Genomic DNA, 144,179 nt, shown 5'->3' on the forward strand with positions numbered 1-144,179 from the left:
ATTTGTTAGTCCCCTGTTTTTCCCTAATTTTGCATAACTTGATTTATTCAAATACGTTTTTATCTTTTAGTTTTTTTTAAAAGAACAAATCTAATACATTAACAACTTTCTTGTTAAATCAAAGTAATTGTCGAAGCAGTTATGAAAATAAGGATAAATCAAACAGTTCATGGTAACAAACTGCGACCCGGCTCAATAGTGACCGAAACTCTAAAAAACGGAATTTTGATACCAATAGATACATCAAAAGAATCGTATTTTTATGTTGATTTTAAATATATAAGTTTCATCAACTTATTCAGTGCTATGCTACCAATCAAAAGTTACAAGATCGAGAACACCTGAGAAACACCCCCTAAAAGTCATAAAATTTTAATGAAAATCACACCATCAGATTCAGCGTATCAGATAACCCTGCTGTAGAGGTTTCAAGCTCCTGTATAGAAAAATGTTTAATTTTTTTTCTTTTTTGCCAGACGAAAGATTACGGATGCGTGTATATATTTTTTTTTTTTCCAGAGGTGATCGTATAGACCTAGTGGTCCTGGAATATCGCGACAGGGCTCATTCGAACGGAAATCAAAAGTTCTAGTGTCCTTTCTAAGTGACCCAAAAATTGGAGGGCAACTAGGCCCCCTCCCACGCTCATTTTTCCCAATGTCACCGGGAAAAAACTTTGAGATAGCCATTTTGTTCAGCATAGTCAAAAAATCTAATAACTATGTCTTTAGGTGTAAAAGGATCCCCCACAGTCCCCGGGGGAAGGGCTGCAAGTTGTGAATTTGCCCATTGTTTACATATAGTAATTGTTATTGGGAAGTATATAGCTATTTTTTTTGGGGGGGGTTGCTTAGGGTGGATTTCTAGGGGGAGAATCTTCATTGGGGAGGAAAATTTCTGGGGAGTGAACATTCTAAGGGAAATGTTACATTGGGGGATTTTGACAAAATTACTATACGATATTCTTTTTAATTGTCTTACATTCTCTTTGTCAATTTTTTTTATGCAGGAGATGTTCCGGGGGAATTATCTATGGGCTTTTTCTGCGCATTTTGTTTTCTGGGAAATGAATTTCCACGGAAATGGGGCATTTCTGGATTGATCGAGAAACCGATTAGAAATTAGTCTTATTCCAATGAAAAATGCTAAGGAGAATATTTCAGGGTGAATCGTCCACAAGCAATTTTACAAAGGGGGTGGGGATTCTCAGCGAGGAAGGAACTGTCTGGAGGGAATTTGAAGGGGAATGCACTTTACGTTGGATGAAATTGCCAAGGAGGAGTTTTCCGTGAGGGTGAGGGGTATATTTCATAGAGGGTGAGCCATATTTACCGGCAATATTTGAAAAACGAAAAGAAATTATGCCATATATGAAGGGTTTCCCCCTCCTCATACCTTACTCTTTATGCTAAAGTTTGACTGTTTACGAAAATTGAAACACAGGGGCCGTTTGATTAGAATTAATTTAAAAAAACTTTTTCCACAAAATAAGTTTTTCAAAGAAAAGTAAAGAACTCCATTAAACAAAAAATGAGCAAAAATAAAATCAAATAACCTATCAAGCGTGAAACTACCTCAAATCAGCATCGATAAATAAATGAAACCCAAAACACACAGAAATTACAATAAATAACCCAGTCAAACTTAAAACGAGCAGAAATTAACATAAGTTGGGCTCAAAACCCTTATGCCTTCCCAAGGCCAGAACATAATTTGCACTTTACTGAAAAAAATATAAATGTTTTTACTTTTATAACTTTAATAAATCAAATAATATTAACATTTTGATTACTAAATATTAGTATATGTATATTAATCTGACAATGCACATTCATTTGTATTTTTTTAAGTAAAGTGCAAATTATGTTCTGGCCTTGGGAAGGCATAGAGGTTTTTTGTTTCGACCAATTACTTTCGACTATTAAAAAGGGCACTAGTCATTTCAATTTACTAATCGAATGAGCCCTTTTTGAAGTTTCTACGACAACACGTTATATAAGAGCCTTATATGCCCCCAGGGCATAACTTACGACCCTTGCCCTGAGAGCTGTGAGGGGGAGGGGGTGTCATTCTCTAAGAACCAATTTCAAGACCTTACAACTACGTGGAAAAAAATGGCTATCTCAAAACGTTAATAGGATTTGCTTGGCGGAAATGTTGTCATAGAAAGAGGGTTCGGTTCTCTCTAATAACTTTTGAACATTAAAATGGGCACTAGCCCTTTGAATTTCCAATCAAATGAGCCTGTTTTAAAGTTTTTACGACAACACTTTATATAAAAACCTTATATGCCCCCAGGGCATAACTTACAACCCTTGCCCTGAAGGCCGTGGGGGAGTGTCCTCCTCAAAAACATAATTTCTATCTAGAAATCAACTACGCTGAACAAATTGGCTATCTCAAACTTTTGAGTGGATGTGTTTCGGGAAATGGTGGGGGTGGCAGGGATGTTAGTTGCCTTCCAATCACTTTCGACTATTAAAAAGGGCAAAACCCACTCCAATTTCCGATCGAATGAGCCCTTTTCGAAGTTTCTACGACAACTTCTTCGATATGAAAGGCCCTGCTCTAAAGGAAAAAAAAATAATACATTGTGCCAACATCGTTCTTATATGCCCTCAGGGCATAACTTAAAACCCTTGCCCCGAGGGTTGTAGGGGAGTGCCTCCTCAAAAATATATTTTCTTTCTGGAAATCAACTGCGCGGAACAAAATGGCTATCTCAAAATTTGATTGTATGTCTTTGGGGGAATGATGGGCGTGGGGGGGGATAGTTGCCCTCCAATCACTTTCGACTATTAAAAAGGGCACTAGCCCTTTTAATTTCCAATCGAATGAGCTTTTTTTGAAGTTTCTACGACAACGCCTTCTATAAAACCTTATATGCCCCCAGGGCATAACTTACATCCCTTGCCCTGAAGGCTGTAGGGGAGTGTCCTGCTCCAAAACATAATTTCTACCTGGAAATCAACTACGCTGAACAAATTGGCTATCTCAAAATTTTGAGTGGATATGTTTCGGGAAATGGCGGACGTGGAAGGGATGTTAGTTGCCTTCCTATCACTTTCGACTATTAAAAAGGGCACAAGCCACTCCAATTTCCAATTGAATGAGCCCTTTTCGAAGTTTCTACGACAACTTCTTCGATACGAAAGGCCCTGCTCTAAAGGGAAAAAAATAATACATTGTGCCAATATCGTTCTTATATGCCCTCAGGGCATAACTTAAAACCCTTGCTATGAGGATTGTAGGGGAGTGCCTCCCAAAACATATTTTCTATCTGGAAATCAACTACGCTGAACAAAATAGCTATCTCAAAATTTTGATTGGATGTGTTCGGGGAAAGGATTGGCGTGGGGAGGGGGCTAATTGCCCTCCAATCTCTTTCGACTGTGGAAAAGAGTACTAGTCCTTTCAATTTCCTATCGAATGAGCCTGTTTTGAAGTTTCTACGACATGGCCTTCCATAAAAACCTTATATGCCCCCAGGGCATAACTTACAACCCTTTCCCTGAAGGCTGTGGGGGAGTGTCCTCCTCAAAAACACTATCTCTATCTGGAAATCAACTACGCTGAACAAAATGGCTATCTCAAAATTTTGATTGGATGCGTTTGGGGGAATGATGGGCGTGGAAGGGGTGTTAGTTGCCTTCCAACCACTTTCGACTATTAAAAAGGGCACAAGCCACTCCAATTTTCAATTGAATGAGCCCTTTTCGAAGTTTCTACGACAACTTCTTCGATACTAAGTGCCCTGCTCTAAAGAAAAAAAATAATAAATAATACGTTGTACCAACATCGTTCTTATATGCCCTCAGGGCATAACTTAAAACCCTTGCCCCGAGGGTTGTGGGAGAGTGTCCCCCTTAAAAACATATTTTCTATCTGGATATCAACTACGCTGAACAAAATGGCTATCCCAAAAGTTTGATTGGATGCGTTTGGGGGAATGATGGGCGGGGGGGGGGGGGGTAGTTGCCCTCCAATCATTTTCGACTATTAAAAAGGGTACAAGCCCTTTAAATTTCCAATCGAATGATCCTTTTTTTGAAGTTTCTACGACAACGCCATATAGAAAAACCTTATATGCCCCCAGGGCATAACTTAAAACCCTTGCCCTGAAGGCTGTGGGGGAGTATCCTCCTCAAAAGCAGAATTTCTATCTAGAAATCAACTACGCTGAACAAAATGGCTATCTCAAAATTTTGATTGGATGTGTTTCGGGAAATGGTGGGCGTGGAAGGGGTGTTAGTTGCCTTCCAATCACTTCTGACTATTAAAAAGGGCACAAGCCACTCCAATTTCCAATTGAATAAGCCCTTTTCGAAGTTTCTACGAGAACCTTCTTCAATACGAAGTGCCCTGCTCTAAAGGAAAAAAAAAATAATACATTGTGCCAATATCGTTCTTTACTTAGGCAGCGGTGTTGCGCTGCCTATGATAGGAAGCTTTTTTAAAAGTGCTAACTGCTTTAGCGTAAAGCAAGGTAATGAGGAGGGGAGAAGGGAGAGAGAGAAAGAGACGGAGAGAGAGAGAGAGAGAGATATATATAGAGAGAGAGGGAGAGAGAGAGAGATAGAGAGAGAGAGAGAGAGAGAGAGAGAGAGAGAGAGAGAGAGAGAGAGAGAGAGAGAGAGAGAGAGAAAGAGAGAGAGAGAGAGAGAGAGAGAGAGAGAGAGAGAGAGAGAGAGAGAGAGAGAGAGAGAGAGAGAGAGAGAGAGAGAGAGAGAGAGAGAGAGAGAGAGAGAGAGAGAGAGAGAGAGAGAGAGAGAGAGAGAGAGAGAGAGAGAGAGAGAGAGAGAGAGAGAGAGAGAGAGAGAGAGAGAGAGAGAGAGAGAGAGAGAGAGAGAGAGAGAGAGAGAGAGAGAGAGAGAGAGAGAGAGAGAGAGAGAGAGAGAGAGAGAGAGAGAGAGAGAGAGAGAGAGAGAGAGAGAGAGAGAGAGAGAGAGAGAGAGAGAGAGAGAGAGAGAGAGAGAGAGAGAGAGAGAGAGAGAGAGAGAGAGAGAGAGAGAGAGAGAGAGAGAGAGAGAGAGAGAGAGAGAGAGAGAGAGAGAGAGAGAGAGAGAGAGAGAGAGAGAGAGAGAGAGAGAGAGAGAGAGAGAGAGAGAGAGAGAGAGAGAGAGAGAGAGAGAGAGAGAGAGAGAGAGAGAGAGAGAGAGAGAGAGAGAGAGAGAGAGAGAGAGAGAGAGAGAGAGAGAGAGAGAGAGAGAGAGAGAGAGAGAGAGAGAGAGAGAGAGAGAGAGAGAGAGAGAAAATGAGAAATATCAACAGACATTTAACCGAATCTAGCATGTCCATCTTCGAAGAGAGCTATTTTAATTTTACAGTAACGAGGGTAAAAAACCAACGCTCTTGTTTGGTGGCCGAGATACATAGCTTCTACTTGCCAGTGTTTTGTGGGAGCAAGACATGCGTATTTTCTTCCTTTTTTATGCTTGTGCTGTGTTGTGAAAACGCGAAGAATGAAGTAAAAACGAGCTTAGCTTCCTTGAATTTAAAAAGGGATGACTTTAACCTATCGTAAGGATTAACTGCACTGAACATGTCAGCGAAGAGGATTAAGTCTCCCAATACAACCCTGAAGCAATTATGCTTGATCGCGAATCTCAAAGAACGGACCCCCATTATTTTCTGAAAACGCCACTTGAATGACTAGTAGAGCGGGAAAACAACAGACAATAGGGTCTGTAAAGCCCAACCGGCGAAACATTTGTGTCCTGACCTGAATTGCGAATGGTAGATCATCATACCGAGCCTTCATTCTTCAGAAGCAGCGGCCCCTCGATATCCCAAGAGAGCGGGCGAGACTAGGGTAAGGAGAATAAACAACATAAAACCTCAAAGAGACCTGAAAATAGTGGAGAATCCACAAAAGTAAAATAAAATAATCAACTCACAATAAAGATATGAATTTATGATTGACAATCGATAAATTGTGAAGAAACAGACGGAGGCCTAATTGATTCTGAAAATGGTTACTAGTTACTAATTTTATAAAGAGTTAATAACATTAACAAATTCTTTTTTTAAGGATGTTAATTATTGGGAATTTTTCAAAAGGTCCATACAAAATTCTTTACTTTTGGAAAAATAAAAAACAAACAGAAAACAACCAATTCGAATGCTTGATAAAGTGCTAGGCGTATTCTTTCCCGGAATATTTCCCTCGTGAAAAATCCTCCCCGTGAAAAATTCCCAACATATTCAAAATTGAGCAGCCAAAGAAAAGTATGGCAATTAATAAAGAAAAGAAGGAATTTGGAAATATTCTACCTATATTCTAATTCCAAAATACAGACAGAATGCATGATGTGGAATATCCTATTGTATTTATTTTGATTCTTGTTTCGTGTTTTGGGGTTAAGTTATCATGGCAGGTTAAGATAAAGGTAAACAAAAATAATTTGGAAATGTGAAATTAGTTGCAACTTTAGAAGAGTTGCCGTATGATGGAAGTTCACAGGGATAGCATGGCGTCACTATCCAAATATTTTTTTTTGGAGGGAGGGGGCAATGGATTTTACCTACTGAGTGGTCATTTTTACCGACTTTCATTGATTTTACATCTTCTTTTAACTGATTTTACGAGATATATTGCCGTAAGTCCATTTGCCCTGTTATAAGAAATTGGAGCCAGTAAAGAAGTAGCGCTTCACACCACTATTTTACCAAACCGCATTTCATCCAACTGGCTGAAAACATTGGTGGAGGGGTTTCCCCCCTCGCCCATACGTGATGCCCAACCAAAAACTGTAGTATATGATACCAATTCACTCCTTGCGATCGAGACCGCGTCTAGTAGGCGTAAATCAAAGGGTTTTTTCCGTCGGAAGTGCCTTTACTTACGTGGAATACGTAACTTTTCAGGAAGGAATGTACAACCGTGCCGCATTACTTCCTCCACAAATGGGAAGTTTTTTTTTGAGATTTTGAAATCGATCGGCTGTAACAGAATTTTCAAACGACAGCAGCTTCGTCCTTCATGGGACAAAATCGTAGTTTGGTGGCACAAAATGGCAAAAAAGCCACTTTCCCTGGGCAAAATATTTTCAATAACTTTAAAATGGCTTTAGAACTTTTAATCCCTGTTCGAATGAGCCCTCTCCTGACTTTTTAGGACAATCAGTTCGTTACAATCACCCCTGAGAAAAAAAAGAAACAAACACGCATCAGTGATCTTTTTTCTGGAATAAAAATTAGAAATTCCATGTTTTTGTGGATTGGATCTTGAAACCTCGACATCAAGATTCTCTAATAAGCTAAACTTAATGGCGTGATTTTCATTATGATCACCTGCATTTTCGGGATCTTTTCCCCCTTCTTCCAAAATCGGGCAAATTTTCCCTGGGTTGTAGCGCTTGATGTTTAACATTAATCTTGAAGAACTTTAAATATTTGGATTCAGCATAAAAAGCCAATCCGTTTAATTCATTAGTTATTATCAAATTTTTCTTTTTTAGAGTTTTGGTTACTATTTGCATAAGAATCCCCACACTTACAGTTCAAAACGAACTATTTGATTTTACGCCATATATTCTACATATGTTTCGGAACACAGGCAGAATATTCCAAAATCCTTTCTTTTCTTCATATTTTACAGGGGGGGGGGGGGCAGAACCCGCTTGTCCTGCAGTTTTTCAACTGAAAGGTCTTAAGCCGAACTGGCCAGCTATGACAAAAAAAGAAAGAGAGGTAAAACTCAATGAAAAGACAATAAACGAGACTGTGGCCAGTAGAAAGAAAAGATGAAAGACTAAAACAAAGCAGATATTTCGCCTGTATGCAAACTAGGCGTCCTCAGCGCAAGAAAAACAAAGATAAAAAAACTGATCCCTACGTTGATCAGTTGCGACAATTGCATTAACATTGGTAGTGGTTTTATTTGTTTTTAATTTAGTTTTTTTTTATCTTTGTTTCTCTTGTGCTGAGGACGCCTAGTTTGCATATAGACGAAATATTCGCGTTGTTTTAGTCTTTCATCTTTTCTCTCTACTGGCCACGGTCTCGTTTGTTGTCTTTTCATTGAGTTTTACCTCTCTTTCTTTTTTTTTTGTTATTCAACTTAAAAAAAATTTATAATAAAAACAGCTGATTTGAAAATCTCAACACTAATTCATTAAAATGGGCTCTGAATCTTATATTTTTAAAAGAGCAACTGCATATTATTTTATGTATGCATTTATAAATTTTTCTTGAAAATGGCTGCACAATTTTTTTTTCTAATTGACACCTTAGAATTTTTTGGCCTAAAAAAACGATCTAGATAGGTCAAGAGTTTGAGAAATTCGTTTAGAGCCTTAATTTCGGCAAAAAAAAAAAAAATATTCATGTGATCGCCGACATATTTATATGCATTTCAAGAGCAAAAATTACGTCATTTTTTCCTCAGTAGTGGTCGTATCGCATCGTTTTTAGTATCTATGATGCATGCAAAGTTACACAAGATAACGAATGGCTCTGAATAGCTGAAGAAAAAGGCATGGAATAAGAAACAACTAAAATCACATAGAATTGCAAACTAAAATGTTGCGTAACAAAATTTGCGGTTAAAAGACAAAGCAAAATTACGTGGAAAGAAGGAACATGTTATTTTAGTATGTGTGAGTCTGTGAAGGATAAACAGGAAAGATGATTTAAGTTTTAGGATGTATGACACGTGCAAACTTACACAAGATGGCAAATGACTCCAAAACAGCTAAGGTAAAGAGTAAGGTAAGGAACAAGAAACAACAAAAATCACATTGAATTGCAAAAGAAAACGGGACTTGAAACTAAAGAACAACACGTTAATCATGCCATTGCGTATTTCAGATATTTCAGAAGTTACAATAGAGTAAGGAACTTGTTAATTTAGCGTTTGTAAAGGATTCTTGAATTCACGTCAGAATTTCTTAGTTTAACTGAAATCACTGATTTGTCACCCTATGACTTGAAACTAAAGGATAAAACGATTATGCCATGCGCAATTTAGATATTTCAGAGGACATAGTCATTGGAACATTCCTGATTGTCACCGAGTTATATAACAACGCAATTAAAGCAAAAATACAACGACTGGGAAAAAAAGTTTTTTGAGTATATGTGACGTCATCCAAAAATCATACATGATTTTGAATGAATACCAGCAGCTAAGGCAAAAGGCATGGAAAATGTACAAGGTAAAGATCCATGAAAATGAAGTGCAATGGGATCTGTGACAAGAAGACATGCTACAAACCCAGGAGAAAACAAGTGCTATAATATGGAAGATTCTTTGATGCATTAACAGGAAGGAGGAATTGAATTCAATTTGCCATAGCAGTAAAAGAAACTGATGAACTCTCCGTCTCCAAATTATTGGAAAATCTTAATTATTACAGAAAGGCTTAGGAGAGAGAATAAAACTATTATATTTTGTTTAAAGCGAAAGGGGATAGTTTTTACCTAGGCCACATCAATTTTTTTTCTTAAGTTCACCTAAGTAGTCTATTTGAATTCGTCAGAGCCCCATTTTATTTCCAAAATAATATATGTAACAAAACATTTTTAAACGTACATCGATAAAACAACAGGAACCAACAGCAATCTATCTACTGGTGATTTACATCTAATTGGCCTATTCGTATAGCAGAGGTGAATCCAATGCTCCAAAACCAGCAACAATTCCGCCTTCGTCAGTTCCTTGTAATTTACTTCTTAGTAGATGTCCTACAGTTCTGTTTAACATTATGCTCTCTTTGTTCCTAGAAAAATATGTTTTCTCAAGGTTTATTCGGACAAAAGATCTCTCCACATATTTGAATTTGTGGTGGAAATCAACAGTAATCTTCAAGGAAGTAATAATTCCTTTATGACCTATAAACAAAAAAGAAGGAAATATTTACAATTACTTGATTTCCTAAGTTAGAAAACTCCAAACTTATGCCGAGGAGGAATCTCATAAAAAAAAGAAAAAACGAAAGAGATCTAACATATTCAGGATGTTTCATGTTTTGAGGTTTCAATAATAAAAACCTCTCGTTATAAAAAATACAGTCTCTATATTAATTTCAACCATCTAGAGAAAATAAACTTACTTAGTTTTTTTTCTAGATTTATTAGAGTATTCTGTTTTACGTATCTTTTTAGTGTCAAAGTATCCATAAATGAAAGATTCAAGAGAATAAAATCTTGTGGCACGATCTATCAGAAGATTTGACTTTAAAACACAGAAAAAAAAAACCGTGGATGACCAAATGAAATCACGGCTAATTACTTTCACTTGACAAAATACTCGTCAATAATTTGAAGGAAGAAGAATAAAACAACATAAAGGTTTAAAAGTGACAAGATTAGAAGAGGAGTAGAAGTGTTGCTGCAACAAAATTTCCACGTTTCTATTTAGTAAAGATCTTTTACAATATCAGCGAATTCATGACTGTCAAAGATGCTAATACTGAAATGCAGCACCATCTAAGTAAATTCCTTTGAATGAGACCAAAAAACACTACATGCCTGAAACTCGAGCAGATGGGGATTCACTCACCGCAAGGAAGTTTAAAATTCCACAACCAAGTAGAAATTATAAAGTGGTTTCCAGTTTGCAACGAAGTTCATATATTAGGATTCCAATATTAGTTATTATAACAAATATCTTATGTCAAGGAGTTTTTATAACAAATAAGATTTTCATTATTTAAGAAGTAAAAGTTGTTTCACTCTAAATACTGAATGGTTATGATCACCTCTTCACTATCTTTTATACCTAATCTAAACGACTCAGTCTCTTTCAACATAATTTTCAAACCTATTCTTACACCATGAACTCTCCCATGTGTCGAATAGACTTTATCGTGTTCCTTAGGACAACATACATCAATATACCCAATATGAGCAGGAATACTACATACCCTTGCTTAAGTCCTGACTCCACACCTGACTGAACAACTAAACTTACTTCCTACCCTCCTACCTTAACCTTATTCTCATACATTTAATGTACTTATCTGGAATCATAGGCAGCGCGCTAGCGCTGCCTAAGTAAAGAACGATGTGGGCACAATGTGTTGTTTTTTTTTTGTTTTTTTTCTCCATACCCGGGCACTTCGTATCGAAGGAGTTATCGTAGAAAGTTCGAAAAGGGCTCATTCGACTGGAAATTGGAGTGAGTAGTGCCCTTTTTAATAATCGAAAGTGACTGGAGGGCAACTAGCCCCCCCCCCCACGCCCATCATTCCCCCGAACACATACCAATCAAAATTTTGACATAGCCATTTTGTTCAGCATACTTGATTTCCAGATAGAAAATATCTTTTTGAGGAGGACCCTCCTCCACAACCCAAAGGGTAAGGATTTTAATTAATGCCCTGAGGGCATATAAAGTTTATACAGAAGATGTTGTCGTAGAGACTTCAAAAAAAGCTCCTTCGATTGGAAATTCAAAACGCTAGTACCCTTTTTAATAGTCGAAAGTGATTGGAGGGCAACTAGCCCCCCCACGCCCATCATTCCCCCAAATGCATCCAATAAAAATTTCGAGATAGCCATTTTGTTCAGCGTAGTTGATTTCCAGATAGAACATATCTTTTTGTGGAGGACACTCCCCCTCAACCCTCGGGGCAAGGGTTTTGAGTTATGCCCTGGGGGCAAAAGGTTTTTATAGAAGGCGTTGTCGTAGAAACTTCAAAAAAGACTCATTGGATTGGAAATTCAAAGGGCTAGTACTATTTTCAATAGTCGAAAGTGATTGGAGGGCAACTAGCCCCCCCCCCATGCCCATCATTCCCCCAAACACATCCAATCAAAATTTTGAAATAGCCATTTTGTTCAGCGTAGTTGATTTCCAGATATAAAATATGTTTTTGAGGAGGACACTCCCCTACAACCCTTGGGGCAAGGGTTTTAAGTTATGCCCTGGGGGCACATAAAGTTTTTATAGAAGACGTTGTCGTAGAAACTTCAAAAAAGGCTGATTCGATTGGAAATTCAAAGGGCTATTGCATTTTTTAATAGTCGAAAGTGATTGGAGAGCAACTAGCCTCCCCCCCCCCGCCCATCCTTCCCCCAAACACATCCAATCAAAATTTCGATATAGCCATTTTGTTCAGCGTAGTTGATTTCCAGATAGAAAAAATCTTTTTGAGGAGGACGCTCCCCCAAAACCCACGGGGCAAGGATTTTAAGTTATGCCCTGAGGGAATATAAGGTTTTTTATAGAAGGCGTTGTCATAGGAACTTCAAAAAAGGCTCATTCGATTGGAAATTCAAAGGGCTAGTGCCCTTTTTAATAGTCGATAGTGATTGGAGGGCAACTAGCCCCCCCCCCACCACACCCATCCTTTCCCCAAACGAATCCAATCAACTTTTCTAGGCAGTCATTTTGTTCAGCATAAATGATGCCCAGATAGTCAGTATCCATTTGAGGAGGAAACTCTCCCAAAACCCTCAGGGCAACGGTTTTAGTTATGCCCTAAGGGTATATAAGGTTTTTTATAGAAGGCGTTGTCATAGAACGTTCAAGAAAGGTTAATTCGATTTGAAATTCAAAGGGTTAGTACCCTTTTCTAATAGTCTTAAAATTTAACCAAATCAAAATAGCTTAAGTGTATCCAAGCTATCAAAGAAAGTGAACAGAGTTTTTGACAAGTGCTGCTAACTTTTCCATATCAAATCCAGTAGATGAGTTGTGAAAAAAAACTAAACAGTACTGTATTTTACTAGATTTTTAAAAGTGTGTGTGCTGTTACGACTTATTGAATTTGTTTCTCCAGCAAAAAAAAAGCAGGTCGGACCATCAAGTCTTAAAAAACAAAAAGATTTAATGTATTATTTTCTTTTTCCCTGAAAAGACTATGTCAATATAAAACGAACAGAAATTAATTAAAAAACTTTTTCCACAAAATAAGTTTTTCAAAGAAAAGTAAAGAACTCCATTAAACAAAAAATGAGCAAAAGTAAAATCAAATAATCTACCAAGCGTGAAACCACCACAAATCAGCATTGATAAATAAATGAAACCCAAAAACGAACAGAAATTACAATAGTTTACCGAGTCAAACTCAAAACGAGCAGAAATTAAAATAAGTTGGGCGCAAAACCCCTATGCCTTCCCAAGGCCAGAACAAAATTTGCACTTTACTGAAAGAATACAAATGAAAGTGCATTGTCAGTTTAATATACATATAGGCCTACTGATATTTAGTAATCAGAATGTTAATATTATTTGATTTATTAAAGTTATAAAAGTAAAAACATTTATATTTTTTTATCTTAGGCCTTTTAGTACTGTGTCCTCCTTGCAAAATAAATATTCCTTCACTTCCAAACTTCCAAAGATTTGTTCATTCTTTTCTAGACCCTTTTCTACACCTTTGACACAGTTTAACACTTTCTCAATGTTCCACTCATCTCTCCTTAGCAATTTATTTATCACTAATGTAGGCCGCACTCCTATCTTTAACAAGTACAAGTCCAGACTGACTACTTCTCTCAGCTTCTTAACGTTCCAATATAATATTTTACTATTATGTAAGTAAGTAAGTTTATTATAATTTTATTGCCCGAAAATTCAGATTGAATTAAAACAGAGCATAACAAAGGAAAAAAGAAAAGTATAACAATAGGAAAAAAAGACATATTTACACATTATGTACATTAGCAAAACTACTGGCACAGGATGGCTATCCACGGGGTCGCTCTTCCCTTAGCATTTTTCAGAAAATCCTCGGCGACACGGTTAACAGAGACTGTTGGATCGGATACACCATAATTACGCATGATATAGGAGTTACTCGTCCATGGTGGAAGTCTCAGAAGGAATTTCGCGAATTGAAAAAACATAACTCTTACTTTTACACACTGACCAGACGACAGGTAATTCCAAAAAGGTGTTATATACAGTACATGTGGAAGGGCAATGGCATTATACAGCGACGTAAGATATTTACGGCAGAACTGATGTCTGTTACCAATAATTTACCCGTATGCAATCCAGATTTTCACTTATACGTGGCGTACAAGCTGCGTCCCGGTGGAGTGGAGGCTTCGACCGAATGATAAACCAAGGTAGATGGTTTCACAACTGAATCGCCCAAAGAGATTTCTTCTTCGCAGTGTTCCGCATTGAAAAACAAGACGGCAGATTTTGAAACGTTAAACGACAAACCTACGTTATTTTATTCCCTATTCAACACATCAAAATTCTTCGATAGTCAATCAGCGGACCTGTTCAAATTAAGCAAGTCTTCAGCATACGTCATCAACGAAACATCAATTCCTTTTTTAAAACACAAGATGTAGCTACTTGGGCTTGCGCCAGCAGAACACTATTGTATGTACAAACTCGGAGACACAACTAAACCTTGCCTGACTCCTTTACGGACCGGTACAACAGCGGATTCGACCGGATTTGAGGGTATTTTAATTTGCGCTCTAAGGTTATTGTACATATAGTATAATACCCTGACACAAATTTAGCCCTTGTTTATACGCTTCTGTTTATACGTGCACGGATCTGCACGTGCACAGACGAGTCAAAAGCCCGCCTCACATCAAAAGAGTCAATAACTAGTGGATCACCCGTTGCCTCAGAATAAGACAAAATAGCAACAAGGGCGAACAGAGCATCTGCGCAACCGAGCCCTAATGTAAAACCGAACTGGTGGTTTCACATTTGGCAAGTGTCTAACATTTGACAATATAAGCATTTCTAGAAGCTTGCATAAAACTGGCGACATAGTAACTGGGCGATACGAGGAGCATATGTTAGCTGGCTTCCCTTTTTTCAGGATGGGCGTAAGTTGCCCTGTACAGAAAACATCGGGTACAAAACCGACTACGAATATGATCTGGTACAATAATGTTAACATTTCATACAAAAAGACGTGTACCACTCCCAAGGTGAAGTGCACACAAACCGTCAATTCTGGGCGATTTTTTCTTTTTCAGCCTAAAGGCATTTGCAGTTACATCCGAAACAGATACGGTAAAATCCGAAAAACTCGTGTTTGATATACAGATTCAACTTGTTTGGTATATGGTCTAGCTGAACAGGGATTCGGGCCACTAAATTCGCACGTAAAGTAAGCTCGCCAGTCATTTGGATCACTAGGCTTGGACTTATTTGTGTTTGGGCGATCGTTCACGCGGTCTTTCCATAAACGACTTGGATCATTAATCATTCTCTCTGTGTAGTCATTTTTCACATTCGTCCGATGCTGCTTGAGGGCTTTCTCAAATCTACGTTTTGCGTAGACACGGAGACAATTTGACACACCGAATTTATGACGACCACTTTCCCTCCACACTGAGAACCAGAAATTAGCATCCTGACAAGCTTTCACTAGCCCTTGATTATTTGAGAACCCCGGGATTTCGGTACCTTTACGAATTTTCCTAACGGGAATAGCATCCTTTTCTGCGGTTAGTAGTGAGTGGGTGATTTCAGCACAGTAGGCATTAACCTGTGTTTTAGTTTTCTGGACATTCCTTTGCACGTTGGCTTGCAGTAGACTGAATGGCACACTGATCTTCTGAAGCGTCGTGTCAAGCAATGTCCGATAAAGCGGGAAGTCGACGTTTGACCAATCTTTTATTACATGCCAATGTGAAGTACTTTGGCCTTTGAGATACACACATTAACACATGCTTCAATTGGGATATGGTCGGCGGAGTGAATTCTCATTAACACGCTCAATGTGCCACTCACGTTTGGTTTGCATGCGACATGGTCTATATTTGAGACTGAACCACTAGTACAAGCAAACGTGAAATCTTTGTCTTTTGGGAGCAGACGATACCGACTTTCAAGTGCACTTAGGATGAGCTGGGACCGGGGAGACGAGTCGTCGACTAGATTACAGTTGTAGTCTCCGATATAACACATTCCAGTTAGGGCAACATAATAGTCTTGAGGCACTTTGCAAGAGCTCGCACTGATTTTGTGAATCAGTTATCCGATTCTCCGTTGCTGTAGTTTGTAAGAAGGTAGACATTGACAATCACAAGGTTCTCAACCCTTATAGCCATAACGTTTTCAGCTGCATGAAGACTCTCAGAATCAACAGCAGAATTACATACGATCGCTAGTCCGCCAGAGAGCCCCCCGCGTTGACGAGGTTCAGCTGGTACAAAATAAAATGTATGATTGTCTGAAAACTTGAGTACGCTGAGGATAGCGTTTGTCAGCAAATGTTCTTGGATGCACAGAATATCGCTACACCGACATAGTTCTTCAATTACAGGGATTCTGTGAGACACCTCCATTCATATTCCAAGACACAACCCTAGTATTCTGTTCATTCATCGGAGCATTTTTGTTTTGCGATTTGATTCTTCATCTCAGGGCAATGGAATGATTGACATGTATGTTTTGTCGACTTACATACTGCACATCCAATCGGTTTTGTGCATGGGGTACTAGCATTCGACGTATTGCCTTGGACACCGCAACGTGGACAAATCCGGGGAGCGGAGCACGCCGCTGAAACGTGACCAAATTTCTAACAATTACGGCATAGTTTTGGGAGGTACACAAATTCTCCAATCGGAAAACGTTCAAAATCTGGTTTTGGTGGGCTTTTCATAGCCAGATCTAGCAGATAACGGGAGGAAAAGTACAACGTATAGAATCGACTAGCCCCACACTGTTCTGCCCTTTCGCAAACTGAAACGCAGGCTTCCACCGTGTCGGCATCATACGTGGCTGGAATATTTTTGATCACGCCTATAAAAACTGAGGATTTCACCTTAGCTTCTACACTTTGTGATTTCTGGTTGATAGAATAAGCATTGCTGTCTGCCTTGTCCTTCATTTTAACAACAAGCCGCCATTCAGGTCGGTTTCTTTTTTATTCAACATCATCGACCGATAGATCTTCTCCGCACATGGTCGTAAGAAATTGTTTTCGTTCTTCTGGCGTGTTAGTGGAGGCGGGTTCTTCAGAACTACGGAATAGGGTAGTGGATAATGACTATCTGGAGCGGGATTAGGTTGGCTTCCGTCACTTATAGAATTGTCGGATTGCCATGGAGCGAAAGTCGGTTGTAACGCTCGAGAAAACCCGAGAACTGCCGTCGCATTTCATTCACTGACGATATAACACATGCGCCTACTTCTGCTCCACTGGCCGATACTTCTTGGGGATCAAATATAACGAACTTGGGGAGTTTTATCCTTTCTTTAGCGCATCGTACAAACAGCTTAGCAATATCCATTAAATTATCCGCGTCTTAGGCGCATTTCGTAAATCGATCACCAATTTCGGCCTCCTTAGTCAACAGTTCTTTTGCCTTTAAAATCGAGTCTCTATAAAAAAAAATCCACTGCTCGTTTTAAAACACTTCCTTCTCTACTCCGACAGCCATTGATCGCGATATATAGTTCAACACGTTATTTAGCATTATATTCTCTCCCATGCTTGAAACCGGTTTTACACTTTTACACAGCGGGATGAATTCGATCTTTACTCATTGAATGCCAGCGGCTAAGGGAGATAAGGGAAGCGTTGAAGGCTGTTTACTTTCTCTCCGCAGTTTAAAGGGCAAACCCGGCGGGTACCAGGGCTCTTGCTAACAATTCTCACCCCCCTTCTGCTTAATTTTCACCCGCCACCTCTATCGCAGCGTGAGTGCCTACAACTATCGATGTTCCTAATTATATTCACACTGCTTTATGGCTAAATAAAATGTCTAATTTCTTACTAAAATCTAGTCAGAAACTAGCTAAAAACTTGTTAAAAAACTAGGCATCTACCAGATCCTCTGCAATTTTATGCACGGCATTTACTCCAAATCTACTGTAATTCAAACTCAAGCGCCTTCTCCACTTCCCTGGCGTTCCTCTGATTCTCGTAAAATCTCATGCTCAAAACTTTTTGTACAAACCTCTTCTCTTTTGTACCAGCCTTAAAGCGTCTTCGCTAGTATTTCTAGCCGTGTTTCTAACTTTCCTTCCTAAGATATCTTCTGCTACTTCAAAAATTGTTTTCATAAGACTATTCCATCCATCTTGTACATGTCAAATACTAACTATCCACTCTCACATCCAATTGTTCCTGGGAAGTTTCTATCTAATTCTAAAAACTGGAGTCCATCAACGTCATGACTACTAGGAAGGCATCTTAATAAAAAAATACTGTATTTCTAGAAGGGATCCTGTCTATTTGTCTATATCCTTGTCTGGGATCCTAGGAATATACCACTACGACTGATACCTTACACTTTTTGGTCATAAAGCGAGGAACTACAATGCTATTGGTAATACCTTTTGTTTATAATACCTAACACGTTAATAAATTTTTGTTTATAATTGTTAATTATAAATAAAGTTTTAATTGAATGTTAAAGCCACCATTGAACAACAGGTTTTATTCATTTGTCCATTCGCCATTACTTGAAAAACTACTTCTTCTCTTTCATTTTGTATTTTTTCGGTGTGTCTTTTTATATTCTTCTATTGACTCCTATATAATTTTTATTCCTCTTTTTACACCCTGGATGGCTGAGCGGAGATCCCGGTGGAAACACTGCCATTTTTCCTTTTGTTTTTCACTGGTCCTGAGTTGCCTAGTTTTTCTTTGTTATCTTTCGTTTTCTCGTTTTGATGTTAATGATTAACATTTAATCATTTAGGACCGTTTCCTAATAATCCCCGAAAAATAATTAGTAGAATAATGGCACAATTTGCTTATACACAATTATGCCCACATACACAATTTTGGGAGGGGTGGAGGGAGGAAGACTCGAGGGCCTCATTTTTAAGATTTTATCATACAAACTGAAATCCTTGCACGACTCTGATTTCTAATTAGCGTGTTTTCATTTTTGGACATCAATACAGACATACTGGCCTCACATTTGTAATGTGCGAGCTCAGAAATCCTTGTTAACCAATTTTAGTGGAGATAAACCACTATTTGTGAGAGGTGCACTTGGCGCATTTCTAGTTAGGACGGTCACTAGCATATGGTCCATAAGGACCAGTCACTAAATAGTCCCTGAATAATAAGGAAATCCCTAAATTCAACCGGGTATAATACAAACCTCAGTTTGTAGTCAGATACCTAACAAATCCTGAATTCGTGTGTCTATGTGTGATTAGTTCACAATGGATGATCTATGTACCTAATGCGTTTCGATTTTGGACTTCTCAATTCAATTGAAGCCCTGCGTTTTCGGTGTACTAGCCTCGGACTTTTACTCAACTAGCCAAAGAGACTGTAAACACAAACACAAACTTCGGAGGGAATCATCCTCCATCGGTGAAAAATTTACTTGATACGCTTTATGTTACAACAGCAATGCAATGATCTTAATGATTTTAACAATTGATGTTAAATAATTTCGAAAGATTCCTTAAATATTTCCTGAATACAGCCGAAAGGTCTACGACAAATTTACGTGCTCAAAGTTTGAAGAGAGGAGGGGGTCAGAAGAGGGTCCAACTTTTTGCCAAAGATTCAAAATCATTCTATGACTCGGATTTCAACTAGAGGCAACATTATCCAAGATTTACGGTATATTTACTTAAAATTTCTTTGCAATATATATAAAACTACTTAGAATATATTTAATTAGGATATTCCTGCAGCGATACTGATAACCAATATTTAATAATTATTAATTCTTTGAATAGTAACTCTCTAAATTCCCTGAATAATTCCTGAATTATCACATGTGTGGCTCTGGTGGGAGGGGAAGACAGGCCCAAGAGCCCCACTTTTAGGCATCTCACCATACAAATTGAAAACCAACGCAGGACCCCTAGGTGTGACCTACAGAGCATTTGTAAAACAATTAATTAACTCGTTTCGATTCTGGACGTCAATATGGCTATCAACAAGCTCAGAAATTCTTGGAAGGTAATTTTAGTGGCAATCAAACAATATATCGTCCCCTGAGAGTGGTTTTGTCGTATCTTGCGACTTTTTCGGGAAGTGGAGTTAGGACTGCCGTCTAACGTGAAATTTTTTGCTCTATCCGATTCCGTCGACCATTTTGTTGTAGCTCAGCTAGAAGTGCCCCAATTTTAGATTTCTCGTTTATCGTATCTCACATTTTGCCGTTTTGTTAAGAGCGGTTTCGTCGTACCTCATATGGGAAAATTACATGGGCATTTTGTCGTAACTCCGTCAACGTATACTTTTGAAGAAGAAAAGATTTGGTTAAAGTTTCACAATGAGACCCAAACACACATTGTTTACATCCGCACAAGCTGCACAATATTTGGAGGAATCCAGGTACCTCATTTTTGTGGAATTGAATTATATTTTGTTCCAAGAGTATATCAAAATTTGATATACTCTTGGAACAAAATATTAAATAGGCTACAAATCAGGTAGCCTATTTAATAGGCTACCTGATTTGTTATGATTTTTGGTGCATATCAGTGGTCAGAATAAATCTTGGCTATGGTCATATTTTGGTAGTGTTTTCTTGTAATGCAGCAGCCTCTCTGTTAAGCAATTTACAGCTCTGGATCTTCCTATAGCTTCAGCTGCCAAGCTTGGACACACCCTTAAAGATCTAAGTGATCTGACCCAAACACAACATACAGGAGCTTGACAAACATCTAACTACAGAAATGATCTTTGAGTGCTTCTCCTTTACTGTGTGTTGCAATTACAATATTATGAAGATCCCCCCCTCCTCTAGACGGACTATAAAGTCCACTTTTAATACTGTTTTAGTGATTTTATGAGATAGAATCTGTAAGCTTTGAAAAAGATCGAAAGATGTTTTTAAAAAGTACCGAAAAATTTCTGTACACACCCTCCCTCTTTGTCGAGATTTCCCCCCCCCTCCTAGATTGGAAGGCTGGATCCGCCCAGGATCCACCCCTGGGTAGTATTATTTGAAAAAAACTACGTTTTCTAAAGAGTTAAAGAGGCTGAGTCACAAGTTCGAACCTTAAAACGTACAGGGATTATGAGGTACAACTGAAAGCTTGCAGTCGGTCTTGTCAGGTTAAGAGGACTATTTTGATCTAATTTAATAATGAAATACTATGCTTTTAGGATTTCCAAAAATTAACATGGGCTCTTAAAGGAAAACGAGGTTTTTCGTAAATGTAAATTCGGGGGATAATTTTTTCGGTCTGAAAATATCAAAAGGCTGTAACAGGTCGAATTTCGCTTCGAATGAGTCCTCATTCACCCAGAGCAGGTGCCAACTGTGACCTGTAGGCGTGTCTGATAAAAAAAAAATAACTTGATGAACATTAAGTGGCTATATTTGGTTTTTGGAAAACAGGGAAGGAGTGATCGGATAGAGCTGAAATTTTGAAAATGAGCTTCCAGGCCCTAGGAAAACTTATCCTCTATATTTCAGACCGATCGAACAACGTTAAAGGGGGGCTGTGTTGGGAGGGTCGAAACTTTCGGCCCACTTTCCCCCATGAAGATAAAGTCGGAGGGGGGGGGGGTGAAATTTTGCATGTTTCTTAGTTTGAGCTTAGGCTACAAAATGCGATCACCGCAGTCTCTCTGTGACCGCTAGGACCAGAATTCGCTTAACATTGTGGTGGGTCGCCTCTTTAAAGAGGCATAAGTGTGCCTCCTTGATCTTTTCTGACTGGTGTACTCAAGACTTAAGCTATAGTTTTTTGTTAGTTTTTTCTAGCGAGGAAGATCTGTCTTCTGATTCAGAAAAAGGCAGTGATCCTCTCTATCGACCTGAACTAGATGCAATCAGCCTTTCAGAACTTAATTTCCGAGAATCTGATCAGGAAGTAGCTGAGGCTCTTCAAGAAAATGTGGATTATGATCTCTTTTCAGAGGTTAATGTCAGTGTTGGCTCTGGTTCTAGTTCAAGTGCCATAATAGGTTCAGTGGCAGCAGAAAATCGGGAGCACCTCGAGATTCCCAATAATGCTGAACCGGTACAAGAAACAACCGAGCCAGATTTAAATAGTCAAAGCAATACAGTGGATCATCCTAATTCACGTAAAAAGACCAGAAAACGAATTTCAGATAGGAAGAACTGGGTTAAGACAAAGATCAAGGCAGAAGTAAACTCTGGTATTGTATATATGAATCCTAACAACCAGAAAACTCATGGGAAAGAGAAGAAAGTGAAGGATGTTGTTTGTAATAAGGATTGTCATTATAATTGCAGTCAGACTATTGCCTCTGAAGAGAGACAAAAGATGTTTGATGATTTCTGGAGACTAAGTAAGGATATGAAGAAAATGTTTTACTTGAAAACAACTAAGACCGTTCCAACCAAGACTAAAACCAAGAAGAAAGCGGAGACGCGCAGGAGTTGCACACTGCGATATTATTTTGTCGTTAACACGAAAACAGTCCGGATTTGCAAGACATTTTATTTGGCTACTCTTAATATTTCAGAGAGAAGAGTTTACTACGCACATTCAAATGTTGCTACAACAGGAGTGCCAAATCCAAAGGCAGTACAGGTACCTCGAAACAAAACTAGTAACGAGGACACTGAACTAGTGAAAAAGCATATTGAATCTTTCCCGTGCGTTGAATCGCATTATACTCGAGCCAAGTCTACCAGAAAATTCTTGGAGGCAAATCTAAACATTCGCAAAATGTATGAACTGTATCAGGAATACTGCAAAGAACTAGCAAGAAATGATGTTAGTGAGTTCAAGTATCGTAAGAACTTCAACACGCAGTTTAATTTGTCATTTCATATTCCGAAAACAGATCGATGTGATGTATGCGAGGAAAAACGTGTAAGTGAAGAAAACCGAATTGAAATGGATCAGGAAGTAAAAGACGAGTATGAGGCTCATGTGAAAAGTAAAATTGAGACCAAGATTGAACGTGACGTGGACAGGTCAAACCTATCTATTCCCATACTTTGTTTTGATCTGGAGAATGTTTTTCCGCTGCCCTGGGGTAATGTTTCTTCATTTTTCCATAAAATGAAGATAACTACATTCAACCTCACGGCAATTCTTTCATTCCAGAGAAGGACCGGAGAGAAAATCAATGAGGTATACTGTTGCATTTGGTCCGAGTTTGAGGCTGGACGTGGAGCAAACGAAATAGCTAGTGGACTAGTGGTCATACTGGAAAAAGTCCTTGATACTTACCCTGATATCTGCCAGTTAATTACTTGGTCGGACTCTTGCGTCTGTCCCAGAACCGAAACTCAATTATAAGCTTCGCCATCCAAGATATTCTAAGAAAATTTCCGCACTTAGAACAAGTGGTTATGAAGTATTGTGAACCAGGTCATTCGAGAATACAGGAGGTTGATGCTGTATATAGCACTATTGAGCGGGGACTAAAGCATCTTGATTTGTTTTCCCTCACTAGATCTGGTGAGGAAGTTACTGAAAGTAAGAAGGATACATCCTTTTAATGTCCTGCAAATGACCCAGTCAAAGTTTTTTGACTTTCAAAAGCCAGCAAAGCTGTACAAGTACTCGTTGGTACCGTATTCAAAGGTAAAACGACTTGAGTTCCGTCAGGATAACACTAAGAGAGTTTGGTTCAAAACTTCCTTCTCTGGAGACTTGCAAATGGCTACTATATCACAAGAATGTACTTCGGTTAAAAAGTGTCCCAACACTTCGGCTGTCCGTGTTGTTGAACGTCTTGTTTTGCCCAAACTTTGTGGCAAAAAGATTGATCTACCTGAGGCCAAAATCAAAGATGTCAAGTATCTCTTGAAGTTCATCCCCAACCAAGACAAGGAGTATTTTGAAACCAAGATTGAACAGTACTACAAGGCCAAGGGGGATGCTGAACGTTTGGAAGCCTCTCCGTCTACGCGAGATCCCTGTCCAGAGGAGGATTCCACTCAAGCAAAACGGCGGCCGGCTCACTCAACAAGAAATAAACGTTTCTGACGTTTTTTGTAATTTTTATACTTTTTCAAATAGTATTGCTGCATGAGAACTCGTTTGTCGTATCTTCATGGTGAAAAAAATAGGCAGCCCACACCATTTTATCGTATCTAAGTTTACTCCCATTTCGTTAAGGGCGGATTGTCGTATCTGTATTTCATTTCAAGTTTCGACAATGAAAACATTACCTTTTCCATCTCATATTGGGGAGACCTTCCTTGTTATTTTTTCTCTTTTTTTTATGTATTTGCGAAGAAAATCGGTTGTACCGTGTAAGTTCCAGGAAAAGGTGAAATTTTCAAAGTCGTTTTTATCAGAATTTTGAAAACCTTAGTTACGACAAAACCGCTCTCAGGGGACGATATGTAAAATATTAACTTAATCTATTCCTATTTCTTAGTCATTGACGAGAAAAAAAAAAGAATGCAGAAGAAAGAAAGGGGAGAGAGAGAGAGAAAAAAATAAGAGAGAGAAACAGAGGAAGAGAGAGAAAAACAAAGAATTACCCGATAATGACTCCATATACACCAAGTTCTGACACCATAGGACCAACAATTGGTTTATCACTTTCTGGTCTGAGCATGACATTTTTTCTTGCTGGGGCTTTTATTAATTCCATCAAAATATACGCTGCTCTTTCTTTCAAACAGCAAAGCTTACGCAGAGTTGATGCAACCTGCATGAAAAAATAAAATAAAAGGTCATTCGTCATAAAAAAAAAACAAAAAAAAAAAAATAAAGAAAAGATTAATCATTGAAAAAGAAGAACAAAAAGCGGCATCTTAATTGTTTAGCTACGAGAGTGCACCAAACACATTTTGAACAATTAAAAAGGCTAATTGAACAACGAAATTCTTCATGAGTACAATTTTGGTGTTATTGTATACTTGTTTCAAAAGATGTGAAGCCTGGTTGTACAACGACGGGTTTGATTAAAGAACTATATTTTTCTAAGAAAAACAAAGACCAAATTATATAATAAAGACAAGAAAACTAATGCTTAAGTTTAGTTTTGTCATCCAACTGATTTTTCTATACATTTGGTAGAAATGGAGTGAAAAGGAAGAAAATAGTTTGCAGTCACTCTGTATTTTTATTTCAAACCTCCAATGGGCTAGACTCTAGTAATGCTCGCCAAAGTTTTGAGCTACTGAGCAACCTTACAGCTTAAAAACCTTAGAGTGAGTTATCTAACAAAGTAGGAAAAGAAAAAATGTTTTTGTTTAAATCACACAGTTTTCTATTACCTGTACATATACATATCTAATTTATGTTTAAATATAAGGTACATATACATCTCTAAACTTAATGAAATTTATATATTTAAAATCAGAATAAAAAGCCAAGTCTTTTGATATATTCTTTACTTAGGCAGCGCGACAAAACGGCCGAACATTTTCATTGCTGTGTGTGTTATTGTGAGTGATTTTAATGAAACGTAACTTTGACAATCAACCAGCTTTCTACATTCTTTAGGTTTTATTTATTCATTCACAGTAATCTGCTTTTTATAGGTTCCAATAATTGCTCTTTACTTTTATTTTAAACATCTTTTTGTGGAAAGCTTTTTAAAATTATTTCCAATTCGTCGTTTTATTAACATTGTTTTATTACGCGTTTACTGAAGAAATAACTGTAGTTTTTTTAGGCTTTCTGCTTACGAGCTAAATTATTGGATACATATTTGAATTTTAGGAAAATATTTCAATTATGAAGAAATTTTTGATCAGCGGTAATTTTCGTGCAACAATTTTTAATATCGCTAGACTGAAAAATTTGAAAGGGATACGAAGTGGAATTTTCAATCAAACGGGCTGAAAATATTTGTATGATGTCTGGTCTCCTAAGGTGCAGAAGTGGCTCTAGCCTCCATCCTTTAGGAACATTCGTAAACAAAAATGTCTTATTATATATAGAAAAAATTCTTTTCATTTTTAGAGCTGTTGCAATAGTTAATGTGTCTAAACAAAAACCTGTATAGGTTATTTAAAAAAAAAAACGATTTCTGTATCGGTGTATTTAAATAAAATCGAGTTTAGACAATGTCTTCAAAAAAAAGAATTCTTTTTTATTAGAACTGCTTTCTTCGAATAAAATCTTAAAAGCATCAATGAAAATAATTTTTAAACACTTGCTAGGCAATTATTTTAGCACTAGATGCAAATTAAATCATTATTCTATTCTTACTTCAATTCTTGCTTAAGCTAAAACAAGTTTTTGCGTTAAGATAAAGACGCAACCTTTGCAAAATTATCAATTAATAAATGGAGTTGTTGGTGTCCAGGGGGGGGGTGTGAGGGGATAGGAAGTTTAGAGGATCGCAAGCCTCTTAATACCGATAATGATACAGCAGATGCATAAGAAATTGCAATAATAAGGACGTACGCAGACAGCTGATAGACATCCTTTGAGTGAAGTCAGGGGCAGCAAATCCACCAAACCAAGAGACGAAAGACTATAGTGTAGTAGAACTGGGTTAGAACTAGAAAAATATTCGATTTATCAGCCAAGCATTAATCGCCACGGATTGATGACTTCTACAATAGCTTGTCGGAAAGGAATGGAAATAATCTGCAGATTCATTTGAAATCAGGTAAGCAGGTACTTATAACCAAGGAAGCTTACCCTATGAGATGTTAGACCACTGAACTTTATATTTCAAGAATAACCAGGCTTCAAAATAGTTGGAAGAATTTTCGGCTTTTGGAACTTAGAAGCCTGCTTGCACCTGGTCCGAAGAGAACAAGCGGTGTAGATTTTTTTGGCATATTTCGCCGTGACTGTAGCAATGTGACAATCAAAATTTCAAATGGACCTGGGCATAGGATATAAATATTTGAATAGCTTTTATTTCCCATAGAGAAAAACAAAGTTATACTACTGGGTATAAAGAAAAAGAAACAATAACACTAAACACGTATTCAAACTAGCCTAAACTAGCTTTTTTTTCTATAGTTACCCCACAACTTCAATTTGCTCGGTTCTCAATGAGTTAGGACTTTTCAGGATGACGTAGCGCTTGTTCCGTACCACGTCACAAAAATTAAGCATTTTCGACTTAGGTTATTTTTCACCGAGGACAGACTTAGTCTGTCTTGCAGACTCAGAACTTAGCTTGGTTTGCAACAAGTTAAGACTTTGCTCGTTTTTGCACCTCGTCACCAAATTCATAGCTGAGCCTTCGTTTGTTTTTCACTGTGTTAAGCCTTAGCTCTTTTGACACCAAGTAAGGATCTAGTTGATTTTTGCACCGAGTAAGCTCGCAGATTGGGCTTGCCGGCTCAATTTTGCAAGAAGTCAGGTCTTGATTCATTTTTGCAACAGTTCTACACCACCTTGTTGCCCTACGATCCTACACATTAAAAATCCGTCCACGATCCTACTTTAGACAAGCCGCAATGTGGCCTTCCGTTTTTTAATGATACTGAAATACCAATCTCAAATTTTCTTATCAGATGTCAAAGGGTGAGGGGTTGCAGCAAGGGACTCGATGCTCTCTAATTACCCCTGTCCTTTATTTCAGTACTGGAACTCAACGAGGTATAGAATGTCCACATTTCTAATAAAATATACATATGAAGAATGTATTTTAAATGGGCTATTGGCATAATTTGGGACTCTTGCGACTGGAGCTGTACAGATTACGTCACTTCCTGAGGCACATTTTTAGTCCTTGTTGCTGTTTTGGCTAAAACGACGGTTTCAGAATTTTAACCTGATGTCATGCAGGGCTGTAGCGGCGCCAGGAGATACATGAGACGTCGAAGGGGCGTTAAGTTATTCCTCAATATATTTTAGCTCGCAAAGAGCCAAAAAAAAAACATATTTTGCATTCAAATGAGAGCTGCTACAACTTTCTAGGACTATGTATTCTATATGACCAGATTCGAAAAAAAAAAAAATGAAGTCTATTATGATCATAACAGGCAAGACCTTACGCTGAGTTTATTTTCGGTTTTGGAAGTTAAGACTCGCCTTGAAATGTGAATAAAAATAAATAAAAAAAGAAATAAAAATAGATTGTTTCAATAGTTAAACTTCCCTTCACTCCCAATGGTGTAGGCACTTCAAGAACTGGAATCCTGGCTATATCACAGAAGAAATATAATTTCTTGCGTTTGTGCAATTTTTAACACAGGGTCAACTATGAATCCCCAATCGAAGACGAAAAATAAAGAGAAAAGAATTAAAACTGAATAAGACAAAGGAAAAATAACTAGAAGAATTACGGCAGTGCTATTTAACATATTAATGAATCTTATTTAAATTTGAGCATTGAAAACAGTTAGGCGTATTGAAAGAGCAACTACGAAGCCTGTCAGCATAAATTAAATTTATACTTACATCTTTGCCATAAACATTATTTCCTCCACCTTCCCGTTGTGGTTTTAAAACATATCTTTCAGGATTCTTGATCGCCATTGCTGCTGCCAAATCACCCTCCTCAGTCTGTAATAAAATGCTATTTTTCAAATACAAATAAATGGCTGTGAAGGTCATTTATAAAAAAAATTGCCTAAAAAAAGGTCAGATGTCATGTTTCTTTCAAAACGCGTTGTTGTCATTAAAATCCGCTTGTTCCTGTCTACTTACCCCAAAAGTCTCAGGCCGATCAGAAAAAACATTCGGCCAATTTTTGGAGTGCCACGGGTCGATGCAGCCTAATTTTTTTTCAAAGCATTTTACCTCAAAGGTTCATTTTGCCCAATGTATGTGCCCAGTAAGTTGCAAGCTTACCAGATGCAAAAAAAAAAGAAAAAAAACATCCTGCTTATTTTGGGGTCACCAACAAAGTATTTTCAATAATAGAGTCTTCATTGAAGTTTGAAGCCCTTCAGTGAAGAAACACATTTTCAGGGGTCGGCCACAGTCACTAAAACACTTTTTGTCACTTTTATTTTGCCCTGTCGCTTTTTCTTTGAAATTGTCCCTAAAGTCACTTGTGCATTAAGCACCACTCACTCAAGTTTACGCTGTGTGTAAAATTCGAAAACAAACCGGTTTCTTCGTCAGTTTCTTTCAGCTTAGCGCGAGACAAGACAAAGACAAGCAACAGAACAGATGGGAAATATATAATTCGGGCTATATATTTGTACATAGGGGGGGGGAAGTATTTGGACAGTTTGAAGTCAGAAAAACAATTCTTAGTTCATAATATGCAGAATAATTGTACCTAACACATTTTGCATGCAGAACCACTATACATTACCCCCCCCCCGTAATGTACAAATCTGTAGCCCAATTTTGTTTCTAAAGTAAAGAAAAAACTTACGAAAAAACCGGTTTGTTCTCGAGTTTTACACATCATAAACTTGAGTGAGTGGCGTATAATACACAAGTACCGTAATTTTTCATAGAGAGAGAGAGAGAGAGCCAGATTTCCCGGTATTATTTAAAAACGATCAGGAATTAAATGAAAAAAAAAAAAATTTCAACTGAAAGTAAGGAGCAACATCGAAACTTAAAACGAACAGAAATTATTACGTATATGAAAGAAGTTGTCCCTACCACAAGACCTTGCTCTTTATGCTAATGTTTTTACTTTTCGTCCTAATTCTTTACAAACGATTCCTGAAAAACAAATGGCTGTTTAATTAGAACAATAAGTTTTGTTTTAAAATTCTATACAAAAAAAAACTTTAGCGCAAAGAGCGAGGTCTTGAGGAGGAGGCTGTTGCTTCTTACTTTGAGTTGAAAAACTTGTTTTTTTTTAATTTAATTTCTGATTGTTTTTAAATAATACCGAAAAATCCGACTCTCTCTCTCCATGAAAAATGCCGGTACTTGTGTATTACACGCCACTAAATCAAGTTTACGATGACTCGAGAACAAACCGGTTTCTTCGTTGCTTTAGAAACAAATTAGGCTATATATTTGCACATTAGGGGGGGGGCGCTATGGTATAGCGGGTCTGCATGCAAAATGTGTTAGGTACAATTATTCTGCATTTTATGAAGTAAGAATTGTTTATTGAATCCAAACTGTCCAAATACTCCCCCCCCTATGTGCAAATATATAGCCCAAATTATATATTTCCCGTCTATTCTGTCACTTGTCTTTGTCTTGTCTCGCGCTAAGCTGAAAGAAGCTAACTAAGAAATCGGTTTGTTTTCGAGTTTTACACATAGCGTAAACTTGAGTGAGTGGCGCATAACACACAAGTACCAAAATTTCTATTGACCCCGCCCTTTTATTGACCCCAAAATTCTTCAGTCGTAAAATGGACGAAAGATACACGAAAATTGTTAATTGTTTTCCAGTCCCCCCCCCCTCCCCGTAATTTTGCCCTCCAGATCCGTCAGTGTTCAATTGCCGAAAATTGTCAAACTGGCTTTTAAGAAATAGTTTTATGGACAAAGAAAATTTTTTATATTGTAGAATAAATTATATACGTATTTCTATGTTGACTTTTGAAATGCAGGGGGGGGGGGACTGCAAACTCAGATTTCCAGGTTTCTAGCCATGGATAATCAGTTGTACTATATTTGAATCAGACCCATTTTCGAGGGATTTCAGGCTCTTGTTTTTGAAAATCCTGAAAGCTCATTTTCGTAACTCCTAAACACTGTTTTGTTGGATGTGGCTAACAGTTACCACTCTTAAATCGGATTAAATAAAAAAAAACAAGTTTTTTTTAACTGAAAGCAAGGAGCGACATTAAAACTTAAAACGAACAGAAATTATTCCGTATATGAAAGGGGCTGCCCCCTCCTCAACCCCTCGCTCTTTACGATAGTTTTTTTATTGTTTTACAAAAACAAAGTTGTGAGGCAGAGTCAAACTTTCGCGTAAAGAGCGAGGGGTTGAGGAGGGGGCAGCCCCTTTTATATACGGAATAATTTTTGTTTGTTTTAAGTTTTAATGTCACTCCTTGCTTTCAGTTTAAAAAAAATTGTTTTTTTTATTTAATTTCTGAAAGTTTTTGAGTTAATGCAGCTTTGATTTTGGCTCACCGTACATGAATAGTTAAAACAAAATTTTTATATTAATTTTACTTTCTTTTTGCTAAATGGCTTTCTCGAAATTTTGCTCAGACGTATCTTACTAATTAACTTACGTAACGAAGTTCCATATTCGTATATTTTTATTACGTATATTAGGGGGTTCGCCTCCTAGTCAATACCTCGCTCTTTACGCTAACTTCAAGTTTTGTTCCAATTTTGTTAAGAATGACCCCTTAATCACAAAAGGCCGTTAATTAGAATAAATAGGTCTGATGAAAGTACAAAAAAAATTTTAGCGTACAGAGCGAGGTAATGACTAGGGAGCGAACCTAATCATATACATATTAATTTCTGTTCGTTTTAAATTTTGATGTTGCTCCTTAATTTCTGTTGAAAAAATTGTTTTTTTTTATTATTTAATTTTGATCTTTTTTTTAAATAATGCTGGGAAATCCGGCACCCCCTTCATAGCAATGTCCCTTCCCCCATGAAAACTTCCTCCATGGAAAGATTCTCCCATGTAACACCCGACCGACCCCCAGCCCCCAACTACCAAAAAAAATTCCCCCTGAAAACTTCTGTATACTTCCCAATAACCAATTCTATATTTAAACATTGGGTAAAGTTCATAACTTGCAGACCTTCCCCCATGGACTGTGGGGGATTAAGTCATCCACAAAGACATATTTATTGTATTTTTCGACCATGCTGAACAAAATGGCTATCTCAAAATTTTGATCGGAAGACTTTGAGAAAAATATGAGCGTGGGAGGGGGCCTAGTTGCCCTCCATTTTTTTGGTCACTTAAAAATGGCCCTAGAACTTTTAATTTCCGTTCGAATGAGCCGTCCCGCGATATTCTAGGACCCCTGGGTCGATACAATCCCCCTGGGAAAAAAAAACAAACAGATAAACACGCATCAGTGATCTTTCTTCTGACAAAAAATACAAAATTCCACATTTTTGGAAATAGGAGCTTGAAACTTCTATAGCAGGGTTCTCTGATACGCTGAATCTGATGGTATGGTTTTCAATTAAGTTCTATGACTTTTAGAGGGTGTTTCCCCCTTTTTTCCAAAATAAGGCAAATTTTCTCAGGCGCATAACTTATTATCGGTAAGATATATATTTGAAATCAGCATAAAAATATTATTCTTTTGATGTATCTATTGGTATCAAAATTCCGTTTTTTTAGAGTTTCGGTTACTATTGAGTCGGGTCGCTTCTTAGTTACAGTTCGTTACGACAAACTGTTTGATTATATTCTAAATAATATTGGATTTGGACCCTCCTCATCCACAGCCAAACTGGAGGACTCTCTTGGAGACAAAATATAAGAAAAAAACAGTGACTAGGACTTGTGTAGTCCCTGTGCATCTGTTCTGAATGCCTCTGAAAAGGCACTAAAGTCACTTTTCTTGCGCATCTCGTTGCGGCCGACCCCTGCATTTTAGGTCCATTTTTAGACGTCGTGAACCAATGTAGCCAAATTAGTGTCAATTTTTCGTCTTTATAAATTATATTTACTTTCTTTGAACAAATCTCTCTCGATTATTTAGCGTGTAGCCTTTTTTTCCAATAGCTGAAGACTGGATTGATGTCGAAGTCAAGAATAAATCCTGCTTTTATTATCACGGTCTGAACTTACGTTTTTTTTCATTAATGGAGAATTTAAAACTCTCATTTAAGCAGTTCTAATTAAAGCCAATTTCAAGGACAAATTATATTTGAACATACACACCATACACTATACCGAATAACCTAACCTCACGGATCAACATAGCTTAACTTTTACCAAATGTTTTCTCTTCAATAAGGTTCTCATATTCCTGTCTATAGTAACTTTAGCAGCCAGTCGTAACAAGTTTTTAGTGGTTTTCCAAACCTGCATTTGAGAAAACAAGGTTTCTTGGTCTTTTTGGACACCTATGTGGCCTGACATATTTTTCTTTACATTATGGTTCTTTCGCCAAGGAGCTTAACAGCGCAAGTTTCAACCCGGTAAAAAAAAAAAGATTTTTTGGCCCGATTTTCTGACGAGCCAATATACTTATTTCCAATTCTTTTTTCTTGTTAAGTGGGGTCCTCTAACCTCTTGGCTTAGAGGTTTTCAGATATAAGTTTCACGCCGATCAGAAAAGAAAACTTTCAACATATTTGATAGGACTCTGCCCCAACGCTTTTTTTACTGAAGACTCGGCTCTAGCCGTTACTTATTGAGACAATCTACAATAAATACACAATTTGACTTTAATAATTCTTTTTTAAAAGCAAAAAATTCTTCAAATGCAGTTCAGACTTAAAAAAGACATCATTGGTTGCTCATGTCGAACTCGAAAACCCGTGGTGTACTTTTTCGGAAATAAAACATTCTTTTAAAGAAAAAAAAAAGAAAAAGAACGAAAATCATGTCTCAAAATGGGTGGAACCCGAGTGTCTTTTTTTGTAAAGCGACAGAATGAAATTTTATCCAGTAAAAGAAATGCTTCCATAGCATCATATCCCTCTTTTAACGTATATATTTCTCCAAACTAAGGAGGGAGGGGGTAAAGGAGCAAATTATCTCCCTACCCCAAAGAATTTAGGCATTTCACCTTAAAATGCAATTTTTGACGCGAGAGAATGTAAAGCTTTCAAAATTATATTTTGAGGTGGGAGTCGGTCACACCTTAAAGGATAGTATGCACCTATGCAATGCTATGAGGAAGCGCATTAATTTTGAGAATATAACGTCACATAATAAAATCTAAAAATTCTTCCTGTATAAGACCTTGACCTCCCAAGCTAGCCTGGCGTTGCTTTCAATTCCCCTGAATGGCTTTTTATTCTAATTATCATAAAAAAAAGAAGAAAAAACTGCAAGATCGACTTTTTTTTATAGCTTTTTGCATTCTAGTCTTCTAACAAATTTGTCTCTGCTCTATTTATTCAAAGAAGACGAAGAAACAACTTACGAGGTCCAGGGAGTAAATTCCAACAAAAGTTTCTTGCATTTCTTTTATAATATTAGCGTCATGTAGATACCTTTCTAAAACGCCAGGTCGAGCCAATTCCTGCTGTACTTTCTTGGTCCCAGCCAAATGTAAACTGATACTATTAACAAGAAAATGACAATAAATAAATGACAATAAATATTTCATCAGCTAACAAAATAAATGACAACATACCACCGCCATCCAATCAACCTTGATCATACGAGCAGTCTATGTTAAATCACGGTTTTTAAACACAACATTTTGAAATCTTTATTTGCGTGGTCAAAAAGACACATACATACTTTTAAGGAACAATGAAAGGATTTTTAGGGGTGTGTATATGTGTTTGAAGCTCTAATAGGACATCTTCAGGCCCATTTTCTGGGAGCCACACAACAAAATCTGAAAGCCACTGCACTAGAGTAGGAAAAAAGCCAAACGAGTAATGCAAACCGTTTAGTTATTGTCTAAAATTTGAATGATCACTTGAAATTAATTTATCATGGGTTATACAATAGCTTAGGCTTAGTTAAGATGGGTCTCCCTTGATTTTATATCCTCCTGATCTGATCATTTACAACAGATGATGTAAAACAGATATTCGGTAAAGAGCTCATTTGATCAAAAATTATGGATCCTAGTGCCCTTTTTTAGAGAAAAAATCCGCCGAGGTACTCATCCACCCTATGTGTCCCCACAGAGCATCACATAAACTTTAATAAAACTTTTTTAATCAAAATGGACGAAAGAGGAAACAATTGTGCGTCCAAGGGAGACACGATGGTTGCAACTCTAAAGCCCATGGCATTGAATTATACAAATAACCCTTTTCAAAGCAGACGCTTCATAGTACGCGAAATAGACCTAAATAAAAGCCAACTTAAAACGAACAATAAATCATTGCCGCACAAACATTATTTGATTTTTTAAAGAAAATAGATAAGCTATTCCAGAATCGATATTTGAGCTAATCCCAGTAAATTTTCATCACCTGACTCTGCTATTTCCTTTATAATGTAGAAGAAAGTTAGTCCAGAAAACTATTATTTACATTTCTATAGAAAGAAGATAAGAAAGATCTTTAAAGAAAGAAATTTCTGAGAATCTACTGAGTCATCTTCTCAGTAGGGGCCCTCCCCAGGCCACTCAGCGCGTCCCCAGGTGACGGATAGGGGAACGTCCTACAGATATGTAGGGTATCTCCATAAATGGAGGCACAGACCAAGGGGGACCTAGCCCCTCGGGGTCCGTAATTGAAACTGGGGTACTTCGCCCGGGGGTCATAAATACAGGCGGAGGAGGAAGAAGGCCCCTCTGACGCAGAAGCAGGGCCCACCAGCATGTGGACACGTCCCGCTAGTTGCGAACCTTCTTCCAGCAATGGGTTAAATTGTATGGTACTGCAGGATACCATCGTGGGAGGTTCCTCTCCAGGAGGACAACTGCGAAAGGGCGGAAGATCCAGAATTGACAACGGCATCTGCAAGTTGACGGAGAGGAGTGGCTTGCCGCCGTCAATGAATCAGCCAAGAAACCATATCTTTTCAAAATATGAACACAGACTGAAAAGATCAAAGTAGAAGTGCTACCGCGTCCGGGGAAACCGGCGACCTTTGCGATTTGACGCTAATAAGGAATGTAAATAATGATGATGAATTTGATACCGCGTACTGGTAAACCGACGACAATCATAGGCCTAGGACGACTCCCACGACGGGATAAGAGTTTAATATCGGCAAAAAACACTCTCAATATTGGTACACTAAATACCCGGACTTAAGCTAAACCTGGCAAAATTGATCTCTGTGTCGAAAGAGATTGATAGATACAAGTGGGATATAGTCGGTATGTCTGAAACGTACCTTCCTCGAATCGGAGATGAAAACATCCTTGGAACCCACTTTCCTACTGTCGGGACGTACTGATGGTGTTCATCGGCAGGGTGTCGGCTTCATCCTCTCCGGCCGCCAAAAGGTCATTAATGAACTTCACTCCTGTATCGGAGAGAATAGCGACCATTCACCTGAAAGAGCCCATCAAAAATCTCTCAGTCGTCCAGATATATGCCCCATCGTCATGATCATAATAAAAGAAAAGCTGATAATTTAACTCATGAGTTTAGGAGCATCATTCGGGCATCTTTTGTGATTCGCCATTATGGTGCCCATGCTTGGAATATATTACCCGAGTGTGTAAAAATGCGCCTAGTCTTCCGGCTTTCAAGTCACGGGCAAAAAAGTTTGTTTTATCTCGTGAGTGAATTTGGTGTCAAGCCCGCTCCAGGTTGTCATTCTATTTAAGGTATTTCCCCGATTTTCTTTTCTGTTATTCTTTTTTTTTCTATCTTCTTCTTGTCTTTTCTCCTTTCTCTTTTTTTCCTTTATTCCTTCGTTGAGTTTCTTGTGTGTTGAGTAGGTCGGTATGAATGTGGTTTTAATTAGCTGAGAGTGATAACCTCGCCCTTTCACGCTTATTGCCTTTCCTGGCAAGCGAAAGGCGAATATTGTTTGTTTTCTTTTTTAATAAATGTATATCTCATCTAGATTCAGCCCGAAGTGAAGAGGAGTGTGACCAATTCTGCTTCCAGCTACAAAGAGTCACTGACCAGATCCCCAAAATTGATATATTTATCGTGTTGGGCGACTTTAATGCGATAGTTGGCAGTTGCCATGCTGGTCGAGAAGATATCATGGACCCACACGGACAGGGCCGTCTTAATGCAAGGGGACAACGGCTTATTGACTTCTGCAGGGATAATGAACTCTATATCATCAATACCGCCTTTAAGCACAGACACCGCCGAAAGGTAACATGGAGGTCCCCTGATGGAGTCACCGAAAATATGACCGACTACGTCCTGATATCTAAACGTTGGAAGTCATCTGTAACGGACACTGTCTCACTCCCCGGTGGAGATTTTGACTCAGACCACACACTCTTGATGTCCAAACTGAAGCTGAGGTTAAAATGTCTCCCAAAAACCACAAAAATCCCAAGATTCTGAATGGAACTCCTCCGAAACCCCACCAAAAAAGCCATATACAACTCTAGCCTGTCTACAAAATTCCGTGACATCCTGAGTACGTCCACTTCACTCGCAACTCCCGAAGAGATCGATGGCTTGGCTGAACATGCTAACTTTGCATTACTCAAAACTGCAAGTGAAATTCTTGGTAGAAAAGCCAAAGACGAAAAGCCTTGAATCTCTGATGAAATAATTTGATTATGTGACCAGAAATGCCTAGATAACAACAAATCTGACCGAAACAACCGAGATACCTACGAACATCTCAAACGGAAAGTTGAGCGTGAAATCTGGAGGGCATTCCGCAACCATATCGTCAAAAAGTGCAAGGAATGTGAAACCCAGTTCATGAAAGGCAACAGCCACAAGCTCATCAAAACAGTCAGCGAGCTATCCTCCAAAAGAGATCCCTCAACACCCGTAATTTTAGACAAGCAGGGGAACGACATCAATGATGCCAAGATGAAGCTCGAACGATGGAAGGAATACTTTGAGGAGAAACTGGACTCTGAAGTAATGACCAACCCATATGTCCTAAACTCCTTCCCTATCATAGATCGAGACCCCCCTCCATCTCCACTTAGAAGCGAGACCAAAGCGGTCATAGAATCCCTAAAGCGAGGCAAAGCTCCGGGGCCTGACGGTGTCACTGCTGAACTGATAAGTATTGGTTCAGAAGATGTTGTCGACCTATACCACAGTCTTGTATCAGCCACCTGATCTAATGGACACGCCCAGCAGCGGTGCAAGGCAACAATATTCCCAATACACAAAAAAGGCTTGAAGATAGAATGTGACAACTACCGGCCCATCAGCCTCACAAGCCACCAAACCAGAATCCTGACCAAGATCATGCTCCGCAGAATTCAAGCAATCACCGCCTCTGTTCTTGGCAAGTACCAAGCTAGCTTTCGATCGGGACGATCAACTATTTACCAAATCGTTACTGTGTGTCAACTGATGAAACGGTTTATCGAATTTAACAGAGACCTCTATCAGCTCTTTATTGACTTCCGCCTGGCCTTTGACCTAATATGGAGGAAAGGCTTGTGACATATTCTAAGACACTACAGTGTCCCAGATGAAATAATCAGAATCACTGAGGACATGTACAACCAATTTAAAAGTCAAATACTGACCACTGGTGGACTCTCTGGAGAATTTCCAACAACTTTCCAGAGTCCTTCAAGGAACCCCTCCCCCCCCCGATAGTAATAGACGGTGAACAATTGGAAACAGTCGATCAATTCCTTTACCTCGGCAGTCTTTTGATGGATGACAACTGCCAAACTGTCAACATTAAACGCCACCTCGGTCTTGCAAGCTCTAGCTTCAAAGGACTATCAAAGATCCGGAAATCTAGCCACCTTTCGAACCATCTGAAAGTGCATCTATTCAAAAGTCTGATCATATTCATTGCTCTGTATGGGTGTGAAACATGGACATTTAAAGCTGAAAAAGAGTGCAACCTCCTTGCGTTCGAAATGAGATGTCTGCGCCGGATAGCCAAGATCAGATATACTGATCATGTCACAAACAAAGAATTCCGAAGAAGACTGAAGTCGCAAGATACTACCCTGAACAAAATCCGAAAACAGCAGCTGAGCTGGTTCGGCCATGTAAAGCGAATGAATCCCGAACGCCTGCCCAAGATCGCACTTGAAGGGACAATTGAAGGACTTCGACCACGGGGAAGACCGTGCAAAAGGTGAATCGAAAACTTCGACCGACAACACATTGCCCAACTATCCCGAACTGCACTTGACAGAACAGCATATCGAGCTCTAGTTCATTAGATTCTGGAAGGAGTGGCCCCAAGACGTCCCACGAGGATGTATAGGACTTAAGTAAGTAAGTAAGTACAGATATTTCATGTTGGGTTAAGAAAACTGAATTGATTGTCATATGTATTTTGACATTGGAGAGTAATTCTCGGAAGTTTAGGCAACATTTAGTTTTGTAGTTTTATAATGAATCGAAACTGTTAAAAAGAAATACATCTTGTTCTCTGTAAGGATCAAATGAGACTCTAGGTTTTTGGGAAATAACTGTCGGCAACACTGCCCTTATTTGCGGCAATCTGCGTCCCTTTTGAGTTTGTCTTCATGTCCCATAGTAATTGTGCTTATGAGTTATAATTGTGCATAGTGAACTTAAAAATTAGCAGTGTGTTATAGTGTCATTACTGAAAAAGATACAAAAAAATAAAGCTTGCGGAACAACATTTTGAAATTGAGCAATTCATTTAGTTTCCAGTAAAGAACAAATGACACTCGCTTTTAGAGGGTAAAAGGGGCAGCAGCACCACCCTTACTTGTGATGTTTTACTTTCATTTTAAGTTTTCCCCCATGGTCCATGGCAATTTATGTTATTTTTAGGTTCTATTTCTGTCATTTATTGTAGTTTCTGCTTGTTCAAGATTCTGCATCTTGTATGAGGAAATTTCTGTCCATCTTAAATTCGTTCTTAAACCTTTTCGCAAAAACTCCGTTGTTTGTTAGTTTAATAAAAAATAATTAAAAAACACTGAATACCTCACCTTGGACACTTTATAGCGTTTGAACGTTCTATTAGCAATCTGCTTTCCCAATCAGAGTCACAAGAGTAGTGATCTGGTTCGTAGCCAGCTCTATAATAAACAACACTAACTTCAACTCCTTCACTGCAAAAAAATAAATCAATTATAGTACAAATTAAGTTTAACTTTAAAAAAAGAAGAAACATTACTAACTACTGAACGTCAGTGTTAACAAATCCATAGTGCCAAATTGTTTAGTTTGCCACATAGCTTAAGTCCAAAGGCCCTAGACCTGGATAGTGCTAGACACTTACTAAGAGCAGAACCATTTTTTGTACCAACCTAAAGAACGACCTAATAAATCTTGACTATGTATTGAGATGGTTAATCCTTCCTTTATTGATATATACTTGCTCAGTAAAAGCTCTATACATGCTTGGCAAATAAAAAATTAACTTGTGAAACAACTGCAAGTCAAGAAACCGTGATTAAATTTTCACCATGGAACAGAAAAAGCAAACACACTTTTTATTAGATTTGTACGAAAAATAAGACAATAAATAAAACAGAAGGTCTTTGGCGCGCGGATGGACTCCATGAAACGGAAACAGAAATAATAAGAAACGAAAAAGATAGAACAAGAATTTCTTGCAGCCAGGTTTTATTGGTAGCAACCATTGTATATTTTGTTCATTCCATTTTGGATTTATTTTAGTTTCTTGCTGTTTCAGACACTCTTCCTTGGAGTCATATACCCTAATTGATAAACATTCTTTTAGCGTGTTTAATAGGGCCTTTGGAGCTTTTTAAAATTAAAGTATCAATAATTTTGCAAGATAAATTCTTGCAGGACAGAATTATGTATACGCATTGGTATGATCCAAAACAAGATGATGCACGACATTCAACAACTTACTTACAGTCGACAAAACGAATAAAAAAGCATAAATGAAAGACATAGTCGAAAAAAAAGGAAAAAACCTTCAAACCAATGAATGTATAGTAGCTGCGGAAGCATAAGTGTCAACATAGATAAGTAAGTGACTACATAGATGTAGGCTTTTAGGTCCACATTCTTAGATTGATCTCAAGACACTTCACCTCCTCTTTCTCCTTAAGTTTAGGCATAGATATTAATCAAAGGTGGTTAGTACTTTAAATATTAGTTATTTAATTGTGCTGTACAATGGACTACAACAAAATGATATTTTTACAGAGCTACACACAAGAGAGTTCCTTCCGTCTAAGGAAATTTGGAATAATGCAAGTTTTGTGACATGAACTACCTGCCTTCAAAACAATTACACTAAACTTCAGACCCAATGGACAACGAGGCCTGAAATCATAGAAGCAAAACATCGTTTAAAGGAACAGTCTTAGACTTACGCGGAGGTCCAGTGTAGAGCACGATGAGACCACGCGCCTCCTGGTTGACCTATCACTTGCCAGGCTCGCAGCTTCTTCCACCGGGATGTGGGCTTGGGCACGGAATTCCTCGGCTTTGTCTTTCCACCTAGTGGGGGGAGGGCGTCCTCTGGGTTGCTTCCATCCGTGTAGGATGGGGTCGAAGTCGAATACGACCCGTGCCGGGGCGTCGTGTGACATGTAAGGGGGCGGCCGTACCACCGAACAGTACGCTGGTTTGCGTACTGTTTGTGCCGCGCGTGATCGAGGGTCTGGTCTGGAGGGTTTGGTTGCTAATGAAGTTAGTCCAGTGAAATCCCTTGATTCTTCGGAGATTTTTCGTCTGTGCGACATCGACGGCGCTAAGGATAGATTTTGCAGCTGGCCACGTCTCCGCTCCATACAGCAGCACGGTGCTGACTGACGCATTGTAAATGCGCATTTTGGTAAAGCGGCTTATGTTTGGCTTTCGACAGAAGCTGCTCAGCCTCCTAACAAGTGCCGAAGCTTTGGCTATTCGAGATGTAAGCTCTTTTTTGATCAAGCCATCCCTCGACAGAATAGATTCCAGGTATGTGAAGTCTTCAACCACATCTACTCGGTTGCTTCCGATGTTGACTTCCTTTATGGTAGAACAGGACGTGGGGGGGAGGGGTTCAAGGAGCATAACTTTGGATTTCTGCCAGTTCATCTTCCAACTTTCGAGGCTTCTTCTGAGAGCACCTAGAGAGCTTTGGTGACCTTTTCGACGGTGTCCACAACTAGCGCTATGTCGTTGGCGAACTCAGCATCAGAGAGTAGCTGGTCTCCAAACTGAAGACCGAACTGAAGGCGACTCGGCGTACTGTTCATAACATGGTCTATGACTTAGTTGAAGAGCTCGGGAGTGGCGGCGCAACCTTGCCGGACGCCAATCTTCACCGAGAATGTGGGACTGCGTCTTCCATTGACTTGCATGCATATTTCTGTATCGTCATACAGCTTTTCAAAAAGCGAGCAATACTTCTAGGGTAGGCCCGTAGTTCTCGGGTTCATCCAAAGTGAACGGCGATCAACAGAATCGAAGGCAACCTTAAAGTCCACGAATGCGATGTACGCTTTTCGGTGGAACTCTCGCGTCTTCTCGATCAACTGGCGCATAGTGAAAATTTGCTCCGTCATCGATCTGCCGGACATGAACCCGGCTTGCTGGACTCTTCTCTTTCTACACAAAAAGGTAGAACACCTGTCCAGGAGTGGCATGGCGAAGAGTTTACCAGGAACGGGGAAAAGCGTGATCCCACGATAGTTGGAGCAGATTTGACGGCTGCCCTTGCGTTTCCAGAGCGGAAATATGATACCAGCCCGTCAGTCGTTCGGTATGCTTTCCGTCGTCCATACAGCTGAAAAGATTAGCTGGAGCCACAGAATCATCGTTGGACCCCCTTACTTGAGGAGTTCTTCAGAAATACCACAGGCGTCAGGGGCTCGATTGATATCTAACCGTTTTATAGCATTTCGAATCTCAGAGGTGGTAAACGGTTGCAATACGAGGTCGGAACTAGCCTCGGGTGTGGCCATGTATCCTTGAATCAGATCTGGGTTGGGATGAGCAACTGCCTCAGCATTCAGAAGCGTTGAGCGACTGCTCCAGGCAGAGATTTGGCCTGCATCGTCATCCAGCCTGCTGCCGTCAGCAGACAAAACACGGCTCACAGTGGAAGTCTTCCCTTTCGTCAGCTCGTGGAGGTGTTTGTACAGGGAGCTGGTGTCTCCTTTCCATGCAACAACTTCAAGATCACTGGCTTTCTTGTCGATAAAGGTCTTCCTATCTCTGTGCACCAGGCTATTGCGCAGGCCATTGAGTCGTCTGTACTCTAGCATATTCTTTGCTAAGCAGGCCTTCCGGCGCAGCTCGATCACGGACAGAGTCTCCTGGGATATTTCAAGGTTTATTCTTGTGTCTGCTGCGGCCAATAGTATTTCCAGCAGGATCGAGTATGTTATCTTTGAAAGACCTCCATGCTACTTCAGGGTCGTTCAGAACTTGGAGGCAGCTAAACCAGTTAGAGATATCGAGAGCATACTTCTGTTGCATCTCAGATGTAGCCAGACTACTCAGAACGAACTTGGGAGGCTGTCTTTCTTGCCGTTGCTAAGAATAGTCTTAGCTCTTGACAAAATTAAACAGACGAAGAACTCCAACACGAAGACGATAGCACTAGCCAGTGGCCATCGGAAGAGGATTTTCAACTTCGAATATATCACCTGTATTAGATTGCTGAAGGAGGAGTCAGACAGGTATTGAGGTAGCCTCCTTGGCCAACCAAGTAAGACAACCTAAATAAATTATTCTTTAAGGTTTATGTCCAAGAAACTGATCAGATCGTCTCTATTCTCACGCCACTGCAAATCCCCCACGCTCAGGGCTGGAGTGGGAGAGAAAAACCTCCGGTATTACCGTATGGCGGCCTTATATTCAACAAACTGGTTCAAGACATTCGAGCCATATTCTCCAAAATGTATTTTTCCTCATAGAAGAAATATCAATAACAGAGAGGTTGATCCCTATACCGGGCTTCCCTAACAGCTCAGTGAAAGCCTATGCTCTAGGCGAGGATAATACATTATAGGCACTAAAAAGGGTAGGAAATCTTACTATTTCAATCAAAGCCAAAACAGAACTGACGCCAAAAAAACAAAACAAAGAATTTAAAAAAGCACGAGATACCACCCATTGGTTCTGAGCCGATTAGCGACGTCAGGGGTTGCGTGCGCTACTCTGCCAGCCGAATGAAAGGCCATCCATATGATCCCACCGTCTATGATGGTTGGAGATTTTCTGTCTGGCCGGCGCGATTACTCATAGCCAGCGCGTCTTTTTTTACCGCTCAGTTAAAAAAAAGTTAGGGCCAGGGGTGAGGCATTGAGTCTAAACGCATTTAGAGAGGGGTAAATATTAAACTTACGGATATGACACTTATCTGATAATTAGGGCCAGAGGCCGAACATCTTCCTCTTAAGGTGAGTGGCCACCAGGTTGCAATGATTAGAACCTCAATGCACATAAAAGGCACAATACGCCAACTTCAAAATATACAGTAGTCTTTCAGTCTTCCTTTTCTAGCCAATTTCCATTGCAAATACAGAACAGCTTGACCACAGCTTTTATTGCCATACAATTAGCTTGGTCCAGGATCCTCTGTCATCCAACGTGTCTGTAGAACGATTGGACATTGGAGCCACTAGCTGTTTACCCGTCTAAACCAGCTTTGGCATTTTGAAGAAAGGAATCCACAAGATTAGCGGGAAATAATCGTGCTGATACAGTGAGGAGGTTCTTAGGCGCAGCTTGTTCTGGGTCATCACTTATAATTGCCTTTTAGCACGATTAAATAAGTAATTTTCTCAATTTCTTCAATTTACATTTGAAAAAAGCGAAAAATAGGGCTCTGGCATATGGGATAATACCAGGTATCAAGAGGTTCTGGCTCAGCTAGTCTCTTAACCTTCAACGGCGGAAGAAACCCACTACTGAATTAGAACACGACTTGCCCCGTGGCATAGTTTAAAATCGCCCGTAACATAAAATACAAAGGTTCGCAATAACGATTAGGGTACAGAGAAATGGGGTATAAATCTAAGGGTAACATGAATGAGTTTCTTGTCGGTCCCACCCCTTGGGATAGTCTTGGAGGGAGTAAACGTCGATACCACCACATGGTAAGAATGCCGTATGGGAATAAAGGCTAAAGGTTTGGGGGAACAGGTAATGACTTGTAATGGGAAAAAGTATCAACCAGGGACAATAGTTTGGAAAGGCTACGCCTCGGTAATTGGATATAACATTTTTCAAATAGCCGAAAAACTACATGATTAAAGTGACATTTCTTTCAACAAAAATATCCCAGATATATTTTCTTTTAACAAATGCTTAAACTGCAAGTTTTGTTACGAGTAGGCCCAACAAGAATGCTTTTGGAGGTGAAGAGAATATAAATGTTTCTAGTGTAATTGAAAATTTTCCTAGAGATTCAATCAACCTGCTTTTTTTCGTTCCCTGCATCTTAGCTTTGTTTGCACCACTGCTTCACTCATGGTGTGTACTATTTGATCAAGAATTCCCATGGCAAATTTGTCACAAAGCCTGTTCTTTGTTCAGTTGATTTTCCGTTTGATTCGATTTTTCCTGAAAGCCTTTCAAATCTTCTCAAGCTCCTTGTCTAGCAAAAAGCGTGCTTTGCCAGCTTTTCGGTGGCCCTCACTTCGCTCAGGCAAGTTCGTAGGCAGCTAAGGCATTCGACTTTTATGAGTGAGTCACGTCACACACAACAAATCGGTTACGTCATTTTGATGGGTATTTTATGAACTTTTTCTTTCTACTTTATTTACAAAACAAAAAATATAAATATATCTTCCTTATGGTGCTAACTAGAGTACATGTACAAATATAATAATGTTTGGTTCATTAGTTTACATATTTTTTCTTTAATGAAAACCTGTCACAATAAAAAAAAAAGAAAAAAAAAGGACCGAGCTCTGACAAAAGAAAAACAGCAAATAAAAAGCAAACAGAAACGAAGCAAACCAAGCAAAAGTAAATACAAATAAACAAAAAAAACATTCAGGAGTACCTAACCCACGCACAAATCCACGCATTAAATACACGCTAATCACTTACTAATTACATATATTAATCAAAAAACTTTTTGCACAAAATAAGTTTAAAAAAAAAGAGTAAAGAACTCCATTAAACAAAAAATGAAAAAAAATAGAATAAAATAATCTACAAAGCATACAATTACCACAAATCAGTATCAATAAATAAATGAAACCCAAAACAAAAAGAAATTAAAATAAGTCAAACTCAAAACGACCAGAAATTAATCTGAGTAGGATTCTAAACCCTATGCTTTCTAAAAGCTAGAATATAATTTGTACTTTACTGAAAAAATTGCATTGTCAGTTTAATATACATATGCTGATATTTATTCCTTAAAATCTTAATTAATTTTTGATTTCTTAAAGTTATGAAAGTGAAAACATTTAAAAGAATTTTAATTGGATGTTTTTGGGGAAAGGGTGGGCGTGGGAGGGGTGTTAGTTTTCTTCCAATCATTTTTGACTATTCAATCGAAATTTTTGACTATTAAATTTCCAATCAAATGAGCCCTTTTTGAAGTTTTTACAACATCAATATCTATAAAAAACCTTATATGCCCCCAGGGCAAAACTTGCAACCCTTTACCTGAGGGCTCTGAGGGGGTTATCATTCTCAAAGACCTAATTTCCAAGACTTTTAACTATGTTGAACAAAATGGCTATCTAAAAATTTTGATTGGATATTTGATTTTAATTCTTGGTCCTAAGGCTAATGATCTCGTTAATTCAGAAATTTCTGTCCGTATTTATGATAGTATTTTAAAACCTTTGGAATCTTTTTTATATCTTGGTGTACCTTATGGACCAACTTTAGCTCTATGCTGTGTTTCTATTTCTAAAGCAGTTAAAAGTAAAATAGCGTCTAGTTTCGGGGTCGTAATTTGTCTTCGCTATCTTCTTTCTTGGAAATCACTGGCTCGGGGATATAATACAGTCGCTTTTCCTCAAAATTTATTTTTTTAATAGCTTATACAGTTTTTTATAAATAGTAATATTGATCATGTAAAAACCCAATTTTTTAATTTTTATAAGTTACTGTGCCACTTTTCTAAAACTGAATCAAATGCTTTTTTTAATGAATGTATATAAAATAAAAAACCCAGTTGATGTTTTGGAGAAAAAGCAAAAGAATTTTTTATCCAAATTAAATGTTTTTTCTCATAATTTATATAGAGCTGCGCACGAAGCTTAATGTATTTTATTTGATATAATTTTTGAATGAAGTGTTAATTTGTGAACTGTTAATTTATTATCTATTGAATGAAGTGTTAAGTTGTGTTGTAATTTTGATTGAAGGCCTTTGCGTATTTGTTGTTATATAGTTTAAGATAATTTTATGCCCTGTTGATTAGCGGTTATTATTTTTATTTATTTCTTTTTTTACTCTTCGTATTCGGAGGAAATAAAAAGTTTGAATTGAATTGAATTGAATATGTTTGTACCGTAAGTAATATGTGATATATCTAAAATATAAAAAATGAAATTGTTCCCTTCTAAAAATATTTTCGATATAAATTAAACTCCCCCTAATTGAGTTTAAATCCCGTTTCAAACTTGAGTATAAAGTTTAATTAACAAAAGAAAAACTGTGTTTTATCCTCAGCCAAATATCCCTTTAAAACTTCCAAGTAAAAGATGATTAATTTTCGCATACCAGCTTGATGAATTTCGAGCACACTTTGTAATAATCCGTCGAATTCCATACTCTTTTTATTACAGAACAATAGAGACTTGACAGATGTAAAAAGCAGAAAAAGCTGCAGGTTGAATGGCATTACAAAGCAAATGAGATGGTTTTGAATTTCGCGAAAATACTTGACAAAAAATCATACGACATTGTTTTATACACAGTTTGGAGTTTCTCTTAGGAATGTGGGCATTTAATGATCTAAATATTGCGAAAAAACTATTGGGTGGTCAGCCAGCATAATAATCTTATTTTGTCAGCATAAAAGTAAAGTGGGAAATCCTCCAACAGGAGTTGAACCAATCGTGAAATAGCTCTTAGGGCGAAGAATCAAGACTTATGTTATATAGTGATGAAAAGTGCATTTGAGGGATTATTATGACACTACTATTCTATGAGCCATTATGAAATTATCATTCTGACTGTTAGCACGATTGAATTGAAGTTTTGCTCATATTCGTACATTGCTGTATACCTGAAATGTAAGTCTCAATAAACCCATTACTTTTCTATTTGTGTTTGTTCTTATTATATGCCTGTATCTCACCGCTTAGTAGATAACTAGTTCAATTGTCTCCATTGGTACGCTCCTAGGGAATCTGATACCTATGCAACAATTAGAGGAATTTAGTTAGAGGACGACAGTAGAAAGCAAGGTCACGCATTTGCACAATCGACTCCCCAACCCAAAGTAATCACCCTACAAACAATTCTAACCTGATACGTTAATCTATTTTTATTTTCTCCCATAGGGAGTGGCGCGGTCATTTTCTACCCCCTTTATATACCCATTTAACTTATCCCCCGTTAACCAAAAATAACCCCCCCCCCATTACAGTTGGCGTTGTCGTAAAACTTGGAGGAAAACATGCGAACTAGTTATGCTACAAATGTCTTTTCTTTCAATTTTAAATGAATAGATACAGAATTATAAGAAAAAGTGTCCTGCTGTATGGAGCTGAGACGTGGCCAGCTGCCAAATCTATCCTCAGCGCTGTCGATGTCGCTCAGACGAAACATCTCCGAAGAATCGAAAGACTTCACTGGACTGGCTTCGTTAGCAACCAGACTGTCCTATCACGTACGGCTCAAACTCCTTTCTCGACGCAGCTCGCCCAGCGTACTGTTCGGTGGTACGGCCACCTCCTTCGCATGCCACGTGACGCCCCAGCACGGGTCGCATTAAACTTCGACCCCACCCTACACGGATGGAAACGACCCAGAGGACACCCACCTCCCGGTGGAAGAAGCTGCGATCCTGGCAAGCGATAGGTCAAGCTGGAGGCACCTAGTCTCATCGTTCTCTACGCCGAACCCTCGGCAGGAGCCTTAGGTAAGTAAGTAAGTAAGTATAATTTTGCGAAGTTGGTTTAAATATTTCAAACACAAAGACGTCAGAAGAATTAAGTGAACTATTAATGACGCAAAATTGGTCGCGAAAAATGTAGAAATAATAAAATCTCTTCCCCAATATGATATACAATCAGACGTAGAAGAATTTAATATACAATTGTCCCAATTTGTAGAGATGAATAAAACAGAACTAAAAACATTAATAAGTATGCTTCTCCTAAGATTGAGAGGCCAAGCCCTAACATTCCTAAAGCAAATTGAAAATACTGTAGGGAATGATGACAATTTGCCAATAAATACAATATACAAATTGTTAACGGCATTCAAAGATAGATTTATTGAGACTAGTTCAACACATAAATTAAAACACGGAACGTTATGCTTTGGTAATACACAGAATGTGAGAGAATATTTACACAATATACGAATTTCAGTAGAAGCAAAATTTGGAAAAGGTTCAGGAGAATTGTATGAAAAAATCATACTACATGCCTTTTTACCAGGGCTTACCCCCAAATTATATAGAATGGTAATATCCAAGAATATTCAAACGTTAGATCTTGCAGTTCAGGAGGTGTATCGAATGATTGAAATCGACTCGATTGTGGCAAGCCACAGTAAATCAAAAATAAATAATATAGGCGAAACCGCAAGGTTAGCCTCCCTTGAAGGTCAGGCTTCTCCCAATTTCTTTTCAAGGGATAATTCCCCAGTGCCACAAAGAAATAGAACACAAGAACCCACTAGGCAAAAAACAGTACGTTTTCAGCCCATCAAACCAATTAATTATGGAAACAATCCTACAATAATAAGATGCTATATTTGTAATCGTGCTGGGCATATCGCAAGAGAGTGCCGTTCTAGGACCAGAGCAATAACGATACCAGGGAATGCCATCGGCAACACAAAAAATTATGGCAACCATTTGTTCGGGAGAGCAAATTTTAGCGCCAGTGGTGCACAAGGTTATAGACAGGGAAGATTGCGCCCACCAGTACCTCACAATGCGTACCAACAGAATTTGTATAACCCTCCCCCCAATAGACAAAATAATTATCAATTCCAAAACCCAAATACTCGACAAAACCAATATAGCGCCAGAATGGTATATCCTACGAGATTTGATAGAAATACCGAAAACTTACCGACGGAAAATGCTAATTTTTCGAAAGAGCCAGGAGCCACGGTACACGATACAAGGTACACTTTCGCAAGAAATCCAAATCATCGAAATAACACATGGCAGCATCGTCAGACAAATGCCAATCAGTTAGCTAGAGATTCCATGGGCATATCTGAACCCCTGTCGCAGAGGAAAATATATGAAATAAACCCGCAGGGAAACGCGTCAGGCCCCTCAGAAGCATAAAATGGAACCAACAGAGGGCCAAAATTTTTTAAAGATCCAACCCAATAGGAGTACCGTCCTGTAGTGATAGTAATAATACGTTACCTATATTTAATGATTTTTGCGTGGCAAATATTTACTTTAAGGCACTAATTGACTCTGATGCAACAGTTAATATAATAAACTCATGCGTATTTAATAAGTTACCTCCGCATATTAGGCGACGGAAGAATTTTAATAATCCCAATTTAGCTAGTGCAACAGGGAATAAATTGGATGCAAAAGGTTCAATTCACCTAGATGTGAAAAGCGATAATAAAGTTTTTCCGATAAACTTTATAATATGCAACAATTTTCCGTATGAAGCCATCATAGGCGCTAATTTTTTAAGGTCGAATAAGGTATAATTAGATGTAGCGAAGGAAAGGCTTGTATACCCAGCAAATACCCCTTCCCCTACTCTAAGAGATTGTAACAGAGGTTGTGAAGAGGAGGCAATAGTAAATAAAATTTCTGACGGTATAATGTCACAATCTTTTGAACCTGACTTCCCGCTACAAAGAGGACGTGGCATAACCAGAAATTCGCTTCCTTATTCTGGGAGATATCGGAGAAGTGATGTAAATTTAAATAATAAATGGGAAGAATCTGCAAAAATTAAAATAGGAGATATGCGACGGTATAGGTCGAACGAAATCAAGGAAATAGTGGAATTATGGAAAAAAATAGTAAAACCCAATGCGACTCCAAAAGATGCCGCAATGAGGCATTATAGCGCCAGTATGAATTTAATAGACAATAATAGTGAAGAGAAATATTACGGGTCCGCGATACGGAAAACAAAACTCCCTCCCAAAACGATGCAAAGAATTCAAATATCACAGATGATTGAACCAGTGGTTAGCAAATCCGAAATATGGTTTGCAACTCCGTCCGACGGAATTTCTGAAAATCTGTTATGCGAAGAACAGATTATATCTTACGAAAAAGGAGAAGGTTTCATCTGGGTAACAAATAATCATGAAACTGATACAATCAGAGGCAACGCTGTAGCGTTGCCTATAGTAAAGGCCATACGGCTCCAATGTTTTATTATTATTTTTTTTTCCCAGAGGCACTTCATACGGAAGGGGTCATCGTAGAAACTTTAAAGGGGGATTCGATTGGAAATCGAAAGTTCTAGTGCCCTGTTTTAATAGTCAAAAATGATTGGAGGGCAACTAGCCCCCCCCCCACGCCCATCATTCCCTCAAACACATCCAATCAAAATTTTGAGATAGTCATTTTGTTCAGCGTACTTGATTTCCACATAGAAAATATATTTTTGAGGAGGATACTCTCCCACAACCCTCAGGGCAAGGGTTTTAAGTTATACCCTGGGGGCATATAAGGTTTTTTATAGAAGGCGTTGTCGTAGAAACTTCAAAAAGGGCTCAATCGATTGGAAATTAAAGGGCTAGTGCCCTTTTTAATAGTCGAAAGTGATTGGAGTGTAACTAGCCCCCCGCCCCCCCACGCCCATCATTTTCCCACACATCAAATCAAAATTTTCAGATAGCAATTTTGTTCAGCGTAGTTGATTTCAAGATAGAAAATATATTTTTGAGGAGGACACTCCCCCCCATCCCTCAGGACGAGGGTTTTAAGTTATGCCCTGGGGGCATATAAGGTTTTTAAAGAAGGCGTTGTCGTAGAAACTTCAAAAAAGTCTCATTCGATTGGAAATTCAAAAAGCTAGTGCCCTTTTTAATAGTCGAAAGTGATTGGGAGGCAACTAGCCCCCCCACGCCCATTATTCCCCTAAACACATCCAATCAAAATTTTGTGATAGCCATTTTGTTCATCGTAGTTGATTTCCGGATAGAAAATATATTTTTGAGGAAGACATTCCCCCAACACCATACGGGACAGGTTTTTAAGTTATGCCCTGGGGCATATAAGGTTTTTATAGTAGACTTTGTCATGGAAACTTTAAAACATACTAATCCTATTGGAAATTAAAGAGCTAATGTACTTTCTAGTTGTCAAATATGAATGAAAGTCAAGTAGCCCCCCCCCCCAACGCCCATCATTTTCCCCTTGCCCTGAGGGTTGTGGGAGAGTATCCTCCTCAAAAATTTATTTTCTATGTGGGAATCAACTACGCTGAACAAAATGGCTATCTCAAAATTTTGATTGGATGTGTTCGATTGAGCCTGTTTTGAAGTTTCTACGACAACACCTTCTATAAAAACCTTATATGCCCCCGGGGCATAACTTAAAACCCTTGCCCTGAGGGTTGTGGGAGAGTATCTCCTCAAAAATATATTTTCTATCAGGAAATCTACTACGCTGAACAAAATGGCTATCTCAAAATTTTGATTGGATGTGTTTGGGGGAATAATGGGCGTGGGAGGGGGGGTTGCCCCCCCACGTTCGACTAGTCAAAGGGCACTAGCTCCGAATTTCCAGTTTAATGAGACTTTTGAAGTTTCTACGACAACGCCTTCTATAAAAACCTTATATGCCCCCAGGGCATAACTTAAAACCCTTGCCCTGAGGGTTGTGGGGGAGTCTCCTCCTCAAAAACATATTTTCTATCTGGAAATCAACTACGCTGAACAAAATGGCAATCTCAAAATTTTGATTCGATGTGTTTGGGGAAATGATGGGCGTGGCAGGGGGGGGGGGGCTAGTTACACTCCAATCACTTTCGACTATTGAAAAGGGCACTATCCCTTTAATTTCCAGAATTAAAAATTAAACAGCTAGTGCCCCCCACCCACGCCCATCATTCCCCCAAACACAACCAATCAAAATTTTGAATTAGCCATTTTGTTCATCGTAGTTGATTTCAAGATAGAAAATATGTTTTTGAGGAGTACACTCCCCCCCCAACCCTCAGAGCAAGTGTTTTAAAATATGCCTTGGGGGGAGGTGAAGTGTTTATAGAAGGCGTTGTCGTAGAAACTTAAAAAAAGGCTCATTCGTTTGGAAATTAAAGGTCTATTGTCCTCTTTAATAGTCAAAAGTGATTGGAGTGTAACTAGCCCACCTCCCCCCCCCCCCCCCAAGCCCATCATTTTCCCAAACACATCCAATCCAAATTTTCAGATAGCCATTTTGTTCAGCGTAGTTGATTTCCAGATAGAAAATATATTTTTGAGGAGGACACTCCCCCACAACCCTCAGGGCAAGGGTTTTAAGTTATGCGATGGGGCATATAAGGTTTTTATAGAAGGTGTTGTCGTAGAAACTTCAAAACAGGCTCAATCGATTGGAAATTAAAGGGCTAGTGTCCTTTTTAATAGTCGAAAGTGATTGGAGTGTAACTAGCCCCCCGCCACGCCCATCATTTCCCCAAACACATCGAATCAAAATTTCGAGATAGCCATTTTGTTCAGCGTAGTTGATTTCCAGATAGAAAATATATTTTTGAGGAGGACACTCCCCCACAACTCTCAGGCAAGGGTTTTAAGTTATACCCTGGGGGCATATAAGGTTTTTATAGAAGGTGTTGTCGTAGAAATTTCAAAAAAGTCTCATTCGATTAGAAATTCTAAAAGCTAGTGCCCTTTTTAATAGTCGAAAGTGATTTGAGGGCAACTAGCCCCCCCCCCCACGCCCATTATTCCCCCAAACACATCCAATCAAAATTTTGAGATAGCCATTTTGTTCAGCGTAGTAGATTTCCTGATAGAAAATATATTTTTGAGGAGGACATTCACCCACAATCCTCAGGACAAGGGTTTTAAGTTATGCCCTGGGGGCATATAAGGTTTTTATAGAAGGAGTTGTCTTAGAAACTTTAAAACAGGCTCATTCGATTGGAAATTAAAGGGCTAGTGCCCTTTTTAATATTCGAAAGTGATTGGAGTGCAATTAGCCCCCCCCCCCACGCCCATCATTCCCCCAAACACATCCAATCAAAATTTTGAGATAGCCATTTTGTTCAGCGTAGTTAATTTCCAGAAAGAAAATATGTTTTTGAGGAGGAAGCTCCCCCAAAACCCGCAAGGCAAGGGTTTTTAGTTATGCACTGGGGGCATATAAGGTTTTTAAAGAAGGCGTTGTCCTAGAAACTTCAAAAAAGGCTCATTCAATTGGAAATTCAAAAAGCTAGTGCCCTTTTTAATAGTCTAAAGTGATTGGAGGGCAACTAGCCCCCCCCCCCCCAAGCCCATTAGTCCCCCAAACGCATCCAATCAAAATTTTGAGATAGCCATTTTGTTCAGCTTAGTTGATTTCCAGATAGAAAATATATTTTTGAGGAGGACACTCCCCCACAATCCTCAGGGCAAGGGTTTTAAGTTATGCCCTGGGGGCATATAAGGTTTTTATAGAAGGCGTTTTCGTAGAAACTTCAAAACAGGCTCAGTCGATTGGAAATTAAATGGCTAGTGCCCTTTTTAATAGTCAAAAGTGATTAGAGTGTAACTAGCCCCCCCCCAACGCCCATCATTTTCCCATACATCCAATCAAAATTTTCAGATCGCAATTTTGTTCAGCGTAGTTGATTTCCAGATAAAAAATATATTTTTGAGGAGGACACTCCCCCCCATCCCTCAGTGCAAGGGTTTTACGTTATGCCCTGGGGGCATATAAGGTTTTTTATAGAAGGCGTTGTCGTAGAAACTTCAAAAAAGTCTCATTCGATTGGAAATTCATTGGAAAAGCCAGTGCCCTATTTAATAGTCGAAAGTGATTGGGAGGCAACTAGCCCCCCCACGCCCATTATTCCCCCAAACACATTACAATAAAAATTTTCAGATAGCCATTTTGTTCATCGTACTTGATTTCCAGATAGAAAATATGTTTTTGAGGAGGACACTCCCCCACAACCCTCAGGGCAAGGGTGATAAGTTATGCCCTGGGGGTATATGAGGTTTTTTATAGAAGGCTTTGTCGTAGAAACTTCAAAACAGGCTCAATCGATTGGAAATTAAAGGGCTAGTGCCCTTTTTAATAGTCGAAAGTGATTAGAGTGTAACTAGCCCCCCCCCAACGCCCATCATTTTCCCATACATCCAATCAAAATTTTCAGATAGCAATTTTGTTCAGCGTAGTTAATTTCCAGATAAAAAATATATTTTTGAGGAGGTTACTCCCCCACAACCCTCAGGACAAAGGTTTGAAGATATGCACTAAGACCATATAACGTTTTTATATAAGGCGTTGTAGTCGAAACTTCGACACAGGCTAATTCGATTGGCAATTAAAGGGCTTGTGCCCTTTATAATATTTGAAAGTTATTGGAGGGCAACTAGCCCCCCCCCCCCCACGCCCATCATTTCCCCAAACACATCCAATAAAAATTTTGAGATAGCCAATTTCTTCACCGTAGTTGATTTCCATATGGAAAATACGTCTTTGAGGAGGACACTCCTCCACAACCCTCAGGGCAAGGGTTTTGAGTTATGCCCTGGGGACATATAAGGTTTTTAAAGAAGGTGTTGTCGTATAAACCTCAAAGCTGGCTCATTCGATTGTAAATTAAAGGGCTAGTGCCCTTTTTAATAGTCAAAAGTGATTGATGAGCACCTACCGCCCCCCCTGCCCCGACACCTATCCTTCCCCCAAACACATCCAATCAAAATTTTGAGATAGCCATATTGTTCAGCGTAGTTTATTTCCAGATAGAAAATATATTTTTGAGGAGGATACTCTCCCACAACCCTCAGGGCAAGGGTTTTAAGTTATGCCCTGGCGGCATATAAGGTTTTTATAGAAGGTGTTGTCGTAGAAACTTCAAAACAGGCTAATTTGATTGGAAATTCAAAGGGCTAGTGCCCTTTTTAATAGTCGAAAGTGATTGGAATGTAACTAGCCCCCCCACGCCCATCATTTCCCCAAACACATCGAATCAAAATTTTGAGAAAGCCATTTTGTTCAGCGTAGCTGATTTCCAGATAGAAAATATATTTTTGAGGAGGACACTCTCCCACAACTCTCACCCAAGGGTTTTAAGTTATATCCTGGGAGCATATATGGTTTTTATAGAAGGCGTTGTCGTAGAAACTTCAAACAAGTCTCATTCGATTGGAAATTCAAAAAGCTAGTGCCCTTTTTAATAGTCGAAAGTGATTTGGGGGCAACTAGCCCCCCCCCCACGCCCATTATTCCCCCAAACACATCCAATCAAAATTTTGAGATAGCCATTTTGTTCAGCGTAGTAGATTTCCTGATAGAAAATATATTTTTGAGGAGGACATTCACCCAAAATCCTCAGGGCAAGGGTTTTACGTTATGCCCTGGGGGCATATAAGGTTTTTATAGAAGGCGTTGTCGTAGAAACTTCAGAACAGGCTCATTCGATTGGAAATTAAAGGGCTAGTGCCCTTTTTAATAGTCGAAAGTGATTGGAGTGCAACTAGCCCCCCCCCCACGCCCATCATTTCCCCAAACAAATCCAACCCAAATTTTGAGATAGCCATTTTGTTCAGCGTAGTTGATTTACAGATAGAAAATGTATTTTTGAGGAGGACACTCCCCCACAACCCTCAGGGCAAGGGTTTTAAGTTATGCTCTGGGGGCATATAAGGTTTTTATAGAAGGCGTTGTCATAGAAACCTCAAAAAAGGCTCATTCGATTGGAAATTCAAAAAGCTAGTGCCCTTTTTAATAGTCGAAAGTGATTGGAGGGCAACTAGCCCCCCCCCACGCCCATCATTCCCCCAAACGCATCCAATCAAAATTTTGAGATAGCCATTTTGTTTAGCATAGTTGATTTCCAGATAGAAAATATGTTTTTGAGGAGGAAACTCCCCCACAATCCTCAGGGCAAGGGTTTCAAGTTATTCCCTGGGGGCATATAAGGTTTTTATAGAAGGCGTTTACGTAGAAACTTCAAAACAGGCTCATTCGATTGGAAATTAAAGCGCTAGTGCCCTTTTTAATAGTCAAAAGTGATTGGAGTGTAACTAGCCCCCCCTCCCCCCCCCCCACACCGATCATTTCCCCAAACACATCCAATAAAAATTTTGAGATAGCCATTTTGTTCAGCGTGGTTGATTTCCAGATAGAAAATATATTTTGAGGAGGACACTCCCCCACAACCCTCAGGGCAAGGGATTCAAATTATGCCCTGGGGGCATATAAGGTTTTTATAGAAGGCGTTGTCGTAGAAACTTCAAAACAGGCTCATTCAATTGGAAATTAAAGGGCTAGTGCCCTTTTTAATAGTCGCAAGTGATTGGAGTGCAACTAGCGCCCCCCCCCCCGACGCCCATCATTTCCCCAAACACATCCAATCAAAATTTTTGAGATAGCCATTTTGTTCAGCGTAGTTGATTTCCAGATAGAAAATATATTTTTGAGGAGGACACTCCCCCACAACCATCAGGGCAATGTTTTTAAGATATGACCTGGGGGAATATAAGGTTTTTTATAGAAGGCGTTGTCGTAGAAACTTCAAAAAAGGCTCATTCGATTGGAAATTCAAAGGGACAGTGCCGTTTTAATAGTTGAAAGTGATTTGAGGGCAACTAACCCCCCTCTCACGCCCACCTTTTCCCCAAACACATCCAATCAAAATTTTGAGACAGCCATTTTATTAAACGTAGTTTTAAATTCTGGAAATTAGGTCTTTGAGGATGACAACTCCCCCACAGCCCTCAGGTCAAGAGTTCTAATTTAAGGATTCTCCTAATTCTTCCCATTATTTCTTATGGAAGGGATGCTCGTATTAACTTTGGAGAGGTCTCATTTGACTGAAAATTACAAGTTCTTGTTCACTTTTTAAGAGTCAAAAGAGATTGGAGGGTGACTAGCCCCCCCCCTCCTCCACGCCCTAAATGCATCAGATCAAAACTTTGAGGGAGATATTTTGTTAAAATGGTTCAAAATTCTGATAACAAAGAACTCCAGTGTTGATAAAGCTCACCAGGGCCCGGGGGTAGGCGTTGTAAGTTATGCCCTGGGGCATAACTTATTAAAGGGGGTTTATAGCTTATGAGAAGGGGTTATGTATGGGAAGTACACATAGGAAATATATTATAATTATCCAATTATAATATTAAAATACATACTCTGAGATAGATGTAAAATTTCTTTGGCACACAAAATTCTCTTAAGGTCGATTCCAAACAGTCGTGATCCCTTTGAGTCAGCAAGTAAAACGGTCTAAGCTTTCTTTTTGGGGCTTTTTTTCCAATCCGTTCATTGCTGTTAATCGCTGTCCACAAGTTATGCAAGCTGTCTATTCTTCATATATAAGGTTTTTATCAAAGAGGTAATCGTATAGACTTTTAAAAACGCCTCATTCTATTTAAATTGAAAGTTTTTAGATCTGTTTTTTTAAGTCAATAATAATCGGACATTAGGAACCCCCCCCCCGGCCATAAAAACTTGAAATTTTTTAAAAGAAAACACTAAAAAAAATTAATTTAAAAAAACACTCCGAAAAAAAAGTTTTTAAAATAAATGTGAAGGTTATTTTAAAATTATTATCAGGAGATAAAAATACCTGTTGAAATTCAATCTCAAATCGACGAGATATTACTATTAAAGAATAAGTGAAACCCAAAACGAACAGAAATTAGATAAACAATCATAGCAAAAATCATACAACAAGTAATAATATAAATGAATTAATAGATCTTAAAGCGAATAATGCTTGGATTGAATATGAAAATCAAGCTTAAAACAAAAACAAATCTTTTGCTATTAAAGTATAAATGAAACTTAAAACGAACAGAAATTAAATAACAATCAATGCCAACAAACATACAATATATAATAATGTAAATGAATAAATAAATCTTAAAACGAGTGAAACTTAAATTGAATATGCAAATCAAGTTTGAATCGAATAAAAATAACTAAAAACAAGAGTTTGGGTATCGCCTCACTGCAGAAGCCTAAATCTACTGCGTCATTGGCGCTTTACTGAAAACAATTCTTTCGTTAATTAAGATTTTAGGGAATAAATATCAGCATATGTATATTAAATTGACAATGCACATTTTTTTTCAGTAAACTCATTTGAATTTTTTTCAGTAAAGTACAAATTATATTCTGGCATTTAGAAAGCATAGGGGTTTTGAACCCTACTCATATTAATTTATGTAGTTATTCCGCCACAAACTTAGAATTATTATCTATAATCCACCATTTGGATAAACTTAGACATTATTTAATTGGTAGAAAATTTAAGCTACGTTCAGACCACAAAAGCCTGCAATACTTGCGTACTTTTAAAAACCCCACGGGAATTCTAGCTAGATGAATTATGAAAATCCAAGACCTAGATTACGAATTTGAATATTTAAAAGGTAAACAAAATGCAGCTTGTGACTTCTTGAGTAGATTCCCAGAAAATATTTCCGACGGGATATTTTCAGAAGCCGAGAAACCAAGGACGCCGTCGAAACCCGATCAGGACAAAACTAATGACATATGTTCTGAAGCCAAGCAGGACGAAATTAATGCTATCAATAGCAAGAGTAAACGCGAATATAAGAAAAACAAAGTCAAAGACGGAATAAAAGAAAATAAGAGTAACTATTGTCCCTTATCCTTGGAAAATATAAAAAGAAATCAAAATAAGGATGAAATGTGTCTAGCATTTATTAATTATTTTGTGAAAGGTGATGCGTTAACCAGATAAATTCAAAACTCTTAGAAAAGAAATAGATAATTTTTATTATGACCTTGACGAAGAAATCTTATGCAGAATTGTGACAGCGGAGGCAAATAGAAATCAAACCTCGATAATACCTGTATTACCCCAAAACTTAATAATACCTGCCTTTGAATATTTTCAAAGACTTTGTAGGTACATGCGAAGCATGCAATTTGAGAAAAAAAACCCAAGCTTATCCTAATCCCCCAATGGGAAGAGTCCCAGTAGCGAGGTTCCCCTTCGATATTGTTTCATTTGATTTATATGAAACCAGTGGAGGCCTATCTGTTTCCAACAGGGGCCATATTTGTATTCTTTCAGTTATAGATCACTTTTCCGGATTTACTTTTGCTAAAGCATTAAAGAATCAAGGTTCGTACGCCACGAGTAAGGCATTAGCGAAATTATTTTTAAAGTTTGGCATTCCAAACAAGGTTATAAGCGATAATGGAAGTAATTTTGTTTCAAAAGTAACAAAAGACTTAATGAGTTTTCTTAACATAGAGAAATTGGTGACATCTCCTTATCGCCACAAGCTAATGGTAAAATAGAAAATAGGCATAAGATATTTTCGAATGTATTAAGTATTTATACAAAAGACAACAGGAATGACTGGGATCAATTCTTACCTTATTCAACCAACATAATAAATACTACTTATTCAGAACAACTAAAGAAAATCCTTTTTATTTGTTATTTGGTCGTGACTTCAGAATACCGTATCATGATATTGTTGAGTCCCGACAAAAGGCGGAACGCAAAAAACTTTCCAATAAATACTCTGGACCGTATAGAATAATCTAAAAGTACGATAACGATTGTACTTTTAAAATGGCAAACCCCGATAATGGAAGAACTCACAAGGCACATGTTAGTCAAATAAAAAGAGCCAAATTCCCTGAAAGATGGGTATCGCAACCCACATCTACCGAGTCGTCACACTCAGAAGACGAACCCACTAAATCAAGGTTAGCAAAGCTAAAACCATTTAATTTCAAGCAAGATTATTTCGAAAATGATAGTGACGAGGAAAAACTTGAAGAATTCTTAGCTATGAAAAACCTAATTATTCCCAAAAGAAAATCCCTAATACCAGTGAGAATAAAAACGCCAAAAAGCCAAAAACCTTCATCGTCGGAGAGCGCAGGAGAACTAGATTATACGATATCACAAAAAACCCAACTTTTTCCTGATAGAATTTCAACCCCTTGTCCCCCCAAATGATTTCCAGATAATATTGTTTCCCCAGCAGCCCCAATAGAGAGACCCCTGACATTACAGGAGGAACTAAACAGAGCTGTAGAAACTCCGTGTATTACCGCAAAGAAAACTCCTCCCAAAGATTCAATTGAAACAAATCTGCGAGAAGCTATGGACTTAATAAATTTCTCCATAAAAATAAGCAAAGTACACTGCCTTGGAATCAAACTCCCAAGGATGATCAGCAAGGACAGTATCATGACATAACCGTATCCAAGGTTAAGCCTAAAGAATGGTCTTCGTGGAGGGAAACATTAGTCCAAAAAATACCTCATCCCCCTGAAGACATGACATTTAAACAATGGAGGAACCCTGCAAAAACTTTTGATTGCTCCCAGAGATCTCAAGAGTCTTTCAAGTCTCCCAAGTTGAAAACTCAAAGCGAGGATTTAGAGAATAAACCTTTTACTTCCAGAGGAGTAGAAATCTACGAAGGAAGGGCAGGTTCTGCCTCAAGAACGCAAAGTGCCACGTCTAAAAGTTCTAATACGGACTCATCGGAAATCAGTTCCGAAGAGCCTGACGGCGAATCAGACCATATGGCAGTTAAAGAAACAGGGAAATCAAAACCAACCTCAGTGACCGTGCATGCAAAAGAAACAAAATTAAAAGGACAAGAATTTAAAAAAAAACAATACAAAAAGTTTAATCTTATATCACTAGCAAAACCTAAAAAGAAAAAACCACAAGAAACCGAAGAGAAAGTAATGACACAATCGGGTAGAACGGTTAAGAAACCGGACAGACTGAAATACCCTTAAAAATACAGAAACAAAAGATTTTTAATAGTTTGGTGTCATGAAGGAATAATAATTTAGGTACTTGTTGCTTATGAATAAAATTATATAACTACGAAAATACTGTTGGTACGGAAGCCTGCGTGTACTTATCGGGAGCTACTCGGAGGGTGGTGGAACCCAACTCGCTTACGAGAACCAACTGTATCTCTACTAAAGTGAATTAATCAATAGAACAACCCAAAATAAACCAAGTTATCGAGGTTAAATGACGAATTCTATATCGTGGAAAGTTTGTGTTCCGTCTCCCCTACAAACAATGTTTTGTTCAGTTGGTAGGAGAGACAGTTCCTAGACTCCTCTATGAAAAATCAACCAAACATTGTTACAAAATGACCCATGGAGCCCATTTTCCCCTTCCCCTTCCTAATTGCATGATGTCGTTAAAATTAAAGACAAACCCTATATTGTAGTAAGTTTTAGGTGAAGTTTGACTCAAGATAACGTTGTTTCTGTTTTGGTCAATTAACCCACACCTTTACGTAGATAATATTACAAAATTTGCTAGTACAAAAATTGCGTAGCTATACAACTGATCATTTTCAGATCATGACAACGAAATCAAAGCCTAATCCGAAAGGCGATAATCGATACCGAAAGGGGCCAAATTGTAGTAATGGCGATAATCACTTTTTACCCCTTAGATTCCTTACACTATTAATGGATCGAGGGTATAACCTACTAAATGGAGGAAATTTCCTTAAAAGTTTGTATAAAAACTGCTGGAACTTTGATGGCATAAACCCTGAAATAAAATCCAACACATTGGAAGTTACCGCGACGAGATTATAATGATAGAAAGGAAATTACACTAAACATCTTTGAAGAAGATGAAAATTTCGGATCCAAAGTATTCCCTGGTTTTGACATTATTGTACGCGAACAAAAATGGTGTAATTCGTCGCACATACAATTAATTTTTGAGTAATAAAAGTTATAAATAATCTGCTTTCCTTAGCTGAACGATGTTGTAAAATAGTTCGTGAAAATATGCAAAAGAAAGATATATCGAATACATTGAAAAACCTAAACCTTCCGAACAATCCGTTGATTTATTTGATGCATTTAGACAGAGATAAGAATAATGAAAACAACATAGTGTTTGAATTAAAGTTCCTCAGTACAAATGTGTCATCATGGGAAGTTCATCGACTTAAAACTATTCTAGCGCTGTAAGAAACACGTAACGTATTACCGAGAGATACACCAATATTAAAAGTAAACACAGATAACTATGGAAGGAATCGTGTATACAAATAAAATTATCAAAATTATGCCCTAAATTATAAATTCACAAACTAACACCATAACCTCTATTTTCGAAATTTTTCCTTCTCAAAAAATAATAACAATAAGTGAATAAACATTAAGAAAATAGCGTATAGTTTACGCAAAGCTAAAATCATACATTTACCTCAATGCTAAAGTAGTAGTAACCCTACGAGATTGGTAACTACCTAGCATCTAGGTAGCTACCTATTAGTTATCAATATTACGAATATAAAACTATGGGATGAATTAATCCCATATATAAGAGTTATCTTGTTTTAGTGTAGATCCTAATAATTCTAGTTATAAGAACGAAAATAATCTTAATAAAAGGTTTATAATAAAAATAGGTTACCAGCGTATTTATATGTTATTTACTTAATGAATGAATAAATTGCAAAAAAAATATATATCAATTTTGATCAAAAAATATGATATAAAATTAAGTTGTATAGTAATTATTAACTAAGTCTTTAAGGTATGTTACGACCAGTCATAAAACCACATCACAACCAAAATAAAACTAAGACTTTCATAACCATTCTAACCCTAAAATATATTTCATAAACAAAAATCCTATTTTGCGCTTACAAATTAAGTTTTGTTTGGCCAATGCCATAAAACAGTTCAAAAAAAATTAAATTAATATAAATTAATATAATAAAATAGCCCAAGTTAAAAGTTAAAACTCCCAAACTACTTTAAAAAAAATAGTAAAGTAAATGAACTTTGCGAAAATAGGTAAAATTAATAATAAATTAATTCTAGAAACAAACAAAAAGATGAGGCTTAAGAATGTCATCATAATCCTCGTTGTTCACGCAGCAGCCCAAGATATTGTAAAGCATGCAGTAATATTTAAGTAGGAAAATTCATTGCTAGCCAGCCATAATGCATGGAAAAATTTTATGAAATTGAATCCCAGACCCTTTGAAACCTTGTTTCAACAAGTAACATGACTAGAGAAAAATACGAATGAACTCAAAGAATCGATATTTCAATTCCTAAGATCGGATAAAGGATTGCATACCAGTAAGATAACGCATAGTAAAGATAATAAAGAGTTCTCTATTCAAGTTATCCCAAAGCTAAAATCAAAATTCGTAATAGACGACTTTGATAAGAAAATGGCTGAAATTGACATGGCACTAGGAACCAGCATCCAAAGGAGACAGAAGGAAAAGGTCAGCGAATAACATTGAATACTTGTCGAGAGACCTTACTGCAATAAAATCTATGGAAAACCCTAAATTATTGACTACGAGGAAAGAAAAAGTTTATGATGGAAATTACGCAATGCTAAACGAACTACCAAGCCTATTGACTTTTCTCAAAGAATTACGGCAGAGCCATGCTGAGAACAATGCCACGGAACGGACTTCATCCAAACTAAGAAAGGAAAAGTAAAAACAGATCCTAAGAATACAAGATACCAACCTCGAAGAATTAGACATATCAAGAAACAAGTTCTCAAGTACCCAACAAGATTATGAATATACAAATCCCACAGAAGGAAATAAAAAAGATGTCATGACAACCACACCTACATATAAGACCTCAACCAAAGAGATATAGTCTTCAATAGCGGAAACTACTACAAACACAATGTCAGAAATAATGGAACTTAGTGAAAAATCACCCAGAAATTTAACTATATTAACTTATCTAAAACCTAGGACTTTTACGAAATGGACATAATCAACGGGGCCCACATTTACGCATACCCATTCTTTTGGAAAAGTCTTTATAAAGGCAAGAGCAAGAATCCCAGTGACGCATACGGAAATACAAACGATAAAAGTGCAAGGACATAAGCCAGAAGACAAGAAAAATAATTATGAAAAAGAGGAAGAAGATAATTACGCACATAAGAAATGTTGAACAATAGACGGCAAACGTACTTGTGCTAGACTAGCCATGGCCGACGAACCAACAAAAGAAGGTATCGAACCATTACCTGATCTAAATGAGAAAAACGCCCAGAAGGTATCAACTCATCAAGCCTTCTTAATATTATACAGACAAAGACTACAAGCCTTATTTGAATTATTTAACACAGAAATACGAAAATTCAAACAAAATACCACGAGAATTTTGAAGTGTTCTTCCGAAGAAGTAAATACCGAAGGTCTACAAGCCTAATTCCCATCATCGGAGAACTCGCCTCCCGCCTTTTTGGTCTAACAACGGAGGAAGACTTAAACATCCTGAGGGAAAATGTAAAAAAGTTGAATAATACCATGAATGTAACGTTACACCTCCAAAAAATACAAGCAAGCATAGCAAACAACCAAAGAGATAAAGTCGAAATGATATCTAAGAAAAGCTCAAAAACTGTAAACGTAATAAATTATTTAAGGAATGAAGTGGATCGCGTGGTGAATGACGCGAGGCTCACCATGGCATCGCTTGATATAATTACCATATCATTACTAAATCTAGCAACTGATGTTAGTAAGCTCGAATTCGCATTATTTGCCCTCACGGGAGGAGATTTGTCATACGATCTAGTAAATCCTTCTTAACCTAAAAAGTATCTTAGACGAAATAAAAACACACCTAACGTTTGGTTTACATTTACCCATATAGCCAGAAGTATCAAATTTATTTATTTATTATACAAAACCAGAAGTCCACATCACGGAAATAAATGAGCAACCATTCGCGTTAGTAACGATTCCATTGATAAACCAACAATCCATATACGACTTGTACAAAATTTCTACCTTCCCTGCTAACATAAAAAAGACAAATTCATTTATGACTATCACACCTGAAGCAGAGTATTTACTTGTTGATCAGGATAGACGAAAATATGCCCTAGCTAATCCACAAGACTTAAAAGAGTGCGTATCATTCAAAAACCTAGTATGCCAGCTCACGTTACCTATTTATAATGTCAAATCTGGATCTTGTATGTTAGATATATTTTTAAAAGACACATAACAGAAAGAAATCCCTGATTCTTGCGAAGCCTTGATAGGAAGTACTAAACGAGAAATATTCATACACCTTAGAAATGATCTTTGGTTATTTTCTGTTCCAAAAGAAACTGCTGGAACTTTGTCTTGTTATAATAATATTGAAAGTATCGATCCAAGTTACAGGACCGAATTACTATTACAAGATGTAGGTACGATAACCATAAAACAAGGATGTCGACTTGTAACTAAAGAGACGACAGTTCAAACGCCATTAATAACTACGAGCACAAATATAATAAATCCTAAAATAATCAATTTTAAGGCAATCAACCTGTCATACACTATTCGCAACATAGAAAATGAGGAAAGGAAAACCTCAATATGGTCCAAAATAGAAGAGAATAAAGGAACATTACCGCTAACAAAAATAAGAGAAGCTTTAGATTCCCAGATCACCCTATTTACTAATGAAGATCAAAGACTAACGTACGTGGAGAATAGATACGGATTATTCTCAACCAATTTCTGATGGAATATACTACTGACCGTATGTTTCGTATTCGCGATTTACCTGACTATGAGAACCTTACTAACTTTTAATTATGGAAGAATTTTGAGACTAAGAGGGCAAAACCCGAAGGAAGAACACGTGGAAACAACTGAAATGCAGAAGTTAAACCCGGAACCCCATGAAAATCTAAGTCAAGAAAAAGGGAAGACATTAGAAAACGAGTGGGTATAGAGGTCCTCACTCGCCCTTGCTATGTATAGTTCCCTCAATGTAATTGTCGTTTACGTTAAACCGTGCGGTAACGACGCTGCAACATGCGTTTCTTAAAGAGCACGGACGTGCGTGAACAATGAAGGCATGAAATATGTAGTAAACTAAGACCTCAAACTTAATGATGCAGCGTAACTTATGTTTAAATGATTGTTTTAAATCTAATGTAGAATTAAATAAGTGTTGAAGAAAACTAAAAAAAAGTGTGTGTAATAGCGTATACTAAAGAGCATAATAAGAGACCTTACTTAAAGTTAAAGGAATTAATCTCTTATATCGTCGTTTTTCTATAACAACTTAGAAGAAAATTCTTTTTTTGATTTTCCAATGGAATTATATATATTTGAAACTAACATGATAATAAAGTCGTTTTGTTAAAATTAATTTATGTGTAATATTATCATTGTATTTGTTTAATATTGTCTTGTAGCGTAACATTCACCATAAATGTACCCAATCGTATTGCTTATTATGTATTATGACTACTCGATTTTAAAGAACATGTGATTCTGCCTCGTTATTTTTATTAGAGAAATTGTAATAACCTATTGGAAATCAATCATTACAATACGTAGTCCAGTGCAGATACAACCTAGTAACATCTATCTTCATCATCCCTCAACCAACGAAGAGTACTCACAATAAATTCCAGGCAACGAAGCTAGGACGAAAATTGCCGTTACCTTTTTGATCGTTGTATCAGGTAACACTATCTAATAAATCTCTGTATCCAGTGCATTACCGAACTATTCAAACATAACAATCCTGAGACCCCCATCAACTAGTATAAGATGTAAATGCATAAATATCGCCCTTGATAAAACCCTGTGGACCGATATACCATAGAACTGCACAGTTATGATATTTGATGAAACCGATCCAGTTACATGTCACAGATTCACGTGTTGAATCCCTTTCGACCATTTCTCGGGAATTATCCTTTCAAATCTATCAAATGGTCAAAAAGCTCCTATCTCCGTTATCCCGTAAATGTCACGAGATAGTGTCTGAAAAATAGACCTGAAAACCAACCATCGAATCATAGGAACCAAAAGTAACCCCAGTGACTAACCCCTGAGTGACAATATACTCTTCCCACAAGTTAAAGACGATATATTGAAGGAGACGCTAAAATTTGATGTCGACCCATTCCAAATATAAACATCAATCCCCCTGTGATTAATCAAGGAATAACCGCAAAGTCCATAGATACAAGCCATGCACGAACAATTCCATATGAGAAACATAATCTCTAAGTGTACGTACGAACAATTTTATACGAGAAACATAACATCAATATGCTTTGAAATATCCCAAGAACGAAATGCTAAGAAGAACATAAACCCATCCGTTAACAATACAATTCCAGTGATGAACCCCTCAGTGATAAGCACCTTATGAACAATCCAAAGGCGGCAGGTGAAAATGAACTCAAATTCCCACACACCTGTACCTGGAAGTATCAATTCCTGTCTGACAAATTAATGAAAACCCTTCGTCCAAGATGAACCCAGCCATGCTCGAACTATTCTGTGATTAAACTATATTGTAAGTGTTTTAAATTTTTTTTCGCACAAGACGAAAAGAGTGAAGACCATATTCTACAGCAGAAGGAGTGAGTACGCTAAGAGACACGTAAGGTGGTGAAATAGGTGTGAGCTTGTATGTATCACATTTTATTGACTTAACAATATCGATAACTTATTATTAGTATTATATAACGAACAAACCCAGTGAAAGTGTTTTGATGATTACCAATTAATGTGGTGAACGTATTATTATATGCTTAAATCGTTCTATATATATATATATATATATATATATATATATATATATATATATATATATATATATATTTATGTATTAGACTAGTTACATAGAGCTAATGTGGAATCGTTGTATTCCATTAATTTAGCATAGATCGGAAGCATAATTAACCTATATGATTATTATCATATTATAAATATCTTAAAGTAGTCGTAGTATAGTCCCAACCACATAAAACATTTGCCATGTAATATTTGATAATGTTGGAAATGTAGGAGTTATGAGTGTTAGATATAAAAAAAAAAAATCTTTTGAATAGTAGCTAGGTTGTAACCATAGATAATCTTAGTCCGGTAGAGGAATCTTAGAAAAAGATATATAATAAAATAAGAAAAGTAATACAGAATTTTTTTTAAGCACTCCTGATTAAGCTTAAATAAAAGTACAAAATAATATAATATCAATTAAAGTTATATAGGACAAATAATAAATAAATTTCGAAATATTTCAAACCCAATGGCAAGCAAGTCCTAATGACGGGACGTCTTGAAATAATGGGAAGGGTAATATGTACCGTAAGTAATATGTGATATATTTAAAATATAAAAAATAAAATTGTTTCCTTCTAAAAATACTTCCGATATAAAGTAAACTCCCCCTAATTGAGTTTAAATCCCGTTTCAAACTTATATCTAAAGTTTAGTTAACAAAAGAAAAACTGCGTTTTATCCTCAGCCAAATATCCCTTTAAAACTTCCAAGTAAAAGATGATTAATTTTAGCATACCAGCTTGATGAATTTCGAGCACACTTTGTAATACTCCGTCGAATTCCATACTCTTTGTATTACAGAACAATAGAGACTTGACAGATGTAAAAAGCAGAAAAAGCTGCGGGTTGAATGGCATTACAGAACAAATGGGATGGTTTTGAATTTCGCGAAAATACTTAACAAAAAATCATACGACATTGTTTTATACAAAGTTTGGAGTTTCTCTTAGGAATGTAGGCATTTAATGATCTAAATATTGCGAAAAAACTATTGGGTAGTCAGCCAGCATAATAATCTTATTTTGTCAGCATAAGAGTAAAGTGGGGAATCGTCCAACAGTAGTTGAGCCAATCGTGAAATAGCTCTTAGGGCACAGAATCAGGACTTGTGTTATAGTGATGAAAAGTGCTTTTGAGGGATTATTATGACACTACTATTCTATGAGCCATTATGAAATTATCATTCTGACTGTTAGCACGATTGAATTGAAGTTTTGCTCATATTCGTACATTGCTGTATACCTGAAATGTAAGTCTCAATAAACCCCTTACTTTTCTATTTGTGTTTGTTTTTATTATATACCTGTATCTCACCGCATAGAAGATAACTAGTTCAATTGTCTCCATTGGTACGCTCCTAAGGAATCTGATGCCTATGCAACAATTAGAGGAATTTAGTTAAAGGACGACACTAGGAAGCATGGTCACGCATTTGGACAATCGACTCCCCAACCCAAAGTAATCGCCCTACGAAACAATTCTAACCTGATACGTTAATCTATTTTTATTTTCTCCCATAGGGAGTGGCGCGGTCATTTTCTACCCCCTTTATATACCCATTTAACTTATCCCCCGTTAACCAAAAATAAACCCCCTACTACATGTTTGGGGAAAAGGTGGGCGTGAAAGCGGGGTTGATTGGCCTCCAATCACTTTCGACTATTAAAAAAAACACTAGCCCTTTCAATTTCCAATCGAATGAGCCCTTTTTGAAGTTTTTACAACATCGCTATCTATAAAAACCTAATATTCCCCCAGGGCATAACTTACAACCCTTGCCCTGAGGGCTCTGAGGGGGTTATCATCCTCAAAGACCTAATTTCCAAAACCTTCCACTACGTTGAACAAAATAGCTATTTAAAATTTTTACTGGATGTGTTTGGGTAAAAGGTGGGCGTAAGAGGGGGGTTAGTTGCCCTCCAATCACTTTCGATTATTAAAAAGGACACTAGCCTCTTGAATTTCCAATCGAATGAGCCCCTTTTCAAGTTTCTACGACAAAGCTTTCAATAAAAACCTTATATGCCCCCAGGGCATAACTTAAAAACCTTGCCCTGAGGGCTGTGGGGGAGTGTCATTCTCAAAGATATAATTTCCGGACCTTTCAACTACTTTGAATATAATGGCTACATCAAAATTTTGTTTGGATAGATGGTGGGCGTAGAAGGGGTGTTAATTGCCTTTAAAACACTTTCGATTATTAAAAGGGCACTAGCCATTTCAATTTCCAATCGAATAAGCCCTTTTTGAAAAAATTATCTGTACTAGGGTACAGCTATTGGTGCAACCATGACCTTTAAGTGTCTTCGGACCCTGAGCATGGAAAGCTCTGCTAATTTTCAAATATATACGACAGAAGGATGAATTGTTGTTATTTTTTAGATGGGGGGGGGGAGAATAGTTTTACATCGAAGCGGTACGGAAGAAAAAACGCAAAAGAATTAAACAACAATAAAAACCATTTCATTCAAGTTAGCTTTAGCCGCCTCCAACAAGACGGGCTGAATTACATTTTGTAGTTACATTATTGATTTTAGGAGGGTTGAACTGAATGTGGTTGATTTGAATGGGAGGCAGGGGTTTGAGTCAGACAGGTTTGGGTTAAACGGAGGTTAAACTGAATGAGAATTGAGTTAAATGAGGGTTGAATTGAACAGGAGGTGAGTAGAATGGGGGTTGAAACAAATGGGGGTTGAGTTGCACAAGGATTGAATTACACAGACGTTGAGTTGAATGAGAGTTGAGCTGAATGTGGTTGAGCTACAGAGATATTGAGCAAAGTGAGGATTGAGTTGAATAGGAGTTGAGTTGCACAAGGTTTAGGTTTTACGGGGTTCACTACGACGAGTGATCAATTAAACGGGGGCTGAGTTGCATCAGGGTTCAGGCATTCAGACACGGGAGTTCGGTTGCAAAAAGTTTCAATTAAACGGAGGTTGAGCTTGACGAGAGTTCAGTTAAACAGGGGTTCGGTTGCACGGGGGATGAGTTGCATGAGGGTTCAATAGAACGAGGGTTCGGTTGCATAGGGGCTCAGCTACACGGAGGCTCAGTAGCACAAGGGTTCAGTTGCACCTGGGGTCAGATGCACGAGGATTCAGTAGCAAGGGATTCAATTACACGAGGGTTCTGTTGCAGTGGAACTTTTAAAAAATGTTGTTTTCAGACAATATTTTTCTTTAATATAAAAAAGCCTAGAGGACGACCCAAAAATTGATACCATGTTAATGGCCATATAACCTTCCCTAAGGTGAATATACGTAAAATTTTGGAAAACAAAATTTACATACAACGAGGGGGACATCAGTATTTTAGAAATGTCTTGGTGGGGCATGGCCCAAAATCGGCTGGGAACCACTGGACTAGAGTCGAATGCGGGTCTAATGTCGAATTCAGCCAAGGCAGGGCACTCCACAGGGTATTCGCCATCAATCAAGACATTAACAACGATGATTAAGACAGCGGCAGATCCAGTCCCTCACTTGAAACTGAAATGGCGTGGAGGAGTGTAGCGCGCTTTTTCATGTTCCTCTAAAATCAGTAACTAGAAGAACTTGCACAGCGATGTAGCTAGAGTTATCGGGCGGAACGATGTGCACTGAACTTCGGATTTTCCTTTTTAGAAATAGGAGTTAGATTTCCGATAAAGAAAGAGGAAGTTACAATAGCCTGAGTGAAAATCATCTGCATAAGCAGAGAGAGATGCACCGTAAGAAGTTGACCTTCATGTTTCAGATGCATCGCATTCAGATGGTCAATACCAGATACTTTAGAAAAAGGCTATAAACTTGTAGACTGTAAAATAATATTCTAAGCCAAGAGGGAGCCATGTGTAGAAAGGTATCTGGAAACATACTTAAGAATGAAATTTCAATCTAGGCCCTGACCCTGAAACTAGGTTACATTCTTTTCTCCTCCTCCCCCATCCCCCACTTGTGAAGACACTTCTTAACAAAAAAGTAAACAAAGTCTTAAATATCATCATAGGAATCGATCCAGTGATCAAACGCTGTGTAAGCGATCGGACCAGTCTCAAATACTCCAATGGAGGGATCTAAATCCCTGACTGCTGATTCCTACAATATTTAACAGAGAGATGGTGGGTTAAGTTTACAAAAATGCAATCCCTTTCCTCAAAGAGGTCAGATCAAGAACAGACACCTCAAATTATAGCAGTAACCACTGACCAGGTTTGGATGAATTCTACCAGCTCACCTCGTGATTAGGGTGATAAAGAGTTTGGAGGAGTCCTTCCTCCTCCAATAGAGGTCAAATCGGTACCTCCTATAGACGTCTATCCGGTACATGACTTCCAAAAAATATAGTCGGGGCATCAATTTTTGCTTCTGGCTATTGTTTGTTGCAATTTATCCGCCGCTTTACTAAATTTTCCTGGTGGCTCTATTTACGGGACCCCTCTTTCGAATAGAAGCCAGATTGGTCGTGGATCTCCAAACAGCCGATGAAGGACGAAACCTATTAAGATTCGTGCCGTAGAAGGAACAACCAGGATTCAAGCTCTTAATTCCCGCTAAGCTCCGTCAATATTTAATAGCCCTTGATCTGACAACAGTTACTTAGGGACATCTTTCCCTTTCTCCGCAGAGATAAGATTGTGTCCGTAAGTCTAAATAAGTCTAAAAGGCAAAACTACAACATCTACGGTTACTTTCCATCAAGTTTGGTTGAGGCCAGGAAACATCTTCTGATTAGTAAGTTCGAATTCCGGACCCCCAAAAGGCATAGCTAAGACAGTCGCCCTTACCTCAAACTGAGTTTGATCTACGTGCAATATTCCCTTTTGATGTATTGATGACAACAATTTTTAAAAACACCGTTCTCTCCCCCCTCCCAATCTATGAGGCAGATCCCAATTGGACTTGTTTCACTTTAGTTCTAGGCACAATCCTTATTTGTCAATAAAATTTTCGAAAAGTCCATGAAAATCAAAATGTCGCAAAAAACGGAACTTCGGATTTTGAGATCAACTTTTTCAGAATCATTTCCTAGAAATCTAGAAGAGATACAGAATCTAATTCTCAGAATTTCGAAAAACTAATTCAATCCTGTGCACTTACGCCCCATGATATCTAAGGACTTTACTTTCGGAGTCAGGTTCGTTTCGTTTTGTTTCTTGGTTATAAAGCCTAGAAAAAAATCCTAAAAATTACTCGTAGTTTTACCATGTTCAGAGAAACTTTTCTTGTCCACTTCACGTTCCAATAAGAAAAAAAGACGTTTTAAATGTATCTTTTACGGTTGTTAAATAAAAAAAAAACTTTTCGAAAAAGAAGTTTTTCAAAGAGAAGTAAAAAGAAAATTTATGAAACTTAAGACCAGTAGAAACAGAAGTCCTACAATAATTCAAACTCGAAAAGGATCAGAAATGACTATCAGAGAATAAAGGAAATCGAAAACGAACAAAAATTAAAATAAATTATCATATCAAAGACAAAGATAACAGATACTGATACAGATGATTAAATAAATCTTGAAATGAGAAAAAATTAAACTGAACATTCAACTCAAACCACAAAAAAAAAAAAAAGACAAGCGGGAGTTTGGCTACTAAATTGAAAAAAATATCTATAATGTATTTTATTTTCATCAAGCTACATATGACGCGACAGTCTTTAGAACTTTAATGGTTAGGGGGAGGGGATGGGCAGTAGCCTAAGCCTTTACAGCTGTAGCCTGTACTCTAAGCCTTTTCGGGAACACAGGATCAAACATGCCCCCTTTCCCAGTGAAAACCTCATATGTAAACAACGGGCAACTTGCCAAGCTTTCTGCCCTTGCCCTGTGGGCTTGGGGGGATTGTTTGTCAATCCCGTAGTTATGCTTATTTGAAATTTGGACTAATTTGAAAAAAAAAGGTTATTTCAAAATTTTTATTCGGATGTCTTTGGGGGGGGGGGAGGAGGAACGGCATGGGAGGGGGTTGGTTGCGTTCCGATCACTTTTGACTCTTAAAAAGGGCACTAAAACTTGGAATTTTCAATCAAATGAGCCCTTCTGAATTTTATACAACTACTCCTTCCATATGAAGTGACTCTGGGGGAAAACAATAATACATTGAAGCCTTGTGGCTCTTTACTATAAGCAACGCTAAATCCTTGCCTACAAATATAAACAAATGTACAAACAAAGAATAAGAAAAAAACCTATGAAAACAGCAATGTTGTTCCATTTCACAACTACTGCTATATAAAATTAAAACAAGAAAATATAAAGTATGTTCAAGAAACTTACAATATAAATTTTTGTTACTATGATTCAGCTTAATGTAGTGGTGAAGCTATAATAAAAAGTATGTTCAAGAAACTTACAAATATAGATTTTTGTTAATATGATCCAGCTTAATGTATTGGTGAAGCTTTGAAAGGCTGCATATAACAAAATTAACTTCTGGCTTCAATTTTTTTACAGCAAATTCGTGATGCATCTGATCTGCAATGTTGTTAGGAATGTCTTCAACGACCATCAGAATTACTGAACTAAAAAAAGTCAATAAACATCAAGGGATATAACCAAAATTATTTTCCTTATTTTCAAGCAGTTGAGATAAACAGGACAACTAATAAATCGATGAAGTAGCAAAATATCTTTTACCCGGAAAGAGACATACATATATATTGGGCATTTCAATTAAATATTTTACTTTGTCCTTGGTATACTCATTGGTAATGCCGACCTAGCAGAACACTATTAGAAAGCGCCTCCAATCCTTTTTAATAAACAACGCGTAGGCTCCGTTAAAAAAACACACTCCGTTGATAAACATAGCGTGTACTACGTCTCCTACCTCTTTCGGCCAACATTGCCTGTGCTCCATCTTCGGACCTCATTTGGTAAACAGTGAAGAGAACAAAAGGGGTCTCCGATACCCTTTGGCTTCAAAAGGAATCACAACAAACAAAGCCCAGATTTTACAGTGTTGATTGAGTCATGGTGGATACATGAAGGACCCACATGTACAAATTAAGCACGTATTTCGCAAAAAGTATTTGACATTCACCAAAAATAGTTCAAAAGAGTTTATGAGCTTGCTGATTACAGATCTTGCTGATCTCTTGGCCCAACACAGCTTCAGCCCCGTCCCCCCTTCTTCAAAAATTACACTTATGATTCGTCATAGAACATTTTGGGAATGGTGAGACATTTTCTCTGAACGATAAAACCTTCAATCGTAAATGTCATTAAGCTAGTAGTGTGACGGTTGCAAATAGAAACATAGGTATGCATATTACATATGCGTTTGATTCTCGCCAATATTGATACCCAAGGGTTCCAATCTTGTTAACTACAGAGCTTAGGATAATATTGCAATTTAAAAATCCAACACAAAAAGCCAATAGGTACATATTTCACAAGTTGTGTGAATTAAGGATCTCTGAGGGTGTTCATTATAAATTTGTCTTCAACACGCGTCCGTTATTTCAAATGTTGTAGATTTTATCACGCTTTTCCAATTTTATTTAGCAGCACCAAATTAGTCTCAAGATTCTAATAATGAGCCATTGAAACAGCTAGGTCAAAAAACGATAACTTCTACTTTAATCCCAAAGTGCTTTCTCTGTCCATAGTCTTTTCCCAGAATGTAATAAACGCTTTATGGTTTTTTTTTTTTTCTGTTATTATTATTTGCACGCATTATATTCATTTTATTTTGGGACCTATTGTGTTATTTTTTGGAGCAAAAAAAAAAAAAAAACAACAACACAAATTTTAAGCAAGTGGTACAGCATGTTAAGATAAAAACCATGCACAAATTTTAAATGTGTTCATGATCATTCAGGGATTATTTAGTTAATGTTACTAAATAATTCAAGCTTAATATTTAAAAATCATTAATATCACAATATGACCGTCCTAAGCCAAAACAAATTAAGTAGCCTACACGTTTCCCAATTGGTGTTTGATTTCCACCAAAATTGGTATTTAAGGGTTTGTGGCACATATAAATTACAAATCTAAGGCTAATATCGCCATACAGAAGTCCAAAACCGAAATTTAGAGGTAGAAATTTCTCAAACACCGCTATCACTACTACAACTGAATTGCAGTATCAGGCCAACCGAGGTGAATACAGCTGCATAAGCTCCTCCTCCTCCTATTCAGAGGGGGATGAAGATTTTCTTTTCTTTTTAACAAAGACAGGTTATCATCCTTTCAGAAACACCGTAGCAAGATACAAAAGTCCGTGTTACACCACGTAGACGATACAGAAAACTATTGACCGTTCGAATCAAGATTATTTGAAAATTGTGCAAAGATTACTAGTATATAAATGAGCGAGGCCGTACCTAGGGGGGGGGGTTAAGGGGGTTTACTCCCCCCCCCCCTCAAATGTTTGTCTGACTCGTAAAAACAACAAAAAGGGATATAAAAATTTTTTTTTTAGCGTTTTTTAGGTTTTTCGTGTTACCCCCCCCCCCCCGAATAAAAATCTTTGAGTAAACTCCCCTCCCTCCCGAAAAAAATCCTGGGTACGGTCTTGTAAATGAGTTCAGTGGCTATTAAAAGTGAAGTTTTGATTCGTTTTCACAAATTACACAAGGTATCAACAAGATCAAGAAAAGCAAGGTAAATTTAAAAATACCTTTACGATAAATAAAAGTTCAAATAGGGATAAAATCCTTTTAATAGACAGTGATAATGATAACAGTGATAGAAATTTACAAAAACACCAGATATTTCGGTCACATATACAGTGACCGTCATCAGTAGTAAAACTACTGATGCCGAATGGGATTTTAAGTATGGATAGCTCAATCTCCGTTTAATTTTCTGCATCTCAATTTTTCTCTGTTTCTGTTCCTGCTTAAAAATTTTATTAGGGCTAATTGATTAGGATAATTTCGGAGACCACACTGCCTTTCCATGACGATAAATAAAAGTTGACCGTCTACTGATGACGGTCACTGCATATGTGACCGAAATATCTAGTATTTTTGTGAATTTCTATCACTGTTATCATCATCACTGTCTATTAAAAGGATTTTATCCCTATTTGAACTTTTATTTATCGTCATGGAAAGGCAGTGTGGTCTCCGAAATTATCTAAAAATACCTTTGTTACAAATTTCGGACGGCAAACTGAAATACTTTACAGTTATATACTTATATTTGTAACATAAACAATACAAACATTATCATTTAAATTAAGAGACGAAAACATTAACACTTCCACTGTTGAATTTTGGCACCTGTAAGAAGAGTTAGCCATCATTTTGAATGATAGAGGGCTTAAAATAAAACGCTTGACCATACCAACTAATACATTTTGGGTTTCACAAAAAAAGAAAATAAACCACAATTGGAATTGCAACAAAAACTAACTAGTTCTATAAGAATTCCCAACCTCTTGCGTGTGTGATTTAGGCTTATCAACCCTAAACCACTTCACACACAAGACGCAAGAATAACTACGAGCAATGCAAAACAACATGAAGGTGTTTCTTATCTCGTATTTGACCGAATATTATGTAAATCGTTTTTTTTTCATTACTTGCTTTGAAATTGGGTCCTTAACAAACAAAAACTAGAACTCCCTCCTACATGACATGGAGCCTTTGTGGGGATTTGTAGATTGTTATGTAATTATTTTACTGATATATGGAAAATAAATCTATCTATTTATCTAAAAGAAGAAAAAAAAAAAAAGAAGAGACGAGTCCTTCTAATATTCACCTCCTCAACTCCTTCTAACATTATATAATACTCATTATATATAATATAATACAATATATATGTTAATATAATACATATAATACAATACATATGTATAATATAAAACATATATAATACAATAATACTCAACTCCTTCTATGGAAAATAAATCTATCTATCTATCTAAAAGACGGGAAAAAAAGGGAAAAAAAAAGGAGAGACGAGTCTACTTGCCTCGGATTGCCATAGAACGACCAAGCTGCTATAAGACCTTCGGCAATTCCTTTTAGAGGTGCATTATCTGGAATCTATAACAAGTAAAATGATTAAAAAAAAGTGAAATAATTTCATGCACTCACAAGTTATATCTAGTTAAAAAAAAGTCGGCAAGAATTAAAAGATAGTATGTTGCTACTATGAAACGTCTTAAAAAAGGAACTTTTAAAGATTGAATGTCTGAATTTTGGGAATAATAAAATAAAGCGAGAAGTCACAGGAAACTCTTCATTTGTTTTCAGAGTGGTAAATATTATTCTCTAAATAAGGACAATTTTTGAAAACAAAACCATACCGTATCACTAACAATTAATCAGTCAGTAGGTAGATTGATAAAAAAAGTAATAAGGTGATTTAATTTGATTTTATCTCGGGAGAAATATACCTACTTCAATGACAAGTTACAGCTCGCGGGCATGATTAGTCTTTTTTGTTGGAGCATAAGACACAGGAAGTGCCGACAGGTCAGCTAGAAGTGCGTTTCTATGTGTATTCGTCAATTCTGTAACGAGTTACAGCTCACAAACATGGACGACACTTTTTGTTGGAGTACAAAACCTTTATAGTGAAAGGCAAGTGAACTAGCAGTACATTACTACGCCTATTCATCACTTCTGTGACAAATTTCAGCTAACGATGAGGATCGAGGTTTCTTATTGGAATAAAATACATAGATAGTGAAAAGCGGAAAGCACACTTCTACGAGTATTCATCACTTCTGTAACGAATTACTGCTCAAAGACATGATTGAAGTTTTTTGCTTGAGGACAAGACATAGGTATCGAAATGTACGTCAGCTAGGAGTACAGTTCTATATACATTCGTCACTTCTATGACAAATTGTATCTCGTTGATATGATTAATATTTTTGTTAGAGTATAAGACATGCATAATGGAAAAGCACTCACCTGAGGTATCAAGTTAATGTGTCCCGTGATATTTAGAATATACCTAAAATAACAAATGAAATAGTTAAATGGGAGATAGTATACAAATGGAATACAGCAAAGCATAACCACACAAATGCTACCATTACAGGAAAAAGATATATTCATTTTTAGGGTCCTTCCAATAGATTTCATTATATTATTTAGACGCCGGCACCGCACCGATGAGGGAAGACCTGCGGCGGCGGGGCAAAAACAGCGCGCCGCCGCCACGCCGCCGGTAAGATGTCGGCGGCGCGATCAATGTTGACCGCAAACATTAATGTTTTCATCAGTCTTTCTCAAACAACAGCTTAAATTTACAACAGATTCGAGCCTATTCATGAGTTCAAAAATTCTCAAGTCGCTGGCTGGAAACTGGTCTTCTTCGTTATTCATCAAGAGAAGTAGAAATCGGGTAGAAACGAAATGGCTGTGGCGTTTCAGAACCCTTGCATAATACGAGTAGTTGAATTATCTATTAGCTATGCATTCTTAACATAAATAATTATCAAAATTAGCAGTTTTTTTTCATCGAGCAATTTTTCATAATGCTCTTTGCCTATATCTGTTTTGTCGCCTCTAAAACAGTTGAAATGGGCAACTTTGATATTAATTGGTTTTTTTTTGCTCTTTTGGATTCCTAAAAAGCCTTCTTGTATTAAAAACTGGTTTTTAATAACAATTAAAAAAAATGCAGTTTAAAGTTTTTTTGGCTTCTTTATAGAATATGTCATGTAGGCTATGGCTGAACTGCTGCTCTGAACTGCTGCTTTTTTCATTGCTTTTGGCTGCTCTTTTGGATATTATTCGTTTTTTCTTTTTGGGATTCATTCCAAATTATACACTAATAAATAAATAATATCAGTCAAATTATAAACTGCATCTAAAAGGACTAAATTTATCAAATTGAAAAATACATGATGAACACTTAACATGAGAACACTTCAATCACAATGAAAAAAAAAACACTTGATGGTTTATTCGGTATGAAGAAAAATGAAGTGCCAGCTATTTTCTTAGGTAAAAAATTAACAGCTCATCCGTTTTAAATGTAATTAAATGAAATAATATGCAGACAGAAGTAGCTCCAGGAAGATGTTGATATTTTCTTCCTATTTCGTCACTTTTAATCTAAGGAAAATTTTTAGGACACTTAGTATCAGTTATTGAGTTTAAGCTTTGATTTCCAAATGCTCACAAAAATTACCAAATTTAAGAAAGTCACATGTGGTCAAAATACTCAAAGACTCCTCTTTGATCCCCACCCAGGCTCAAAGCTTCGCTATGGTCATATCCATGGAAATCTCTAAAGAGCTTCTTTTTAAAATAGCTTTCAAGCGTAGTTAGGGGTGTTTAGCCTTTTTTGCTTTTCTTCAAAGTTTTGAAAAAAGTGTTATAATATTCCAAATGTTACATTTGTTATATTTGTGCATATTTTTTGAATATTTTGCAATCATTTGTGGGGCGATCGAATTTTTTTAACTACTGTAGATACGTAAGAACGTTGCAACATCTAGTACCCTGAGGTCATAAGACTGTCAAAGACTTCTTCTTGAACCTCCCAAATTGAAAGCTTTTATTATGACCAGGCCTTTTGATGTAACTTGGGCACTGGACCAAAGGCGCCATTGTCACTCGAGCGCAAGGTTAGGTGGGAATGTCGATATCACTTTCGCCATACCAATTCATTTCAGTGTGAATCTGCTTAGTACTTATGAATGAATGTTTTCAAAGTAAACCCGTTTCATCAATAAGAAAAAAATGGGTTTGACGCATATGCCCCTTTCCCTTTGGACGATAAAACTATACAAGTGCTGTGTCAAGTATAACTCACGAAAATCTCGTTAATTTTTGTCAACTTTTCAACTTTTCGGCATCCCTGCTTTCAATAAAAAAAAAAAAAAATCAAGGTACTATCACTTGAATATAATAACTCCCTATGCCCCCCCCCCTCCGGATACCATCTTGATAGGATACCGTCTCTGCTTTAAATAAAAATAATAATTAACCTATTGGCAGCCCTGCTTTCAAAAGAAAAAAATCGAGGTATTATCATTTAAATATGATAGCTCACTACCAAACCCCCCCTCTGGGTACCACCTTGATAAGATGCCGTCTCTGCTTTAAATTAAAAAAAAAGTTTTTGGCATCCCTGCTTTCAATAAAAAAATTTCGAGATATTATCATTTAAATGTAATACCTCCCTACCCCCCCCCCTCTGGATACCACCTTCATAGGATACCGTCTCAGCTTCACATTAGAAAAATAATTTGCTTAATAATCAAATATGTCACTATATGGTTCAAAAAAACACGCAAAATATCTTAAAACAGCTTAGTGTTCATATAAAAAAAAATTGAGGGTATGAGTAAAGGGGTACAAAGACAACAACAAAATGTCGAAATTATTCTGATATACCACAAATTATTGAAAAACTGAGTCATAGATTCTCCGTGGCATTCAATAAGATCCAGAGAATCTAATTAAAAGAGAGCACACACAAAAGCCAAATTAGGCCAGTAGCCTATGAAAAATCGCAAAATATCCAAGACGATGAACAAGTCTCAATGGGGGGGGGCCCTGGGTCTATCAAAGTATTTCAATGGTTTCCCAGGGAATTTGATATCATTTTCTTCTGTCTCCACTTTAAATGAAAAAAATAATTATCTTTTTGGCGTCCCTGCTTTCAATAAAACAATGAGGTATTATCATTTAAAAATGACAGCCCCCCATCCCCCCCCCTATAGGCAATACTTAACAATTTATTTATGAACCATATTTTTGGGGTACCTTCCGTTTTAATCTGTACTTCTCCAACCTAGTACATCGATTAGTCTAAAACTAAATTTTTTCTCAATATAAGGTTTTTTTTAGGGGGGAGGGGTTATAAATGTTTAAGAAAGAAGATTTCATTTTCTATCAGGCATTCAGCAATTGAGTATTAAACATTAAGAAAATCTTACAAAAGATCTTACAAAACAAAAGAAAAAAAAATCTGCAAACTTACAATTCAGCTGTAGAAACAATCTGTCGTCTGTCAATTTCAAAATCCAACTGAAGGCTGAAGCTGTATAGTAGTGAATGCGTTCTATAATTCTATTCAACTTGAAAACAAAATTATTGACTACGAATGATGTAGGCTAAGAAATAGCGATTAGGAAACTGCATTCGAAAGGATTTAAACTCATTTCATAAAGACGATACTTTTTTTGTCAACATATTAAGAACTGTGTATATTGCATTATTTGCAAGTGCATGTTGCATTTCTCTGATTTTTAAGCAAAGTAACAAAAAAGACAAAAATTAACGAACAATAGAGTTATGGTATGCAAAGTAATATTAGGCAGGGAAAGTCACTGGTGATAAATCGCTATGGGTGGCACCGTGATTGCGGGATTTTCGGGGATTCGGGGAACCAAATTTTTTTTGGGGGGGACGCATAGATTTTCGGGGAAATACCCAACAATTCGGGGATAGTACAAGCCCTGCTTGATTTCTAATCAGGAAAATCGAAATACTAAACCACACGAGAAGGAAAAGCTCCGACTTTGCAGTTGACGCAATAAAGAATTGCCGCAAAATTAATTTAAAGTTGATCGAACGCCGCCGCTTCTGCCGGCGACGGCGCTGCGACACTTCGGTCTCTCGTCGGCGGCGTTCGGTCGATCCGCCGGCGCTGCACCAGGGTCAAATATTATTGTCTCCTCCCACTTGCTTCGCCAATTAGGGTCGGTGATTCGTCCTAAGGTTGGTCCTCGTAAATAATGAGCTTTGGCCTTCGGTCATACAGATGTGTTTTTTGTTCGTTATTGGACCTAAAGCCCAAGTATCAGCCGACTTATTCTACCGCCTCCCTCCACTCACTACAGTCAGCATCTCAGCCTTTAGCCACTGACAGACGTAATCTTTAGAGGCGTAATTTGCTATGAGGCACGGGGGGACTGCCCCCTTCAGACCCTAGTTTTCCCCAGCATTGTCTGTCCCAAAATTGGCTCCAGCATTATCCCCCCACGATTTTGAAGAAATTACGCTACTGATAATCTTGATGCCTTTTCATGCCAAATTTGTTTTTTGAATTTAACAGTCTATACCATCCAAGATTATTCCAAAAAAAATTCAAGTTTTATCTTAATAGCTTTTGCTTGTTTTTTAGTGCATACAAACACAGACACAGACACATAAAGACACAAACACAAAACTGATAATACATACTTAATAGCAAAACAGCCTGCTTCATCGGTTCTTTAGGTGGCAAATAGCTGGCTTTACTAACATTATTCCACCTCCCACTGCTCAGTCGGGCTTGTGGATAAAATGACCCATTTGTTCTTTTCATGACGCTATGAATGATCACGACAAGTCACTGATAACTCGTCATTGAGTTTTTGATTAATTCCTTACTAACCTCCTTATACAGGTGGGCAGATCAAAGATTTGGCTTTGGGGGTGGGACATGCTCTGAATTTAAGCTAAGCTTGGAATGCCCCATAAAACTAGCAAGATCTCTAATCAGATCCAAATTGACGTCACATCCTAGGATTGTAGTTACCACCGCACTCTGGCGATGAGTCTTTTCTTCGGAATAAAGGGATCGAAATTCAGTCTGCTCTGTGGTAACGAATTCGTTGTAATCTTTTTCTCAGAATAATTTCTTTTTTTTATGTGTGTGTGTATGTTTTGACTCAAGATTTTAAAAATAGTCCCCATGCTTCCAGGAATGCCTAAAAAAATGTTTCTAGCTTAGTTAATTTCGCTGTTTAACCAGTGAAAAAGAGATACATTGAAGAATTGTGAGAGGGGCTTGTCCAGTAGCTCTTGACTCTAAAATAGGGCGCTTGAACACTAGACTTCCGCTGAAAAGGGACTCTTCCCAAAATTTCGCACCTATGGCCGTACTCCTTGTGAAAAATAAAATTTCGTGCGAAAAATTGTGCGAAAAATTTCGCACCTATGGCCGCTTCCCTATGGCCGTACTCCTTGTGAAAAATAAAAAAATACAAATAAACTTGCCCCCCTGACACAAAAGTATTAAACTTCACTTTCTCTTAATTAGGAGCTCAAAAATTCTATCAAGGGGTTCTTGAACCTCCAGAATCTTAAATTGTAATTTTTCATCAAATCTTACACTTTTAGGGGTGTATCTTTCGTATTTCTGAAATAATCTAAACTGACTTCGGCTATAACTTTTAACAGATAAGCTCTCATTAGATTTTAGAAATTTGCAATAATCAACTTATGATGTCTTATGATGAATGTACTGTTTCCAAACTTCCGTATTTTATAGTTTCATATAGTACAAGCCTGCCACAGCAAACCCAGTCCCTGTGAATTATAACAGAGTCAAGCATTAACAAAATCTAATATACACAATAGAATATTGGTAAAGATCAAAATTTCATTTCGAGGGCACAAACCTGAGTCGGATGCAATTTTGATATTTTCATTATTCACGGTTACTTTTTAGTCTTTCAAAATCCATATGTGCTCTATCATCTTGTTTGTAACACACGTGGAAAACTGCCTAAAATACAGTTTTTCTGGGGAAAAAAATGCATCTTACTTTAATCCAATCACTTTTGTCTCTTATACAGGAAATTAGAGCTTTCATTTTAAAATTGAAGAGCCCTCTCGTAAGTTTCTTCGACCACTTCTATACAAAGTAGCAAGGGGGAAATGAATACATAGATCCCACGTTGTTATTCACTAAATGCCACCCCCTGGGAGTACTTTACAATCCCTATTAGTGTTCTTGCATGTGTCTCTGACTCGACAACCCTGAATCGTACGTATAGTTGTGCAGACTGGATCAAGAAACGTTCTAGTGTCAGAAAAAGAAAGAAAGAAAAAGACTCAACTCATTCTAACGCTGAGTCTATCATTCAAAAGAAGAAAAAAAGAGACTACAAAAGAAACTCAAGAGCTGAATATAGCATTTACTTGGAAACATCAAGAAATTCATATATAATACCTTCTAAAATCTGGAAATTGTGAAGCCAATCCAGCAAAACTTGAAGCTATCGTGTTTATTTCTATCATTTTCAATTCCTCCTCTGTAGTCTGATGACTCTGTGAGACTCCGTTATTTGAATTTTGTTCATTGAGCATATAATCAGTTCTCAAAATTCCCAGGCTAATCTCCTTAAACAATTAAAATAAAAGTTATACCATAAAGAGAAAAATAAAGATTACTTTCCTGTAGTTCCAGGGTTAAAAATATGCTCTAATTTCATTGATTTTTAAGTTTTGTATGTTTTTCCTAAACTTTCACTGCCTTATTAAAATAGCCCGTAATTAGTAAATACACTATCAACTATGTTAATCAGAAGTAAATACACAAAAGATTAGAGAAAGGACAAATTATGCTGCCTCTCTTCCTCTTGGTCTCAAGATAAACAGCCAGTACTGAATACATGAGAAATAAACGATGGCGAAGACGGAAAATCCATCTCCACACCATAATCCAAACTTACGAAACACAGGTCAGATCAGTACACCATCTTAAGCACTTGTTCAACATGCAGTTTAATTAATATCAACATGTAGTTTATATTAAGGTTAATGTTAGAGACACCAATTTAAGCTATATCAGTGTAGCTTAATTAAAAGCCCAAATTAGTAAACTTATGTATAATTTACGATTCTTTCAAATGTTTGGTACACACCAGCCATTTCACCTCCTTTCCATTTTATTTAATTTAAAGCCTAAAATCGGATTATTTTGAAAATTATAAAGTGATTTAAATAGCAAATAATCAAGCACTTATATGAGGAACATATTCATATCAAAATATAGAAAATATATATTAACTGGTAAGACTTTCAGCAACATCAAAACCTAAATAGGAAATGTCGAGCAGGTATAGTACCCTAGTGGCTAGAGTAATAAAGACTACAGCCTAGTCTACATAAATGACATACCATTTTGATAAAATATAGAGGCTTCTCAAAATCCAGTGAAATGCTCTATCGTCTACTGCTGTCAATCTTATTTCCTTGGTACTTACGTCGTTGTCAGTTTTTAAGTTATTTGCTTTCATTACACCAATACACCGCATGAACCTTATTTCTATTACAAATCGCACCAGAAACAGGACCTGGCACTGAACGATAGTTTTGCAGCGGTAGTAGCACGTTAAATTTAGCTTAATTCCAACTATAGCTACCAATTCTGCTCTTAGGGACTAAATTTCCCTGTAATAATTCCTAAAAATTTTCTCGCGTCAACTAAAATGGTACCAGGTGAGAAAAAGTACATTTTTCTCCAATCCATTGTGGGATTCATAGAAACAAAGTTTACTGCGTCTTTAGTTTTTACGGCTCACCTTTAATTCATTTCTTTAACTTTGTAACAGTAGTACTGCTATAGCAGTTACGACGGGGCCCATAGGACATTACTTTAAGTGACCCTATGTCCCACAATACAAGCGGTCCTACATTCCGAGCGCAAACATCTGGTCTTATCGTACTTCCGCTTTGACAAGCGGTGCCCAACATTCCTATGACAGCCAGCAGGTGTTATAAGAGAAAGACCGTCCAAATTATTGTATGCAGTTTAAGGGGCCCATAGAGACATCAAGTCTGTCGAGATCGTCCAAATTATAGTATGCGGTTTAAGCGGACCCATGGAGACATCAAGTCTGTCGAGCATCTGGTATTACTTTTTCTCAACCTTCAGAACGACAAGGAACAATCTTGGAACCATTATTATCAGAATTTCGTTTGCCAAGAATGTCGTTCAATAATAGAAGCGACTTTGAAGTAACATTATGTCTAATAGATGAAGTTCCGATATGAATTCTAATAAACAAATGAATAAGATCTTTATGTACTCTAATGATATCGACCCGATTATCGATAATTGATTATGACTACAATAGGGCAAAATCATTATTATAATGTAATGCCCCTCTGCACATCGGTTTTCCATTACCGGACTTGCGCATGAGTTTAGGCCCCCATATTCTCATCCAGGGCTCAGAGTCTCCAACCAGCGCACCCAATAAAAAATTAATTTTTTTAAAATTAATTTTTAAAAAATTAATTTTTTTAAGCTGAAATTTTTTCAAATTTTTTTTTCGTGTCTTAAAATCGCATTAAATATACTTAGAAAAAAAATGGCTTGAGATATTAAAAAAAAAATCAAAAATGAGGATGATATAAATATGTCAGTCGTGATTTTTTTTTAGGTAGAAAATAATGTTTGTAGTGACGTTTTTTTGACGGATTCTTTTTCCACCTTCTTTTTCCATCATATGAAATTTTTATTGAAGAGAAACTAAATGAAAAGTATTAAATGCAAATCGATTTTGATTTTGATGTCGGGAAAAAATTCATTCATTTTTATAGAAACTGCAATAGTTTCAAGGGAAGCATCTTTCAGCGTGTTTTAAGTTTAAATGATAAGTATGAAAGGGAAATTTATTTTGATTTTGATGTTGATTAAAATTCATTCATTTTATAGAAACTGCAATAGTTTCAGGGGAAGCATCTTTCAGCGTGTTTTAAGTTAAAATGAAAAGAATTAAATGGAAATTCATTTTGATTTTGATATTGGATAAAAATTCAATCAGTTTTATAGAAACTGCCATAGTTTCACAGGAAGCATCTTTCAGCGTGTTTCAAGTTTAAATGAAAAGTATTAAATGCAAATTCATTTATATTTTGATGTTGTATGAAAATTCATTAATTTTTATTATAGAAACTGCAATAGTTTCAAGGAAAGCATCTTTCAGCGTGTTTTAAGTTTAAGTGAAAATTCATTTTGATTTTGATGTTGGATAAAAATTCATTTATTTTTATATAAACTGCGATAGTTTCATGTGAAGCGCCTTTCAGCGTGTTTTAAGTTTAAATAAAGAATATTAAATGCAAATTCATTTGGATTTTGACATTGGATAAAAATTCATTCATTTTTATAGAAACTCCAATAGTTTCACGGGAAGCATCTTTCAGCATGTTTTAAGTTCAAATTAAAAGTATTAAATACAAATTCATTTTGATGTTTGATAAAAATTAATTCATTCTTAATATTTATCCAACATCAAAATCAAATAAATTATGCATTTAATACTTTTCATTTAAACTTAAAACACGCTAAGAGATGCTTCCCGTAAAACTATTGCAGTTTCTATAAAAATGAATGAATTTTTAACCAACATCAAAATCAAAATGAATTTGGATCAAATAAATTTCATTTAAACTTAAAACACGCTAAAAGATTCTTCTCCTACCTCTGATAAACTGGTTTCTTGTTATAGGGACTGTATTTGATTGGATTATTTTATGTCAAAGGACTATTTTAGTGTAAAATTAGCAGTTTTAGGGCTTGTGCGTTAACGTGCACTGTTCAGTGCCGTGCAGGAAAGGCAGGTGGGCCGACTTCACACAGGTTGGATTTGACATCCACTCGGATGCATTAGTGAGGCTCGGCCCTCACTCAAAGATACGTCTTTTATCTTGTTTATCGGCTCTTTCTAATTAGATTTTAATAATTATGCAGCGTTTCTAGCAGTTTGATGTTGCGCTGGCTAAATTCAAGAACTATTCCCTTTGGCCGGTAAGTTATTCAGTCTGGAAAGGACTCAAAAGGGAAGCCTACATACATCGTTTTTTGCTACGGAAGTCACGATGAATTCAGGATCATTGATGCGAATCTTCAAAAATATGACCCTAAAACGACTGATTCATCCACGCCTGTTGTTAAAAAAGCATTTGCCGAGCTTGCAAATACTCCTGAAATTTATCAGACTCTTTCAAAGGCATTTTTAGCCCTGAAAGCTAAAGGTAAAGTAGGCTCCAACTTGGTTTCTACCAGCGTTGCCCCAATTTATGAGCAATTAGTAGCAACTGAAGCCCAGCTAGAGAAGACAAAAAGTGATTTGCTTGGAAATATAACACAGAAAGTGACTGAAAAGTTTAATGATGCAAGATCAATGAAAGAGCCTGCTGAACTAATAATCATCCAGGTTTATGATGCAATCACACTCGAAATTAATCCGAAGTTTGCGAAAATTGAACAGGCTTTAAAGGGTCTGAAAACTCAAATTGAGAACTTCGAGCACAGAATCATTCGAATTGAAACAAAGCTGTATGATTTTGATCAGGAGTTCCTACTTGACAGCCTTGAATTTCATGGGACCAAACAGTTACCCTATGTGGAAAGTCGCACGGCAATACTTCAAATTATGAACAGTAAAATGTCTCTGACTGAACTCTCGCCTTCTGATCTGATAAATGTGTACCGTCTCCGCCTGAATAATCAGACCCCACAGACTGAGGAGAGTTGCTCCGATAATTGTTAAATTTTCTAGCAAAGATGTAACCCAAAAAGTTTTTAAAGCAGAAGCTAGACTTGCATCTACTGGTATTTTTATCTCGGAGCCCCTAACAAAGCGTCACCGGGACATTTTGAATGCGGCTAAAGACAAGTACGGTCAGTGTAATGCGTGGTCAGATCAGGGTCATATATTGGCAAAGCCTAGTGTAGGGTCAGCAATAAAGAAAATAAGGTCTATTGCTGATTGCATTTAGTATTAGAAGTTATGATTTTTTTTTTTCGTTTTTCTTTCTTTTTATTCTTCTGTCTCTATTTAATTTTCATTTTTTGTCCCTTTGTGTCCCTTTTTTCTCCACTATTCTTATTCCAGATTCAATTGTTTTGGCTTTTCTTTTTTGTGTTTCAGTGTCATGTGTGCAAAAAAATGAGTTCAGCGTTACCTATGTATAGATGCCATAGCTCTGCTGTGATGTTGACAACCTTTGGTCTAGTGAGTTTGGTCGAGGAGCGGATCTACCATCCACCGTAAGTAATTTGATGATTTTTTTTGATGACCAGGGTGGTATCAACTCTTTGGGGGAACGTTTTGTTGAATTACAAAATAATCCTTTAGATATTGAAAGTTTAATTAATAATTAAGTTGGAAGTAGAAATCATAAGAATAATGATCCTAGTTTGGCTAATAAAAGTAAGTATGTTTCGCAATTAAGTGGTTCTGCCTCCTCTAAACAAGATGATATTTTCTCTGTGCTTAACCTTAACATTCCGGGACTTCGTTCGTCTTTTGATGAGCTGAAACGGATTGTTAGTGGTGGAACTCTTGACATTATTGGATTATGTGAAACTTTCCTAGAATCAAATAAGGATATGCTTTTAGGTATTCCTGGATATAATACGGAGAGGCTGAACAGGAAACAGATGGCGAGAGGTGGGCTTGCCCTTTCTATTGCTGATCGTCTGGCATACAATGTCTGAAGTGATTTGAGCAGAAATGAGGAAGGAATCTTTGAATTCCTTTTTATTGAGATTAAGTCAAGGTGTAAGGATTTAGCTGTGGGTTTGGTTTACAGGTCCCCTAGTGAATCTATTCCTTCGTTTATAAAAATTCTACAAGAGGTTTCGGATTCAGTCCAAAAGCATCCCTGTGAGCTAATCCTTATGGGTGATTTCAACCTCAACCTGCTGAATCAAAATTCTGCTTCAGCTACAGATTTTTATCGATGATGCTCTCTTCGGGAACTCTACCTTCAGTTTGTATACCAACCCGAGTTACTGAGACGCATGCGTCTCTTATTGATAATATTTTTTGTCATTAGATGTCTTAGACAATTCGGTGCTGGTTAGTGATATTTCTGATCATTTTCCCGCTATTTCCCGATATAAGAGCGCTGATCAAGCGCAGCGTATAGCATCACCATCTAATCTTCCATTTTTTCGCTTTGGTTATACTGAGTTGTCTACTTAATTCCCGTCTGACTCATCAGCCATGGGATAGTTTGATTTCTGATTCGGATTTTAACCACTCTTTTGATATCTTTTAAGATTTAGTGAAAGAAAATATCCTAGATGTTTGCCATCAAGGTTCAGCATCCTGTACTTCGAAAAGCACAGCACCGCTGAATCCGTGGATGAGTCCAGGTCTTCATGAAAGCTGGAAAAGGAAAAATTATTTGTGGAAGCTTTACAAGGCTTCATCATCTGCAGCTCATCATCAACGATTCAAGACTTATAAGAGTATATTTAATTATCTGTGTCGGAAGGCTAACTCTCAGTATTATCATAGGAAATTTTCTCACTGTGGAAAGGATGTTAGAAAGACAAGGTATTTAATTAATTCGATTCGTAGACCTACTCCCCCTCGACCTTCAGTTCCAACAGCGCTGATAGTCGATGGTAAAACCGTCCAAGGAGAAGAAGATGTTCATCTAGAGATTAGCTCTTATTTTGCTAATATAGGAAAGACAACTGCTTCCTGTGCAAGCTCTGCAACTTCTCGTTGTGATTTCAGAGCCTATCTTGGACCCTCATGTTTAAAGTCAATAGTTTTGAACTCTGTTTCTGAGTTTGAGGTAGCTTGTATCGTGAATACTCTTAAAGGATCATCGTCTTCAGGGCCAGACAGAATTCCTACAAATTTTATCCAGGTCATTCTCCCAGCTATTCTGTCACCATTGGCTAAGCTTGTAGATCTGTCTTTCGAGTTAAGAATTCTCCTTGAATCTCTCAAGTGAGCTAAGGTTATAGTGCTTTATAAAGGTGGTTCTCGGAGCGACCCTGGTAATTATAGGCCTATTTCTCTCCTATCTGTTTTCAGCAAAATTTTTTAGAAGGCTATGCTATGCTTCTTAGTTTTCTGGATGCAAAAGAATTTTGGCATGATTTCCAGTTTGGATTCCGAGCGAATCACTCTACAGGGCATGCTTGCACAGCGCTCTTGAATTTCATTCATTTGGCAATAATTTCTGGTCATATACCGGCTGCTTTATTTTTAGATGTTCGTAAAGCTTTTGATTCCTTGACTCCCCGGATTCTTCTTTGTAAAATATCGCATATTGGTATAAGATCAAATGCTTTCTCTTGGTTTGAATCTTATCTTTCTGGTAGGCTTATTTCAATTGATCCGCTTTTCCGGAGCCTTTCTGAAGCAGATTATGGTATACCTCAGGGATCTGTTCTTGGCCCAGTTTTATTTTTGATTTGTGTTAATGATCTGATTTCGACGGTTAAAAACACCAGGTCTCTGGTATGCTGCAAGCTGTGTCATCCTGATGTTCGTTCGTGTTCTAATACTACTTCTAATGAAGATTTTCTCGTTGCTTTTGCTGATGACACCACTCTTGGGACTTTTGGGAAGACGGAATCTGATATCAAGTCTAACCTTGTGGCAATATTCAAGAGAGTTATTTCATGGTTTGATGCTAATTACTTGGCCTTGAATGTTGGTAAGTTACATTTTCTTATTTCTTCTCGAATTGCTATGGCTTTTCCTCAGCTTACACAACCTCAGGTTTCACAAGGTTCCATGTGTAGACCAGAGAATAGGGTGGTCCAGTTTCTTGGTATCCTGCTTGATGAGAACCTTTCATTTAGAAACCATATAGCCATAACTGGGGTTAAGGTCTCACGGAGTTTGGGTATCATTCGAAAACTTGGACACACATTTCCTGGATCTATTCTGAAGCTTCTTTGTTTCTGCCTTGTACTGTCATATGTTTCATATTGCCCCATTGTATGGATGCCTACCTTTTCTTCTACGCTGCGGTCACTTTCTGTCATGCATAATAAAGCACGGCGTCTGGTTATGGACACCAATTGTTCCTCACCAACACCGCTCTTAAATCTACAGTCTATTTACATTCTTTCTTGTGCTTCTTTTGTCTTTCACGGCAATCAGCTTCATGGCAATCTTCCAAAATCTCTTTAAAAAACTCCCGTGTTTATTTCTGATTCAGCTCCGTATAGCCTTCGTTCTTCATTTAATATCTGCATTCCTCCTACCCCTATTATGCGATCAGATTTCAATCCTCTCATTGCTTATCAACAGGACTGGAATTCCTTACCTTCTTCAGTACAGATATGCCACTCGTTTGGGACTTTTAAAAGGATGCTTCAGGGCCATTTAGTTAAGAATCAAACAGGATAGTACTTCGTTTTTTATTTTATTTTTTTCGTCTGAGGAGTTGATGTCCCCTGAATGTTTATTTAATGGCGTATGGTTGTCTTCTCTGCACTTTGACTCCCAGGCCTCAGGTATGCTCTCTTTTTAATTTTGTATGTATTTGGCTATTATTCTCTTTTTTTGTTGTTGCGTATATTTTGTTTTTTTTATCCCCCTTGTATCCTTGGCCATGGAGCCTGTCGAGTGGAATAAGGGTATTGTTTTTTCCATTTTGTATTTATTGGTGAATAAAAAACTCTAAAACTCTGCAAAAATGAATGAATTTTTATCCAACATCAAAATAATAATAAATTTGCATTTAATACTTTTCATTTAAACTTAAAAAACGCTGAAAGATGCTTCCCGTGAAACTATTGCAGTTTCTACAAAAATGAATGAATTTTTATCCAAAATCAAAATGAATTTGCATTTAATACTTTTCATTTAAACTTAAAACACGCTGAAAGATGCTTCCCGTGGAACTATTGCAGTTTCTATAAAAATGAGTAAATTTTTTATCCAACATCAAAATCCAAATGAATTTGCATTTAATTTTCATTTAAACTTAAAACACGCTAAAAGATGCTTTCCGTGAAACAATTGCAGTTCCTACATAATGAATAAATTTTTATCAAGCATCAAAATCAAAATGATTTTGCATTTAATACTTTTCATTTAAACTTAAAAATCTCTGAAAGATGATTTCCGTGAAACTTTTGCAGTTTCTACAAAAATGAATTAAGTTTTATCCAAGATCAAAATCAAAATCAACTTCAATTTAATACTTTTCATTTAAACTTAAAACACGCTGAAAGATGCTTCCCTTGAAACTATTGCAGGTTCTACCAAAATGAATGAATTTTTATCCAACATCAAAATCAAAATGAATTTCCATTTAATTTTTTCACTTAAACTTAAATCACGCCAAAAGATGCTTCCCGTGAAACTATTGCAGTTCCTACATAATGAATAAATTTTTATCAAACATCAAAATAAAAATGATTTAGCATTTAATACTTTTCATTTAAACTTAAAACACGCTGAAAGATTAATTCCGTGAAACTGTTGCATTTTCTATAAAAATTAACTGACTTTTTTCCATGATAATAATCAAAACGATTTTTCATTTAATAATGTTCATTTAAACTTTAAACTCGCTAAAAGGTAATTCCCGTAATATTTTTGCAGGTTCTACCAAAATGAATGAATTTTTATCCAACATCAAAATCAAAATGAATTTCCATTTAATTTTTTCACTTAAACTTAAATCACGCCAAAAGATGCTTCCCGTGAAACCAATGTATTTCTGAACAAATCAATGAATTTTATCAAACATCAAAATCAAAATGAATTTTCATTTAATGCTTTTCATTGAAACTTAAAACACGCTGAAAAATGCTTCCTGTGAAACTTGCAGTTTCTATAAAAGTAAATTAATTTTAATCCAACATCAAAATCAAAATGAATTTTCATTTAATACTTTTCATTTAAACTTAAAACATGCTATGAAACTATGCTTCCTGTGAAACTATTGTAGTTTCTATAAAAATGAATGAACTTGTCCTATGGGCCCTGTTGTAACTGTTATAGCAATACTACTTATAACCTCGGTTTTACCCCATTTCACTTCTTTAAACAGTTTTTTTGTTAAACCTCGTTTTAATCCTTTTCCCTAAATGCTAATACGATTGACATTTTTAGTGGCGAGCGCATTTGCGATTGTATCCCCTGACCCCAGTCCTCGATAGTTGTAGTTGCTACCTTCCAATCTATGGACAAGGTCAATCTAGCATGGATATAGCATAGATAATAGGGTATAAAAAAGTTCCACTTACAAACCTTAGCAGGGAAACCAGTAAAATACTTTTACCTGAACAACACCTTCGTTTAAGACAATCTTGTAGATCTCATAAAGTTTCCTCGTAAAGTCATCTACTTCGATAGTGCTGAAAAAAAAAAAAACGCCATGATTTATTACAAATGCCTCTTAAACTCCGATATGGTAACCTCTTGGCATCCTTCCTGATGAAGAATAGGCTACAAGAACTAGAACTAGGAGTTCAACTCTAAGTAGCTGAACAACATGCAATCCTTTAGGGTTCACCACTCTGACCAGAGAATGGGGTAAAAGTTACACAGTAAATACAAAAAGGGCTCGAAATTCTATTCAGTTACGAGTCTAACGCAAAATTAATATTAAAAATCTTCTTTTTGCAGTTAAGCGCTGTGAAGTGCGGGGCTTATTAATACGCAATTGACAGCGTAACAATGGCGGAATGGACTACAAAAAGGCAACATAAACGGTGAATCATAACTGAATGCCTAAAACGCCTGAGATATGATTACTCACGTGTAGCTGCGTAATTAGGAATAACCGGAAGTAATCATATTAAAAAAAAAATCAAAAAGAAAAAGCTATATTTAGGTAACAAATAACTAGGTGTCATGCAACGCCCAAAATGAATATGAAAAACGAAAAGAAATTAAAATTAATAATCCAGTCGAACTTCAAACGATCAAAAATACCATAAATAAGATTAAAAATAAGGGTCATTGCAAATACGAGCGAGGCTATCCACCAACCCACCTCCCCCTATTTCTCAAACCCTCTATAACTCTTGAGCGTCATTCACGATTTCTATTAGAAAGTAAAATTAAGCAAGAAAAACAGGCTTTAATTTTAATAAAGTAGTGAGTAAATAATAACAAAATAAAGACTTAATTAAGAAACACTCCGAATATTTCGGCCCCACGTCCGGGAGCCTTTCTCAACGGAAAAAAAGAAAAAAAAATGTGTTTTTTTTTTTAAATAACATACATCGAAATACAACAAACTGAACACAAGAAGAGAGAGAAAAAACAAAAGAAAAGAAAAGAAAAAATTATAAATAAATAAGTAGGAATCAAACTCACATACGAAATAAAACTTCCATGTACTGGCGTATTTAACGCAATAAACAAAAGCGAATGTCTATAATGATACCATGCGTCTCTCACAATCAATGCATAAATGGAAATATATTAAATAAAACTTCCATGCACTGGCGTATTTAACACAATAAATAAAAGCGAATGTCTATAATACATTGATAGAATACAGGGATTTTATACATTGATTGCGAGGAGACACATGGTATCATTATATACATTCGCCTTTGTTTATTGCGTTAAATACGCCATTGCATGGAAGTTTTATTTAATATGTGAGTTTGATTCCTACTTATTTATTTATAATTTTTCTTTTCTATTCTTTCGTTTTTTCTCTCTCTTGCACATGCCTCGAAATTTTCAAGCAGACCCCCAAAAAAAAAAAAAAAAAAAAAGTCAGATTTTCCACGCTGCGAACTAACAGAGTCAAATTTGTCTTCCAAAATTTGCTGTCCTGATAAGGTCCCCTTAATCCAGTCTACTTGCCCTGGAAGTTGCATGCCTATTCAGAAAAAAATGTTTGGCCTATTTTGGTATATCACAAATTGATACTATCCAGTTTTTTTTCATATTAAATAAAAATTCATACTAAAAGATAGCTGAGAGGCCCACATTCACTTAGAACAACAATCCAAACAAATAACTTAGTCATATTAAAAAGACACTTAATTAAAAGTAATCCTGAACTAAATGAAATTTAAGATTCCTTTTTATTAAATGGATAGAAGAAACTTTATCAATAAAATCCTTGTGAGCATCCCAGCACCGGGCTATTGACACAAACTGAGCGAATTTCGATCTCTCAGTACTATACTTGTCAATGTACATGCTCATTTTTTGTCGCGTGTTATGATGACGTAAACCTTGTGATTGGGAGAATAAATTTTAATTGAGGTAATATGGCGGCAGTTTCTCAATGGCATAAATAAATTCGAAAATAGACGCTCCAAAATTAACTAGTTGATAAACTGGAAGTAGCCTATATCTAGATAAGTATACAAAGATGCTGTATAAGACATATTTGGAAGTGCAATAGGTGATGAAATAAAAAGTTTCAGGATTCTTACTGCTTTATTTTGTAAAATCTGTATTGGTTTAATATGGCTTTTAAATGTAGATAAATATACTAGAGAACAATAATTAATATTAGACTGAATCCGAGCAAAATAAATGCTTCGTAAAGCAGAGTAGGGCAAATAATGCTTCAACCTCCGCATTAAACCAACTTACCTTGAAATCTTTAAGCGTATATTTTGAATGGGTGTTTTAAAAGATAATCTTTCATCAATCATAAGTCCAAGGTACTTTACGGTATCACATTCACCCGAGATATTGATAATAGATACTTTGAAGAAGTAACTCGGGTAATACAGTAGCAGTTTTTTAACCACTATTGGGTGCAACCAATATTTTTCTTTTCTGTTTTCTTGTGCTTTGGGTATCCTTTTGCCCAGAGACATATGGTTTATAGTTTTAGGCCTTTCAGTGGAAAAATTTCCCCTTTTCACATGAACCAAGTTTTTTCATTGTATAGATCCTGTTGGCCCAAAACCTAACAGGTGTGATTCTCAAGCCATTCAGAAAAAAAAAGTTTTACGAGGCTTTGTCAGGCAACATTTTGGGGATACCAATATGTCTTTTTTTAATTTTTCTTTGTGCAATGGGACTCACTTTCGGCCCTTAAAAAGGAAAATAAAACTTTCAATTCCTAATCGTACAAGGTCCCTCTCGTTTCTAAGACCAGTTCTTCCATACAAAGTGGCTACCAAACAAATAAAAAATTGTACATGGAAAGCATATGGCTCTTTAATAAGACAACATCAGACCGTTGCCTCTGAAAAGGATATAAGAACTTTCAATGCTTTTTCAAACGATCCCTCATTATCACCCTTGGGGGAAAAAGACTAAAAGAGAAAGCCTAATAAATAAATAGAAATTTATCCACCAGCACCCTTGTTAAAAAAAATAAATTCTTCTTTGTGCCGGTCGGGAGTACAAATCTCTGCTCCTCTTTATACAAACTTATATGATTTGGTGGTGTTACTTTCTTTGTGATTGCTTTGGAATTTAAATGATCTAAATTCCCTCAACCTTATAAATGCTGAGAAGTAAGTTTCGGATAAATAAATGTTCATACAGTATTTGGAATCAGCATGAAAAGACAATTCTTTTGATTTAGTCTATGTTGTCAGTAAAATCCTTGTCTTTAAAAGTTTTTCTTTCTATTGTAAACTTTCACTCTTTACTTATTGTTGGCTACTACAAATTGGTTGGTAGTACCATTAAAATTGAAAGAACTTTGGACAGGCAATATTACTCTTTGTTAGAGAACTTGCAGGAAGCTTTTGCCAGGAAATATAAAAGAAATAAACTATTTTCTTGGTTAACACGTCTTATGTAGGAGCTGAAAATAAGTTAGTTTACTATTTAATGTGCTGTTGATTATTGTCTGTAAAGTCGGTTTCTCTCCATTTTTTCTTCGATTCCCCTCTCTCTTGTATGGGTGCCCATAAGGGGAGGGCGGCAGAGAGTGGTGCCAGACCCCCCCCCCCCCCGGCCGAATGACACTGCCTTATATTTCTACTTTTTTTGTTTTGAGATTTCTATTATACAACTAGACCCCGGCGCCGTACCAATAAGGGAAGGTCGGCGGGGAGGGGGGGGGTGAATAACAGCAGCAGCGCGCCGCTGGCGCGATCATTGTTGACCACAAATTTTTTTTTTTTTTATCAGTCTTTCTCAAATCCCAGCTTTAATTTACATCAGATTTCGGCCAATTCACAAGTTAGAAACTTTGCGAATCGCTGCCTGGACACTGGTCTTCTTTGTTATTCATCAAGACTAGTAGGAAATCTGGTAGAAATGAAATGGCTCTGGCATTTCAGAACCCTTGCATAATAGCTGAAATGTCTAACAGCTATGTATTGCTAACAGAATTAATTATCAAAATTAGTAGTATTTTTTTCATCGAGCAACCGTCACCATCGAGAAGAACTGTCACCATTTACATCACGGCTGGGTTGGTAGAAAAATCTTTCCCCTTAGCTTTCATACTATCAGACATCCAGATGGGATTTGGAAGGTATATCCCCTTTCAATCTAGATGGTTTTGATAATGAAGATCTGTGCTCTTAAATACAGACCAATCAAATGTGTTTTAGCCCATGAAGCTGTTGGCAAATTCTGGTGCTCACTAGAGTTACTAACTCGAACGCCATCCCTAACTGCACTGCCATTCTCTCACCCAATGCTTTCAGTAAGCCCTGTGATTTTGCAGCCACTGTGAAATAGGATAGTAACACCTGAAAAAGTACAACCACATCCCAGCACCACCAAGAAAACAAAATGCTTTGAGGAAAAAAGGAGGGCAGAACAAAAGTGCTTACTGATACATCAGTGAAAGCCAAGATTGAAGCTGCCTTTGTTACAAGGAAGACAAAGAAAAGGTGGAAAAGAAAAAATTAAAGCAACAAAAGTAAGAAAAACAAAGAAGCAGGCTGTGAAGAGATTTGGTGAGAAGAAAGCACTGAGGGTGAAAATGAAACTGGAAAGGTTCAGACAGTGACTGTTGATGGCAACTCAGACAGCTCTTTTGGGTAAGATAGTAAAAATGAATGTGAACTTAGTTTTGATTTGGGTTGCAGTTGGCAACTTTGTAAAAGTCATCTATGACGGCCATTAGGGGGAAGATAGAACCTACTGCAGAGGTCAGTGTGACGACTATGAGTGGTGGGAAAGATAATGGGAAAGATAATTTTAGTCAAAACATTTGTCTTGGACAAATGTTTTGACTAAAATGTATCTTCCATAAACAAGGACAGCAGGTTCTTAATCTTGGACCTGATGCAGATAGTTGGGATTGGCTGACTACAATCTTATAGCCAAGTGTATTTGAATATGATTACTCGTTTTCACAACACATGTCAGTGATTGAATCTGTCCATGATTGAGATACTTCAATTTTAAGATCCTTTGTTCAAGATTGGGCAGTGGCCTATTTTCCAAGATTAGACTCAAGCTAAAAATTTGCAATTACAACTAGGTCTCTACTATTAACTGTCTGTGCATTTAAAATAGTTACTATTGCATATGGGTGAAATATTCAAACTAATGAAATACTTATTAAGAAAATTTAGACAGATTTAGTACAGAAAAATTATTTTCCAGGTGGTATAATAGATATATTGAGATGGTGATTAGGGAGACCTGCATTTGGAGTTTCCTTTCCATTCATTTCTGTCGACGTCTGAAATAGATCCCCGTCCTATAATTAGACACCTCCTAGTCTTCTCCAAGTAATTACACCTCCAGCGGGTTTCTGACAAATAATGAAACACATTAATTGTCCTCGATGTTAAAATCAGAATTTAACAGTTAGGAACTTGAGAATTTTCAGAACCTACCGTTTCAAGTAACGCATCTATGTCACGGAATCAAAACCTCAGTATTTATAAACACCTGCCTAAGACAAGGAATGAAGAAATATTGATTCTTTGCTATACCAAGGTGTCCTGAAATAGAGAGGTCCTTAAATCCCAAGTTCCTACATGGAATTTAATCTGGTGTCTGTTCAAAAGACAATTGTATATCATTGGATGTACAACAAGAACTAGTGCTGAATAAAATCTCACCCTGGGAGCACAAGGAATTCATGAAAATTATTTGTGTGCGCACTTGTTTGTTTAATTTTGAAAATCGCACTTGATTTCTAAACAGCAAAATCGAAATCCTTAACCACATAAAAAAAGAAAAGCTCCAACATTGCGGTTGAAGCAATAAAGAATTGGTTCAAAATAATTCAAAGTCAGCGGAACGCCGCCGCCAGCCTGGCAGCGGCGGCGTTGCGATACTTTGGCCGGAAGACCAGGAAGTGGATTAGAAGGAAGTGCCGATTAGACCAGGTAATCCCCCCCCCTAAAATTCAGCTTATGGGCACGCATGCTCTCTTGTCATATTTCCAGATTACTCTATTCAGTAGTAACTAGTTAATTTGTGAGATAAAACAGTTTTCGTTTTTCTTCGTTATGGAATGATAGAAATTTATGAATTCATATGTAGGACTACTGCATTAAATATTTTATCAAATTTACCATCTATTAGGCAGTTGTGTAGTCGGATTCATTTCTGAAAGGAGGGTCTAAAAAATACCCAAAATTATTGAATTTATCTATTAAAAACAAATTATGAGTTCAACTACAAAAAATGTTACTTTTTGGCAATCTGAAATCCCACAAGCCCTCCTCCAGCTATGCCATGATTATTATTATTGCTCTATCAAAAATGTACAAAATAGAACAAACAAACAAAAAATCTGGTAATCTCAAAAAACTGCTTTCCTAGTTCCTTTTTCCAAAATCGTACAACATCAAAAGTTGTGTATCAAGTTATTTTTTTTTCCTTTAGCATTTAACCTGTTTTCTAGTTTGTGTTTTATTGAATCAGTTTAACATGGAACAGTAACCGAGTCTAGAATATAGATTGTCAATTTTCACATTTATTCAAGGCAGTATTTTCTCTTTCAATATTTTGAGTCTTTCTTTTTTACTTTTTACTAATTGTGTCTATAGAAAAAGATAAGAGCATGACTATCATCTTAACTATAAATGTTTCTGGAACACATACCAATAAACACAGCCATGGATTGAAACTATCTACCAACCTTTTAAGAACTTCTAATAGAAATTCAGAGTCTCTAGACACTTCGTGGATAACTTCACCAATTGCGCTCTGTATTTTCAGTGCTTTATTGAACGAGTTGGCAGGAAAAATTGATGGAAATAACAAAAATGGAGCATGCCTCAGGGATGTGCTGGTTGGGCCTTTAAATGTTATTCCTGTAAAATGTAGGGTTTCAATTGCAATTCCTACCTGTGATTTCCTTTTTAAACAGTAGAAAAATCTCGAAATCCTCCTAAGTCTATGAAAAAGACCAACATTAGGCCTACATACCAAGTTTTACTTAGAAAAAAAAAAATGATAAAAACAAATTGTATACAAACTTATATTTCAATACCTGTACAAGGGGTAGGGGGGGGGTCAAGGGGGAAATTCTCCTAAAAAAAATGTATTAAGGAATAACCAGAAGGATATTTGGCTGAAAAGTGACACTCATTAATATTTCCCCTGAAAACTCTGAAGACCACACATCAAGGCTTAGGCCCCTGTGAATACACATGCGCCTATATATCAAGGAGTCTCATTTATCTTTAGACTGTCTGAGAGGGTTAATTAGGCAGCAAAACCAAGGAACAACTATTGTGCAGCACAAAAGAACTCAAATCACAGGCAGCACAATAGCTATAAATAAAAGTTCAAATAGGGATAAAAATCCTTTTAATAGACAGTGATGATGATAACAGTGATAGAAATTCACAAAAATACCAGATATTTTGGTCACATATTCAGTGACCGTCACCGCCATTTTTTTTTTTTTTTTTTTTTTTTTTTTTTTTTTTTTTTTTTTTTTTTAGTTTTACTACTGATGATGGTCACTGTATATGTGACCGATATATCTGGTATTTTTGTGAATTTCTATCACTGTTATCATCATCACTGTCTATTAAAAGGATTTTATCCCTATTTGAACTTTTATTTATCGTCATGGAAAGGCAGTGTGGTCTCCGAAATTATCTATAGCACAATAGCTCTGCCTAAGTTAGTGTGGCTTCAGCTATTTTATTTTTCACCATGCTAGAAAATTAAGAGGGGACTCATTTGATTGGTCCAAAAAATAGTTAAAAGTTCCATTGACTATTCCTCTGGGGATGACTTGAACCCCCAGAGCTCCAGGGGCAAAGACTGTAAATTATGCAAGTTGTCCATTGTTTACATAGAGATTTTGTTATTTGGAAAAAGTGGCATGTTTAATCCTGGGTCCCCAAAAGTCTGAAGTATCCAGATGAAAATTTCAGAGGATGTTGAGCTAAATCAAAACACTCTTTGTGCATGAAGGTTGTCAAAAGGAAATATCTGCAATATTTCTGGAGCAACTGAAGTCATTAATTTGAAACTTTATTGGGATTTTGAGGGGGATACTAAACAAACCAAAAGATACTAAGTGCATCCAGGTTGTCAAAAGGGCATATCAGCAATATCTCAAGAATGACTAAGAGTAAGAAGTTGAAACTTTCAGGGTATGTTGGGGGGGATGAAAAATTAAATCAAAAGTCCATCTGTTCATCCATTTTTTTTAAAAGGGTGTATCTGCAATATCTCATGAATGACCTAAGTTGAAACTTTTAGGGCATGTTGAGGAGGATATTGAATTGATCAAATGACAATATATGCAGTCAAGCGGTCCAAAGGGTGCATCTGAAATATATCAGGAAGAGCTCAAGGGACATAGTTGAACCATTTAGGGCATATTGAGGGGGTGTTAAACTAAATCAAAAGACACTATATGCATCTAAATTTTCAAAATGGTGCATGTGCAACATGTCAGGATGTTACAAACAAACTTAACAAACAGAAATTAATTCAAAAAATAAAAAATAAAAAAAAAGTTTCAAAGATAAGCAAAGGCCATATTAAGTAATATTATATTATTTAATAATATAATAATTCAAACTGAAAACAACTAGAAATTACTATTAAAGAATAAATAAAATTAAACAAAATGAACAGAAATTAAACAAACAATCATAGCAAACAAACATACAACAGGTACTAATATAAATGAATAACTAATTCTTAAAACAAGTAAAACTTACATTGAACATGCAAATCCAGCTTAGAATGAACAAAAATTACTAAAAACAAGAGTTTGGCTGCTGCCCCTAACTGTAAAAGTCTAAAGCCTAATGCATTACTGGCACTTTACTGAAAACTATGTGTCTTGAACAGTCTTGGAAAGAACTAATAAAATTAAACCTAATCAAAGCTAATCAGTTCAACATTTGTTTTTAATTTTATTTTCAATGTTGTAATATGTAAAAAAAATAATATATTTTTAACATAATTTGTTTGAAAAATGTGGGTGTCTAGAACCATCCTAAGAGAGAACTAATAAAATGAAACTAGATATTTGATATATAATGAAATTACTTGCTGAAAGTTTAGCAGTTCAAGATTTCAAGAGCAGTTCAAGAAGGAGGCAGTGACCAAACTCTTGTTTGGAGTAATTTTTGTGTGTCTTAAGCTTGACTTGCACATTCAATTTAAGTTTTACTTTTAATATATATTTATTCATTTATATTGTTACCTGTTGTATGTTTGTTTGCAATGATAGTTTATTTAATTTCAGTTCGTCGTTAATTTAATTTATTCTTTAATTATAATTTCTGGTCCTTTTGAGTTTGAATTATTATAGGAATTTATTTCTGCTGATCTTAAGTTTAGTATGGCCTTAACTTTTCTTTGAAAACTTCTTTTAGTTAATCTTAGGAACAGCTAGGAATATAGTCAAAACTTTCAGGGAGAGTAAGGGCAAATTAGAACTAAATTAAAAGACAATATATGCACCTGGATTGTCAAAAGGGCATATCAGAAATTTCTCAGGGACAGCTTATGGTGTTATGTTAAAGCTATTAGGAGACTTAGAACAAAATCAAAAAAGTCTATGAGCATCTAGGTTGTCAAAGGGCATATCTGCAATATCTCAGAAGTGGCTCAGGGTATTGAATTGAACTTCAGGGAATTTCAAGAGGGATAGTGAACTAAATCAAAAGACCCAGACTATATAGTAGTTGTCAAATTATATATATATATATATATATATATATATATATATATATATATATATATATATATATATATATATATATATATATATATATATATATATATGTAATATCTCAAAAGCAACTACAGGTATTAAGTTTGAACTTTCAAGGCATGTTGAGTGGGAAGTTGAACTAAATAAAAAGATAATATGTGCATCTAGATTATCAAAAAGCCATCTTCAATATCTCATGAATTGTCAAGGTGTTAATTTGAAAACTCTAGGAGATGTTGAAGGGAACATTGAACTAAACCAAAAGACACCATGTGTAACTTGTCACAAGGGCATATCTTAGATATAGCTAAGGGTAAAATGAAACACCTTAAAGGACTCAGCTGAACCTTAAAGGGCATATTGGATAGAGAGGCTAAGCAAATTTTAAATTTTCACTTGAGGGGACCAAGTGGGACTTATCAAGGACAAACAATGTTTGAGAAAAAATGAGATTTTATTGCTTCTTAGTGTAAAATATTCTTTTTTAATGTTGATCTGATTAAAATTTCAGGTTGCCAAGACACCTCAATTAAAGTTTTAAAACCAAAGGGAACTAAACTGGAAACAAATCTAATTGCATTGATTTTTATTTTCAAACGCCAAATAAGAACTGTTTTTAATAAATGAGCTCAAAATGCATTTGTTTCAACAAACAAGCAGTTAAAATGAAAAAAAAAACACAGTGAAATTCTTATAATTAAATGGTTGATAAATACTTGTATATACTTAAAGTTGTAGCAAGATGGGGGGGGGGGAGGGGGTCAGGATCGCTTTTGCCCTTTAGAAGGCAAAAAATTAAGCAGATTTTCAATCCATTTTATTTTAATATTCCCCCTACCCATTCATCCAAAGCTTTATAGAAAAGCTATTGTTAAAACTTGTTACAAATTTTGTCTAAAATATTAATAGCAAGCCAAAATCTTGATTCTTAAGGATAAAATCAAAAGAGGTTTTTATAAATTCCCTTTTATTAAGCAATAAAAAAATGTCAATTAAAAATAAGCTGAAATCAACTTGAAAATAAACCTTTTCCAACAAAATAAGTTTTGTAACAGGACACATTAAACCAAAGACAAGCAGAAATAAACTCAAATAATAATTGAAGCTTAAACCAAACATAAATCACTATTAATAAATAAATGAGACCAAAGACCAACATAAATTGTAATAGATAATCAATTCAATGCTAAAACAAACAGAAACTACCACAACAGGAGTAGGGCTGACACTTCCTATGCCTCCTAAAGACTAGAACACCCTTAGGACTTCACTGAAAACAATTTTTATTTTGACCTGTGTGCTCAAAACAGACCAGATGGGTCTCAAATCTTTCCAAAGATGGGAAACAAAATTTGTAAAGGGCCTCAAAGATAAAGAGTATGCATGCTGACTGCAGAGCCTTTAGCTATCAGCTCTAACATACTGTTGACAAAGAGGTGACATGATAATGACCTACAAGCTGCTCCAGTGTGACAACAAAAACGTATATCAGCCTGCCCAGTCATCAAGCACCAGAGGTCATTCAGTAAAGCTGTTCTGCAAGTGTGCCATGACAGTAAGAAGAAACCATTTCTTCTACAACCATATCATAAGTCTGTGGAACAGCCTAAGCAAGATGAAAGTGGGATAAAAAAACATTGACAGATTCAAATCAAATCTTAACAAGGACTAGGCAAACAAACCATGGCTTACACAATGGGATGCAGCAGATGTCCCACAGCCATGTCATCATTGACTGATGTATACTGGACTCATCCATATTTTTTGCAAGTGTGATTTAAGGTAATTTAAGATGTGTTTACTGCTCTCTAGGGATATAATGAAAGAAAGGTTGAGGTGGCTAGGGCACGTTGTGCAGATGAAGGATGACAGAGTGTCAAAGATTGTTCTTTTTGGCCAACCGTCTAGGGCTACATGGAAAGCAGGTTGTCCTCGTCAGGGGTGGGAGGACGTCAAAGAAAGATTTTAAAGGAAATGGGAACTTTGTGGGCGGGTGTAAAGAGGGAGGCTTTGAATAGATTGGGATGGAGGAGGAGTGTGCACAGCTGTGTTGGCCTCAGGCAGCTTGGTGCTGCGGTGACTTGTTAGTAGTAGTTTATTTGTTATAACAACAACAAAAAAGAGGAAGAAAATCACTATAATGACCAAAATTACTGAAAAAAAAACAATAACCTGTAGATTAACAGTTTATTATATACTGAATTTCTCAGCAATTTTGGATTTAATAACATTACAAAAGTGAAAAAGTTTAAAATGTATTTTGTTATTAGTAAAGTGCAAATGATGTTTGGTTCTTTAGATGGCACAGGGGGTATCAGCCCTACTCCTGTTTGTTTTAAGTTGAACTTGGTTATTTATTGATGGTAAATTATGTTTGTTTAATCTTTGAATTACAATTTGACTTTATTTCTGCTTGTCTTAGGCTTAACATAGCTTGTCTACTACTTTTTTGTGAAAAAAGCTTTTATTTTAATCAATAAAATTATGGAACTGTAAAAGCATAAAATACAAAGTAGAATTAAGCTTATATGCAACTATCCTATAATTTTTAAAAACTTTTTACAAATAGCCTATTTCCATGGTTTCCAGTAACTTTCATATTGTTTACCTTTCTTCCTCTCTCATAGGAGATTCTCCCTCCCCTTCTTCTGAAAGAAGGCCCTGAATATAAATCTTAATACTTGAATATAGATAGAAGAACTACTAACCTAAGCTTCAATCTATTGTTTTTTTTTTCTCTTTTATTGGTTTTAAATCTTTAATTTCACTGATCAATAATAAATATTATACTGGGAAGTTGAATGTCAACCAGCATACCAAATTTCACACAGAAAAACCTACATTGTTGGTATTGTAGGCATGCAAAATTATGTAGTTTTTCTTTTTACCCAAAAGTGTGTCTACAGTATGACTAGGGCATTAGTAAAAAAATTGTTAGTAAGGATTTATAAGATTTGTTAATCTATTTCTAAATGTCAGAAAAAGCCCTTTGAACTTAAAATTCTACTGAGATAATGGAAATTACATTTTCAAAAACTAGAGCCAATGAAAAAGAGCTTGAAAACCAAAAATTAAGGTTAAACAGTTTTGGTCAAAATTTAGGCAAGGTAAGATACCCAGTAGTCAGACAATTATCACCCGTTTAGCAGTTAAATCACAGTAAATCTTTATCATACAACTTACAAAGTGGATTGTTTCACCATTGGCTTTTCCAAATCTGCTTAATAAGCATATGACTACCTTGAATATTTTAAGCCTTTATAAGACTCAAAATTTCAAATGCACTGATAGACAACAGTGGAACCAAATCTTGGACACATATTTAAGCTTGAGCCTAATCTTGAAAAATGCTGTCCAATTTTGAACTCAATCAGGAAGTTAGAACAATGTATCTAAATCCCAGACAGAGTCAATTTTGGACAAAGCTAATCTAAAACAAGTGTTCTTAAACAGAATAATTGTATTTTAATATGCTATGCTGTAGGGGTAGCTTTTGGCTAAATTAAATATGGAAAAAACAGAAGTTTTCCAAGATTGTAGTCAGCCATTCCTAACTAGTCTAAACCTAACTATCAGCAATTATAATTGTCTAGACCTATATATATATATATATATATATATATATATATATATATATATATATATATATATATATATATATATATATATATATATATATATATATATATATATATGGCCCCTCTGGAAGTTAGACCAGACTAGGAAGAAAATAGAAGTGTGACAACTAATCAAAGAAATAGAATTTCTTATTTTTGTTTTGTCTTTAAGAACTGCTATGAAACTTGTTTAGAATCAATTCAGAATTCAATTCAATTCTTAGATTAACTCAGTATAAGTCATTATTTATCTATCAAAAGGAGACCAAAACCAGAGTCTGATTTAGGGTGTAGAGTAAATACTCTCTTTACTTTTAGCTAAAACCTGAATGGGAATATAGTCAAGATACCAGAATTTGTGAATTAAAATATTGATCTTTTAATAAATCAACAAATCATTCTAAATAAATAACAAATAAATGGCTTAAATTGAATAGTAAAATAAATAGAAAATCAGTAAAATGTAAATTAGTAGTAATTAGTAAATTAGTATAAAACTGTATATACCAATTCAGGGTATATATTTGCACATTAGTGGGATGGGGGTAAATTTCATTTCTGATGTAAATAAGTGGTAAGTTTAAACTTTCCCCCCACCCCCCTAATGTGAAAATATATACCCTGAATTGGTATATATAGGGGTGTGGGTAAAATTCATTTCTAACAAAAATGATTATCATATTTGGAAAGAGCATCAAAAAAGGCAACAAGTGGTGTGTTTACTTTATTCATAAGTCAATAATATGAATAATGAAAAATTTACCCATACTTTAGCCTGTAGTGTAAAAAAGTGAAACCTTGCAAAATAGATATTCTGCTTAAATAAAGTAAAACAAAATTGTTTTCAAAATTGCTGCACAACTTTGCTCAATCCCAATTTATAAGGTTTTAAATATATGCAAATAGGCTACATTTCCTAAATTGTGAAAAAAAAAAGGTTGATATGGCTTAAAATTCTACTCAAATAACAGGAATTCCATTTTCAGAACTAAAGCCAGAGAAAAAGAAACTGATAACTGAAAATTAAGGTAAAATGTTGTGTTATCAAAATTTCAATAGGTACAGACCTGTCTTTTTGGCAAAGTTTGGACCCTCTAGAGGGAGAAGGAGTGGAGGTAGGAACTTCAAAATACCTTCTTGGGACACACTTTAGCCTGTAGACCCATCCTTGAAAGTTTCATTTTCTTAACCTAACCCCTTTCCAAGATAGCAAGAAGTAGCTAAAGTAGAATTTTACCAAACATGATAATGTGATTAATAAAATAATGCTGCATATAATAGAATAAGAATTTTGTAGTCTAAATGTTTGTTTTTAGTTTCAAAACCTATATTCTAACCTGGGCTAGATAGCATAGAGGACATCAGAGGGGAAGATGTGCATTTGCAAGAGAAATGGGCCTAATTCTTACTAGGCTATAGGCCAATGTGAAAAGAGCATAGGCTAAACAATTCGGTAAAGTTCTACCAAATCATATTATTGAGTTAGGACAAAAGTGAATACACCATTTGATGCCTTTTCTTATGCTGATTACGAATATAATAATCATTTCTATTGGAAATTAATTTCAGCCCCCCCCCTATATATGCAAATTCAGGGGTAGGTTAGGTTTATAAAGGGGGGGGGGCTGAAATTCATTTCCCATATAAATGATTAATATATTCATAATCAGCATAAAAAAAGGCATTGAATGGTGTATTCACTTTATTCCTAACTCAATAATATGATTTGGTAGAACTTTACCAACAATTCATTGTCCACCTTGTCCCTATGTCAGCAATGGAATCAAGTAGGCTATATATTTACTTGTGTATTGATTAATGTGTTCATCTTTTGGCTGGCAAATTATTGAAGGATATAATTTGTTTTTATCAAAAAGAAAGAAGTAACTGATGCCTCTACATCAGTACTGGGACTGGCTACATCAGCCACCAGACTTCCCACCTGAACCAACAACAAATTCTTACATCTAACACCACAACCTTCAAATATCTTACCATTAATTAATGCCCACATTCTTGCTTTATCAAAAACAGTATCATTTATAGAAGTAGACCAATCCATATTCTCCTAAATTTTACTAACAATTTCCCTTTTGAATTTTTCCTATTGACTACAAGCAGGGTTGCCTTTGGTTAAATCACAAAATTCTTGAAAAAAAAAACGATAAATGAGCAGATATTTACTAGATTCTAGAGAAAAATAACTAAATTAGCAACAAATCATTAAAATTATAATTAGCTGCTTCAACAGACAACATGCTTTTGTATATCAAAACAGCCGGTCTTAGTAGCTTTTAAGGCTTTTAACACTTTTTTATCAATATGTTTAACTTGTTCCTTTATTATGTTCAACACAAGGCAACAATGAGGGACAGCCCTAGCCGTTTTTTTGGGGTAAGCGGACTATTCTTCGGCGTCTCCCCCCTCCTGGTTGACCGAAATATAATTATACGCCCTTAAAGTAAGGTGCGCAGGGTTTTTAGGAAAAACTGTAACACTAAAGATAAATGCACTTTTATTGTGTAGAATAATTCTAACTTAAATATTAAAACGGAATATATCAATAAACAACAAGGTTATTTATTAAAAATGGGGAGTTAAAATATGGTTCACAATTTATCGGTTGAACATACTACTTATAAAACAATTCAAGATACAACATTTTATAATGAAAAACAAATGTTTCTAGTTATCACGTTTGAAAACTCATTGAGTTGTCTGTCCGTATTGAATTAACTTAGTACGTCATTTCAAAGGCCATGAATGCAAACACACTTAGTCGATCTTCACTCAACGTAGATCTTAAGTAAGTTTTTATTAACTTTAACTTGGAGAAACTCCTTTCGCCGCTGGCAGCTGATACTGGAAGCGTTAATAGAATTCTCAGTGCAATAAAAATATTTGGGAATGTGTCCACATAATCATGTTTTGTTATATACAACAAAGCTTGAGCTGGGGGAGGCTTAGAGGGAGGCATTTCTGAAAAAATTGGAAACTCTTCAAACAACTCGTCGCCGTTTACACCGCAGTCTTCTCCTTTACTCAAAATGATTTAAAGATGTTTACAGGCTTTCTTCAATTTTTCTTGATCCGCAAAATTCTGCAAGCTTTGAATGTCACAGAGAAATTTAAAAATTTCACTATGATTTTCCATTAGCTCAAATCTTTCCTTTAGTGAGGATATTGCAGTGTCTAGCACGACAAAAAAGAAATTGAGCTTAAATGAATTTTCTCGAGAATTTACAATTTCATCTTTCCCCTCTTAAGAAAATTGTTTTTTTAATTATCCTTCGGTGAAATATGGTTTCTTTTTTTAATTCTGGAACAATATTGTTTTTTTCTGCGAGTTCCTTAGCATCGGTGATCACGTTGTTTAATCCTTCATCAGATCTTATCTTGGTTATAAATAATTGCAAACTTTTTATTAGATCCGTCGAACTTTGCAATTCATTCGTTTTGCAACGACTTACTCACCATATTTGTTTTGTATAGGATCTCGTACCATGTTATTAAACAACATAGAAATTCAAAGCTTTGTAGTTTCTTAGCAAGTCCCAAGGCGAAGTTCCAATCAAATGCATCGAGTTTCTGGTTTTGAGAAGCTTCACACAAGGCATCAAATACTTCTTCAATATGGCACCTCAAACGCATCAAGGCCTCAATTCTACTCTCCCACCGCGTGTTAAAAAGTGGTTTTACTGTAAGATTTGAAACGTTGTTAAGCAAAATACTCTATCTGTGAGTAGAACTTTAAAAAAATTGAAGGTTTCTTGAATTGTGTGAAAACAGTGTACTGCAACATTGCAAGAGAGAGCAGCATCGTTAATTACAAGGTTCAGTGAGTGATTTCAACATAGTGCGGAAAAAGCAGGAGGATTTAAATCACAGATCCTCATCTGAACCCCAACATGCTTTCTTTTCATTGCAGGACCAGTGTCATATCCCTGGCCTCTCATGTTATTTAAAGAAATGCCTCGTGTTTGCCACTCTTTTAGTATTACTTCTGTAAGGCCTTCACCAGAAGCATTGGCAATAGGAACAAATCCTAAGAAATGTTCCCTAATAAACACATCCTCATCTGCTACAATTTTGACGAATCTTACCACTAATGTAATTTGCTCTTTGTGGCTGACATTGGGAGAGCGGTCTAATATTATAGAATAATATTTTGCATGCTGCTGTACAATGTAGTCTTGGATCTTTTTCGAAACAAAATAAACAAATTCATTCTGTACATTTTTGCTCAAGTGGTGAATATTTGTTTCTCTTGAAGCACACCTTCTGACATGTTTGGCCATACCGAATCTGTTCATACTGAATATACCGAATCTGTTTTTCATCGAACTTTGCAACATGTTCTACGAGCTTTAAAAAAATCCCATTATTACACTGGAAAAGAGTATTGTTTTTCCCTCGAAACGCAAGCCCTTGAACTCTTAAAAAGTGTAATATACATAGTAAACGTTTGAGAACTTGGTTCCAATGTTCGGTTTCAGCACGAATAAATCTTTCATTCTCTTCATCAATAGTTCTGTTCAAACTTAAGCGTAGCGATGATTCTGGCCAAGACTGACATTTTCTTATATGGCTGGAGACTTCTCGTGCTTGTTCAAAATCTTAGCCAAGTTTTGCAAATCAGAATAACCTTGGTCACCGGACAGAGATGAGTTTGCATTGCCGAACAGTTTGCAGGCCAAAAAAAATACTGCATTTCTCAATGGTGAGTACATTAGCTAAACTTTGTGGAGTTTCTCTCCGTTTCTAAGTTTCTTTGAAAAATATGATAAGGAAAACTTTCTACCTTTCGTCACCTGAAAGCGGTTTTACCGAATCTGTTTTTCCAAAAACGGGAGAAAAACAAAATTGAAAATTTTGACATTTGTATCTCAGAATCGGCTGTAGCTAGAATGTTGATTTCTTTTTCAAAATTAAGAAGAAAAATCGCTTATATCGCTTTGCCTTTTTTTTTGTCTAAGGTGAGGCTTTCCTGAGATAAAACGGAATTAATATAAGTTTTGGTAAAACAACCGTAAAATTCCGGAACATATGTAAGATATGGCAAAACGGAATTGGCTCGGCATGAATTAGAAATGCGACTTTCGGCAAAAAGTATTTCATCTAATACACAAATTTTAATTTTGCCAATTAACCGGTCAATTAACAATTTTTAGTTTTAACCTTTGGAACACTAACGGAAGAGGCTGCTTCGGTACACGCTGGTACTTCAGTCGAAATACTATGTACCTCAGCTCTGTTACAACTTCTTATAAGACTTTTCATATATGCCACATCTTCTGCTGGCATGAAACGGTAAAGCGATTCTACGTCTTTTATTTTTGCTGTTGGAAACTCAATTACTGTACTTGAAGGTACAAGAGGCAGCAACCTTTCCACAACATTCACTGCTGACACATTAGGCAATAGCCTCCTTGGGCTAGCCTCTGGTGCAATCAGCGCTACAGAAGGAGTAGTATCCGCAAACCAAATTTTGTAGAACACGCTTTTGCATAGTCCCTCTTAAACTGTAATAATTTCACCCTTGAAAATAGCACTAAGCTATACTTACAGTATTGGGACATTTTGGCGTAATAAAAAAACTTCAGTTTGGTCATTTGAATAAGGACAAATGGATCACGGGGCCGAATAGTCAAAAGCTTTTTGCCAAGTCTAGTAGCGAAAATATTTCCTTGTGCTTCAAAGACCTCTCAATGACGCTGTGAACAGCATCGACCACATGAATCGTGCAGTGGCCAGACTCAGATTACTTCATTGTTATACTCTGGAGGTGTGAATGGTTCTTCAGGATGTCTAGCACCATGTAGCTCATTATTTGATTACGATTTTGAGGCTCAAATGAATCTGACCATGTAATGAAGTTTCTGATTTCAGGATAGGTAGTAAAAATTTTATCAGGGAAATTACAAAGACCAATGACAATATCATTTCCACTTCTACCAGCAAGACATTCTAACCACAAACAACAATAGACTTTCTTGATTAGCTCTCATGTATGTCTGCGAAAGGTAAGAATAGCATTTAAGTTAAAGCAAGTGATTTTCCTTTTGTAAAAACAGAACGAAACATCCCCTTTTGGCAAAGAAAAACGTTTTTCACATCAAAACACAATACGGGTTCATCCAGAGCCCTGTCCTTACCCCTTTATTCTTTGATTTCTAGTTTTCCTTTCACATGTTTTGCATGAGAGGTTTTGACCTCCTCAGATAATTCAGTACCATTTTTTTCAGCCCTCTTTTTTCTTCACAAACTTATTCACATCATTTAAGTTCACTAAGTTCATCTTGAGCACTAAGATAAGAAAGATTGTCTTCTGCTTATCCAAGGTCGCGTCAAAATATGCGATTCGGCAAAGGAAAATCGAAAAAAATTCTGCCAAATCGAAAAATATGCGATTCGGCAAAGGATAACTACAAAATACAGGCAGTTAGAGACGTTTGACAGCAATGTCAAATAGACCATTCGAAAGAATTTTTTTGCTACAAAAGATGGCGTTTATAACTCAGTTTCGCCAAAAATTGTTCTTTTCGGCAAAACCGCTTTCAGGCGACGCTTTAGCACTTGGAAGAACTTCTTGTCAATGCAGGAGGTCCCAGGCCCTGACATTGAAAACTTATAGTGATTATTGTTTTCAATGAGCTCAGTTGATTCATTGCAAAACTTGCTTGACGGGTACGACAGCCTGGAAGTCGTAAAGAATTTTTGCAACGCTTTTGCTTGCTTTCCATCTTCTATCAAATGCTGCAATTTTCTTTTCCTGTTATATGCTCCCGAAGGCTTTTTACTACTTAACAAGATGTATAACTTATTTATAAACGGACCTGGCACTGACAAATCACTATACAGCAATACAGTTCCCATTGGTCACTCAAGTCAATGTAACGAATGCAGTGGGAATCAGAGGCGAAACTCCGATTCAGGATCTTGTGTCGTCATGCGGACGACACAGTACATAGTGATGTATCTCTAGCCAACAGAAATGGTTAAATTAATATGATCTGATTATTTGAATTGTAAATATATAGCGATTTGATTTTAAAATTCAGTGAATTCTGGTCATTTTGCAATAATAAGAATAACTTATAGAATATTTGCACTATTAAAACAACTACAGGCGTTTGGAAATATCACCATAAATAAATGAAAATGCATTTGCCTTCCATTTACTTACGCACTCGATCAAATTCCCTCAAATTAAAATGCTTCTTTTTAATTGAAAAAACTGTTTAAGCCGCTTCTAAACTCGTTATTTTTAACACCACCATATTTTTTGACACATTGTAAACTGCGTATATTTCGTTCAGAAACGAAATAATCTGCACAATGTGCGTATGTATCGATGTCTAAACGCGTATATAAAGATATGAGGCATATTTAATTGGTAAAATAACCGTCAAAACTCATTTAAGTTGATAAGTATTAAATGGCATTATAGGTTATCCAGGTGGATTTTGTGATGTCACATTGCCGCAGCGTATTCCCTCACACTTGCAGAGAAACCATAACCAAACAATTGAGCTGTGATTTTTTTGCGTTCACGTAATTATTTCATATTTAAAGGGTCTTAATCAAACCATAGAGTAATGCATTCTTTACTCTATGATTAAAAACTTTTAATACTAGTCTTGTATGATTAAACAATTTTCTTACCTTTAATTAAAACAAAAACCTGTTTTATAAGAAAATGTATCTACATTAATAAGCACACAAGTAAAAAATACAAAGAAAATAAATTCGATTTTTGTGTTCTTTATTTTGACAAAAAATGTATTAAATTAATAATGGGCCTTCACATTTGTATACTTCTCATAACGAAGTAGCTGAAATTAACAGAATATATTTATACGACACTATTGGCCAAATAGTTCTGAAAATTACCACCGGATCGCTAGTTTTTTTCTTGTTTGCGTCCCTTTCAGCATTGAGTCATGGCCCTTTCATATCTCCTTACACATTATCTTTGTTCATGCAATTGAAGATAAAATTAACCGAAATTCCACAAGAACTGTATAAGGTATTACAAAATCCCCCGTAGATTTTGAAAAATACCTTTTTAGTACTCTTAAAAAATCATCGAAAAAAAATTCTTGTCCTACCACCCGGATTCTTCTAAATTGGCGCTCTCGACTTATTTCCCCGTTCTGTGAATGTTGGCTTAGCTAGCGGTGGTTTAACAGAAATATAAAATTTTCTCTTTAAAATTCTTGCTTGTTTATTTAAAACTCTATTTCATTCCCCTATCCGGGTTGCAGCGGTAGCTAGCAACCAAGTAAGAGACGATCAGTCCAATGTCAAGAAACATAATAACCCCTAACTCCTAAAAATAGAGTCAGATCAAAACAAAAAGTACACCATTAGAACCGCCTTGTCCGAAACCCTTGTATAGGAAACTTTCTATCCCTTGGCTTGAACAGCAAGGGAAATATATTGGCTTGAAAATCAAGAAAAGTGGTAGCTACTACATCTTCTGCGTAAACGGTACCTTTTTTTTTCCATAGATAGTTTGGCACTGGAAAATTGTAGAGAGTTGTTCAAGGGCTCATTTTAAAGAAAATTAATGGGGTTAAAAACCTTTTGTAACCAAAACAAATTATTGCTAAAATAGAATCAATTTTTTTACGACAAACTAGATGTTTCATGTTAAAGATTGATCAATAACGTCATAATCGTTATGGATTTGAACCACCAACGACCGCAACCGTTAATGACTATAACCACCAAGGACCTTAACCTCCAAGGGGCACCCTCCTCCCAACTTTTTGGGGGCCTCCCCCCATTTTTATACTTTTTTTCGAAGTTTAATTTTTTTTAACTTTTTTATTTTTATATTTTTTTTTAGCATGGAATTTTTTAGAACTTTTCTTACATGTCTTAAAATGACATGAAATATACTTAAAACGAAAAATTCACATTTTATATTTTCGAAATACAAAATGAGAATGATATTGATTTGTTGGTCGTGACTTTTACTATTAGAAAAATAATACTTGTAGTATCACTTTTTTTCTGACTTAGATTTTTCTGACTTGGTAAATTTATCAACTTTTTTGTAAATATTTTAAAATGATATGAAACATACTTGCGGCTGTACTAGTAGTACTCTATGGCTCCTCATAGACACGACGCGGCTGTCCAGGTGTTACTCTATGACTGGTTATCAAAACTACCTAGTTTATTGTATGTATTAAATGAGTTATTTTCACACATCGGAAGGATAAAAAGCTGTATCCTATTTTTTAAAAATTGAAGATGAATTATTCGGAGAAAGTGTGTACACACGATAAAATCATCGTAATGTTGAATGCTGACAAAGATCAATAATTGAACTACAAAACAAGCAATAGTGGTAACACTATTGGAAACGTATGCTTGCGTTGTCCTGACAGTGAGAGTTTAAGTTTCTTTGGAGTACCGAAGAATTTCCATTGTACAAATGTTGGATATGCGAGAGTGAGATCTCCAGAGATGATAGTGCTCAAAGAGAATGCCAACATAAAAATAATAGTTCATGAAGAGGGGTATCTTCTTGCTCGTGGTTCTAGTAACACGTTACCTACTGATACATCCTATTGCCGTCGTTCTGGTATTAGTATTCAAATGAATGCAAAGGGAAAAAGAAAAGCCTACTGCTGTCATAAATCATATCATATCTTATCATATCTTATGTTCTATTCCCTGTCTTTGTCGGTTTGTATTGCTGAATCTATGTATTTGTATGTGTTTTTGTCTCTCTCACTCTCTTTGCCTGTGTGTCTGGGCTGGTCTTTGCTGTCTCTTTCACTCTATTTGCCTGTGTGTCTGGACGGGTGTTTGCTTGTCCCAGTGCCTGTCTCTATTGGTTTGTATGTGTGAATTTATGTATTTGTATGTGTTTTCGTCTCTCTCACTCTCTATGCATGTGTGTCTGGGTGGGTGTTTGCTGTCCCAGTGCCTGTCATTGTCGGTTTGTATATGGGAATCTATGTATTTGTGCATATTTTTGTCTCTCTCACTATCTCTGCCTTTGTGTCTGGGCGGGCGTTCGCTTGTCCCAGTGCCTGTCTCTGTCAGTTTGTTTGTCTGAATCTATGTATTTGTATGTGTTTTTTGTCTCTCTCACTCTTTGTGCTTGTGTGTCTGGGTGGGTGTTTGCTTGTTCTAGTGCATATCCTTGTCGGTTTGAATATCTGAATCTATGTATTTGTAAGCGTTTTTCTCACTCTCACTCTCTTTGCCTGTATGTCTGGGCGAGTGTTAGCTGTCTCTCTCGCACTCTCTGCCTGTGTGTCTGGGTGGGTGTATGCTTGTTCAAGTGCCTGTCTTTGTCGTTGGTATGTGTAAATCTATGTATTTGTACATACTTTTTTGTCTCTCTCACTCTCTATGCATGTGTGTCTGGGTGGGTGTATGTATGAGTTTTTTTCTCTCTCACTCTCTTTGTCTGTGTGTCTGGGTGGTTGTTTGCATGTCCCAGTGCTTGTCTTTGTCGTTTGTATATCTGAATTTATATATTTGTATGTATTTTTGTCTCTATCATTTTCTTTGCCTGTGTGTCTGGGTGGGTGTTTGCATGTCCCAGCGTCTGTCTTTGTTGGTTTGCATGTCTGAATTTATATATTTGTATGTTTTTTTTTATCGCTCTTACTCTCTAAGCCTGTGTGTCTGGGCAGGTGTTTCTTGTCTCCGTGTCTGTCTTTTTCGGTTTGTTTGTCTGAATCTATTTGTTTGTATGCATTTTTTTCTCTCTGACTCTCTAAGCCTGTGTGTCTGGGCGGATGTTTTCTTTTCCCAGTGCCTGTCTTTGTCGGTTTGTATGTCTGAATCAATGTATTTGTATGTGTTTTTGTCTCACTCAGTTTACAAGCCTGTGTGTCTGGGTGGGTGTTTGCATGTCCCAGTGTCTGTCTTTGTTGGTTTGCATGTCTGAATTTATATATTTGTATGTTTTTTTTTATCGCTCTTACTCTCTAAGCCTGTGTGTCTGGGCAGGTGTTTCTTGTCTCAGTGTCTGTCTTTGTCGGGTTGTTTGTCTGAGTCTATGTTTTTGCACGCATTTTTTTCTCTCTCACTCTCTAAGCCTGTGTGTCTGGGCGGATGTTTTCTTTTCCCAGTGCCTGTCTTTGTCGGTTTGTATGTCTGAATCAATGTGTTTGTATGTGTTTTTGTCTCTCTCACTTTCTATGCTTGTGTGTCTGGGTGGGTTTTTGCATGTCTCGAAGCCTGTCTTTGTCGGTTTACATGTCTGAATCTATGTATTTGTATGCGTTTTTATCTCTCCCACTCTTTTCCCCTGTGTGTCTGGTTGGCTGTGTGCTGTCTCTCTCACTCTCTTTGCCTGTTTGCTGGGCGGGTACTTGCTTGTCCCAGTGCCTGTCTCTGTCGGTTTGTATGTATAAATATATTTATTTGTATGTGTTTTTGTCTCTCTCACTCTCTATGCATGTGTATCTGGGTGGGTTTTTGCATGTCCCAGTGTCTTTCTTCGTCGGAGTGCATGTCTGAATTCATGTATTTGTAAGCGTTTTTCTCTCTATCACTCTCTATGCATATGTGTCTGGGCAGTTGTTTGCTTGTCGCAGTGCCTGTCTTTGTCGGTTTCTATGTCTGAATTTTCCCAGTACCCGTCTTTGTTGGTTTACATATCTGAATATATGTGTTTGTCTGCGTTTTTGTCTCTATCACTCTCTTTGCCTATGTGTCTGTACGGGTGTTTGCTTGTCCCAGTGCATGTCTTTGTCAGTTTGTATGTCTGCATTTATGGTTTTGTTTGCGTTTTGTCTCTCTCACTCTCTAAGCATGTGGGTCTGATCGGATGTTTGCTCGTCTGTGGAGTTTTTTGAGAAAAAAATTCAGCTCATCTCTCTCTGAATTTGGTAAAAGCTCTGTTAAGCTATCTCAGTTTCTAATATGTCCCCTATGAGTCTGCTAGTAGTATCTATGTCTCCGAAAATTCCTTTTCTTACCTCACCGACGTTTTAATAGATATTCTAAAAGTTTGACGTGCTAGCGTACCCTAAAATAATGATCACATAACAAAGTAATGTATAAAATATTTTAATGAAACAATGACATGTAGAATATTAATGTAAAAATTTATTTCATACATCATTATACATTATTAACATAATTGAACAACTTTGAACATTTTGAATCTGTTCCATAAAATGATTCATCATGTTCTCTCTTGATACTATAGTTAATCTCTTCTTTTAGTTCGTAACCAATAAAATAATCATTATTTCATTTTGAGTCATGTACTATTTTTACTGAGGTGTCATCCACAGGCTCAATATCCGTTTCATATTTGCTATTATTAGGTTCATTGACTATATGATCAATAGTAGTAATAATGTTCACTTGCGCTTTATTTTCCATCAATTCATCTTTATATTAATTATTGACATTGTCTACAAATGCACTTTTTATTTTGCCTTTGATTTCACTGTTTATTAGCACATTATTTTTATACAGATAACAATTCTGGCACGTAGATAAGATATGATTTATGACAGCAGTAGGCCTTTCTTTTTCTCTTTGCATTCATTTGAACACTAATACCAGAATGACGGCAATAGGATGTATCAGTAGGTAACGTGTTACTACAACCATGAGCAAGAAAATACCCCTCTTCATCAACTATTATATTCATTTTTGCATTCTCTTTGAGCACTATCATCGCTGGAGATCTCACTCTTGCATATCCACCATTTGTACAATGGAAATTCTTCGGTACTCCAAAGAAACTTAAACTCTCACTGTCAGGACAACGCAAGCATACGTTTCCAATAGTGTTACCACTAGTGCTTGTTTCGTAGTTCAAATATTGATCTTCATCAGCATTCAACACATCGAAGATTTTATCGTGTGTACACACTTTCTCAGAATAATTCATCTTCACTTTTAAAAAAAATAGGATGCAGGTATCTATCCTTCCAATGTGTGAACATTACTGGTTTAATGCATACAATAAACTAGGTAGTGTCGATAACCTGCCATAGAGTACCACTGGGACAGCCGCTTCGTGTCTATGAGTAGCGATAGAGTACTACTAGTACAGCCACATGCACATTTCATATCATTTAAAAATATGTACAAAAAAGTTGATAAATTTTCAAAGTCCAAAAAAATCTAACTCAGAAAAAAAAATGCTACTACAAACATTACTTTTCTAATAGTAAAAGTCACGACCAACACATTAATATCATTCCCATTTTGTATTTCGAAAATATTAAAGGTGAATTTTTTGTTTTAAGTATATTTCATGTCATTTCAAGACATGTAAAAAAAGTTTTAAGAAATTCCATGCTAAAAAAACATAAAAAGTAAAAAAGTAAAAAAAAAGTTATACTTGGAAAAAAAGTTTCAAAAAATGGGGGGAGGGCCCCAAAATTTGGCCTTGGAGGTTGAGGTCCTTGGTGGTTAGGGTCATTAACGGTTGCGATCCTTGATGGTTCAAATACATAACCATCTCACTAGTTGATTTCTAAGGATTTTTCTGAATTTCTATATTAAAATTATTTTCTTGGCACCTACGACTTTATTAGTTGCAACTTACGATTCATAAAGTTTAGTTTTACCCATCGAAAGTCACGAACCTGAGAAAATTTGCTTGATTTTTAAAATAGGGGGGGGGACACTCCATAAAATTGAGTGAGACTTCCAACCCCCTCAGACATACCTTAACTGGTAAGCAGCTTTAACCCTTTTACCACTCTCATTCTATTCAAATAAAATAATATTCGTATTGTTCCCATCTTGGCTACATCCCTATGTTCAAGGCATTAATTAAGAGCTTTTAGAGCTACGATATCCAACATGTACTAATCAAAAATAAATCTTATTATTAAAATCATGAATTAAGACCCTCCATAAAATTGAGTGAGACTTCCAACCCCTTCAGACATACCTTAACTGGTAAGAGGCTTTAACCCTTTTACCACTCTCATTCTATTCAAATAAAATAATATTCGTATTGTTCCCATCTTGGCTACATCCCTATGTTCAAGGCATTAATTAAGAGCTTTTAGAGCTACGATATCCAACATGTACTATGTCTGTCTGTTTACGGAAATACAGACTGACAGACAGACAGACACACCGAAATACAGACAGACAGACATGCAGACAGACAGACCGACAGACAGATAGACAGACAGACAGACATACATACAGACAGACAGACACACAGACAGAGAGACAGACAGAGACAGACAGAGAGACAGACAGAGACAGACACACAGAAAGACAGACAGACAGACTGACAGAAGGGCAGATAGGCAGAACGAAAGACAGACAGACAGACAGACACACAGACAGACAGACAGACATGCAGGCAGCAACAGACAGGCAGAGACAGAAAGACAGACGGAAAGACAGACTGACAGACAGACAGACAGACACACCGAAATACAGACAGACAGACATGCAGACAGACAGACCGACAGACAGATAGACAGACAGACAGAGATACATACAGACAGAGACAGACAGACAGACAGACAGAGACAGACAGAAAGACAGACAGACAGACAGACAGACAGACTGACAAACAGACCGATAGGCAGAACGAAAGACAGACAGACAGACACACAGACAGACAGACAGACATGCAGGCAGTGACAGACAGACAGAGACAGAAAAACTGAGACAGACAGACAGTCTGTCTGTCTATGTTTCAGACAGACAGACAGATAGACAGACACAGTCTATCTGTTTGTCTTTCTGTCTGTCTGGCAGTCTTTCTGTGTGTCTGTCTGTCTGTCTGTCTGTATGTCTGTCTGTCTGCTGTCTGGCTGTCTGTGTGTCTGTCTGTTTTTCTGCCTGTTTGTCTGTCTCTGTCTGTTTGTCTGTCTGTCCCTGTCTGTCTGTCTGTGTGTCTCTCTGCCTGTGTGTCTGTCTCCCTCTGTCTGTCTATCAGTCTGTCTTTCTGTCTGTCTGTCTGTCTGTCTGTCAGTCTGTCTATCTGTTCTGTCTGTCAGTCTGTTTGTCTGCATGTCTGTCTGTCTGTGGGTCTGTGTATCTTTCTGTCTGCCAGTCTGTCTTTCTGTTTGTCTTTCTGTCTGTCTATCTGTCTGTATGTCTGCCTCTGTCTGTCTGTTTGTCTGCATGTCTGTCTGTCTCTGTCCTTCTGTCTCTGTCTGTCTGTCTCTGTCTGTGTATCTCTGTCTGTCTTTCTCTGTCTGTCTGGCTTTGTTTGTTTGTCTCTGTCTGTCTTTGTCTATCTATCTCTGTCTGTCTCTGTCTGTCTGTCTCTGTCCGTCTGCCTCTTTCGGTATATCTCCGTCTGTCTGTATGTCTGTCTGTCAGTCCGTCTGTCTGTCTGACTGTCTGTCTGTGGTCTCTGTCTGTCTGTCTCTCTGGCTGTCTGTCTGTCTATGTCTGTCTGGGTCTGTCTGTCTTTCTGTCTCTATTGGTCTGTCTCTGTCCGTCTATCTGTCTCTGTCGGTTTGTCTGTCTGTCAGGCTTTATGTCTGTTTGTCTGTCTGTCTGTGTGTCTGTTTGTCTGTCTATCTGTCTGTCTGTGTCCGTCTGTTTGTCTCTGTCTGTCTGTATGTTTGTCTGTCTGTCTGTCTATCTGTCTGTTTGTCTGTCTGTCTTTCTGTCTCTGTCTGTTTGTCTTTCTTTCTCTGTCTGTCTGTCTGTGTGTGTCTGTATGTCTGTCTGTCTGTATTGTCTATCTGTCTGTCTGTCGGTCTGTCTGTCTTTCTGTCTGTCTGTCTCTCTGTCCGTCTCTGTCTGTTTGTCTGTCGGTCTCTGTATGTCTGTCTGTCGGTCGGTCTGTCTGTCTCTGTGTGTCAGTCGGTCTGTCTCTGTCTGTCTGTCTGGCTGTCTGTCTGTCTGTCTCTCTCTGTCTGGGTCTGTCTATCTTTCTCTGTCTGTCTGTCTGTCTCTGTCTGTCTGTCTCTGTCTGTCTGTTTTTCTCTGTCTGTCTGTCTTTCAGACTCTGTTGGTCTGTCTGTCTATCTGTCTCTGTCTGTCTGTCTATGTCTGTCTGTCTGTCAGGCTGTATGTCTGTCTGTCTGTCTGTCTCTGTCTGCGTGTCTGCCTGTCTATCTATCTGTCTGTCTTTGTATCTCTGTCTGCCTGTCTGTCTCTATGTCTATTTGTCTGTCTGTCTGTCTCTCTGTCGGTCTGTCTGTTTTACTGTCTGTCTGTGTGTCTGTCTGTCTGTCTCTGTCTGTCTGTGTCTGTCTCTCTGTCTGTCTACATGTTTATCTGTCTGTCTGTCTGTCGGTCTGTCTGTCCTTCTGTCTGTCTGTCTGACTGTCTGTCTGTCTCTGTCTGTCTGTTAGTCAGTCTCTGTCTGTCAGTCTCTGTCAGACAGACATACAGACAGACAAACAGACAGACGGACAGACAGACAGACAGACAACCAAACGGAGACAGACAGACAAAGACAGACAAACAGAGACAGACAGACAGAGAGAGACAGACGGAGACAGACAGACAGAGACACACAGACAGAGATAGACAGACACAGACAGACAGACTGACAGACAGAAACAGACAGACAGACAGACAGACAGGGACAGACAGACAGACAGAGACGGACAGACAGAGACAAACAGAATGAGGGACAGACAAACAGACAGACAGACAGACAAACCGACTGACAGACAGAGAGACAGACAGACCCACAGACAGACAAACAATCAGACAAACAGACAGAAACACAGACAGACAGACAGACAGACAGACAGACAACCATACAGACAGACAGACAGAGACAGACAGACTGACAGACATAAAAACTGACAGACAGACAGACAAGACAGACAGACAGACAAGACAGACAGACAGACACACATACACACAGACAGACCGAAAGAAAAACTGACAGAAAGACCGGCAGACAGACGAAACGACAGACAGATAGAGATAGACAGAGAAAGACAGACAGAGAGAGATAGACAGACAGAGAAAGACAGAAAGACATAGACAGAAAGACAGACAGACAAACAGAGACAGACAGACAGAGACCGAGAGACAGAGACACAGACAGAGAAACAGAGCCAGACAGACAGAGACAGACAAACAGAGCCAGACAGACAGAGACACACAGACAGAGATAGACAGACACAGACAGACAGACTGACAGACATACAGCCTGACAGAAAGACAGATAGAGAAAGACAGACAGAGAGAGATATACAGAGACAGACAGAAAGACAGACAGAAAGATATACAGAGACAGAAAGACAGAGACAGGCAGACAGACAAAAAGACAGACAGACAGACAGAGACAGAAAGACAGACAGAGGGAAACAGAAAGACAGAGACAGAAAGAAAGATAGACAGACAGACGGACAGACAGACGGACAGACTGACAGACAGACCGAAAGACAGACGGAAAGACAGACTGACGAACAGATAAACAGACACAGAGAAGTACAGACAGACAGACATGTAGACAGACAGACAGACAGACAGAGAGACACACAGACAGATAGACAGACAGACAGACAGAGAGAGACAGAGAAACACAGACAGAGATAGACAGACAGACAGACAGAGACAGACAGAGACAGACAGACAGAAATACAGACAGACAGACAGACAGAAAGACAGAAAAGACAGACGGAGAGACAGACGGACGGACAGACAGACAGACAGATAGACAGACAGCCAGACATGCACGCAGCAATGGACAGACAGAGACAGAAAGACAGACAGACAGACAGTCGGTCGGTCGGTCTGTCTGTCTATGTGTCACTTTGTCTTGTGTGTCTTTCCATCTGTCTGTCCGTCTTACTTGTCTGTCTTTTCTTTTTGTGTTTCTGTCTTGCCTGTCTGTTGGTCTCTGTTTGTCTGTCTGTATGTCTATCTGTCTCTGTCTGTCTGTCTGTCTCTGTCTGTCTGTCTGTCCATCTATCTGTCTGTCTCTCTCTGTCTGTCTGTCTGTCTCTGTTTGTCTGTCTGTCTCTGACTGTCCGTCTATTTGTCTGTCTGTCTATTTCTGTCTGTCTGTCGGTCTGTCTCTGTCTGTCTGTTTGTCGCTGTATATCTGTCGGTCTGTCTCTCTGGCTGTCTGTCTGTCTATGTCCGTCTGGATCTGTCTGTCTTTCTCTGTCTGTCTGACTGTCTAGTTCTGTCTGTTTGTCTGTCTCTTTCTGTTTGTCTGTCTCTGTCTGTCTTTCTCTCTCGGTTGGTCTGTCTCTCTCTGTCTATCTGTCTCTGTCTGTCTGTCTGTCTCTGTCTGTCTGTCAGGCTGTATGTCTGTTTGTCTGTCGGTCTGTGTGTCTGTTTGTCTGTCTATCTATAGACCAACAGATATATATATACAGAAGGACAGACAGACAGACAGACAGACGGATAGACAGACAGACAAGACAGACAAGAACAGACAGACTGAGACAGATAGACACACAGACAGAGACAGAAATACAGACAGACAGATAGACATAGACAGAGAGACAGACAGACAGACAGACAGCATAAAAATACATAGATTCGGACATACAAACCATAAAAGACAGGCACTGGAACAATCAAACACCCGCCCAGACACACAGACCTAGAGAGTGAGAGAGACAGCAAAACACCCGCCCAGAGACACAGACAAAGAGAGTGAGAGAGACAAAAACACGTACAAATACATAGATTCAGACATACGAACCAACAAAGACGCGCACTGGGACAAGCAAACACCCACCCAGAGACGCAGGCAAAGAAAATGAGAGAGACAAAAACACTTACAAATACATAGATTCAGACATGAAAACCAACAAAGACAGACACTGGGACATGCAAACACCCATTCAGACACACAAGCATAGAAAGTGAGAGAGACAAAAACACATACAAACACATTGATTCAGACATACAAACCGACAAAGACAGGCACTGGGAAAAGAAAACATCCGCCCAGACACACAGGCTTAGAGAGTGAGAGAGAAAAAAATGCATACAAACAAATAGATTCAGACATACAAATCGACAAAGACAGGCACGAGGACAAGCAAACACTTTCCCAGACACACAGGCTTAGAGAGTAAGGGAGACAAAAATGTTGTTTTTGAATGTTGTTGAATGGGTTTATTAACAAATGAAAAAAATAAATCACACATAATCAAAATACTCAGTCCATTCCTGGACGCCGAGAACCGAAATCATTACAATTTAACATAATACGCAGAATGGTCACCGCTCCTAATCCCAGACACAACCATACCCCTCATTTACCAAATAACTAAAACTATTATCTTCCCGTTCCTTACCCTCAGGGGAAACCACCCCGTCATATTTAAAAATCATACAATTGTAATTTAAATTTACTACTTACATTTAATTCTAATTTATTTTATTATTGACTATTTGTTTTTAATGCTATTAAATGATTTTTTACTCTTTTTTTAAATGATGCGAGGGAGCTCCTACCTCTCAGCTCTTCTGGGATCAGGTTCCATATCTTTGCACAAGCTACGTTAGGAGCGAAATCTGATCGCACGGTAGGGGTGAGGGGTAATTGCAGGTTTGATGATGATCGGGTATGCAAATTATGCTGGTCTGAAATAGGCGAAATAATCTTTTAAACGCAGATGGCAGCTCTCCAGCTAAAAACTTGAACACAAAGGTCAAGCATGATAATTGATGCAGGAACCCTAATGACAAGTACTCTTCATTTTTTCCAATTAATATCAGGCATCGTTGATGAATCGAATTCAGTTTTCGCAGGTGGGATTTAAAATTTGATTGCCAGATCATTGCACAATACTGTAAATGGGGTTTTCTAAGAGCGTTGTACAGGAGGACCAGTGTTTTCTGCGGCAAAGCGCTTTTCAGGTTTTTTTTATTATTCCAAAATCGCGGGATAGCTTCAACTCTACTGATTGAATATGATGCACGAATGATAGGTTCTCATCGAGGAGGATTCCTAGGTATTTTGCAAAATGCTTTTCTGGCCGACTAATCACACCTCTGGATGTCTGGATACCACATATCTCCGGATGGACACTTCCAACCCGGGAAAAAAATAGAACGCAAGATTTCTCAACATTAATAACAAGTCGGTTAGCATCCATCCAGAGATACGTCCCCTCCAGACCTCCCTCAGTTTAGACATGAGCGTTGTCTAATCCATTTCACAGCAACCAAGCGTGGTGTCATTGGCAAAGGCCACGAGCTCATCATCTTCACCTTTGGACTGGAGGGAGTTTTCATCCTGGCACAAGTTACAGCAGCAAAGATTTGTACGTGCCGGGTTCAGCACTCGACTCAGATCGTTAACATGGATCAGGAAAAGTAATGGTCCTAATATTGAGCCCTGGGGGACACCACAGTTAACGCCCAAATCGTTTCCAGGATCTTCTCCCAAATAAATCCTGCGGTCCCTCAGATATGATCTGAACCAATCCAGAGATTCACCTCTTATTCCTATATGTTCCAGTTTCCCGAGGAGAATTGAATGGTACATGCTATCATATACTTTCCTGATATCAAGCAGAACCGCTGCAGGTAGTAGACCAGAATCCAAAGCTTTATTTATCCATAAACTTAACGCCGTTAGTGCATTCTGTGTGGAGTGCCCTGGTCTGAACCCAAACTGGTAATTATTAAGAAACCCTATCTTCTCCAGAAACTGGAGTAGCTGCTGTTGCATAGGTTTTTCAAAAACTTTTGAAAAAACTGAGAGGATAGAAATAGGTCTGTAATTAGCTGGGTCAACTCGAGAACCCCCTTTGTGCAGTGGAATTATTCTAGCTTTCTTTAGCAGTTGTGGGAAAGTGCTCTTGTGCAGAGACAAATTTATGAGGTAAATAAGGGGCTCTATGATTGAAGGGGCAACTGCTTTTAACACTTTGGTATGTACTCGGTCGAACCCAGAAGCAGAATTGCCTCTTAGATTTAGTACGATTAGCAGAATTTCAGATGGAGAGAGGTGCTATTGCCATGGACTTAGTGCATGCCGGGCCAAGGTAATCTTTAAAACTCTTCAAGGAATTCCCAACAGAATCTGCTGTTTTTCTGCCCACTTCTGCAAAAAATGTTCCCAATGCATTTGCAACGTTATCTGGTCCTGTTACTGTCTCCCCATTGACAGATTGATGCTCAGGGACGCACAATTTAGATGGAAGCTCAGGTGGGGGGCTGCAGGGACGCAGTATAGAGTTAACAACCTTCCATATTTTCCGAGAATTTTTGCCACTTTCAGCTACTTTCCCACTAAAATAATCTCGTTTAGCTTTAAGTAAAACTGATCGAAGACATTTTTTATATTTTTCATTTTTCTCCAGCGTTGCAATGCATGGGTCATTTGTGTAATCCATCCACAGTTTATTTTTCCTGTTAATACAATGGAGCAGCCCATGACTAATCCAAGGGCTTATGGGTTGATTTTTCCGTCCCGTCTTCCTTGAACGGTTTTCCCAACAGCAATCCGTATATATTCTCATGAAAATGTTATGAAATTCCTCAAATCCTGAATTAACATCATCTGTATTCATAACACTTTCCCAGGATGTGCTCTTTAGATTTTGATTAAGAGTTTTCAAGTTCTCGTCATTCAGTTTCAAGGTAGTGAACCCTTACTTAATCGAAGCATTAGGCTTTAGATATTTATGCTGTATGTTGGAATTTGTAAGCGGAGGGAAGTGATTTGAAGTGTCGGATTGCAGAACTGAGGCTGATGCTGGAGGCAGAGTCGAAAAATGTTGTCAATCAGTGAGTGGGAAATGGCAGCTACTCTGGTTTGAATCGTCGTCGAGGGGTACATATTCGAAGCAGACATTATACTAAGCAGAAAGGTCGCACCGGAAGATAGAGGAAGAGTAAGATTGGTGTTGAAGACCCCTATTAAGATAGCTTCATTCCCTTGTTTCTCTAGATGATCCGATATTTGGCTTAAGTTTTCCAAGAATGAAGAAACAGATCCTGCCGGTGGGCGGTATACTTCTCCAACTGTTAATTTCTTCTGTGAAGGTAAACATATTTCCAGGAAAAGTGATTCATAAATTCCTTCTATATTCCGGGTTAATTCTTTGTTAATGCAAACCGAGTACTCTTGCCGTGTGTAATTAGCTAAACCTTCTTTCTTCAATGCTGTTCTGTGCAAAAAATGGGAAGTATATCCAGGTATTTTTAGAAGGGTATCTGTTTATCTTGTTAAAAAGGTTTCACAAAGTCCGACTACATCTGGCTGCAACTGTTGACAAAGAGTCGTTAGATTCGCGAACGATGAGCATAACCCTTGACAGTTCAGTTGAAGAACAGCGAGCTGAGAGTCAGAGCGCCCCTTACTTAAATTACACACTTCTTCATATCGGCTTCTAGGAAATTTACTTTTATCAAGTAACGGGGTATCTGATTCATTATTAATTTCTAAATCAAAAATATTTTCTAAATCCAAAAAATTTTCTTCCAGCTCTACTAATCTAGCATTACTTTGGCTTGTTGACGAGGAGGCACCCCCGGGAGGATTAGAACAGGAATTCATTACTTACAGACATACTGAAGAGAGGCAATGGCTGTACCTTTAAGAAGAGCAGTAGACCACCCTGAAGTTTGTAAACCCGAACTTTTCTTATAACTCTGGAAAAGAAAAACAAAGCAAGAACACACGAAAAGGAAAAACATCTCACTGGATAAACAGAAATCAAGAATATGCAAGCGGCAAATTACACATAAACACTCTCATAGCACAATTATAATAGTTTTTAATTTAATTTTTTCATCAATTTTACTACTCTAATTTTACCAATATTCACTCCTAATTACTTCAGTATTATAGCTGCCCCACAAACCTCACAAAATATTAACAAAAAAAGGAAAAATTCAAAGCGTCCAAATTAGAATCATTCACATCGTCCGAGCCAGCGCGGGGAAGCTTGAGCGGATCGTAGCATTCGTCTGGAAACTTCATCCACTGAGCCGTCTTTGATTTCTTGGTTTCTAACCAAAGTTTGATCCCTTTTTAGATCAGACGCGTTTCCGCTATTTTCTCACTCGCTACTTTTGAATTTCGTAGCTTATAACCAAGTGATAAAAGCTCTTTGCGTCTTTTCCCGAGATCAGCTGGCAAGTCAATAGATACACTAAAACCGGTTTTTTTCAGTTTACCACATTCTTTCATTATTTCTGACCGATCAAAATTTTCAAGGCCAGCGAAAATCGGATCAGCGGACTTTTTTGTTGCGCGCTGTTTCTCAGTGTTGGACCGCTAGAGCCAGACGACTCGGCATTTGACGGTTTCTTCGAAATTCTGTATACCACATTCATCCGTATCTCATTCGCGGTAGCTATTCCGAGTTTTGATTCGAAGAAACCAACTACTTTGTGACGGAGATCTTCGCGATCTGAAGATTCTAGACCGTGGATAACAAGATTGTTTCTTCTCGAGTATAGTTCTGACCAAAGAGCGGTCGATTTAACTCTTAAAAGCTCGGATCTGAGCAACCTGTTTTCCGACCGTAGAAGTTTATTTTCCTGCTGGAGCCTTGTGATTCTCTGCAGGACTTCGTCTTTTCGGTCATCAAAATGTTGTTTCGTGAGTGCCATAATTCTCGACTATAATGCCACTATGCCTTCAAAATTTTTCAAAAAAACATGGAGTGATATTTACTCGCAAGGGCCCCTGTATGGTAATAGAACCAACTATCACTCGGGGACCGCTTTCAGAAAATGCAGTGTTTGAGAAATCCAAATTTGACGTTTCTCCTACCAGCGTTAGTGAACTATCCAATCAGTAATTATTCAATCTCAAATTTTCGCCTTAAAGTCTATCACCAACGAATTAATTGATACACATAGGACAGGATTATACGTCACTATAATCCCAAGCCAATTGTTGTTACGAAATTCACTGATTTAATAATGTTCATAAGTTATCCGATTTTAGATTTTAGATGTGTTTGCTCTGAACTCTGAAATACAAACACATAAATTCAGACATGCAAACCAACAAAGACAGACACGGGGACAAGCAAACACCTGCTCAGACCCTCAGGCACAAAGAATGAGAGAGACAAAAACACATACAAATACATAGATCCAGACATGCAAACCGACAAACACAGGCACTGAGACATACAAACACCTACCCAGACACACAGGCAAAGAAAGAGAGAGATAAAAGCACATACATATACATAGATTGAGACATACAAACAGAAAAAGCCAGGCACTGGAACATGCAAACATCCACCCAGACACACAAGCACAGAGAATGAGAGAGACAAAAGCACATAAAAATACATAAATTCGGACATACAAACCAAAATAGACAGGCACTGTGACAAGCAAACCCCCGCTCAAACAAACAGGCCTGGAGAGAGAGAGAGAGAGACAGCAAAACACCCACCCAGACACACAGGTACAGAGCATGAGAGGAGCAAAAAACACATACAAACATAAAAATTCCGACATATAAACAGACAAAGACACGTACTAGGACAGGAAGACACCCATCCACACAGACTGACAAAGGGAATAAGAGAGGCAAAAATGCATACAAATAAATATATTCAGACATAAAAACCGACAAAGACATGCACTGGGACATGCAAACACCCGCCCAGACACATACACAGAGAGAGTGAGAGAGACAACAAACACCCGCCCAGTCACACAGGCGAAGAGAATGAGAGAGATAAAAGCACATACAGATACATAGATTGAGACATACAAACAGAAAAAAAACAGGCACTGGAACATGCAAACATCCACCCAGACACACAAGCACAGAGAATGAGAGAGACAAAAACACATAAAAATACATAAATTCGGACATAAAAACCAAAAAAGACAGGCACTGGGACAAGCAAACCCCCGCTAACAAACAGGCCTGGAGAGAGAGAGAGAGAGAGAGAGAGAGAGACAGCAAAACACCCGCCCAGACAGACAGGCAGAGAGAGTGAGAGAGACAAAAACATGTACAAATATATAGATTCACACATACAAACCGACAAAGACAGGCACTGGAACAAGCAAACAGCCACCCAGACACATACACAGAGAGAGTGAGAGAGACAACAAACACCCACCCAGTCACACTGGCGAAGAGAATGAGAGAGACAAAATGCATACAAATACATAGAATCAGACATGCAAACCGACAAAGACAGTAAGTGGGACTGGCAAACACCCCCCCCCAGACACAAATGCATAGAGAGTCAGATAGACAAAAACATGTACAAATACATATATTCACACATATAAACCGACAAAGACAGGCACTTGAACAAGCAAACACCCACTCACAAAAATAGGCAGAGAGAGTGAGCGAGACAGCAAACACTCGCCCAGACAAACAGGCAACGAGAGTGAGAGAGAAAAAACGCATAAAAACACATAGATTCAGACAAACAAACTGACAAAACAGGTACTGGAACATGCAAACCCCCACTCAGAAACACAAGAATAGAGAGTGTCTTTGTCAATTTGTATGTCTGATTCGTATGTGTTGTTGTCTCTCTCACTCTCTTTGCCTGTGTGTCTGGATGAGTGTTTGTTGTCTCTCTCACTCTCTCTGCCTGTTTGTTTTTGTCTCTCTCACTCTTTATGCTTGCGTGTCTGGGTGGATGTTTGCATGTTCCAGTGCCTGTCTTAGTCGGTTTGCATGTCCTAATCTATATATTTGTATGTGTTTTTGTCTCTCTCACTCTCTTTACCTCTTTGTCTGCGCGGGTGTTTGCTTTCTCTCTCACTCTCTAGGCCTTTGTGTCTGGGCTTGTGTTTGCTTGTTCCAGTGCCTGTCTTTGTCGGTTTGTATGTGTGAATCTATGTATTTGTACTACTACTTACTTACTTGTACTTGTGGCGGGAATCAGGCGTTTCCACCTCGCCCGGCATCGATGATCTTGAAGACCTTCTTGGACCATTTTGAGCGATCTTCTGCCAGCTGCTCTGCAAAAGCGATCCACTGAGTTGACCATCTGTGTCCAAACTTTCTGAATTCCCCGATAGGTTCAAGGTTTGATTTGGCCAGTTTCCACCAGTTATTCCTCTGTCCTCCTTGGCATCTCTTCCAGGAGCTAATAGGCTCGATTAGAAGTATTTGACGAGGCAATTATTCTGGCAGCTTCCGTAATACATGGCCCAACCATTTCAAACGGCGTTCTTTAATAGTGAGCGCAACATCTCGCTGAATATTGCACATTCGACGTAGATCAGCGCTGGAGATACGGTCACGCAGCTGTATTCTGAGAATTCTTCGCAGACAGGTATGCTCAAACTCCTTCACTCTCCTTCAGTGTATTCTCATGCTGTAGTTTTACCGACCATGTTTCGCATCCGTAAAGGAAAACGGTGCGCACTAGTGCCATGTAGATTCGAACTTTTGTTTGGACACTGACTTCGTGGCGATTCCATAAGGGTTTCCGAAGGGAGGCAAAGACTGTCTGCGCTTTCTGTATTCTCTGTTGGATATCAGCGTCGGAAGATCCGTCAATACATATTTGGGAGCCTAAGTATGTTAAACAGTTGACTTTTTCCAGCTGAACTTGACTGACAGTTAGTGTGAATGGTCCTGTGTCGTGGTTAATAGCCATAAATTTCGTTTTCTCTGTGCTGACTTTCAAGCCGATCAGGTCAGCCCAGGCCACCACGTTGTCAAGCATGTTTTGAGCTTCTACGGGGTCTGACAGACGGCCAAAATCATCCGCATAATTGAGGTCAGTCAGTGAAAGATTCTGTCCGATCTGAACTCCTGGATAGGACGACAGTGCATTGTCAAGCACCCAATCGACGCAATAATTGAACAGAGTCGGAGAGAGAACAAACCCTTGTTTTACTCCGAACTCAACCAGGAATTCTTCAGTTTCTTCACCATAGACTCGAACTCGGCTCACTGACGCGTCATAGTATGCCTTCATCAGTTCAACAAACTTCAGCAGCATTCTGTCATTCTCTAGGATCTTCCAAAGTTTCTGGCGAGTGACAGAGTCGAAGGTGGCAATGAGGACCAGGAAGATCAAGATCAGGGGTAGATTGTACCTTTCAAACTACTGGATAATGAGGCGAAAAACGAAGATATTATCAGTACAGCTTCTACCTGGCCGAGAGCCGGCTTGATTTCTTCGGGTTCTTTTCTCCCTTGCCCCTTTGAAGCGGTTCAAGAGTATGATCCCGAATATTTTGACCGCAATGTGTATAAGACTTATTCCGCGGTAATTTATGCATTCAGTTTTATCTCCTTTCTTATAGAAAGGGAGAATGACTGATGTCTTCCAATCTTTTGGGAAACAATTGGTCCTCCAAACTTCTTCGAGAATGCCATGGAGCTCTTCAGCAGTGACCTCAGGGCATTGTTTGTACACTTCCGGGGGGAGGCCGTCTTCACCTGGGGCTTTGTGGTTCTTCAGGGTCTTGATCGCTTTTAGTATTTCGGCTCTGGTCGGTGTATCCAGCTCGACGTTGTAGGGTTCTTTAGAAACGGCAGGTGGGAAAGCATAAGGAGCGGATAATGGAGATGGGTTTAGGAAGATCTGAAAGTGATCCTTCCATCTTGCTAAGGGCTCCTTCTGACAACTGATGATTTTTCCTGATCTGTCTTTGACTGTTTCTGAGACAGCAGCTTTCTTACCACCGGACTCTTTCAGGATCTGGTAAAGCTTGTGGGTATCCTGTGAGCGTGCTGCTTTCTCTAACGACACGGTAGCATCTTCCCACATTTGGCGGCGGTCCAGACGAGCAGAGCGTTTTACCTGTCTGCGCAGCTCTTTTGTTTCTTCTTTAGGGCCGCTCATCTTTTGTCTTCGCTCACTGACCATTGACAGGGTCCTAGCGGTAATCCAGTGCTGACGTTTGATTTTTGCTCAGCCTAGGATCTCATCAGCAGTCTCTATCATCACTGTTTTAAAGGTCTCCCATCTCTTCTCGGGGGTAGGGTTTTCATCAGAACTGAGGGCGCCAAATTTGTTAGTCAGTTCCACATTGAGGACCGGTCGAACTTCTTTGTCTTGGACCTTACTAATGTCAGATCTTGCCTTGGGCTTGTTTTTTCTCCGAGTTGCAAGACTTAGCAACATTTTTGCAACAACAAGCCTGTGGTCAGATCCAGACTACGAGCCTGTGTCCGCGCCGTTGTAAGAGCGAGAGTCCTGTATGGAGCTTCTCCAGCGCTGGCGTACGAGAGTGAAGTCTATTTGAGCCTTTGTGACACCGTCATTTGAATGCCAAGTTAAAAGGTGGCTAGGTTTGTGCTGAAATATCGTATTGGTGACAACAAGGTGGTTCATCAAGGCGTAGTTTAACAACCTTTTCTCATTCTCGCATCTGTGACCTTGTCCAAATTTTCCCAGGACTTGTCTTGTGGTTTGGTCAGATGGACCAACTCTTGCGTTGAAGTCTCCAGCAATAATCAAGTAATCACGTGCGGCAACAGAAGAAGACAGCTGCTGTAGCTATGAAGCTGTAGCTGTAGCTATGCAGATATGAAGAAGTGTGTAATTTAAGTACGGGGCGCTCTGACTCTCAGCTTGCTGTTCTTCAACTGAACTGTCAAGGGTTTTTCTCATCGTTCGCGGATCTAACGACTCTTTGTAAACAGTTGCAGCCAGATGTAGTCGGACTTTGCGAAACCTTTTTAACAAGACAAACAGATACCCTTCTAAAAATACCTGGATATACTTCCCATTTTTTGCACAGAACAGCATTGAAGAGAGGAGGTTTAGCTAATTACACACAGCAAGAGTACTCGGTATGCATTAACAAAGAATTAACCCGGAATATAGAAGGCATTTATCAATCACTTTTCCTGGAAATATGTTTACCTTCACAGAAGAAATTTACAGTTGGAGAAGTATACCGCCCACCGGCAGGATCTGCTTCTTCATTCTTGGAAAACTTCAGCCAAATATCGAATCATCTAGAGAAACAAGGGAATGAAGCTATCTTAATAGGGGTCTTCAACATCAATCTTACTCTTCCTCTATCTTCCGGTGCGACAGATCTGCTTAGTATAATGTCTGCTTTGAATATGGACCCCTCGACGACGATTCCAACCCGAGTAATTGCCACTTCCCACTCATTGATTGACAACATTTTTCGACTCTGCCTCCAACATCAGCCTCAGTTCTGCTATCCGACACTTCAGATCACTTCCCTCTGCTTACAAATTTCAACATACAGCATAAATATCTAAAGCCTAATGCTTCGATTAAGCAGGGGTTCACTACCGTGACACTGAATAACGAGAACTTGAAAACTCTTAATCAAATTCTGGAGAGCACATCCTGGGAAAGTGTTATGAATACAGATGATGTTAATTCAGGATTTGAGGAATTTCATAACATTTTCATGAGAATATATACGGATTGCTGTTGGGAAAACCGTTCAAGGAAGACGGGACGGAAAAATCAACCCATAAGCTCTTGCATTAGTCATGGACTGCTCCAGTGTATTAACAGGAAAAATAAACTGTGGATGGATTACACAAATGACCCATGCATTGCAACGCTGGAGATTTATGAAAAATATAAAAATGTCTTCGATCTGTTTTACGTTAAGCTAAACGAGATTATTTTAGTGGAAAAATAGCTGAAAGTGAAAAAGATTCTTGGAAAATAAGGAAGGTTGTTAACTCTATACTGTGTCCCTGAAGCCCCCCACCTGAGCTTCCATCTAAATTATCTGTCAAGGAGGAGACAGTAACAGGACCAGATAACGTCGCAAATGCATTGGGAACATTTTTTGCAGAAATGGGCAGAGAAACAGCAGATTCTGTTGGGAATTCCGCGAAGAGTTTTAAAGATTACCTTGGCCCGGCATGCACTAAGTCCATGGCAATACCACCTGTCTCTCCATCTGGAATTCTGCTAATCGTACTAAATTTAAGACGCAATTCGGCTTCTGGGTTCGACCGAGTACATACCAAAGTGTTAAAAGCAGTTGCCCCTTCAATCATAGAGCCCCTTACTTACCTCATAAATTTGTCTCTGCACAAGGGCACTTTCCCAGAACTGCTAAAGAAAGCTAGAATAATTCCACTGCACAAAGGGGGTTCTCGAGTTGACCGAGCTAATTACCGACCTATTTCTATCCTCTCAGTTTTTTCAAAAGTTTTTGAAAAACCTATGCAACAGCAGCTACTCCAGTTTCTGGAGAAGATAGGGTTTCTTAATAATTACCAGTTTGGGTTCAGACCAGGGCACTCCACAGAGGATGCACTAACGGCGTTAAGTTTATGGATAAATAAAGCTTTGGATTCTGGTCTACTACCTGCAGCGGTTCTGCTTGATATCAGGAAAGCATTTGATAGCATGTACCATTCAATTCTCCTCGGGAAACTGGAACATATAGCAATAAGAGGTGAAGCTCTGGATTGGTTCAGATTATATCTGAGGGACCGCAGGATTTATTTGGGAGAAGATCCTGGAAACAATTTGCTCGTTAACTGCGGTGTCCCCCAGGGCTCAATATTAGGACCATTACTTTTCCTGATCCATGTTAATGATCTGAGTCGAGTGCTGAACCCGGCACGTACAAATCTTCGCTGCTGTAACTTGTGCCAGGATGAAAACTCCCTCCAGTCTGGAGGTGAAGATGATGAGCTCGTGGCCTTTGCAGATGACACCACGCTTGGTTGCTGTGAAACGGATAAGACAACGTTCATGTCTAAACAGAGGGAGGTCTGGAGGGGACGTATCTCTGGATGGATGCTAACCGACTTGTTATTAATGTTGAGAAATCTTGCGTTCTATTTTTTTCCTGGGTTGGAAGTGTCAATCCGGAAATATGTGGTATCCAGACATACAGAGGTGTGATTAGTCGGCCAGAAAAGCATTTTGCAAAATACTTAGAAATCCTCCTCGATGAGAACCTATCATTCATGCATCATATTCAAGCAGGAGAGTTGAAGCTATCCCGGAATTTTGGAATTTTGCGGAATTTTGCCGCAGAAAACGCTGGTCCTCCTGTACAACGCTCTCCTTTTTAAGAGTCAAAAGTGATCGGAGGGCAACTAGCCCCCTCCCTCCCCTGCCTTTTTTCCCAAATGCATCCGTTAAAACTTTTGAGATAGTCATTTTGTTAAAAATAGTTCACAAATCAGATAACAAAACTCCACGGTCAACACAACTCCCCTGGGCCCAGGGGCAATTGTTGTAGGTTATGCCCTGGGGGCATATAAGGTTTTATATAAGGGGTGGTCATATAAACTTCAGAGATGGCTCATTTGATTGGAAATTGAAAGTTCTAGTTACCTTTTAAGAGTCATCAAAAGTGATTGGAGTGCATCCCCCCCCCCCCCCCGCAACACCCTCTTTTCCCATTAGGCTATGTATCTGATCGAAATTTTGAGATAGGCAGTAAGTTTGAAATAGTCCAGCGATCAGATGACAAACTACTCGGGTTCAACATACCCCCTCCAGCCCGTGGGAAAGGTTTTAAATTGTGCTCAGGGGGGAAAGGGCTATGGAAGAGGTAGTCGTATACACTTCAGAGTGGACTCAAATGATTAGAAATTGAAAGTTCTAGTTTCCTTTTTTAGGATTATTAATTAAGAAAAGAGTCATGTTTGATTATGGATTCCCTAGATGCGTTGCTAGCTTTGCACTAAGATTGGTGAAAACAGGGCCACCGATGGAAGGTTGTGCAAAGCCATCCCCGTCCATCCTTAGCGTCAAACCCGACCTCAAAATATCTTCCTATTTGCAGTTCAAATGGGAGGATAGCTGTATATACTGATTGTGGGTGGTGGTCTCTTATCCCCCAGTCCCGGGGAAGCGGCTCTGAGTTACGATACTTGCTTATTGTTACTTTGATATTTTGTTTAGTTTGATATTTCGATTTAATGATTTACGTGGCAACTTCGATTTACGTTATTATGCAAGTTATGCAAGTTGCTTATTGTTACCTTGATACTTTGTTTAGTTTGATACTTCGATTTAATGATTTACGTGGCAACTTCGATTTACGTTGTTATGCAAGTTATGTAAGTTGCTTATTGTTACCTTGATACCTTGTTTACTTTCATGTTTTCGTTACTTTGTTATTTTTTTTAATTTGATATGGTTCCTTTGATGCTAGTTGTTTTAATTTTGATGAGAGTTTGATGTTAAAAAAAATTGCTTTTGAAATAAGGAATTTCGTAAAAATCTGAAACTTTTCGCAATCAAAAACAAACAAAAAGTAATTAAAAAAAACTTTCCAAAAGAAAAGTTTTTTGAAGAAAAGTAAAGGCCATATTAAACTTAAGATTAGCAGATACATACATACATACATACTCGTATTTAAAAACCATTGGCCATATACACAAATATAAACAACAAGAAAAACAACACTCAACAAATTTAAATTACTGCTTCTTTCCGCAGCATCAGACCTTTCTCTATAAAACAACTAACGCAATAATTAGGTCCCTCGAAGTAGTCCCCAAAACACCCGGGAGCAGCGGTACATCCCCACGAAGAAATTTATCCCTAAAATTAACAAAACTTTGGCATCTACTCAGAAAATGGTCCATCCCATCCCCAAACTCCCCACAGAGGGAGTTTGAAAATAATATGTTTAAATACCCTGGTACTGGTGTTAGGGATGTACTCGGGCTTGCTATGCTAGAGCTGTGAGGTTCGATACCGCATGTATCGAACCAGGTACCAGGAAAGTTGACCGTTTAATCGTATTTTCACAATTTTTCTTTATAAATTCTCAAATTTCGTATTATTCTCAAAATTCTGATTTTTTTTTATAAATTTTAAATATCTTATATTATTACAATTAATATCTCAAAGAGTAATATTTTGCCTATTGTTTAAAAGGGTCCTTGATTTTGCATATCATCCGTTTCTGTTTTAAGGTAATCTGAGTAAAATAAGAAAATGGTGAGGTTTTTTATTTACTCTTTTGAAAATTTACTATTATGGAATAGTGAGCCCAGGGTTTTAGATTCAATATAAGGTACTTTTGTATTATACGAGAAACACTCGAGGAGTAAAGTTTAGTTAATGCTAATGAAATAAAACAAAATTATTATGAAAATATAAAAGTATAGAAAGAAATTTGGGCGATATATCTGCACATTAGGGGGGGGGGCGGGGATGGGGGTAAAGCATAGCATATATTAAATACATAACCTAAATAAACATAACCTAACTAAAATACCAACTAAACATTTAAAAAAAATATAGCTACAATATATTTTCCAACCAAGCCAAAAGCGAATTGTCTGGTATAAAGAAGTTGCTTGACCAGTTCCTTGTTTCATGTTCGCGTCATTCGCGATCCAAATTCTCGAGTGTTTCTCGTATGATACAAAAGTACCGAATATACTATAAAAATATTAACTATTTTCTTCAGCATACAAACATATTTTACCACTCTTTAGGGATATTAAAAGGGGCTCAAGATCTTGCTGTCTGGAAATCTGGACATTTGTCAAGATATTCCCTATAAGTTCTTATCGTCCATGTTATTTGTCTTTTTTTTGGATTTTTGCCCCAGACTCCCCCCCCCCAAAAAAAAAGAAACAACAACAATTTTATGTAAACAAGCGTACTACTTGTAACATTAGTAGGGAGGCCATTACGACTCCCAGGCGAACACCGTGCTGCCATCTATAATCAAGTCTAACGCTGACAGGTTATAATTTATTCAAGGATTATTGATCCACTAACGGGTCAATGACACCTTTTTCGATTTATTTGTTGTTTCAAGGTCAATTTATTTGTTGTTTCTAGGTGTAATGACTCCGGGGCGAAGTTTGCACATGCGCATTGAATTCTAACGGGGCAATGTATTGATCCACTAGAGGGGAAGTAGATTTCTGAGAAATTGATGACATAATCTGACGGTGAATTATTGATTCTAACGGGAACAAGATCACGTGTCTCTTTCTAAGTCAATCAGGAAAGTTACGTAAGGTTTCCCATTACATCACAATTCGCCCTTGATATTTTGTATGTAACGGACATGCGTTGAGGTTAAATTATCATACAGTTTCCAGACACCATGGATTAAGCATTGAATATTATTGACAAGGAAACTTCATCTACAATGATCAATAATGTGAGTTCTGTTTAGTAAATTTTCTTAGTTTATTTCCAAATAAAATCATTTTACATAGTCTCCCTCCAGTGAATTCAAATTTAGGGTATACCTCCCCCCCCCCACAATACAATCTCCACTATGTGATGTTATAGTCGATAGAAAGCGTAAAATACACTCTGTTTTACCATTTAAACTCCCCCCCTGTTTACGACATTAATTCTTTCATTAGAAATAATTCTGTTTTTGATAACTCCTTGGTTTCTGTATCCTACATAAAGTGACAGACAACTTCCGTCAACTCTTAATATACTGACCCGCTTATGACACTAACCTGACTTAAACATTTCCGCAAAGATTTAAATACTGATAATTATTAATACCCGTCAAGTGTACATCCTGCTTGTTAATTCTATTGAATTACGATAGCGGCTTAGCAAAGGTTTCGCTGAAAAAGATACTATTTTCCTCACAAGCTTAATTAACAGTAATCTCTTCCCGCGCGAATGTTGTTCACGAAATCTCCCCTCTTGTTGGGGATTCAAACACGGCTTTGTCTATACCACAAAAGAGAGCCAATTCATTTTGATAATTTTAAACACATCAAGGAGAAAAGACAATTTTGAGCAATAACTTCAATTGAAAGAATTAAACGGTGATGAATGGTGGGAGGGGGGAGGAGGGAGAACGGGGTTTACGTAATGAAAAAAAAGAGATTATAATAGGACATGGAAATTATATAAAAGGCGGGGGTGGTGCTAACAGCCCTTTAGAGTACATATTATTCCTTTTTTATAGCTTTCTTTCGATAAAGTGTCTTTTATATTCTCAGTGGAAGAGGGGGTGAAAACTATGGTTTTTAACTTTGATAGTATTAGGCTAGAAAGCAAAGTCTTTAGGACTTGCATGAAGACTATATTATGTGTAAATTAGCTAGGCCTATAAGCTGCTGGGTTAAAGATCTTTTTTTATCTAATTTAAAGCCTATATCTAAATACCCTCTATTTCTTGAGCTTATAGCATTTCGAACGTTATGCTATGGGTTTATACTTTTTTCTTTGCTGAAAAGGGGGGGGGGAGGAGCTTCTTTGAGATAAATGCTTTCTAGACAAAATTATGCCTGACAATAAATTCTGGTTAGGAGCGAGGGTACTAATTTTTTTCTATAAAAAGGGGAATTGTTATTCCATACTTAATTTTTTCTTCTTTTAAGGACAATTTTGAAGAATGCCATCCCCTAAGCAAGAGGGCTAGGGTAAATGAAGTGACTCCTGTAGGAGTATCACGGCCTTCCGTCATAAGGTATTCTGGGTTGTACAGGGGCGCACTACACCAAGCCTCCACGTCATCTACACAATCCGTGATAGCTGAACCATCCAAGGCCACGCTTTACAAGCCCCCTGTGTCCTCCATGCAGGCAGCAATACAGTCTGGTCAAAAACCGAAAAGAGAATGGGCGGCTGCTCACAGAATGATGAACACCGCTGGCTCATCTCTACATGCCAGTGACATCTTCGCCGCCACCACATCTATGCAAGCCACTGAAACTGCTGCCCCAGTCACACAAGAGTGTGATGTCACCGCGCTACCAGGACCATCTGGCACACAAGTCCAGCCGGAATATGGAAATGTAAGCATTTTTACCTCTACTTTCTATCTGGTTATAAAAAAATATCTACCTATTTCTTCCAACTTTTTTAGGCCTTTCTTTTCATCATTTTTCAACACAGTAAAATTGTGTCAGAGATATTAGAAGGCATTTTTCTCCCAAAGGAAATAAAGCGTTCCCCTTTTTGAATCATGTCGAGTGCGTGCATTCACCCTACTAAATTAGGTTAGTGAAGCCAAATAAAAAGGCACTATATTCCGGTCATAATTTCCCATAGTAAATAGCAAAATCTTTGCGATATAAACTGCTTTATTAACGAAGGCTTAATCTTTCTTCTACAAATATTATAAAAACAATTTTCTATCTGAATGAGTTGTGTATCATGAGAGGATATGGCCTGAAAGGGATAGGCTATCCATTTCAAATCAAGTAAAGACCCCGGTTTTTTTCAAAGCAGATAGAGTA

General features: G+C 37.4%; 2 protein-coding genes and 2 pseudogenes across 2 annotated transcripts; 1 reads left to right on the forward strand and 3 right to left on the reverse strand.

Moving 5' to 3' along the window:
• Positions 1-9,474: 9,474 nt before the first annotated feature.
• Positions 9,475-110,311, reverse strand: LOC148946874 (glutathione synthetase-like). Its single transcript, XM_089096687.1, has 12 exons — positions 110,189-110,311; positions 101,523-101,697; positions 94,806-94,881; positions 84,970-85,139; positions 78,981-79,023; positions 78,031-78,104; positions 74,454-74,621; positions 39,264-39,386; positions 33,678-33,816; positions 28,124-28,228; positions 24,286-24,455; positions 9,475-9,722 (listed from the first exon to the last, which is right to left on the reverse strand). Exons 1-12 carry the CDS (start codon positions 110,253-110,255, stop codon positions 9,596-9,598), a joined length of 1,437 nt encoding a protein of 478 aa, XP_088952813.1. The 5' UTR covers positions 110,256-110,311; the 3' UTR covers positions 9,475-9,595.
• LOC148946875 (uncharacterized) lies at positions 15,277-16,261 on the reverse strand (annotated as a pseudogene).
• LOC148946876 (uncharacterized) lies at positions 85,426-89,905 on the forward strand (annotated as a pseudogene).
• Positions 110,312-112,041: 1,730 nt separating the features above from the next.
• On the reverse strand, positions 112,042-112,491 carry LOC148946877 (zinc finger MYM-type protein 1-like). The gene has a single exon (XM_089096454.1). The coding sequence runs from the start codon at positions 112,489-112,491 to the stop codon at positions 112,042-112,044; it is 450 nt and encodes a 149-aa protein (XP_088952580.1).
• Positions 112,492-144,179: the final 31,688 nt, after the last annotated feature.

Source organism: Artemia sp. Qi Xiang Cuo, chromosome 11, assembly GCF_049724085.1.
Source record: "Artemia sp. Qi Xiang Cuo chromosome 11, ASM4972408v1, whole genome shotgun sequence".
In the NCBI taxonomy this organism is placed as follows: domain Eukaryota; kingdom Metazoa; phylum Arthropoda; class Branchiopoda; order Anostraca; family Artemiidae; genus Artemia; species Artemia sp. Qi Xiang Cuo.

What these genes read in the sequence shown, in the direction of transcription:
- LOC148946877 (XM_089096454.1), bottom strand. Translation starts at nt 112,491, where the DNA reads ATGGCCAAACATGTCAGAAGGTGTGCTTCAAGAGAAACAAATATTCAC.
- LOC148946874 (XM_089096687.1), bottom strand. Translation starts at nt 110,255, where the DNA reads ATGGATTGGTCTACTTCTATAAATGATACTGTTTTTGATAAAGCAAGA. An exon ending in ATTAACAAAAATCTATATTT is followed by an intron (nt 39,387 to 74,453) that starts GTAAGTTTCTTG and finishes ATTTTTTTGCAG; the next exon opens with TGAAGGAGTTGAAGTTAGTG. An exon ending in GTATATGGAGTCATTATCGG is followed by an intron (nt 9,723 to 24,285) that starts GTAATTCTTTGT and finishes ATATTTTTCTAG; the next exon opens with GAACAAAGAGAGCATAATGT.